General features: G+C 48.5%; 5 protein-coding genes, 1 long non-coding RNA gene, 3 other non-coding genes and 3 pseudogenes across 18 annotated transcripts in view; 1 reads left to right on the top strand and 11 right to left on the bottom strand.

Annotated features, from left to right (window-relative positions):
* Myo1g (myosin IG) overlaps window positions 1-11,301 on the bottom strand; it is a 14,512-nt gene extending 3,211 nt beyond the window's left edge. The window contains exons 1-17 of the mRNA XM_021176121.2: window positions 11,115-11,301; window positions 9,365-9,573; window positions 9,120-9,213; window positions 8,229-8,394; window positions 7,947-8,000; window positions 7,459-7,569; window positions 7,124-7,240; window positions 6,462-6,686; window positions 6,229-6,374; window positions 5,370-5,484; window positions 5,028-5,198; window positions 4,743-4,813; window positions 2,685-2,759; window positions 2,383-2,515; window positions 1,705-1,871; window positions 1,092-1,299; window positions 382-605 (exon numbers count right to left, since the gene is read on the bottom strand). Coding sequence (XP_021031780.1) covers window positions 382-605; window positions 1,092-1,299; window positions 1,705-1,871; window positions 2,383-2,515; window positions 2,685-2,759; window positions 4,743-4,813; window positions 5,028-5,198; window positions 5,370-5,484; window positions 6,229-6,374; window positions 6,462-6,686; window positions 7,124-7,240; window positions 7,459-7,569; window positions 7,947-8,000; window positions 8,229-8,394; window positions 9,120-9,213; window positions 9,365-9,573; window positions 11,115-11,227 — 2,399 coding nt within the window. The 5' untranslated portion in view covers window positions 11,228-11,301. The remainder of the gene's footprint in view (window positions 1-381; window positions 606-1,091; window positions 1,300-1,704; window positions 1,872-2,382; window positions 2,516-2,684; window positions 2,760-4,742; window positions 4,814-5,027; window positions 5,199-5,369; window positions 5,485-6,228; window positions 6,375-6,461; window positions 6,687-7,123; window positions 7,241-7,458; window positions 7,570-7,946; window positions 8,001-8,228; window positions 8,395-9,119; window positions 9,214-9,364; window positions 9,574-11,114) is intronic.
* A 5,171-nt stretch (window positions 11,302-16,472) lies between these two features.
* Window positions 16,473-19,304, bottom strand: LOC110306087 (uncharacterized). Of its 2 annotated transcripts, none has more exons than XR_002379225.3 (4): window positions 19,069-19,294; window positions 18,825-18,893; window positions 17,237-17,324; window positions 16,473-16,699 (listed from the first exon to the last, which is right to left on the bottom strand). It is a non-coding gene; the product is annotated as an uncharacterized LOC110306087 (long non-coding RNA). The 2 variants fall into 2 exon arrangements; XR_002379226.3 differs by having other exon boundaries at window positions 16,474-16,699; window positions 19,151-19,304.
* LOC115032662 (small nucleolar RNA SNORA9) lies at window positions 18,552-18,684 on the bottom strand. The gene has a single exon (XR_003838293.1). It is a non-coding gene; the product is annotated as a small nucleolar RNA SNORA9 (small nucleolar RNA).
* Window positions 19,305-32,441: 13,137 nt separating the features above from the next.
* On the bottom strand, window positions 32,442-32,566 carry LOC115032636 (small nucleolar RNA SNORA70; annotated as a pseudogene).
* A 609-nt stretch (window positions 32,567-33,175) lies between these two features.
* On the top strand, window positions 33,176-86,467 carry Ccm2 (CCM2 scaffold protein). Of its 4 annotated transcripts, none has more exons than XM_021177455.2 (10): window positions 33,176-33,318; window positions 59,903-60,076; window positions 74,201-74,284; window positions 74,675-74,858; window positions 79,094-79,230; window positions 80,422-80,557; window positions 82,825-82,882; window positions 83,376-83,514; window positions 83,921-84,059; window positions 85,788-86,467. In XM_021177455.2, the coding sequence occupies exons 1-10, from the start codon at window positions 33,289-33,291 to the stop codon at window positions 86,066-86,068; spliced, it is 1,362 nt and encodes a 453-aa protein (XP_021033114.1). In that variant the 5' UTR covers window positions 33,176-33,288; the 3' UTR covers window positions 86,069-86,467. The 4 variants fall into 4 exon arrangements, with proteins under 4 accessions (XP_021033114.1, XP_085685245.1, XP_085685246.1 ...); XM_085829120.1 differs by lacking the exon at window positions 33,176-33,318 and adding an exon at window positions 51,067-51,093; XM_021177456.3 differs by lacking the exon at window positions 33,176-33,318 and adding an exon at window positions 57,021-57,312.
* LOC110305466 (large ribosomal subunit protein eL21 pseudogene) lies at window positions 48,883-49,326 on the bottom strand (annotated as a pseudogene).
* Window positions 86,468-87,384: 917 nt separating the features above from the next.
* On the bottom strand, window positions 87,385-95,542 carry Nacad (NAC alpha domain containing). 2 transcript variants are annotated; one of them, XM_021178173.3, is made up of 8 exons: window positions 95,194-95,538; window positions 89,095-92,625; window positions 88,752-88,951; window positions 88,595-88,666; window positions 88,214-88,360; window positions 87,980-88,123; window positions 87,715-87,837; window positions 87,385-87,623 (listed from the first exon to the last, which is right to left on the bottom strand). In XM_021178173.3, exons 1-8 carry the CDS (start codon window positions 95,258-95,260, stop codon window positions 87,609-87,611), a joined length of 4,299 nt encoding a protein of 1,432 aa, XP_021033832.2. In that variant the 5' UTR covers window positions 95,261-95,538; the 3' UTR covers window positions 87,385-87,608. The 2 variants fall into 2 exon arrangements, 1 of the variants encoding a protein (XP_021033832.2); XR_015044811.1 differs by lacking the exons at window positions 87,385-87,623; window positions 87,715-87,837 and having other exon boundaries at window positions 87,994-88,123; window positions 88,796-88,951; window positions 95,194-95,542.
* Window positions 95,543-104,368: 8,826 nt separating this feature from the next.
* Window positions 104,369-114,827, bottom strand: Tbrg4 (transforming growth factor beta regulator 4). Of its 5 annotated transcripts, none has more exons than XM_021177186.3 (12): window positions 114,785-114,827; window positions 113,955-114,019; window positions 112,592-113,052; window positions 109,533-109,856; window positions 108,767-108,938; window positions 108,349-108,506; window positions 107,781-107,894; window positions 107,249-107,393; window positions 106,731-106,976; window positions 106,257-106,368; window positions 106,015-106,129; window positions 104,369-105,437 (listed from the first exon to the last, which is right to left on the bottom strand). In XM_021177186.3, exons 3-12 carry the CDS (start codon window positions 112,994-112,996, stop codon window positions 105,336-105,338), a joined length of 1,893 nt encoding a protein of 630 aa, XP_021032845.1. In that variant the 5' UTR covers window positions 112,997-113,052; window positions 113,955-114,019; window positions 114,785-114,827; the 3' UTR covers window positions 104,369-105,335. The 5 variants fall into 5 exon arrangements, with proteins under 5 accessions (XP_021032845.1, XP_021032844.1, XP_021032846.1 ...); XM_021177185.2 differs by having other exon boundaries at window positions 114,727-114,820; XM_021177187.3 differs by lacking the exon at window positions 114,785-114,827 and adding an exon at window positions 114,237-114,684.
* Window positions 108,603-108,735, bottom strand: LOC115032655 (small nucleolar RNA SNORA5). The gene has a single exon (XR_003838288.1). It is a non-coding gene; the product is annotated as a small nucleolar RNA SNORA5 (small nucleolar RNA).
* On the bottom strand, window positions 109,114-109,249 carry LOC115032656 (small nucleolar RNA SNORA5). The gene has a single exon (XR_003838289.1). It is a non-coding gene; the product is annotated as a small nucleolar RNA SNORA5 (small nucleolar RNA).
* A 5,056-nt stretch (window positions 114,828-119,883) lies between the features above and the next one.
* LOC110306332 (ATP synthase F(0) complex subunit g, mitochondrial pseudogene) lies at window positions 119,884-120,184 on the bottom strand (annotated as a pseudogene).
* An 8,595-nt stretch (window positions 120,185-128,779) lies between these two features.
* Window positions 128,780-136,186, bottom strand: LOC110306104 (whey acidic protein). The gene is made up of 5 exons (XM_085829314.1): window positions 135,937-136,186; window positions 131,132-131,202; window positions 130,439-130,573; window positions 129,962-130,123; window positions 128,780-128,884 (listed from the first exon to the last, which is right to left on the bottom strand). The coding sequence occupies exons 1-5, from the start codon at window positions 135,960-135,962 to the stop codon at window positions 128,874-128,876; spliced, it is 405 nt and encodes a 134-aa protein (XP_085685440.1). The 5' UTR covers window positions 135,963-136,186; the 3' UTR covers window positions 128,780-128,873.
* Window positions 136,187-138,910: the final 2,724 nt, after the last annotated feature.

Raw genomic sequence — 138,910 nt, 5'->3', positions numbered from 1 at the left:
CCCAATCCCTGCCTACCTCTCTGGCCTTGGTCCTTTGTACCCAGTGTTTGTAGCTAGGAGACAGCCTCCAAACCCAGAGGCATCATGCGCCTCCTGTTCTGACACTTGCTTTGTCTACTTCTACTGAGACTTCAAGATCCATACCAACACAGTCTTGACTCATTTCCCAGTCTTGACTATCTAGCTTCCCTTGTGAAGACCAGGACACTGGCCCAGCACAGTGCCAGGACAGTCACGGTACACAGATGGCCACTGAATGTCATTCAGTTCTATCTTCCTGCTTCTTGAGGGTGAAGAGTTCAGTGATGTCTCCCAGTCAGGCTCAAATATGCAAAGGACACTGCCTGACTGGGAAGTCTTGTGGTGGGCTGAGGATGGTACCTGCTGAAGAGAACACGGCAAGTGTCCTGGAACGGCTGCAGCACAGCAGGAGGTGTGGGCCATACAAGGTCACGGCCATAGAGTGGGGGCTGCCGTGCAGCCTGGAACCGTCGCTGTAGTTCAATCAGGTGGGCACGCACCTTGTGCCTCCGGAACCAGCGCATGATGGTGTAGATGGCCCTTAGTCGCCGGCAGTGCCACCTAGCCAGGGTGCCCCGCCAAGCCTGGATGGAACACATGGAATGGGCATGGGCTCATTACCAGCAAGACACTAGCCTTCTGAGTCTAGGTATGGCCCTTAGTCTTTCCTGAGTCTTGTCTCAGAGAAAGCTGGCTGCCATGTCTTAGCTCTTAGGTAGGCATGCGGCACTCGAGGACCACAAACTCTGCTCAATACTCAGAAAAGAGGAGCTCGTCTACACCAGACCTTGTAAGCTGGCACTTGTAGATACCCTAGGAAGAAAGCTTGTATGGGAGAGAGGAGAGAGGGGATGGAGATTTTTTCCATGGCTCCTGGAGACAGAGGGTCAGAATGTGATCATCAGAACTAAGACTGAACATCCTACAAGACAAGTAGCCAGGGACCCACACATGACTTCAAAATATCAGGAACGCCATCAGGAGTGGAACAGGGGAGGCATTTCTGCACTATCTGTGTGGACACTGGTCCCTACCGTGGCAGGGGTCCATTTAGCACCCTCTCCTCTTACCTTCTGCAGCAATAACACAATGATGGGAATCAGGCGAGCTCGGCTCTGCTCCAGAGTGACCAGCGTCCTTGGGGATCGGATGAACAGCTTGCTGTGGCCAAAGGCCACATCCCCTTGCAGCCCATGCTGTTCCAGCAGGGCGCTCACCGCATCCCGATCAGAGCCCAGCAGATGGTTGGGCCACGTGTACTCACAGGTCATCTTGTACCTGTCGCCACAGGACATGATGGTGGTACTTGGCATCAGGCAGTACACACGAGTCCCCCCTCCCTTGCCAGCCCTGGAGAGAATGTAGGGGGACTAGGAATTCTCAGAGCTGAAGTCATGCCAGTATGCTTCTGGGATAACCATGGCACAGTGGGCACGCCCTCACCACCTTTCTTCCCATGCCTGCTGCTTGTGTCCTCACATTTAAGCTTGCACATGTACACGTGTTCACACACACACATCTTCCCAGATTTTCTCACAGACATTTTGGTGCCTTGGGCCTGGAGGTGCACTGGCCCTAACTTGTATTATGATGCAAGACATTATTTAGGGTCTCTCTGCTCCCACCCCCTAAATTCCACACAGAAGCCATGGCTCACACTGTAACAGGTGTGGGAGCCTGTACCTGAGCAGGAATCGAGGGTAGGGCTGCCGGGAAGCAAAGCCAGCCCTGCGGACCCTCACATTCTCCAGTAGTCCCAGGTATTCGACCTGGTGACGACAGTGGGCTTCATCGAGCCGCCCAGCCACCTTGTCTTCGTTGGGTTTGATGCAGCGGACATAGAAGGGTTCCTATAGGGACAGAATGCTTAGGGGCCTAAGCCAGTCATTTCTGTGGGTCCTGCCTCAAGAAGCCAGGGCTTCTCAGGTCCCTAAGAGCCTGGGACAGCAGAGATGGGACAATTGAAATCACGGCAGAACAAAGGCTCCAGAGGCCTGGCAGGCAGTGCTCAGAGCTAGGTCTGTCCAGGAAGGAGATAGGAGCCTCTCCAGCCCCACTTCGTCCCATCTTCCCAGAGAGGTTGCCATTTCTGGATGTTCTGTGGTTAACACACCCTTCCATACCCTCCCCACCAATTGATCCTCTGACTTTTGGCCTGAAGCTCCTCTAGAAAACTTAGTGCTGATTTCCTGTCTGTGTGACTCCCAGCTTACCTAGGAGGCAGTGGGCTAGGGGTATGCTAGTTTCAAAGTCTGCCATTGCTCTGTCGCCAGCAGGGCAGACAGGGTTCAAGCAGAGAGAACAAGAATGTCCCTCCATGATGTGTGTCCAGAGCACAGAGAAGGATTTGAAAGGTAATACCTTGGAAGCCAAGTTTTCCACCAGGGCAACCATGGAATTCTTAAAGAGTGTGCCGGCTGTCAGGGGACGCTTGGTCACTTCCGTGATGTCCTGTTGCCCATCTGGCCACATGGCTCGCAAGGTGGGATCCACACTGAAGACATATGCTACATTTACCCAGAGACCCTGGCAGGGCAAAGCCCACCTGACCCAATCTGGCTACATAGTTTTAGTCTTGAACCTCAGGCTGTCTGTGAGTTAAGTAGGGATTAGACCCCAGAGTCCCTGAAGAGTCTAATCCTGGCCCTGCAAGCTGTGCTCACCTATTGTACAGCAGCCGTTTGAAATCCTGGAAGAGAGAGTCTCTGTTCTTGTCAATGAAGCCTTCCACAGAGTACCTGACCAAGACCAGAGTGGGAGAGTAGATTAAGGGTCAGGCTACCAAGAAGTCCCCCACCTTCTGCCACCTGTCTCTAATTTCCTGACTCAGTTTCTTCCAGCCTGCTACCCTCTGCTGGGTCCCTCACTTCTGCATTCACCTTGTCACCTACACCTGTTCTCCTCAGGATAAGTTTCCCTCTGGGGAACGGATTCAAAGGTTAAGGCCCCAGGCCTAAAGCCAAGCATCGCAGCACCAAATCCTACGTCTTTCACGTGCACACTGAGTGGAAAAGCGATCCAATCTCTCTGCTCCTCCATGTACATTAAATACTTGAACAAAGTATTCTTGTACCGAGTTTCTACAAATACCAGCAATTACAGTAACAGTAAAGTTCAACTTTGTGGTATAAGAGCCCCTGAATAATGATCTGGCTCTTGGACTACTAGAAAGTTTATTGATAAATATTGGCTCTGCTTGTAGCACCAGTGAAGATCAAAGGCACGGATTACTGTGAACAAGTATGCGATTGTCTATTTCCTCCTTGGGAAGCTTGCATCAAACACAGTATTCCTCTGAGTTGCCTCAAATTCACTTTAGAGAGGAATGAGAGAGATAAATTATTGGTTGTTATGACAACTCCAGAAAGAAAATCTAGGCTTTGATGCTCAGAGGCAGTGTGCTGGGTAGTTTTTGTCAACATGCCACAAGCCAGAGTTGTCTGAGAATTGCGGACCTCAATTAAGAAAATGACCCCATCAGATTGTAGGCAAATCGGTAGGACATTTTTTGAAAATAATTTTTAAAAGATTCATTCATGTGTCATTATTTTATGTTTAAGGGTATGTCTGTGCATCACTGTGTCTATGGTACCTGTGGAGACCAGAAGGCCTCAGATCCCCTAGGACGAGAGTTATGGACAGTTATAAGCTGTCATGTAGGTTCTGGGAATCCAACCCAAGAGCAGACACTGCTCTTAAACACCAAGCCATCTCTCCAGCCCTGGGACATTCTCTTGATTGATGTGAGAGCACAGACCACTGTGAGCAGAACCATCCCTGGGAAGGCGGTCCTGGGTTACGTAAGAATGCAGGCTGAAGGAGCCACGGTAAGGAAGCATCAAGCACCACTTCTCCATGGCCTGTGCTTCCTTTCCCATCCCTATTTCCCTCAATGATGAACTGCAAATGGAGTGCGTGACAGAAATAAACCTTTTCCTCCCGAAGTTGCTTTGGGTCATTGTCTTTATCGTAGCAACAGAAAGCAAACTAGGAGAGGTGTCTGGGGACTGCAGTGAGCCCTCACCGGGGGACTAATTATCAATGCAGGATCTTAACCAGGACATGATGGTACACACACACACACACACACACACACACACACACACGCACACACGCACACACGCACACACGCACACACAATCCCAGCAACTGGAAGGCTGAGGCAGGAGAACCTTCTTGGTTAGACTGGGCTCTCTAGTAACAACCTATGTAGAACATGTAAAGACTGGGGAGGCAGCTCACTAGCACAGCACTTGCCTACCATGCACACAAGGACCCAAATTTCATCTTCAGAACCAAGAAAGAAAGAAGAAATAGAGGAAGGAAGGGAGGGGAGGGCAAGGCAAGGGAAGAAAAAGAAGAAAAAGGGAAATGCAGGGTTCTGGCTTTCTGGGCTTCACCTTCCAACCCGAAAGTCCCTCAATGACGGGGATTGAGTAGTGCTCTGGAGTGGCATTTTGTTGTTAGTTTTTCTGTAGTTCTTGTTAACAGAGTCTCCCATTATGTAGTCCTGGCTGTCCTGGAAGTCATTATATAAAGCAGGCTGGCCTTGAACTTACAGACATCTGCTTCCAAGTGCTGGGATTAAAGGCATGTGCCACCATGCCCCCATTTGACCTGGGTCTTTTAAAAGAGCTTCTAGATACATACAGCTGGGGTGAGATATAAAATTTTGTGCCTTTCTTGTATCTATGATTCTTGGGACTTAGGGTGGGACTTACGTGACATCGCCTGCATAGTGTTTGATCTGGAAGTCTCGGCCAAACTCCATGGTCTTGTCCGTAGGGCAAAGCTATGGAATAGGCCAAGGTAAGACACAGACAATGGGGGCAACTTTGTAGTTTACACAAAGGGACAATCCTGCAGTCACCCTTGCTGGACAGAGGTAACTGTGACTTTAGTGCCATCAGTCTAAGTTGTTCAAGAACCCTATGTGGCATGAGCATCAGAACCTGTCTATGTGTCCCACCCTCTGTGCTGCCACAGCATGGGGACAGCTAGAACACCTGGCGGCTGGAATAGTGTGGGTGGTGGCGGTGGTGTGTGTCCAGGGTCTGCAGGAAGATTCGGTCAGTGATGGGGCCTGCCGTGCTGCAGGCTTCATCTAACACAGCCAGGATGCCTCGGCGGGGCTGCTCTACAAGTTCCACAATGGTAGCGTTGTTGAAGTACTCGATCTGAAGTGGAGACGGCCAGAAGGGAGGCTCTAGAAAAACTCCTGACACCAGCCAGTCATGTCCCCATGCACAGAGCTGGCTTAGCACCCTCCAGGTCACAGGAGGCTCCTAAGATCCCCTCCTCCCTGACTGCCACCAACTCCCCTCCCCCAGCCCAGCTGCTGTGCTCACGGTCTGCCAGGCGATGCCCTCTCGCTCATACTCCTCCTGCTCTTGCTTCAGGATAAGCTGGATAAAGAGCTGCTGTAGCTTCTCATTGCAGTAGTTGATGCAGAACTGCTCAAAGCTGGGGGTAGGGTGGGACCTTAGAGGGGTTCACTCCTCGGGAGGTGGAGGTAGGTAGTGATGGACAGCTGCCTCTCTTCTAATGTCTCTGCACCGTAGTTTATAAACTCTCCACCCTACCACTCCATGTCCCAGAATAGACTTGGGAGGGAGCCACCACCAAGAGAAGAGAAGGGCTGGGTGTGGTGGCAGACATCTTTAATCCCAGCACTTGGGAGGCAAAGGCAGACAGATCTCTGTGAGTTCAAGGTCAGCCTGGTCTACAAAGCTAGTCCAGGCCAGCCAGAACTCTGTTACATAGAAAATCCTATCTGGAAAAACAAAACAAAACAAAACAAAACAAAACAAAACAAAACACAAGCAAACAAGAACAAGAGAGAGGGAGGGAGGGAGAGGGAGGGAGAGAGAGAGAGAGAGAGAGAGAGAGAGAGAGAGCGAGAGAGAGCGAGAGAGAGCGAGAGAGCGAGAGAGAGAGAGAGCGAGAGAGAGCGAGAGAGAGAGAGAGAGAGAGAGAGAGAGAGAGAGAGAGAGAGAGAGAGAGAGAGAGAGAGAGGTGAGATCCCAAGTTTTGCCTGCCATCAAGTTACCTAACTGACTGAGGGCACAGACAAGGCAAACTTAGAATACTCAAGGACCAACAGGAAAATCTAAACATTTCTTCCTCTTGGAGTAACCAAAGTTTCTGGTGGCCTCAGTGGTTACAGGCGGGGTCAAAGGTACAGATGGGGTTTTCTGTGTTGCCTACCTGTTGACAGGGAACACCTCAAAGCCGTAAATGTCCAGCACCCCAATGACAGTGTCCTTGCCATCATACCGAGGGTCTCGGTCCCGGGGTTCCATGATGCCATTGATCTTGTTCACAACCCACTCAAACAGTCGCTGGTACATTGCCTGGAGCAGAGCATGTTTTTGTGCTACCAGCTCACTAGTATCCTATCACACCTCCATAGTTTTTTGCTCCAACTACTCTGAGAATACCTTTGCACAGGCATCCCGGGCATAGCTGGCCTCAGCCACGGTGTGGCTCTTCTCAATGACTTCTCGGCCTCCTGAAGCCACTGTTCGAGCCAGCAGGGTTCGCAGAACAAGGTCTCTGGGAGTGGCTGTCAGCTTGGCCACATATCCTACCAGGGCCTCGTCAGCCACTTCCAGGCCTCCTTTCTGTGGTCCATTTTCCTCTGTCTCCACAAACTCGATGTTTCCCTGGTGATGAAGAGACCGTGAACAGGCTAGGCTCCATGTCTCCAAAGGAGTCTAGCTCTCCTTTGGATGGAGAGAAGGAAGGAAGGCAGAGGGTGTGGATATGGGAGTCACAGCTTCCACTTAGACAATACTGTCTACTAATCACTGTGGAACACAGACATGACAGAGTTCTAAAGCCTTCAACTGGGGCCTTTTAAAGAGAACTGAAGCCAAAAGTTGCTGAGGAATAGCTATCAGGCCGAGGTGCCAGAGGCTTGATCTTCAAGGCTCAGCTGTTGAGCACAGCCTCTTCCAGACCCCTCCTGGGCTTCGCCAACTCAGACTCAGCAGAGGAGGGAGGCAGCTCAGCTAGAATATCCCCAGTGAGTCCAATCCTTCCCCTCTGGAGGCTCCCAGGCAGGGAGTTAGCCCTCCCAGGTCTTCCAAGCCAAGCTCACCAGGTGTAATATGGCGGCGAGGATGCGATGGATGGACTCCACCTCCTCAGGACTGAAGCCAATGATCCTCATGGCCTCCATCACTCCTTGGTGGCTCTTCTCATCACTGTCCAAGGCCTAGGGAGGAAGGTGCTTACCATCCAGGCTAACATAGGCCCTGGAAGCCTGCCCTTAACAGATCTCAGATCTCCATTGCTGCCACCTGCTCACCCCACCCCTTCTCCTTCACGAATCCCTATTCTTCCATCCCTGGCACTTGCTCATCCTGTATCTGGCCTAAGCCAATCACTGTCCACTCCCTGAGTCTGACTGAGACCTGTACCCCTTGCCCTCACATTGTGCACACCCATGTTGAGCCCAGCTCCCTGACGCGTGAAATTATACACAGCAGGATTTCTTTCCAGATGCAGTCTTTGCAGCTCTTGGTCCTCACTGCCTCGAAGCAACTGAAGGGCACAGAAATTCTTTAGTCAGGCACTGGGTTCCGAGGCCCCTCCTCTACCAATCCCATCCCCCAGCAGAAACAGGATGACTCAGGCACAGAACCCATAGAAAAAACTGACTGTGTCCTCTCATATTTCTCTTGGTGTCTGATGTTGGGACATCTCTCAAGGATCTCCCACCCTTTGGTGTCTGGGGTAAGGTATTATGCTTGGGATAGAGGTTAGGGGAATAAAGTCAGTGGTTCGGGGCAGGTTAGTGTGGGATAGAGAGGGGAAATTGGGGGTAGTGAAGAAGGGATGGAGGACAGGTCCAGCCTCATGCCCTTCCCTGCTTCTCCTGTTTGCTAACTCTCATCCCCTCTCCACTCACAGAGGCTTACCTGGTAGAAGGCATGGAAGTTCCTCTCGCCTACATGCTGCTTGAGAACCCTAGACTGAGGCAAGAGGGGTAATTGGACTCCAGTCTGGGAGGGTGTCTGTGTCAGTGACCCCATCATGTGTTTCCAGGTGGAAAGTAGCCCGGGATCAAGAACGCTGGGACAGAGGGACACTGAAGCCTGGGGAAGAGCCACTAAGAACTCTGTCTTCCTAACAAGTCAGTATGTTCCCAGTCCCCGGGGCCTTTCTCAGAGGGGAAGGGTCTCCGCAGCCAAGCTGCCCACCTTCTCCAGCAGGTAGCTGTGGATGTGTCCACCAACAGGATCCCCCTTGAAGTCGAAGTTGATGTCCATGTACTTGCCAAAGCGGCTGGAGTTGTGGTTGCGATTGGTGCGGGCATTGCCAAAGGCTTCGAGCACGCAGGTGGACTTGAGGAGCACATTCTTCACCCTGTGGACAGAGGGGCCGTGGGGTCAGTGCAACATCCCCATCTAAAAACAACTGCAGCATCTCGGGATGGGCCCGGAAACAGAGCTGGCTGGTAGTGAGGGACTGAGTGGTCTAGCGTGTTCAGCAAATGCTGTGTGCCCATTCCCCATGACCCATCTGTTTTGCAGTAGATCTTTCGCTACAGATGGGTAGTAATGGTTCCATGCTGGGGCACTGACATTCCCGCAAGCATCCTGCCAGCCTCTACCACAACACCAATCACTACAGGAAGAGACAGGCTAAGACTTCTGCAGGGCCTGTATGGGGAGTGGAGGACCAGGCAGACCATCCCATTGCCTGGATCAGGCAGCTGGAATTTGTCTGCCTGACCCTCTTACTAGGCTGCCAATTTCTCCAGGCTTCTGTGGGCTCCCCAAGATGTTCCCTGTCCTGCTTTGAGACACTTGATAACTACCTGTTGATACTATCCCCTCCCCAACTGGCAGTGTATATCCCTTGGCTGAATCTCACCTCCTTCATCTGGAAGGTCCCTGGCGTGGCCTCAGAACTCGGGCAGCAGCCTGGAGCCTTCCCAACAGAAAGTGGCTTAAGCTGGCCTTTACCTTTCTTTTTTCTTTTTCTTTGTTTCTTCCTTCTTCTTCTTCTTTTCTTCTTTTTTTTCCTTTCTAGTCCAAGGCCCTTCCCTAGCAAAGAAGCTTCAACCCAGCTGGGACCCCAGTGCTCACCTCTCTACCTCAGCCCTCTGGCTTGGGTTGGTGACAGCAGCAATGTACTGCATGATGTGCTTGCTGGCTTCTGTCTTCCCTGCCCCACTCTCCCCTGCCGAGAAGATAGGAAATGATAGAACCAACTGGGTTTGGTACCACTAGCCCAGATCCTTGTACCAGTCCAACCCACAGATGTGGAAGCACCATCACCCTCATTTCTTAGTCAGGCGTGGCTCCAGCATCTGGTTCACTGGAACAGGTACCTGAGATGACAATGCAGGTGTCCCTGGATCTGCGCTTCATTGCCTTGTAAGCAGCATTGGCCACGGCGTAAAGATGAGGTGGTCGCTCATAGAGCTCCCGGCCCTGGTACTTGGCAATGGCCTCTGGCCCATACAATGGCAGTTCCTGGTAGGGGTTCACGGATACGAGCACCTCACCAATGTAGGTATAGATACGGCCCTTCTCAAACCTGGGTATAGCAGAACAAGACTTCTACATTCACATCCATGAGAGGCCCACATGGGAGGCCTCCAGCAGTCAGCACCCCCTCCCAGAAAGAGCATAGAGAAGAGAAAAGGGACCTCACTGACTTAAGACCCCTTGGTGCCATCCTCAGTAAGCTGAGCCACCCAGAGCAGCCCTCAGCACAGTGCAAAGGGTGTGGTCCACACTGCTCTCTGCCAGGATGCTCAGGTCTCAGGAACCAGGAATATCCATCCCACAAAGGTAACTGTCCTGCAGGGGTCATCTTTCCCAAGTGACCCCTGCAGGGCAGTTGGGCTGAGACTGTGAAAAGGGGACTCTTCCAGAGAGGGGGACCTTGGTTGTTTCCTGTCTCAGAGTCTAGGCGGGCCCAGATCCGGAAGGGGACTCGCCCTGCCCCACCCAAATCATAGGGTGGTGATTTGCTAGCCTTTGACACCCCCAGCCATGGCCACCACCCCTCTCCAGCACATCTCAAACTCCTCCACCCTTCCGTTTACTAACCATATTAGAAGCAGGAGCCTAGGGCTGTACCTCTCTTGGATTTTGTGCTCTGGTAGGAGTACTAGCCTGTTTGCTCCTTGGGGCCCCAACTGTCCTCTCGGTGTGTGGGGCCCGCCCAACCCCGGGCAGGCCTCTTCAGGGTTCCTCTTTCTCTGCCCCCTCTGACAAGCCACTCCCTGGGACTACAAGTTTTGTGACCCGCAGCCACTGTCTTCCTCAGCTCAGCATACAAAGCATGGAAGGCATGCTTGTGAGCTTGCTTTTCACAAGAATGAGGTAGTCTAACAAAGCATTGAACTCATTTCCTGGATACAGCTCTCCATGTGTCAGCCCAGGATCTCCATCTCTGCACCTAGTGAGATTCCTGGCCCCCAGTTGCTCTCTAAGGAGCTTCCTAGCACACAACAATCCTCCCTAGGAGGTGTGCATGAAGTCCAGCTGCACACAAGGCCATTTAACATGCCGTGCTTCTAGCTCCTGGACCCCTCCCTGCCTTTTTCAGTGAGAAAGCAGGCTGGACTGTCAATTCTCCTAGTCCTAGCCTGTGAACCCTCCCATCCCAGAGCATCATATCAGCATCATATCTGCTTGCTTCGATTATTGCGATTCTGGGGTGGAGCGCACTTCATTTTGGAGTTCCTAAGGAAACTCAAGTCGGGTCACACATGAGACCCAGGGAAAAAGCATCAGCAGGTGACAGAGAGGAGATGCAGTACGTTCCTGGTCCCCATGACTTTGCCCATCTTCCTCAGGGCTTATCACACTCTGGGCTTGTCAACCAGGGTGTGGTGAGGGCGGCTAGGCAGCTCCATTCCTGACAGCTGGTTACTTTCTGAGAGACCATTATCTCCTGGAGATGCTACCATTTCAGCCTGTATTATCTAGGTATGTGTAGCCGTGTCCCCATTCCTGACGATGGGACCAGGGTACCTTCAGGGCTTCTCTCAGGTCTGCGTGGATGAGAAGGGAGGAAAGGAAGGAAAGAAGCCCAGTACTGCATCCCCACCCCCACCTCACATCTACCTGAGCTCTAGGTTCTTCATGAAGTCCTCCATGGTCAGTTGATCCAAAAGCACGAAGTCTGGTTTCCCATACTCAGGGCCTTCTTCGTCCTCCATCCTGCCCGCTGCAAGCATCCACGGCAGGTCGCCAGAGCTTTCTGTACAGAGGTGAAGGGGAAGACAGAAAGGGGAGGCCCAGCCCTGCCTGACTACTGCAGTACTTCAGTAAAGTAGGAAGTGGGTTCTGCCCGGGGAGTTTGGCCCTGCCCATTGCTACTCCCCTGCCTTGGTGCTTCAGACACTGCTTCCTGCTCCCTGGCCCACAAGGTCCATGCCTAACGGTCTGTTCTGATGGGATCTTTACTGGCTTCCTTAAAGCTCTTTCCAAGCTAGGTTTGGCCATACCTGTCTGTAATCCCAAGCACTCCAAAGATTACGGGCAGGCTGGAATTCTCCCTCCCCTTGTCTTTCTGTCTTTCTGTCTTTCTTTCTTTCTTTCTTTCTTTCTTTCTTTCTTTCTTTCTTTCTTTCTTTCTTCCTTTCTTCCTTTCCTTCCCTTCCTTCCCTTTCTTTCTTTCTTTCTTTCTTTCTCTTTCTTTCTTTCTTTCTTTCTTTCTTTCTTTCTTCCTTTCTTCCTTTCCTTCCCTTCCTCTTTCTTTCTTTCTTTCTTTCTTTCTTTCTTTCTTTCTTTCTTTCTTCCTTTTTTCCTTTCTTCCTTTCCTTCCCTTCCTTCCCTTCCTCTTTCTTTCTTTCTTTCTTTCTTCCTTTTTTTCCTTTCTTCCTTTCCTTCCCTTCCTTCCCTTCCTCTTTCTTTCTTTCTTTCTTTCTTTCTTTCTTCCTTTCTTCCTTTCTTCCTTTCCTTCCCTTCCTTCCCTTCCTTTCTTTCTTTCTTTCTTTCTTTCTTTCTTTCTTCCTTTCTTCCTTTCCTTCCCTTCCTTCCCTTCCTCTTTCTTTCTTTCTTTCTTTCTTTCTTTCTTTCTTTCTTCCTTTCTTCCTTTCCTTCCCTTCCTCTTTCTTTCTTTCTTTCTTTCTTTCTTTCTTTCTTTCTTCCTTTCCTTCCCTTCCTTCCCTTTCTCTTTCTTTCTTTCTTTCTTTCTTTCTTCCTTCCTTCCTTCCTTCTTTCCTTCCTTTCCTTCCCTTCCTTCCCTTCCTCTTTCTTTCTTCCTTCCTTCCTTCCTTCCTTCCTTCCTTCCTTTCTTCCTTTCTATCTCTGTAGTCCAAGCTGGCCTCCCCAAAGTAGTTAGGATTATAACAGGCTCAGCAAAAAAGGATGCTTCTTTTTTTTTTTTTTTTTTTTTTTTTTTTTTGGTTTTTCGAGACAGGGTTTCTCTGTATAGCCCTGGCTGTCCTGGAACTCACTTTGTAGACCAGGCTTGCCTCGAACTCAGAAATCTGCCTGCCTCTGCCTCCCAAGTGCTGGGATTAAAGGCATGCCAACAGATATTTCTTGGCCCCTCGTGGTTACCCAGCTGTACATCGCTGCCCCAGAGCTCAACATTAGCCAGGGGTGGCCACAATAGAGTTTAAACCATAAAGACTTCCTGCCTGACCCAACAGATGAGGCAGTGGTGGGAACTCAGCACCCTGCGATTCCTCCCCACAGTGACAAGGGAGGGGAGGGGTACACTCTCCAGCCCTCTAGTGGGCTAGCCTTTGGTAGGACCCTCTTGCATATGCTCAGCTTCGTTCACTCATCCAGCCTCTGAGATAAAACCATTATCTCTTGGAGCTCTGGGGCCTCATCTTAGCTCTCACAGATCTTGGTTTATAGTTGAGCTTGTAGATTAGTGGTACATTGAAAAATGGCTCCAGGACAGTCAGGACTATACAGAGAAACCCTGTCTCAAAATAAATAAATAAATAAATAAGAAAGAAAGAAAGAAAGAAAGAAAGAAAGAAAGAAAGAAAGAAAGAAAGAAAGAAAGAAAAATGGCTAGGCGACCACTGAGGTTTCTCTGTGCAGTCCTCCCTCCTGATTACAGGGTCTGCCAGTGGGCGGCTCTCTCTGCTCCCTTGATGGCAGGCCCGCATGTTCCCAAATATGTGTTATTTGCAGGCCAATTTTGAGAGAGCTTGTATTCACAGATATCTGACAACTGTATTTTGTTTTGTTTTTGCTTTGTTTGTTGTTGTTCTTGTTGTTTTGAGATAGGGCTTCTCTGTGTGTCCTTGACCTGGAAGTAGCTCTGTAGACCTGGCTCACTTCAAACTCAGAGATCTGCCTGCCTCTGCCTCCCATGTGCTGGGATCAAAGGTGGGATAAAGTGTCACCATCTGCTGACACTTGTATTTCAACCTTTCCATTTGTTTTATGTTTTTTTTTTTTTTTAAAGATTTATTATAGCCGGGCGTGGTGGCGCACGCCTTTAATCCCAGCACTCGGGAGGCAGAGGCAGGCGGATTTCTGAGTTCGAGGCCAGCCTGGTCTACAGAGTGAGTTCCAGGACAGCCACGACTACACAGAGAAACCCTGTCTCGAAAAACCAAAAAAAAAAAAAAAAAAAAAAAGATTTATTATATGTAAGTACACTGTAGTTATCTTCAGACACTCCAGAAGAGGGCATCAGATTTCGTTACGGATGGTTGTGAGCCACCATGTGGTTGCTGGGATTTGAATTCGGGATCTTCGGAAGAGCAGTCGGCGCTCTTAACCACTGAGCCATCTCGCCAGCCCCCCCATTTGGTTTTTAAAATTATTTAATAATGCAACATAACTAATGAAGTTTAAGTTCTAATCCACCATGTGGTAAAAGCAGGTATCACTAGTGATAAGATGAGCCACTGGCCAGAACTGTCCCAGATGCAGTAGTTTGGCTCTGGCTCCTTCCTGGGGCAGTACAGCCCTTGCGCCCCAATCAGGCTGCTTCCGTTTAAGCCTGGCATGAGAGCATTCCATCCGCAGCCTTTGGTAGGGTTTCCCCAAACCGGGGACTCCCACCCTTGGGTTTCACTTCGCAAAACCCCAGGCCTTAAAAAGCTCTGGGACTTGTGATTCAAACAAGAAGAGACGTGGGTGAGTTCCCTGAAATACAGAACTCTGCAGTCGTCAAAAATTACACCTGTCATGACATAGTGTATTTGGGGGTTTTTCTTCTAACCACTTAAAAATCCCAAGATCATTCTTAAGTCAGAGGTTGACTCTCAGGTGTAGCATTAGGCTCTGGTTGTTTCTACACCCTGTTAGCACGTGATTAAGCCTCTAGCACGACCTACACAGGAGTTACTCTTTCACACTGTTGAAGCTAAAGAGAGGACACATTCATTTCTCCCTGGATTGAACCAACTATGGGCCCTTTCTGCACCAAACCCCGAAGCTCCAGTTGTTGAGAGAAGGGTTGGTCAGGAGGTACCCACTTGAAGCTTCCTCATGGTATGGTCCTTATATCAAACTTGCAGGGCACAGCAAACTTGCAGATAGGGCAATAGGGTGAAGCCACCACCCACTCCAGTCTGCTAGGGACTGAGGAAACCCTAGCAATTCTACTGTCTAGGTTAGTGGCAAACTGACTATCTATGGGTGTTTGTGTGTCTCAGCAATGAAGCATCTTCTGTTGGCACCCACCAGTCTGCTCCTTACAGCAGCTTTGCCATAAAACTTTCCCCGATAAAATTGAACCACAGCGTGCTGTGTGTGTGTCTGTGTGTAGTGTTAAGTGTGTGTGTAATTTGAGTGCTATCTTCCTTCATGCACACCAGAAGAGGAAATCAGATCCCAATACTTATGACCGTGAGTCACCACATGACTGCTGGGCAGTAAACTCAGGATCTCTGGAAGATCAGTCAAGTGTTCTTAACTGCCATCTCGGGCGTTTTACCTAGTTTTAAAGTTTGTATGTGTGTGTGTGATGTGCATTTGGGGTACGGGAATTGATGGTCTCTTGTTAGGGTAGTTTTTGTTGTGTCTAATATGGATGTGGGGGGTATGGCATCTCTGGGCACTGTTCCATTCACGAAGTCAGTAGTAATGGAAACTCACCGTACCTCCAATGACCAATTTTGCCAGGCCTTGCCCACTACATCTCCTGACAATACCTATGTAAGCTAACCTGTGGGCATACCCATGGACAGGCCATACTTTTAGACTGAATAGCTGACATTCAGGGGAATATCTCTCACTTGATTTTTTTTCCCCTTAAAGATTTATTTAAGTGAGCACACTGTAGCTGTCTTTAGACACACCAGAAGAGGGTATCAGATTCCATTACAGGTGGTTGCTGGGAATTGAACTAGGACCTTTGGAAGAGCTGTCAGTGCTCTTAACCCTCTTAAACTAAGCCATCTCAACCAGCCCAATTGAAATTCCTGGTTTTTGGTTTATTTTTGTTTTTTTTTAAGACAGGGTTTCTCTGTATAGCTCTGGCTGTCCTGGCACTCACTTTGTAGACCAGGCTGGCTTCGAACTCAGAAATCTGCCTCCCAAGTGCTGGATTAAAGGCGTGTGCCACCACCGCCCAGAGCCTCCATTTGTCTTATGCACTGGTGCCCAAGGCGGCTAGAAGAGGGTGTCAGATCCCCAGGAGGAAGTTTCAAGGGGCTGAGCTTTCATATGGGTGCTAGGAATTGAGCCCAAGCAGCAGCCTTGCCTGTCCTGGAACTCACTTTGCAAACCAGACTAGTCTCAAATTCATGGGTGATCTGCCTGCTTTTCCAGTGCTGAGATTAAAGGCGCGCCCAGCCAGGGTAAATTATGTACCCTAGGATGCGAAGAGACAAGGATGGATGTCAGGTTATCTTCTAGAACTGCAGTTACAACTGTCTGATACAGGTACTGGAAGCACAAACCCTTGACTGCTACACCCTGGCAGTGTAGCAGTCAAGATTCTATCAGCCAAGAGCAGATCCTCAGGATCTCGCGGTACAGTCCCCCTGTACCTCACCCCCAACTAAGCCTTAATGGGACAACTCCAGCACCCCTCCTCCATTCAACCAAGTGCAAGTTCCAAATGGTCATTAAAAGTATATAAGCAGACATGATGTAGGTGGCACACGGAATCACCTGCATGTACTTGATTGAGAATGGAAAGGCACCTTCGTTTACCTGGGCTGCCACCAGTGTTTTTAGCACATGTAATGTATAAACAGGCTAAGACAAGTCATGGATAAAATCTCATCTTTCTTTTTGAAACAGGGACCTTTGTAACCCAGGCCAGCCTCATCTTCTTGACTCTGATGTATTCTGATTAGCAGGTGTGCTTGCCTCTAGCTGGCTACAATACCCATGGTTTATTCTATTCAAATGTCAGACAATAGGCCAGCTGGGCTCCTTATTCAAGAGCTGAAGGAGTCTGGGAGGAGGACAAACACATAGAATCAAGCTCAGGCCAACCAGAAACTTGGGATTCTTCTAGAATCCAACAAGAGGACTTAAACCTGATCAACACAACTGGAGTCTCATTTCTATTTATTAATCTACTTATTTATTTCATGTATGTCAGTACACCATCACTGTCTTCAAACACACCAGAAGAGGGCATCGGATCCCCATTAGATAATTGTGAGCCACCATGTGGTTGCTGGGAATTGAACTCAGGACCTCTGGAAGAGCAGTCAGTGCTCTTAACCGTTGAGTCATCTCTCTCTCCAGCTCTGGAGTCTCCATTTCTGCATCTGCAAAGATTAAAAACACCAAGTTACACTGTAAAGAGGCACTATCATGAGACTAAGGGTTGCTGTACATGGCCACTGCCATGAGGGGCAGTGGTATAGCCCAACTAGAGTTTGAGCCCCGACTGCACCCCCAGTGAGCCAATAGGCCCATTGGTCCCTTCTGTAGCAGCCCACTCCCACTCCATCTAGAATCACGACTTCCTCATGGACACTGCTGGAATCAAGCCAGAGGCAAATGCCACCTACAAGAATCCGCACCCAGGAGTCTAACCTTTCTGAGATTTAACCACATGACTTGTAACATGGAAAGGTCATAGGTCTCTCATTGTCTTTAAATACACTTTAACCAGATGACTGAGTCATGGACAATTACTAAGCCACACAGAAGTAGAGCCCGAGCTTCCTGGCACAGGCTGGTAATTCAAACTCTAGGGGGGTAGAAACATGAGATAAGGAGTTCAGAGCCATCACTGGCTACATAGCAACTCTGAGGCCAGCCTAATTCCAGATGTGACCCATGTCTTCTTGCACCCTTACCTCTTTGGTGGAAGTTCCACGAAACAGCCTGATGGTCTCTGAAGTGCTATCAAGTTTCTTCTAACTCTAGCACCTTAGGTTTCCTAGACTGAAGGAAGAGTCAGTGAGCCAGATGCATAACAGTAAGCTGGCAACTGTCCACGTACCATTTACCCCACAGCTTCCATACCAAAAACAGGACATTCCACTTCAACACAACTCAGTCATGACCGGCACTCCAGAAAAGAACACAGGCTGTAGGACTAGAGATGCCTGCTATCAAAGAAGAAAACCAATTCCTGCAAGCTGTTCTCTGACCTTGATGTTCTGTGCCATCCATTGGCCCATACCTACCCATGGACATGCACACAAAAGAAGTACAATTAAAGGTTTGAGTTAAGGGGCTGGAGATAGCTCAGCAGTTAACATCACTGACTGCTCTTCTAGAAGTCCTGAACTCAGCAACCACATGGTAGCTCAGAACCATCTGTAATGGGATCTGATGCCCTCTTCTGGTGTGTCTGAAGTCAGTGACAGTGCACTCACATGTGACAAAGATTTGAAACGAGGGCCTGGTGTGGTAACACACACCCTTAATCCCAGTACTTGGGATTAAGTGTTTAAGGACCAGTGAGACCCCTGGCATGAAACATACCCCAGGCCAAGCATGCCTGAGGATTGGGAGTTCAAGCTCACCCTCATCTAACCAGTTTAAAAACAAAACAAAAAACAACCTCCCAACACCAATGCCTTCCTTTGCCTCGAGGCTTTCCTTAGGTATTGGCACAGCAGCCAGATTTCAACCATCTGCAGGCTCTCCGACTTTTAAGAACCAGGCCTAAGGCCCGGCATGGTGGCGCACGTCTGTAATCCCAGCACTGGGGGGGGGGGGGGGGGTGTAGAGGCAGGTGGATTTCTGAGTTCCAGGCCTAGGGCGCAAATGGAACCAAAACCACGTGTCACCACACCTGGGGTTTTACTTGAACACCAGGGACCCAACTCGGGTACTCCTGCTGTATTTTGTAACTGTTTTAAGGATTTAATACTTTGTACTAACTCTGGAGCACAGAAAAATATTCAGCTGGGTGTGGCCTCACGCACCTTTAATCCCAGCACTCAGGGCAGAGGTGAGTGGATCTCTTTTGAGTTCCAGGACAGCAAGAACTACAGAGAAACCTTGCCTCAAAACAAAACCAAAAAGAAATGACTTATTTGCCTCTGCACCATGAGCAGAACTATCCCACACAGTTAAGCAAAACAAAAACCCAGGGAAGTGCGGCATTGCAATTGCAAATCTTACGGGCTTGTAATTTATCCACGTGGCAGGTGTCTGCCATATTGTCTGAAATTTCTATAACCTTGCTCTGGAGAGAGCAGGGCAAGGCCTCAAACCACTTCAAAATTGTTCTGGCAAGCACTGTAGGAATGCACAGGGTCACTGCAGACCCAAGCACGCTGGAGGCTTGCTAAGTATATCACTCCAATCCTGCACGACCCACACTGCAGTCTCCCAGTCCCTAGAAGTCTAGGGGAGAGAATTAGTCCTGAAAATGAATTCAAGATACGGAGTTTGGCTTCACCGGCCACCGAGCTTCCACAACTGACTTACCAGGACATCTTCCAGAGCTCGGTCATCCCTTCCACGCTGTAGGGCCACCCCCAGGGCCTCGATGTCCACCTAGGAGGGGAGACAAGACAGATTCAGCGCAGCCTGTGCGTATCACCCAGTTCTAGCCCCTCCGAACGTTCTCTCGTAAAAGGAAAAAAAAAAATCTCTTGAGGGAAGACTCTGCTTGCTTGGGCGGAACTAGCTGGGGTTGAAAAGGTATCTCCCAGAAACAGGCCTAACTCACCCGGTGGCACGTGTCTCCCCAGGGCAAACGTCCCTGCTCCACTGCAGGCTGACCTCCTGCCACCGAGCTCAGCCATCTTTACCTGGACTCGGAATAGCCCTGCACGGCGCCTGTGCCCTGATGACGGAAGATAAGGTGAGGGCCGCAGCACGTGCGAGGAAGGACCCGCCAGCCATGGCTGCCAGCTGAGGACGCACACGTGTGCTTAAAGTTACCGTCACAGCAGCGAGCCGCGCACGCGTAACGTCACCACGCAGCCCCGCCCAAAGCCGCGTGCGCGGGCTCCAGGACGCTGACGTCAGCGCCCCTGGGGCGTGGCCTCGAGCGCGGGCTGAGCCCGCCACCCCAACTGGCTCCTGATGGTGGCGGTTGACCGAATGCGGACCTCAGACTCAGAGGCTGCCTTCTGCATCCTATCCTTTTAGTAATCCGGGTTCCAAAGCTAGAGCCTGGAACCGGAGGTAGCCAGGGCAGCTCAGGCTGTCCCATCCGGGTGAGAGCCCCGGCTGGGAAACACGTGTATGCTGGGCCCTGGGATGGACCAACACAACAATAACCAACAACAAAGTGATGTGAATGGACCAGAAAATGAGAGGGGGCAGGAAAGAAAACCTCGGTCAGCCCTATTCTACAGCATTTTTATTTTCTTTATTTTTTGTTTGTTTTGTTTTTCGAGACAGAGTTTCTCAGTGAAGCCCTGGCTGTCTTGGAACTCTCTGTAGAACAGGCTGACCTCGAACTCAGATCCACCTGCTTCTTCTGCCTCCACAGGATTGAGATTAAAGGCGTGGGACACCACTGCCCTTCTTTTCCTTTCTTTTAAAAATATATGTCTGTCCTTTTTTCACCTTCCAACATGGACTTCTTCACGAATTTGCTGCAGAAACAAGCACCACAAGAAGCAAGAATCTTTGTAATAGTTACCAAAGCTTATGGCCACACTCAGATCAGAAGTCACCGGAGGGGCTGGTGAGATGATAAGAGCACCGGACTGTTCTTCCGAAGGTCCGGATTTCAAATCCCAGCAACCACATGGTGGCTCACAACCATCTGTAACGAGATCTGACTCCCACTTCTGGAGTGTCTGAAGACAGCTACAGTGTACTTACATATAATAAGTAAATAAATAAGACAGCTACAGTATACTTACATATAATAAATAAATAAATAAATAAAAGAAGTCACCGGAGAACCCATTTCCAAGCACAGGGCCTTGAACTTGCAAATGCTCTACTGTCACATCCTCAGCTCTTTCTTGAATTTTTCTTTTTCTTTTTTCCCCCCTCTTTTTGGAGGTGGGTGGCTTAGTTCTCATTAAATTTCTAGTGACACAAAACACAGGCTCATACCTGAAAAGGGGCAAAGACTTTATTTTTGGCCCAGGAAAGTAGATCTGCAGCGAAAGGTTCTTGCCACTAAGCCTAAGTTTGAACCCCAGAAACTATAAGTTGGAAGGAAAGGGGACTTCATCAAATTGTTTGCCCACTCCACTTGTAGGCTGTGGTATGTGCATGCTTACGTGTCACACATACAAACACACAAATGTAACAATAAAAATTACAAAGAGTTTTTTTTTTGGTTTTTCGAGACAGGGTTTCTCTGTGTAGTCCTGGCTGTCCTGGAACTCACTCTGTAGACCAGGCTGGCCTCGAACTCAGAAATCCGCCTGCCTCTGCCTCCCAAGTGCTGGGATTAAAGGCATGCGCCACCACGCCCGGCTACAAAGAGTTTATAATTGGTGCTGTAGAGATGGCTCAGTAGTTTAAAGCACTTGCCACTCTTACACAGAACCCAGATTCAGTTCCCAGCATCCACATGGTGACTGACAACTATCTTTAACTGCAGTTCCAGGGATCTGCACATTCAAGTAGCTGGGATTACAATCCTAGCTCACCAGGCCCAGCTGGGAGTCATCTTTTCTAAATGTAGTTGTCAGAGGACTTGAGGCTCCATCTTTCAATGCTTTAATGACAAGAGCTTGTTCCTTGACTCCAAATTGCAAAACCTGCCTGTTTTGGGCCAACACGATGGCTCACTGGGTAAAGAAAGGCATTTGACACCGAGCCTGATGACCTGAGTTTGACCCCTGGCACACTTGTGGTAGGAGAGGAGCAAGTCCCACAAGTTGTTCTTTGAACTCCATGCATGTGCACGCATTAAATAACTATAATTTAAAAAATGAAGCCCTACTTGTGTTATTAAATTTTAAAAAAAATATTGTATGTGTATATGTCTTAGGATTTCTATTCCTGTCATAAAACACCGAGACCAAAGTCAACGTGGGGAGGAACAGGTTTGTTTCACTCAGTTTCATAAAACAGCTCATTATCAAGAGCAGCAAGGACAGGAACTCAAGCAGGGCCGGGACCTGGGGGGGCAGAGCTGACCAAAGGCTATGGACGGGTTCTGCTGACTGCCTTGCTCATCGATGCATGCTCAGCTTGCTTTCTTACAAAAAGCAGGCTTATGGGACCACCAGTCTAGGGATGGCCCCACCCACAGTGGGATGGATTCTCCCCCCATCAATCATTAAGAAAATGCCCCTGCCGGGCCTTTAATCCCAGCACTCTGGAGGCAGAGGCAGGTGGATTTCTGAGTTCAAGGCCAGCCTGGTCTACAAAATGAGTTCCAGGACAGCCAGGGCTATACAGAGAAACCCGAAACCCTGTCTCGAAAAACAAAACAAAACAAAACAAAACAAAACAGAAAATGCCCTACAGCCAGATCTTTTGTTTGTTTGTTTGTTTGTTTTTTGAGACAGTTTCTTTTTTTTTTTTTAAAGATTTATTTATTTATTATACGTAAGTACACTGTAGTTGTCTTCAGACACTCCAGAAGAAGGAGTCAGATCTCATTACGGATGGTTGTGAGCCACCATGTGGTTGCTGGGATTTGAACTCAGGACCTTTGGAAGAGCAGTCAGAGCTCCTAACCACTGAGCCATCTCACCAGCCCCGAGACAGAGTTTCTCTGTATAGAAATCGGCCTGCCTCTGCCTCCCAAGTGCTGGGATTAAAGGCGTGTGCCACCACGCCCGACTCTATAGCCAGATCTCATGGTGACATTTTCTCAATTGAGATTCCCTCCTTTCAAATAACTCTGGCCTGTGTCAGAGTTAAATCACAGCATGGGTGTTTTGCCTGCATGTGTCTGTGTGTGTACTCCATGTGTGTGTATGTGTGTGTGTGAGTGTGTGTGGTGTGTGTGAGTGTGTGTGTGGTGTGTGTGTGTGAGTGTGTGTGTAGTATGTGTGTGTGAGTGTGTGTGTGTGGTGTGTGTGAGTGTGTGTGTGTGGTGTGTGTGTAGTATGTGTGTGTGAGTGTGTGTGTGTGTGTGTGTGTGTGTGTGAGTGTGTGTGTGTGTGTGTGTGTGTGTGTGAGTGTGTGTGTGTGTGTGTGTCAAAGCCAGAAGCAGACATCAGATCCCCTAGAACTGGAGTTACAGCTGAGAATCAGAGTCTGATCCTCTGGAAGAAGAGCCAATGCTTCCTCCTCCTCTTCCTCCTCCTCCTCTTCTTCCTCCTCCTCTTCTTCTCTTTTAAAATCTTTTTTACATCCCAACCAAAGTTTCTCCTCCCTCCTCTCCTCCTAGTCTCTTCCCCACCCTCATCTAGTCCTCCATTTCTCTCAATAGTTTATGTGGTGCAGGGGACTGAGTACACAGATTTGAGCATGCAAGGTAATTACTCTACCAACTGAGCTATATCCCTTCCTGACAAAAAGTGACTTTCAGGGGCCTGAGTAAGGGCTCTGAGGATGCTGCACATATGCACACACACACACACACACACACACACACACTTAAAAAAAAAAAAAAAAGATCGAGGCCAGCCTGGTCTAGAAAGTGAGTTCCGGGCTGGTGAGATGGCTCAGTGGATAAGAGCACCCAACTGCTCTTCCAAAGGTCCGAAGTTCAAATCACAGCAACCACATGGTGGTTCACATCCACACGTAATGAGATCTGATGCCCTCTTCTGGTGTGTCTGAAGACAGCTACAGTGTACTTACATATAATAAATAAATAAATAAATGTAAAAAAAAATTAAAAAAAAAAAAAAAAGAAAGTGAGTTCCAGGACAGCGAGGGCTACACAGAGAAACCCTGTCTCGAAAAGAAAGAAAGAAAGAAAGAAAGAAAGAAAGAAAGGAAGAAAAGAGATTAAAGATATCCCTAGATAATTTTGCCACGTGATTTGAACGTTCCATATCTCCACAATCATGGTGCTCTAGTCAGGCAAATCTGTGTGTTTGATGTTCATTAAGACTGTAGAGGCCGGGTGTGGTGGCGCATGTCTTTAATCCCAGCACTTGGGAGGCAGAGGCAGGCAGATTTATGAGTTCGAGGCCAGCCTGGTCTACAAAGTGAGTTCCAGGACAGCCAGGGCTACACAGAGAAACCCTGTCTCGAAAAACCAAAAAAAAAAAAAAAGACTGTAGTATCGGGTTTCTTCAGTCCTCCGTTGCTTTATCTGGGCACTATATGGGAAGTCTGAGCTTGTGGGAGGGCATTATGATCTAGACATTGTTTGGGCTTCCATTATTTTTTAGCCCTAGAAAGTAGACAATACAAACTCATTGAGACTTTACTTATTGACTCTGAAGAGCAAAGGCCTTCATTAAGTAAATGTGGAATAAATGTGTGTAGAGGTACATCTCAAAGAGGAATGTGGGCTGGAGAGATGGCTCAGTGGTTAAGAACATTGACTGCTCTAACAGAGGTCCGGAGTTCAATTCCCAGCAACCACATGGTGGCTCACAACCATCTGCAATGGGATCTGATGCCCTCTTCTAGTGTGTCTGAAGACAGCGACAGTGTACTCATATAAATGAAATAAATAAATCTTTTAAAAACGATATGAATTCATATAGCTGTTTTTTTTTGTTTTTTTGTTTTTTTTTTTGAGAAGAGATCTCATGTGCCCCAGGATGGCCTCATAGTTACTCTGAAGATGTAGATGAGAGTTTAAAAATTCCTGCCACTTCTGGTTTGTGCTCTCTGCTTTTTGCTTACAATTCAAGATGTGAAATCTCTGGGCTGGAGGGATGGCTCAGTGGTTATGGGCACTGGATGTTCTTCCCAAAGCCCTGAGTTCAATTCCCAGCAACCACATGGTGGCTCACAAACATCTGTAGTGGGGACTGATGCCCCTTTCTGGCATGAATGAAATAAATAAATTTTTAAAAACAAAACAGGGCCGGGCGTGGTGGCGCACGCCTTTAATCCCAGCACTTGGGAGGCAGAGGCAAGGAGATTTCTGAGTTCGAGGCCAGCCTGGTCTACAAAGTGAGGTCCAGGACAGCCAGGGCTACACAGAGAAACCCTGTCTCAAAAAACAAAACAAAACAAAAAAACCAACAACAACAACAAAATTAAAATAAATAAATAAAAACAAAACAAAGTGTTGTGCTCTCAGCCTCCTGCTCCAGCCTCCATGCTACTACTGTGTCTCTCACCTTTACAGTGGTGGACTCTGGAACCATATGCCCAAATAAACTCTTGGTTTTATAAGTTGTTTCACTCATGATGTTTTATTACAGTAACACAGACAGAACTAACAGAAAATTCATTGGTAGAAATAACAGGCAGTCAGGTAGTATCAGTTGTTGTTGTTGTTGTTGTTTTTTTTTTTTTTTTTTTTTTTTTTTTTTGAAACAAGGTCTCATGTACCTGCACTAGCCTTGATCTTGCTCTGACCTTGAAATACTGATCCTCCTGTCTTTGATCCAAAGTGGATTACGCGAGTGTGCTGCCATGCTGCCATGCCTGGCCTCTTTTGTTCAGTGTAGATCAAAGTGAAACTTAGGCAAAGGGCAGCTTCCCTAGTGTTAGCCACTCTGGGCTCTGACTGCCAGCTGCACCCAGCTCTCAGTGGCTCTTCCAGCATACAGAGCCTGAATCTTCAGTACTCCAGACAGCCAGAGCCAGAAGTTCTTCCTGCGGGTTTCTAACAGCTCCTTCTAGGAGCTTCTGCCGTAGTTATCGGAGACTGGCTGGCAAACTTCTCAAGGCTAATAGTTCTGGATGTTATCAACTCTTTAATGGTAACAAGAGAAACCTGCTCTACTTGAGATAGAAATCCTGAACTGGCCGGGCGTGGTGGCGCACGCCTTTAATCCCAGCACTCGGGAGGCAGAGGCAGGCGGATTTCTGAGTTCGAGGCCAGCCTGGTCTACAAAGTGAGTGCCAGGACAGCCAGGGCTACACAGAGAAACCCTGTCTCGAAAAACCAAATAAAAAAAAAAAAAAAAAAGAAATCCTGAACTGGCAAAATAAACCATCCGCAAGTGGCTTGACTATGATTGACTCTGTGTGTACAGAGCAGCAGCTGTCCCTGGATTGAGCCGATGTGGGTGAGGGGAATGTTGTATTCATATTCATTTGTTTCTGTATTTGCTTTGGTTATTTTGAGACAAGTTATCACTCTACAGTCCTGGTGGATCAGTGGACTGAGACTCACCAAGCAGACCACATTGGCAGGCCACGAAATCCAGGGAGGTAGAGTTGAAGGGGTGACTCTGTATCAGGCTTGAGATCAGCCCTGACTCAAAAAAGAAAGAAAGAAAGAAAGAAAGAAAGAAAGAAAGAAAGAAAGAAAGAAAGAAAGGGAAAAAAAGAAAGAGAAAGAAAGAAAGAAAGAAAGAAAGAAAGAAAGAAAGAAAGAAAGAAAAGGAAACTCATGAGTCACTGAGAAGAAGGATATTTGCAGGAGTGCCTTGGGGGAAATGAGACTGTATAATGATTCTAGCTGTTTTCATTGGTGTATTATTGACACCAGTTCCTTAAACAATCAGACCGTTTATTTATACACTGGGGAGTCTAACCCACAACCTACAGCAAGTTGCCCAAGTAACCAACCCTTAGTTACAGACATTGTCACAAGAAGCCAGCTTGCTGTAAGTCAGACTTGCAGGAAGCTGAGTGCTCTTTGGTGACAACCAAAAAGCCAATCTATAACTTCTCTGCCAGTTCCAAACATTCAGTACCTGATTAATCATTGACAGCTTTCCTAATTCATACCCTTGTTTCCGATTTAAGACGAACTAGAAGAAGACAAATATGTTCTCCTATCCAAAATATGTGAGGGCACATAGTGGACAGACCCTAATCAGATGTGTGAACAGATGCTCACAGTGGACAGACCAAACGTGTGAGGTGCACACAGCAGGCAGACCTTATGTGTGAGGTGCCCACAGTGGACAGCTTCTAACCAAGTGTGTGAGGTGCCCACAGAGGACAGCTTCTAACCAAGTGTGTGAGGTGCCCACAGAGGACAGACTCCAAGTATCTAATCAGGGCTTCCTCCTCCCTGCTCCCTGCCTTGTCCTGGTTTTAGTCTTTCTTGTTCTGGGTTTGTTTGCTTGTTTACTTTGAGACGGAGACTTGCTGTGTACCCCTGCTGGCCTCAAACCTCAAACTCAAGGCAATTTTCTTTCTCTCCAGCCTCTTGCATGAAAGGTACCAGGCCTGCTGGGAGCACAGCACAAAGGCCCTTGTGCTCACAGATAGCCAGGAAAACCATGAATGGTAAGCACACAGGAGTGTTCTCTCCAAGGAATGAGTGTAAAACCTGTTCTTCTAGAAAGCTGGGAATTGGAGGTGATTAATAGCCTGGTGAGCTGCATGATCTGTTGGGTCAGGCCATACTAAGCTCCTATTGCCAGGATTAAAGATATCTAGTAATCTAAATGACCCTTTCAGCCAGGGGCTCCTAAGCCCACAACAAGGGCCAGAGATACCTAACAGTCTAAATGACTATTTTTTTTTTAAAGATCTATTTATTTATTTTATGTATGTGAGTACACTGTAGCTGTACAGATGGCTGTAAGCCTTCTGGTTGTTGGGAATTGAATTTTCAGGACCTCTGCTTGTTCCGGTTGACCTCGCTCAACCAGGTCAACTCTGCTCGCTCAGTCTCTGACTGCTCCAGCCCAAAGATTTATTTATTTATTATTATACATAAGTACACTGTAGCTGACTTCAGACACACCAGAAGAGGGCATCAGATCTCATTACGGGGAGTTGTGAGCCACCATATGGTTGCTGGGATTTGAACTCAGGACCTCCAGAAGAGCAGTCAGTGCTCTTACCTGCTGAGCCATTTCACCAGTCCAGTCTAAATGACTCTTACATTATCTGTATAGCCAGAGACTCCCCTAAGCTCCCACAAGCAGGACCAGAGGTAGCTAATACCACCTATCTCTGCACTATCAGTATGACAGAGACCAGGCCTCTAGGCTAATACAGGTACTCTATCTCTAGAATCCATCTTCTTGGAAGAAATAATATGTACCCTGAGTTGAGTTTTAATGTAATGATGCTTTCTTGTGCACCAAGGATTGTTTTACGTCAGGATACTTTTTCCCAAATTACACTGGGTTTAAATACACTGGCAGTAAATCCCCTGGCATCAGACTCTTTAGAAGTTTTGGTCCAGGTTTATGAAATCAATGTGAATCAAGTTTTTAATTTTAGTCTTCAAGGTTCAGTCATCTGCCCATTCCTGCAGGAGTTCCCACACAAGTCCACCTTCAACCAGGACATTTTTGTTTGTGGCTTTTTCAGGCAGAATCTCGTGTAGCCCATGATGTCCTTGAACATGCTATGTAGCTAAGGCTGGCCTTGAGCTCCTAATCACCCTGCTTCAGCCTCCGGAGTGCTAGGACATCAAGAGCCACATGCCCAGCAATCAGAATCTTCTCAAAATGTTTTCTAGTACAAAGCTTTTCCACTCTCTGTGTCTTTGAGTCTGTAAACACGATGATCATAGTAAACTCCCTAGTATAGCAAGCTCTAGACAAATCTCTGGAAAAGCCTTTGCTTGTTTGGTTTGGTCATTTTAATTTATTTACATAGATATCACTATATGATCTTATAATACAGAGCAGATGGATTTTTACTTGAACTATGGGCTGTGCATGGGATGAGGTGGGGAGTTCCAGGGTAGGAAGAATGCAGCTCACTGGGTAGGGTGCTTGCCAAGTTTACATGAAGCGCTGGGTTTGTTCTCTAGCACAGAGTAAACCCTGCATCTAGTTAGTGGCACAGGCCAGTAATCCCAGGACTCTTGAGATAGAGGCAGGAAGATTATAAATTCAAGGCCCTTTTGGGATAGAGACCAGATTGGATTATAGGAGGCCATATCTCAAACAAACCAAGCCAAAAGTGATATATCTGGAAAGGAACATAAATGCCGGATTGTGGGATGCCTTAAATGATGCTAAGTGTTTAAAGACTAAGTATACTCATCTCATTTGTCTGTGTCTGTGGACTGGTGCAGAAGGAAGACTCAAAGGGCATTTCCCACACCTCAGCTTGATCTGCCACGTGGTGGAAGTATACACACTTGAGAAGTGCTAGAGGCCAGATGATTTCTGTGGCTTGATAGGCAGAATGTAAGGCTGACCGCCCTCATTACCAAAAAGAGAGAAATTTGTAAAGGAAATGAGTCTGTTACCAGCAGTCAGTGTCCTGGGTTTCCTGGTTCTTGGCCATTTTGCCCAATAATTTAAAATGTGGTGCTGAAGCTGGGCATGGTGGCACATGCCTTTAATCCCAGCACTTGGGAGGCAGAGGCAGGTGGGTTTCTGAGTTCGAGGTCAGCCTGGTCTACAGAGTGAGTTCCAGGACAGCCAGAGCTACACAGAGAAACCCTGTCTCAAAAAACAAAAACAAAAACAAAAAAGTTGTGCTGGTTGTATTTACCTTTCTATTGTTATGATAAAATCTTGACCCAAAACAACTGTGGGACAAAGTTTTATTTCAGTTTGCAGGTTACAGACAGGGAAGAAGCGTGAAGGCAGAAACTGAAGCAGAGGCTGAGGAGTAACTGCTCCCCAGGCTTATCAGCCTGTTTTTTTTAAAAATAATTTATTTATTTTTGTTTTATGTGCATTGGTATTTTGCCTTTGTGCATGTCTATGTGAGGGTTTCAGATCCCCTGAAACTGGAGTCACAGACAGCTAGCTGTGAGCTGCCACATGGAAACTGGGAAATGAACTGGAGTCCTCTGCAAGAGCTGCCAATGGTCTCAACCATCTCTCCAGTCCCTCCTAGCCTGCTTTTTCGTACCACCCAACACCACCTGCTCATAGGCGGCACTGCCTACAGTGAGCTGGGAAAACACCCCTCCCCACGAAAGTTTGGAGCTGGAAAGATGGCTCGGTGTTCAAGAGCAAATAATGTTCTTTCAGAGAATCCGGGTAATTTCCAGCACATGGTCACTCACTACTGTTTATTATTCCAGTTCCAGGGAATCTGATGTCCTCTTCTGCTTGCTATGGGCACCAGGAGTACACACACACACATACACACACACACACACACACACACGCACACTTGGTACAGGTACATACAGTTACATACATGCAAGCAAAACACTCATACACATAAAAATAATCTTTAAAAAAAAAGTAGAAAATACCTGGCAGACATGCCCCAGGGTGATCTGATGAAGGAAGCAATTCCTCAGCTGAGGTTCCTTCTTCCCATATGACTCTAGTTTGAGTCACATTGACGGACACTAACCAGCACGAAATGGCTCACGCAGATTTGCAACAAGTAAGTGTCTTGGGAGCAAAGCTATAGAACACTAAGCTACAGAACACCAGCTGAGAGGGCTGTGTGAGTCAGAGTACTCAAGGCTCAAGGCCCAGCAGTTTAGGCTTCCTTTTAGGATTCAAGAGTGGGAGGTAGGTACCTAAGGGATATGGGATGGCCAGTTCTCTATTCTGACTGATAGGTTAGGCCAGATATTAATTCTTTCAACTGTACACACCCCTTCCTATAGTACCCTATTTTAATCATGTGCACACCCAATTGTGTACTGGTGTAACTTAGTAAATGGGGAATTCTCTCTGAAAGTTTGTTTGGGGCACAGATTTGCAGTACTGTGCATGTACCCCAAAAGAGCTCTCAGGCTGGATAATGCCTCTATCTTGCCGGGCATGGTGGCGCACACCTTTAATCCCAGCACTTGGGAGGCAGAGGCAGGTGGATTTCTGAGTTCGAGGCCAGCCTGGTCTACAGAGTGAGTTTCAGGACAGCCAGGGCTACACAGAGAAACCCTGTCTCAAAAAACCAAAAAAAAAAAAAAAAAAAAAAAAAAAAGCCCCTATCCTGTACCAGGATGCACCAGAGACGTAACTGAATAGAATTGTTTAAATTTGGTTGTATTGGGGCAGAGAAATTTATACTATATTTCAAAGAGAGGCGTGTGTGCCTGATGCAAGTTTGGGTCCAAGATTGCTAGATGGATTATTGAGAGAGAATGTTTGTGCATAGTGTGTGCTGTAAAGGATTGAGGCTGCATTATGAGAAGAGGGGTCATTCAGAACCAGAGCGAGTCCTAGGCTACGAAACTAACTTCCCTATGCCAACTAGCCTCAGTTTTGTTTATGGCTGCCATCAGAACGGGGAAGAGAGAGATTCCATTTCATCCAGCCACCCGCCCCCCAGCAACTACAACTTGTGAAAAGATGAAATAAAACCCAGGCCATAGGGGCTAGAGCGATGGCTTAGTGGTTAAGATGTGAAGGCCACATAGAATAAGTATCTGTGGAGTGCTCAGCCACAAATGGGACATCTATATCACCCTCCACCACCACCCAAGCTCAGGAGCCATCATGAAAGAGAAAGCAGAAGATTATAAAAGCCAGAGGTGCCAGGTGATGGTGGCGCACACCTTTAACCCCAGCACTTGGGAGGCAGAGGCAGGTGGATTTCTGAGTTCGAGGCCAGCCTGGTCTACAAAGTGAGTTCCAGGACAGCCAGGGCTACACAGAGAAACCCTGTCTCGAAAAACAAAACAAAACAAAAAAGCCAGAGGTGCAGGGTGGTGGTGTACACCTTCATTCCCAACACTTGGGAGACAGGGACAGCAGCGCTCTGAATTCTAGGCTAGTCTGCTCTACACAGCAAATGCTAAGACAGCAAGGATTAGAGGCTGGGAGGGCTGGAGCTGTGTTAACAGTGTCTTCTGGACATGATGGGACTCTTGTACTCATGAACTCAAAGTGGTTGTGGATGCTTGCTTAAGACCTGAACAAGATCAAGCCAGTCAACATTCCATCATGGACTAGGAAGGGATTCATGAGCCTTCCCCAGAACTGTGGACTCGAAGGGAGGAGTCATATTGCTTTGAGGGCATGGCTCCCTATTGTAAAGATTTGCATGTAGCCCTGAGAGAACTACAGTTAGCAGGATACTTAGTATTTTAAAATAAGTATTGGCTTCATTTAGTATTTTTTTCTTTCGAGATACAGTTTCTTTGTGTATCCTTGGCTGTTCTGGAACTTCCCTCTGTAGACCAGGCTGGTCTCCAACTCAGAGATCTGCCTGCTTCTGCCTCCCAAGTGTTGGGATTAAATGCATGCACCACCATGGCCCAGTTTAGTATTAGTTTAGGATCAGTAAAGTCCATACTGTGGGTTGGCATAACAGCAAAACAAGACCTATTGGGGTGCCAACTTGCTTTTGAAAAGTCACCCGATCCTCTGAAATTGTTCTGTGAATGTGGTAACTATATATGACGTCTGTTAATTATATAGGTGCTGGAGAGATGGCTCAGTGGTTGAGGGTGCTGGTTGTTCTTTCACAGGATCTAGGTTCGATTTCCATCACCCACATGGCAGCTCACCACCATCTGTAACTCCAGCTCCAGGAGTTCTGACACCTTCACATAGATGCATATGCAGCCAGAACACAAATGAAAATAAAATAAAAATAATTTTAAAAAAATCTATAACTTTACTCTGGCAGGGCCCGAATGCCCGTGCTCTTGTAATTTTTACCTTCCTGATGTACCAAGGATAGGAGAGAATAAAGCTTTAAAATTTTATACACACACACACACACATATATATATACACATAGTTTTGGCTTGGGTGTGAGATTAGTGAACATAGAGGCTTGGGTGGACCATAGGGTCCATAACTTTCCAAGGAACCCACAGCCATACCCTGTGAACTGCCTCTCAGCTATCATGTTTTAAAATTTATTTTCATTAAACATTTCTTCTTAGAGGTGTAGATCTTCTGGAGGTGAAGGAAGTTGGAAGTTGAACTTGAGCCTTATAGCATGGATATGATGACCTGGCCATTGTGAACTCTGGTTTCCTTATACCTTCCAGCTTCCCAAAAGTACCTTTGCATTTGTGGGTGGGTGGCTGGAGCCTACATTAGAAACACCATAAGCTCAGGAATGTGAATATCCATCAGAATGCTATCTTTTTTTTTTTTTTTTTTTTTGAGACAGGTTTTCTTTGTATAGTCCTGGCTGTCCTGGAACTCACGCTGTAGACCAGGCTGGCCTCGAACTCAGAAATCCGCCTGCCAAGTGCTGGGATTAAAGGCATGCGCCACCACTGCCCGGCCAGAATACTATCTTCAAGATGTTTTAGGACAACCCATACAGACAACAGGATGCATACACTACCAAGAAGGTTGCTGTTGGCAGTTATTGTACATTTTTGGATTCTTTTATTGAGACTCTGGTACCTACGGTTGATCCTGAACTCATTTTCCTGTCTCTAGCAGCCAGGTGCTATGATTACACAGGAGTGCGCCGCCACGCCCAACCAGAATAGAAAGTTACTAGAAAAGGGTTTCCTTGTGGCTCAGAGTAATAAGAGAGAGATGCCAAGTGGCAGCGCGCCCAGAACCTGGATTGGAGACTGACTCTGTCCCTTCCCAGGGCCATGTGGCCCGCCTCCCTAATCGCGAGGCAGGCTGGGAAGTCGGCCACCCTAAAGATGGCGGCAGAATTGAAAAGTTGGAGCCACTCCCGCGCGGCCCTGAAGGGTTCGGGAGAGCTGGGGGGGTGGGTACTGGGGCGCCTTTCCAGAGGGTATGGGAAGGACTGGGGTCGGCAGGTGTGCTCCTCCCGCCCTGAGGATGCGTGGAGGGGCCCGGGGTGACCCTGGGTCTTCAGGGGCTTTGGGGAAAACAGGGAATCTCCCTCCTTGGTGTCGCCCTCCTTGGGCCCAGCGGTTGCCTCTAGGCGGAAGTGCGGGAGCGCTGAGGCTGTGGGCGGGGCGTGAGGGGGCGGGGTCTCCGGAGTGGGCGGGCTCCCTGGGTCCGGAAGTGCGGGTGGGGCGCGGCCGGGGCGGAGACTGCGGGCGGGCCGGCGGCGCGGTGAGCGCGGGGGTGGCGGGCCCAGAGCGAGCATGTAGCGGCCGCTGGCAGTGGGGCTCCCGGGGCGGGCCGCGGGGGCCGCACGCGGCGACATGGAGGAGGAGGGCAAGAAGGGCAAGAAGGTGAGCGCTCACCGGCGCGTCCTGCTGCCGGGCCGGGGCGTGGGGTGGGGGTCCCTCGGGGTGGGCGGGCGGGCGGGCGGGCGGCTGAGCGGGCAGGGACAGCGGTCAGGTGGGCCTGCGGCTCCCGGAGGAAGTGCCGCGCCTTTCCGGTGGGGGGGTCCCCTTTGCCGCTCGCCCCCGACCTGCTCCAGACGGCCTGTCAGGGGGCCCGCCTTCCCCGCGCGCCGGCCTGGGGCCACAAAGGAAGTGGGCCCAGTGAGGGGCCAGACGGTGGCCTGGGCTGGAACTTGGGCCACTGGGCTGTGCCTTGACCGGCGAGGCTTTTGCTGCCCACTTGGCTTTGTTTTTGGATGTCCAGTAAAAGCAAAGATGGACTTAGCTTTTCGGCGGGTTCGCTCGTCGACTGTCGCTCCTATTTAATACCACTGAGTGATTTTAGTGACGTTATGTTTGGCAGTAAGATTTAGGACATGGTTCAAGAGGCTCCTTCGTTTCTGTAGTTTAAAAAATGTGGCTTTAATTACAGGCTTGAGTAGTTGATAAAGAACGTTTTAAGAAGCCTGGGAAGACCATGTGGGGATGAACCGCTTAAACTGCCTTTAAAGCGAAAAGTGGGCTTTGATAAAATGTATCCCTTTCAAATAAATGCTTTGCAATCTTCATGTTTGCCTGTCATTTTCATTTGATAAATGTGTGCACGTTGTGGACAAGTTTAAAACAGACTTTGAATGTCCTAGCTCAGCACCACCCTGCCTCCTTGTAGCCTTTAATTGGCCACACCACTCACCACCTTGTTTTAGGAGGTGTCCCATTTTTCAGAAAGTCTTACTTGAAATAGAGTGGCCAGGTGGCCTTCAGGGAATCCAGGCCAGCGGCGCGGCCCTCACTTTCTTTTGTTTGAAGACAGAAAGTTGCACTTGCTATTTAGATGTCCTGTCAACTTGTTCCCTCCAGAGATGGTTTAAAGCTGGAAATGGGCCCGACAAAGTAATTCAGCCTACAAGTATACAAGGGGGTTTGAGCATTGTAAAAGGACTTAGCTAGAAAAGAGGGGTGCTGTTGAGGAAGGACTTGGCCCAAGTGTGGCTGATGCTGAACTGTGCCAGCTGGTCTTTGCAATGCCAGTAGCCTACATCCCTGGAGACTAGTCATTGTATTTGTCTCACACTCTTAGTGCCCTGTAAGACACCTGGCCCACGTTCTTGTTTAGGACAAATTGCCTGGCTGGTATATGTTGTCTTGTATATCATACCACTTTGGGTAGAAGGCTGAGGAGCAGAGAGATGCATTAAGACTTCCCCCTGAGCTTTTGGATCAGTAGCAAGACAATCTTTTTTTGTTTGTTTTGTTTTTCGAGACAAGGCTTCTCTGTGTAGCCCTGGCTGTCCTGGGACTCACTCTGTAGACCAGGCTTGAACTCAGAAATCCACCTGCCTCTGCCTCCCAAGTGCTGGGATTAAAGGCATGCACCACCATGCCCGGCTCTTGTAGCAAGACAATCTTACAATTATATGCAGTGAAAAAAAAATAAGTACAGAAAAAGGCAGTGGTTAATTTCAGTGTCTCAGTTAAAGGAGATAATGTGTTGTGTAGGGATCTATGCTAGCAGTTGTAGGCATTCTGCCACCTGCTTTAGTTTGTTCCCTGTAAACAAGTGAGACAACCTTTGGGACCTGAGTTTCTATGTAGGCCATGACTGAACACAGTTTACCAGGTATCTTCCTATAAGGAGCTTGCAGAACCTTCCTAATATGTTTGTCTTTGAGACACACTTTCTCTGTTATGTAGCCCTGGCTGTCCTGAAACTCAGATGTCTAGATCAGGCTGGCCTTGAAATCACTGAGGTCCTGCCTTTCAGTACTGGGTTAAACGCTGGGCCACAACACCTGACATTTTTTATTTTTATTTTATTAAGATTTATTTATAATACATAAGTACACTGTAGCTGTCTTCAGACACCCAAGAAGAGGGCATCAGATCTCATTACGGGTGGTTTCTGGGATTTGAACTCAGGACCTTCAGAAGAGCAGTCAGTGCTCCTACCGGCAGAGCCATCTGGCCAGCCTCCCCCCCCCCTTTTAAGATTTATTTATTATTTTATGTATATGAGTACACCATTACTCTCTTCAGACACACTAGAAGAGGGCATCAGATTTCATTACACATGGTTGTGAGCCACCATGTGGTTGCTGGGATTTGAACTCAGGACCTTAGGAAGAGCAGTCAGTTCCCTTACCCACTGAGCCATCTCACCAGCCCCTTAAGTGGTTTTCATAATGGTCAGTTAACAAGAGGTACTTGTTTTAAACATTTAATGAATTCATCCCATTTCCCACACCAAGGCAGAGATTCCCTGTGTAGATCTGGGTGTCCAGGAACTGGCTCTGTTGGTCAGGCTGCTCTTAAACCTAAGAGATTGTCCTGTCCCTGATGTGCACCACAACAGCCTGGCTACAAATTCAAACTTTTAATAAATTTTACATTTGGACATTTAAATGCACCCAGCTCTTTCAGAAAGGTGCAGATGAGCCTATGAAAATATGAATGGGTGCTGAAGATGTAGCTTGTTTGGTATAGTGCTTGCCTGCTAGGTATGAAGCCCTGGTTCTAATCTCAGGTGCTTTGGATGCCCCAGAGGAATGATGGTATATTGTAATCCTGGCACTTGGGAGGGGGAGGTCAGAGGCTCTAAAGTTCAAGGTCATCCTTGGCAGTTTACTATGGATCATGGCCAACCTGGAATATAAAAGAACCTGTCTCAAAACTGGACTGGCAGGCCCTTTCCAGGTCTCAGATACTTGATGTCTTATCAAGCAATAGTTTTTTGTTTGTTTGTTTTTTGTTTTTTTTTTTGTTTTTTTTTTTTTGTTTTGTTTTTTGAGACAGGGTTTCTCTGTGTAGCCCTGGCTGTCCTGGAACTCACTCTGTAGACCAGGCTGGCCTCGAGCTCAGAAATCTGCCTGCCTCTGCCTCCCAAGTGCTGGGATTAAAGGCGTGCGCCACCACGCACGGCTTCAAGCAATAGTTTTACTGTGGCCTTTAATTCAGACAGAGAGATCAGTGTACTGCTGGCGATACCAAGGACCAAGTAGATTTTCTGGAAGTGGTCCCAGGTGTTGTCCTGCCATATTCAAGCTACTATAGCAACAAAAGTATGGTGACTGTATATCTCTATCAAACAGTCTGTAAAACCAGTTATGTTCATGAACCCGCAGTCATGGAGATGCAAGAAAAGCTAGAGAGCTTGCGGAGCTAGTTGTTGTAGAGCTGGATCAATCCCAGGCCAGGCCAGAGGGATGAGTGCATCAGAAAAACTGGCTGTTGTGAGCCTTGTAAAGGGCTGTAGCGTGACCACTTGATGTTTGTAGAGTGGCTGGTACCTCTCAAACTGAAAGACCTGTTTTTGGTGAATGAGGCTCTTGTTTTTATATTAAAAGTTTACTTTTTAATTGAAAATTTTTAATGATTTATTTTTATTTTATGTATATTGGTGCTTTGCCTGTATAGAGAGTGTCAGATCCCCTGGAACTGGAGCTACAGGCAGTTGTGAGCTGCCCTGTAAGTGCTGGGAATTGAACCCTAGTCCTCTGGAAGAACGGCCAGTGATCTTTTTGTTTTTAATGAACTAATTTATCTTATTTATATCCCAAATGCTGCCCCTCCCCCTTTCTGGTCTTCCCTCACAGAGTCTTTCCTTGCATCCCTCCCCCCTTCTCTTCTGAGAGTATGGGGTTACCCCTGGGTATCCCCTCACTCTGGAGCATCAAGTCTGTGCCAGCAGCCAGTGTTCTTAATTGCTGAGCCATTGGTCCAGTCCCTTTTAATTTTGTATATGTGCATGTCTGGGTCTGCTCATGTACGTGTGGGTACCTGCGAAGGCCAAACGTAATGGATCTCCCTGGAGCTGGTCTTAGAAGCAGTTATAAGCCACAAGATAGGATGTTGGGAATTAAACTAGAATCCTCTTCAAGAACAAACAGTTAAGTGGTTTTAACTCCTGAGCCATCTCTCCATACCTGAATAAGCCTCCTATGTACGAAATAGTCTCAGATCTTGTATATTGTAGTATTATGCTATACTGTATATGATGCAATGTAACCTTCTCTGCCCTCCTTTTCCAAGACAGGGTCTCACAAAGCCCAGACTAGTGTGAAACCTACTATGTAGTCAAGTATGGATGACCTTTAACTCTGATTTTCTGCCTTCCTCTGAGGGCTGAGATCATAGGTATGCACATGGGGACTAAATCCAGGGCTTTGTGTGTGATAGGCATTCAGTCATTCTATTAATTTAAGCTACATTCTGTTTTCTTACCCTTTTTTTTTTTTCGAGACAGGGTTTCTCTGTGCAGCCCTGGCTGTCCTGGAACTCACTTTGTAGACCAGGCTGGCCTCGAACTCAGAAATCCTCCTGTGTCTGCCTCCTGAGTGCTGGGATTAAAGGTGTGCACCACCATACCTGTTTCTTACCCATTTTTTTAAAAAAATATTTATTTATTTATTTATTATATGTAAGCACACTGTAGCTGTCTTCAGACACTCCAGAAGAGAGCATCAGATTTCGTTACGGATGGTTGTGAGCCACCATGTGGTTGCTAGGATTCGAACTCAGGACCTTTGGAAGAGCAGTCGGCGCTCTTAACTGCTGAGCCATCTCACCAGCCCCCTTCTTACCCATTTTTAAGGACAGGCACTTAACAGCCCAGGTTGGTCTAGAACTCATTTTGAAGCTAAGAATGACTGAACTATTCAACTTCTGACCCTCCTGCCTCTGCCTTCTGAGAACTGGGATTGCAGGCATGTACCTTCTTGTCTCTATTTAAGGATTGCTGGAATGAGCCCAGAGATTTGTTCAAGCTAGGCAAATGCTTTGCTAACTTACTGGCTTTAAATTTGTTACAGTTTTCTTCCTAGGTGTTGAGATTGCAGGCATGTACCAACACATCTGGCTAGTAAATACTTTTTTTAAAAAAAATATTTATTTATTATTATACATAAGGACATTATGGCTGATGTCAGATGCACCAAAAGAGGGTGTCAGATCTCATTACGGGTGGTTGTGAGCCACCATGTGGTTGCTGGGATTTGAACTCAGGACCTTTGGAAGAGCAGTCAATGCTCTTAACCACTGAGCCATCTCACCAGCCCTAGTAAATACTTTTTAAAATTATTATTTTTAATTTCTTAGATTTCTTATGTATATGAATGTTTTGCGTAAATGTATGTTTGTCCACCATATGTGTGCAAGTGGCCAAGGAGGTCAGAAAAGGGTGTTAGATCCCCTGGAATTGGAGTTACAGAAAGGTGTGAGCTGCAGTGTTGGGACTGGAATGGAACCCTGAGCAATCTGTAAGAGGAAGAAACTCTACAGCCCCTTACTTAGTTGTGTGTGTCCACTAATTGGCATATGGCAGTCAAAGAATAAATAACCTATAGGGTGTGAGTCTGTAACGCCAGTTCCAGGGAATTTGATGCCTTCATCTGGCCTCCATAGGCACCCACACTCAGATACACACACACACACACCATACAGATAGATTTTTTTTTTCCTTGAGACAGAGTCTGACCGTCCCTGGCTGGTCTGGGATCTGGGCTACTACTGAAGGTCGGTCAGAAGCTGAGAAGCAGTAGAGACACCCATAAATCTGCTGAGACTCATGGGCTACAGGAGATTAATGCTGGTCTATGTACACTGAAGCTGTTGTAGAGGTGTGCTGCAGTAATCTGCTTACTTATCCATTAGATGAATGTTGGTCAGCACCACCAGTGCCAGGCACAGACAGCCAGCAGCTTCCACCTAGGAAGTGCAACCAAGGACAGGGTGAAGAAGTTTTGATACAAATGATCAGGAAAACCTTTCAATTATGGAAACTTCAAGTACGAATCCAACTCCCATGGCTGACTTCAAATAGGATTGATGTGTAGGCAGCCCTTTTTACTTTATTCTCATTCCTACTTGTACCTGTGTGGGCTGAATTATCCCTACATCTCCCAAGTTCATGTTCTGTAGTTCACCCCCACAGTTTCATGAGGTGACTGCATATGGAGGGGGAGCGCTTTAAAAAGGTACCTAAATGTTTCTTGTTGATTGTTTTTGAGATACGATCCCTAGCTTAGGCTGTCCTAAGCTTACTTAGTAGTCCAGGCCAGCCTTCAAGCTGTGGAAACTATTCTAGCCTCACATAGTGCAGAAATTAGAGGCATGCACCACCAGATCTGGCAAGAGATGCTTAAGTTTAAATGGTGCACCTGTGGCTCTCTGTGATCTGATTTGAGTTGCATTCTTATGAGAAGAGACAGAGACACAGTGTGGGATCCAGGAAGAAGATGCTAGCCAACAACGTGCATAGGAGAAGCCTAGGAGAAGTAGCCCTGCCGACACCTTGACCTTGAGTTTCCAGCTCCCAGCACTGGGAGAAATAAGTTTCAGCGGATCAAGTAAGCCTGTTTGTTTGTTTGTTTGTTTGTTTTGAGACAGGGTTTTTCTGTGTAGCCCTGGCTGTCCTGGAACTCACTCTGTAGACCAGGCTGGCCTCGAACTCAGAAATCCGCCTGCCTCTGCCTCCCGAGTGCTAGGATTAAAGGCGTGCGCCACCACCGCCCGGCGCCATTTTTAAAAAATAACTTTATGGGGCTGGAGAGACGGCTCAGCGGGTAAGAGCACCAACTGCTCTTCCAGAGTTCCTGAGTTCAATTCCCAGCAACCACATGGTGGCTCACAACCATCTGTAATGGGATCTGACGCCCTCTTCTGGTGTGTCTGAAGACAGCAACAGTGTACTCATATAAATGAAATAAATAAATCTTTAAAAAAATTAGCATTATTTATTTTTGGCAGTACAGGGTATTGAACCTGGGGCCTTGAGCATACTAGGCAAGTGTTGTACCACTGAATGAACATCTCAGGTTTTCTGTTTGTTTGTTTTGTTTGAGACAGGGTTTTTCTGTGTAGTCCTGGCTGTCCTGGAACTCACTCTGTATACCAGGCTGGCCTTGAACTCAGAAATTTGCCTGCCTCTGCCTCCCAAGTGCTGGGATTAAAGGCGTGCGCCACCGTGCCCGGCAACATCTGTGTTTTTTATCATGAGTTTATGATATGTCTGTGTGGCCCTGGGAAGATTTATTTATTTATTTATTTATTTTTACTACTTTAAGAGAGAGGGTTTCTCTGTGTAGCCCTCCCCGTCCTGGAACTTGCTCTGTAGACCTGGTTGGCCTCTAGCTCAGAAATCCTCCTGCCTCTTCCGTAGTACTGGAATTAAAGGCGTGCATCACCACCAGCTTAGGAAGATTTTTTTTTAAAAATGTTTTCCCTTCTTCTTCTTCTAGTGTGTATATGAGGAGGGAAAGGGAAGGGGGGGAGTCTGTGTGCCTGTGTGTACTTATTCAGGCGTACTTGTACACATGGAGGCAGAGATTAAACACTGTCTTCCTCTGTTGCTCTTCACACTTACAGGGTCTCAGTGAGCCTAGAGCTCTGTCTCAGTTAAGGTTGGCTGGCTAGCGAGCCCCTGTGATCGTCCACTCACCAGCTTTCGGGTTGCACACACACACACACACACACACACACACACACACACGCATGCACGTGCGCTCCTGGAAGTTACATGAGTGCCAGGGGCTTGGACTTAGGGATCTGTTCTTGTGCGGTAGGCATTTTGTCCATTGAGCCATCTGAGCCCCTTAGCAGGGTATCTTGAGAATGACTCGAGAGGACAGATTGTAGGTGGGAAGACTCTGTCCCTAGGGAGCTTTCTGTTTCGCTCTGGACAAGCTCTTGGTGCACCTCACTCTGTTTGAGGGAACTTGAGATAGCATTTTACCTTGTTCCTGGGTGCCTCTGAATTCACTGTATGTAGCTCAGTCTGCTCATAACTCATGGTTATGATCCACCTTCAACCTCCTGAATGCTGGGATTGCAGGCATGAGCCGTCATATGGTCAAGGAATCACATAGAGTATTTTGGGTGTAGACTCCACGGAGGAACACATTTTGTCTTTGGGGGTCTCACACCGCCATTGTAAGCCTGGGTCCCTTCAGTGTGCTTGCTGCTACAATACTTGTCTCTTAGTCTGAGAGAAACAACAGGATTTTGTCTTGTTGATGAGACAGGATCTATGCAGCCCTGGCTGGCCTCGTACTAGCTATGTAAACCAGGCTGACCTTGAACTCAGAAATATGCCTGCCTCTGTCTCCTAGTGCTAGAATTAATGGCAAGTTCTTGGCCGCAGCAGCAGCTCCTCATTTGACTATGAGAAGTGAAAGGGTTTGTGTTTGGATTGTCCAGTGAGACAGACAGTAGATGTTTGGTTTTTTTATTTTGGTTTCTGGCACCGAGGGTTGAAAAACCCAGGGCCTCATCATGCATGTAAGGCAGGGGCTCTATCACTGGGTCACACCCCCAAACAAGGTCTTTTTCTTTTCTTTTTCCAGTATAAATAGGAAACTTTCTTCCTTTCCTCTGTGCTGGTGCCAAATATGTGACACTTTTTTCCTCTCAAGTGTACCTGATTGGTAACAGTTTTTTGTTTGGATTGTGTGAAGAACTAGGCTTTTGACTACAGGCATTAAGTGTATACAATGAAAGTAATCCTCTTTAATAAGCACAGAAGGAAGTTGGAATTTGGCTTTTGTTTGGGGCTTAAGGTGGTGTATTGTGTCACCCAGGGAGGTAGAAAGAATGGCTGAGCTCTGCCAGTGAGCAGAGTGGTCAGCCTAAGCCTGCCTGTTCCTGTTCTTACCGGACAGGACTCTGTGCGCTGTCACTTGGGTGTAGAGTACACTTCATGTGCGTGATGACTTGTAGCTCTGAGGGGTGAAAAAGAAAAATATCAGTATCCATCCTATAGTTTACAATTCCAGGAACGTTTTCCTGACATCTTCTGTGACTTAGAATTCTGTCTCCTTTGTTGCTTTACATGGAGTGAGTTATTAAGGAAACCTAGGGGCTGGGCATGGTAGTGCACACCTTTAATCCTCCAACGATTTGGAGGCATAGACCAGGTGGATGGAGACCAGCCTGGTCTACATAGTGAGTTCTCAGCCAGTCAGGGTCACATAGTAAGGCTCTGTCTCAAAGGGGAGGAGGGGCTGGATATGGCGCATTGGTAAAGAAAGAACACTGACTACCTACTTGTCCAGAGAACCCAGGTTTGACTCCCAGAATAAACATGCTAGAAGCTGTTTGTGACCCTATCTGACATCTGCTTTGTAGCCTTCTTGGGCACCAGGCACAAATGTACACACAGACATACATGCAAGCAGATCACACAGACACATAAAAATAAAAACATTTAAAGAGAAAGGAGACAACCTAGATTGACAGGCTCACATATGCGAGTCTATCCTGGTCTGATAATGTAGCTGTGTGTGTCTGCTGTTCAGTAACTCCCTCCCTAGCTCCTGGCAGCTAGGCATTCGCTGTCAGACCCCAGACAGCTTCTGTCTTGAGATTCCACCAGTGTCGTCTTTATCCTGAAACCCACAGTGCTGGGCTTCTGATCTTTCTCTTTTCTTTGTTTCCTTTTTTGTTTGTTTGTTTTCTGAGAAGGGATTTTTCTGTGTAGCCCTGGCTGTCCTGGAACTCACTCTATAGACCATACTGGCCTCAAACTCAAGAAATCCACCTGCTGCTGCCTCCTGAGTACTGGGATTAAAGATGTGCACCACATTGGCCAGCTGTTGTCCTTTTTTAACCCAGCTGCCACAGCAGCACTTTATTTTATTTTTAAACATTTATTTTTATTTTATATGCATAAATGTTTTGCCTGATGTGTATGCACCATGTGCATGCAGTGCCTGTGGAGGCCAGAAGAGGGCATTGGGTCCCCTGGAACTGGAGGTACAGGCATTTGTGAGCTGCTGTGTGGTGTTGGCAATTGGACCCACATAATATGCGAGAGCAGCCCGTGCTCTAACTGCTAAGCTGTCTGCAGCTCGCTAGCATTTCATTATGAGTTATGATTTTTCTTTTAATTCCTCAGGTGTTCTGAGATTACAGGTGTGTGCGACTGTACCTGCATTTCCATGAGGACTGGAGCTCAGGTTCTCATGTTTGCATCTCCCCAGCTTTCCCCTACTTTACAGTTTTCAGTTTTATTTTATGTGTGTAGTCGTTTTGTCTATGCTTATATCTACATGCCACACGTGTGCCTGGTACCTGCAAAGGTTCCCTGGGACTGGAGTTAGGGACAGTGTGGGTTACCATGTGGGTCCTGGGAGTTGAACCAGTTTTTCTAGCTCCATTCCCTGTTTTTGAGTTACAGTCTCTCACAGCCTAGGCCAGTCTCAAATCCACTGTGGAGTTGAGGCTGCCCTTGAACCATGAGCTTTCTGCATCTACCTCCCAAATATGGACCACTGCATTTGACTTTGGGTTTGTTTTTGTTTTTGTTTGTTTGTTGAGACAATTTCTCACTGTGTAGTCTTGGAACTCACTGTAGATCAGGCTGCCCTTTGTCTCTCAAGCACTGGGATTGAAGACATGTAACACCACACCTGGCTTGGTTGCTTTTCATTTTGTTTGTTCGTTGTTTGCTTTTTTTTCGGGGTGGGGTGGGGTGGGTTGGACAACCACAGGGTCTTCTATAGGGGAGGCTGGCCTCAAACTCTGTTTTAGTGACAGTGATCCCGCATGATCCTCCTGACTCCACCTTCCAGGTGCAGAGTCAGCACACTGGGCTCTACATCATGTCAGTACCCATTGTGTAGATCCCATCACTCACCTGACTGCACTCTCTATCCCCTGTCCATAATCCTGTCCTACCTGCTCACTGACTGTTCTGATGCATTTCAAAGGATTTTTAAAGAAGATTTATATATTTAATGTATGTGGGTACACTGCTGCTGTCCTCAGACACACCAGAAGAGGGCGTCAGATCCCATTACAGATGGCTGTGAGCCATCCCGTGGGTGCTGGGAATGGAACTCTGAAAGAAGCCAGTGTTAACCACTGAGCCATCTCTCCAGCCCCGTTTCAAACGATTTTACAGACATTACTTTACCCCAGAATGTGTCAGCATCCATGTTATTAACCAGGGATTTGCTAGCAATTTTCTTTCTTTTTCTTTTTCATTTTTTCTTTTTCTATTTTTGGTTTTTCAAGACAAGGTTTCTCTGTGTAACCTTGGCTGCTTGGCTGTCCTGGGACTAGTTTTGTAGATCAGGCTGGCCTTGAACTCAAAGAGATCTGCGTGTCTCTGCCTCTTAAATCCTCTTTTCTTTTCTTTTCTTTTCTTTTCTTTTCTTTTCTTTTCTTTTCTCTGCTCTGCTCTGCTCTGCTCTGCTCTGCTCTTCTCTTCTCTTCTTTCTTTTTTCTTTTTCTTTCCCTTTTTTTTTTTTTTTTTTTTTGGTCCCGGGCATTGAACTTAGAACCTCACTCACATGTCAGACAAGTGTTTTACCACTAAGTTATGAGTTATAACCCTAGTCCTTGCAATAGTTTTTCTTTTTTCTTTCTTTCTTTCTTTTTTTTTTTTTTAGTATTTTTTATTTTATATGCAGTGGTATTTTGTCTGTGTAAGGGTTTTAGATCCCCTGAAACTGGAGTTATAGAAGAGCAGCTAGTATTCTTAACTGCTGATCCATCTTTCCAGCCTTCTCTCTCTTTTCTTCCCTTCCCCTCCTTACTTCTTTATATTTATTTAGAGACAAGATCTCAGTAAATAGTTTGGAATGGCCTGGAACTTGCCATGTAGAACAGGCTGGCCTGGCAAACTCCTTCTGCTTCCAGTGAGTTGGGTTGACATGCGGCGCTGCAATTTTAAAAAAAAGTTTTTGAGAGATAATTTGTAAACAATGAAATGTGCAGTCTCCATTGCACATTAATTAATTCTTGACAAATGCATACATTGACAACTTGTCAGCTTTCTATAAACTATACCAAAACCCTGTAGATAATCAACTTTAAAATGCTGCTCTGTGATTTATTGCCCCAGTGTTGGGCCCTGGTCAGGTGGCAATGGAAGAGGATGTGTGTCGGAGAGCCTGCTGACCTAGAGCCAAGGGGCAAAAGCTCAAACACACACGTGTACAATCAAAGTGGAGGTACACATACACACACACACACACACACACACACACACACACACACACACGTGTGACTTCAGGACCTTTTGGCAGGAGGCCATTTGGACTCCCAAATGTCCATTTCCAATTCTGGAATTCCAATGCTTGGGACCAGACATTCACCACACAGGCTGTTTGGGAGAAAAGTCAAACATCCAAACTGTAGCAGAGCCAACAATTCTGAGAAATAGATCCCCATGGTCCCTGGAGTACCCATCTGTCTTCTAGCCAGGCTCCTCAGTTGCTAGTGTCTCAGAGCTGGTTAAGAGTAAGTTGTGGGGCAGAAGTAGTGAGTGATCCATGCCTGTAATGCCAGCACTCAGAGGAGAGGCAGGACAGTTACAAGTTGAAGCCAGATTGTACATAATGAGACCCTGTCTTCAAAACAAAACAAGAATAAACTGCCTCTTAAGGTTTTATTAGATATCTTGCTATCTTTGTCTGATCTTGCTCTCACAACCTAAGTGTTTGCTGTAATAAGTGAGGGTTGGACTCAGGATCTTATACTTACTAACAACTGAGTGACAGCTATATCCCCAGCCTTGAATAGGAATTTTAGTTAAGTTGTTAATGTTATTATTACTATTTGAGGCAGGGTTTATTGTTGCAGCCCTGGCTGTCCTGCAGCTCACTATGTAGATTAGGTTATCCTTGAACTCACAGAGACCCACCTGCCCCTGCAGCCGCAGTGCTCAGATTAAAGGCTTACACTACTCACAGCAAGCAGTTCTGCCTCAGCCTCCTATGGGAATTACAGCTGTGACCTACTGTGCCTAGCTATATTCAGCTTTATAAGGTAATACTAAACTGTTTCCTAGTGATTTCTTTCTTTTCCTTTCCCCAGCTCTCTTTCTTTCACACTATCTTACTATATAGCACATACTACCTTTTTTTTTTTTTTTAAAGATTTATTTATTATATGCAAGTACACTGTAGCTGTCTTCAGACACTCCAGAAGAGGGCGCCAGATCTCGTTGCGGATGGTTGTGAGCCACCATGTGGTTGCTGGGATTTGAACTCTGGACCTTCGGAAGAGCAGTCGGGTGCTCTTACCCACTGAGCCATCTCACCAGCCCCCATATACTACCTTTAATTTGAGATCTTCCAGCCTAAACGTCTTAGTCTTTTAAAAAGATGTTTTTAAAACTGTTCTTTGACAGTTTCCTACCAATACACAGTGTATTTCTGAACCCCTTCTTCCAAAAAAAAAAAAAAAAAAAAGCTTTTGAGTGATTGGACTTACAGAATATTTTATTTTTAGTAATGTGTGTGTCCTTACGTGTATTCTGAGTAGAGTCTCTGAGGCCTAGAGTAGTGTGCCACTGGTTGTGAGCCACCCAGTGTGGATGCTAGGAACTGAACCCAGTATTCTGCGAGAGTAGAATTTGCTCTTAAATGCTAAGCTGGCTCTCTTTCCACTCACCAAGTTTAACTTGGATGCTTGCTGCGTGTAGATTGTGGGGTTATTTACTGGAGCGAGGGGAACTGACCATGGCTATTCTACTGACCCCTCTCATCTGACTCCCCGAAGCTCTTCACTAGGCTGGGGCCGGAGTTCTCCCCAGGGATGGAGTGTTGGTGTGTGTGACTGCAGTGGCCATGACAGACCCCAAAGACAGTGTGTCACAGCACCCCTCATCTTCCAGCTCTTACGTTCTTTCTGCTCCCTCATCTGCGTTGTTCCTGACCCTTACAGGGGTGCCACAGATGTCTGGTTTCGGGGCTGAGCATGCAACACTTACTACTCTCAGTGCTTTGACCGGTTATGAGTCTGCATTAAGCACGACCACTGTAAAAGAAGCATCTCTGGGGCTGGAGAGACGGCTCAGCGGGGAAGAGCACCAACTGTTCTTCCAGAGGCCCTGAGTTCAATTCCCAGCAGCCACATGGTAGCTCACAACCATCTGTAATGGAATCTGATGCCCTCTTCTGGAGTGTCTGAAGACAGCTACAGTGTACTCACATATAATAAATAAATAAAACTTAAAAAAAAAAAAAAAAGAAAAGGAAGCTTCTCTGGCCATGGCTGAGAGCATCACAGATCTGAGTGTGAGAGGAAACGTTTAGGGGCTGGAGAGGAGCTCGCTGGTCACGAGCACTTGGTAGTCACAGGTCCCTGTAACTCTGGTTACAGGGGATCCACTGCCCTCTTCTGACTTCTTGAGCACCAATCATGTGGTACACAGACATGAATGCAGGTAAAACATTCACACATACAATAAATGTATTTAATTTTAGAAATTTAAATACACACACACACACACCCTCACTCATTCACAGAAGGCAGTTTGGCAACATGTCCATTTGCCAAAACAGTAGTCGATCCCTCTCAGAGCTCCTGGGCTGTGGGCAGATTTTCAGCTCTCATTCAGAAAGTTAGACAAGGTTTCATGTGACAGTCCACACTTCGGGAACTTAGTAGTTCAGGCTGTCCTCGAGGTGGTGACTGTCTGCTTACTTTAGCCTCCTGATGATAGGTAGGAGCCACCATGCCAGGCAAACATGAGTGTGCTTCTTTTCCTTTGTAATACAAGGCTTTGTATGTGCTTGGTAAGCATTCGCACTCAGAGCTGGATCCTCAGCCTTTCTCATGTTAGTAGCTACATTTAAAAAATAGTTTCTGTGAGAATTTTCTACGATGACATTTTACTATATTCACCCCTCCCCCAGCTCCTCCCCTTGTCCTATCTGCTTCTCTACCCCCCACATTTGTCTTTTTTTAACCCCCTATCTACCGAGTTCAGTTTGTGCTGTCCATATATTCATGGGTGTATAGCCTTCAACTGGATCATGATTTACCTACCAGGGGCAGCTATGAATTGCCAGAAACACCCTGCTATGTAGGAGTGGGATTCCATGTCCACATTCCCTCTTTATAGGACTGGTCACCAAGCACACTTCCTGTAGGGGGCTAAAGGGACCTATCTCTCAAGTGCTGAGATTGCAAGTGTATGCCATCATTCCTGGTACAAATGTTCATGTGTAAAGTGCGAGTAGTGCAACTGTGGTGGTCCAGGGGATCTCCCATGGAGAACGAGCTGATCAGACTTAGTGTAAGAAAGACTGCCCTTGCAGGAACCAACATTCAAGCTGCTTCCAGGATCTGCTTCACACTGGAACTGCTCGGAGATGCTGCATGGCTCATTTACAGTGTGCTGGAGGAGGGTGGGGACCGAGATTTGCGCCTGCAACTAGGGGAAGAATTCATATTTAGCATACACAAGGCCTCGGGGCTTTGATCTCCAGCACAAGAAAATAAAGACGAACATTTATTTGTATGTTTGGTCTGTAAGCGATGGGCAGATGTTGGCCAATCCCAGTCTGTCCAACTCCAGGTCATTCATTCATCTTGGTTTAGCTATTTCTGTTTTATTACCCCCCTTGATCTTCTGTAACCTCTAGGACAGCGGAGTTGTCCTCTTTCATAGCTGTCTGCTCTTGTTCTGTGGTGTAGCTCTTTTTTTTCCCCTGGTGCTGGTACTTTATGTCTTTGTGTACATTAGGCCATGAATTCGTATGGAATGGGCTCCAACAGCTCAGGCTCTTTTCCGTTAGTCCTCACAAAGTGTGCTTCTCTGGGTGGCGCAGGCTGGCGCTTCAGCTGCACCCAGGTGCCCTTCTCTTTGGCTTCCTTTTTCTTCTGGTCGTTCTCCTTCACCCGCTTCAGGAAGCTGTCCCTGCTCTTTGAGTGTTTGATGTGCTCAATCCGCACGTTGATCCTCTTGGCCAGAATTTTGCCCTTAACTTGCTTGTTGACAATGATGCCCACGGCATGCCTGGTGACATTGTAGACTCTTCTGGTTTTGCCGTGGTAGTACTTATGGGGCATTCCTTTTTGAACAGTGCCCATTCCCTTGATGTCTGCAATATCACCCTTCTTGTAGATTCTCATGTATGTGGCCAAAGGAACAACGCCATGTTTCCTAAAAGGCCTAGGGAACATATGGGGGGGGGGGGGCTCTCCTCTTTCCCTTTGTGTTCGCCATTTTGGCGAGTTACTGGAAGATGGCTGTTGTGGTGTAGTTCTTAAACAGCTTTCCCTGAATGCCTCTCCCTGTGTGCTGGAGGCCTTCTCCCTCCTGCTGACCCACTGGGCTTGTGGAGGAAGGATCCAGTTGCTTGGTGGAGTAGTGCTATTACCTTTTAAGTCACCCTGTTGAGGTGGGGCTGGAATAACAAAAACAATGTGGCCTCCTGGTGTCTCACTTCCTGACCGTTGTTAAGGTCAGTGTCACTTGGTTCTTTTCTGTAAAGTTTAGAAAGTAGCCCGAGGCTGTGACTGCTCTTGTTTAAAGAGGCCGTGACAGGCTGTTGGTGTCAGGTGTTGAGTCATGAGTGAGTAGGACTGCTCTCCCACTCTTCTGTGCTTTCTGAGTTTTTGGCACACAGGTGAATAAGTGAAACACAGAATTGGTCTGTGGTAACAGTTTTTTGGAACCAGGAAGGATTAAATTTATTTGTTGTAGGTCAGTGGAGCAAAACTAGATGAAATTGCCCTTTTTATGGACAAAGTTGGACAGGACACATTAGCCTTTTGATTCAGTTCAGCGTGGAATTCATGAAATGGCTCGCGTGCTTCCTTATAGGATGGTCTCGCTTAATGGATTTATGATGACACAAAGGTACCCACACAGCTTTCACTTTCAGTATATAGAATTCAGTAGATTACAAACATACCTCCTTCTGGGTTAGGTGGTATTGTTTGACAGGGCTGCTGTAGGCACTGTGAGATCAGTTAAGGCAGCTGCAGCTACACAGGAGTTGAGGTAGGTTAGATGCATTCTGATTTAATTTATGATGGGTTTACTGGGGGCTGAATTCATAGGGCCAGGAACATCTGCCTTTTGTTATATTTGCTTATTGGTCTATGGGTGTATATAGTCATACTAATTAACTAGTTAAATAGCCATTTCTATTGCAAGCTCTTCTGGAACATTCAACTAATGGTAAGGGTCTTTTATCAATAATAAAGTTTACCTTCGCCTTTCCTGGATGGAGAAGTTTAACTGTGAGGAAATTAAAACAACTTGCTTATGAACACATTGTTTTATTGCAAGTTGGTGACTTAAATTCAGGTCTCCTGGCCCTGGGCTAGTATAGGCTGAGCACTTAGCACAACTGGAAGAGGACCTGGAAATGCACCTATTCATACCTTGCTGCTGTGGCCACGTGTAGAAACAGCATATGAAGCAGGCTTGTCCTTGTCCTCCTGCCACCAGGACCACAGGGCCTGGGGTCCTCCCTGATGATGTGGTTCTGCAGTGTGCCTATGGTCAGGCTTCCAAAGACCATCAGCAATGGATTGCAACATTGCAGAGTTGGATGGAAATGGCTACGGCCTGCCCGGATGGCCTCCGCTGCCTGTGGGATTCTGCTCTGCGCAGTGGGAGAATGTTCGCTAGTTACTTTGTGTCTCTTGCAGACAGTCTTCTTGGAATTGGCTAACAGCTTTTGGATGCTCTTGCTCTTTAAGCTTTCTCAAAACTGTAAACAACTTCAGTAAGCTTTGCAGAAGGAAGCTGTGGTTTCTGGTCTTCCTGTGTGCTCATGTTTTTTAGAGGGAGGGCTTAGCATCTGACCATAGTTTTCAAACCTCTCAGAGGGGACTAGAAAAGGCACGGCAGCTGTCTGCAGAGGGGGAGGAGCGGGGATTCCTCCCAAGAAACTCCTGCAACTCCAGTGCCCCTGGAGATCTCCCATGGAGAACGAGGTAGGTTCAGACTCAGTGTAAGAAAGACTGTCCTTGTAGGAGCCACATTCAAGCTGCTTCCAGGATGTTCTTTCTTTTACACTGGACCCCCGAGCCCTGCTCAGAGATGCTGCGTGGCTCATTTTCCAGTGTGCTGGAGGAGGGTGGGAACCAAGATTTGGGCCTGGGTGTGGGTGGTTGTCTTGTCCAGCTGAGGTTGGACCAATGCACTCATTCATCTGAAGGAATGAGAGGCCGTGGGTTTTATGTCTCCCAGGGAAAATATTTCCTGCAATCTGGTCACAGTGAAAAGCTGGTGGAAGGGAAAAGGTTGAGAAATTAAGGGAACTCTGGGGAGCCTGCCCCTAGAGTGCACAACAGTCCAGGAGTGCGTAACAGACCTGGGCTGCCACAGGAATGCTGGCCTGTCCCTAGCACAGCCCGCCATGGGGTTAAGACTCCCTGGGACTTACCAATAGAGCAAGAGTAGGCAGAGATCCCATTTGATTGCATTCCTCCAGAACTAAGGAGTCGTGAGGAAGGATGTATGCAGGGGATATTGTGCCCATTGTCTTGGTCCATAAGCCCAGGTCCTTTTTCCCTTGGTAGGGACTGGAGTACTCACTCTATTCTCTCGCCCTTCCTTCCCTTCCCCAGAATCTCCAGTATCCCAGTCTTATGTTGTTAGTTGAGGATGACCTAGACCCTCTGATCTTCCTGCCTCCATCTGCAGAGTGCTATGATGATAGACCAGCGCCACCTCGCCTGGTTTTTATGAGGAGCTGGGGACTGAACCAACTGCCTTGGGCACCTGAGCTTCATCCCCATCCCTTAATTTTCTTTAAAAAAAGAAAAAGAAAAAATTGAATGTGTCACTCACAGGTGTTGCAGAGTTCCTGAAGCTGGTTGCTGTGTGTGAGGCTGCGGTTCGGTAGGCTCAGCAGAAGGGGCTTCCTTTTGTTTGGTTTGGTTTTGGCTTTTTTGAGACAAGGTTTTACTGTGTAGCCCTGACTGACTTGGAACTCAGAGATCTCTGCTTCTGCTTTTCCTGGGTGCTGGAATTAAAGGAGTGTCCCACATCCCCACCCCACCTCCCACCCCTGCTCCAGCTAGGAATTCTTTCTGTTAGAGTTTGTGTAAGATGCAGCCTGGGCAGGACGTGATTGTGAGGGATGCTAGGTAGACTCTGTAGGGAAGAGCTCCTGCGGCCCTGCTGGACAGAGCTGTGCAGGACCGGCCACAGGCCTCCTTCCAGACCCTCTCACTGACCTCTGGGCCTCTTCCCCTTACAGTCCCTCTTCCCTTCCTGGCCTGCTCTGGCTGGCTCAGTGGAGTTGCTTTTTGTCTTCCCGTTAGACTGGGGTGGGGTGGGGAAGCAGTACCTTCACTTTCGCTGTCTACAGCCATCCTGTGTGGCGTGTGGCAGGCACGGACAAGGTCTTTTGCTTTGAGCATTGGGGTAGTCTTAGGGTGAGATGAAACCTACTGAGTAGCTGGTGGTGAAGATTCAATGACATGCACCTGTCAAACTATTGCGGGCCCTTTGTACCTTAGTTTGCTTCTGTCTCAGGCTTGCTAGTGCTCTCTCCAGGATAATGTGCTGAGCTTGGGGCTTTGCAACACAGTTAGCATATGTGACTGTGTTACTTACTGATCCTCAAAGAAAGAGCTTGCTTCCCAGGAGTCTAGAGGTATTCGCTTCCCCCAACCCCCAGTAATGCTTTTATTACAAAAAGAGTTAACTGAGCTGGGCGTGGTGGCGCACACCTTTAACCCCAGCACTTGGGAGGCAGAGGCAGGCGGATTTCTGAGTTCGAGGCCAGCCTGGTCTACAAAGTGAGTTCCAGGACAGCCAGGGCTATACAGAGAAACCCTGTCTCGAAAAACCAAAAAAGAGTTAACTGCTAGAGAGAGCCCTCTCTAGTCTTTTTCTATGTCCTCTTCTTTTCCAATATATACCTCCAGGGGAGGTCAGAGGTCCATTATAGAAGAGGTGTTTGGGAGAATAAAATATGGTAATATTGTTTTTCCAGAGTCCTCCAAATCCTTCTAGGTGCTGCTGAGAATCTTCTGGTAGAAGAGGTAGATGTGGGCTGGAGAGATGGCTCAGCAGGTAAGAGCACTGACTGCTCTTCCAGAGGTCCTGAGTTCAATTCCCAGCAACCACATGGTGGCTCACAACCATCTATCATGGGATCTGATACCCTCTTCTACTGTGTCTGAAAACAGCTACAGTGTACTCATATATAAATAAATAAATAAATAAATCTTCAAAAAAAGAAGAAGAAGAAGAAGAAGAGTAGATGTATGAACGTTAGCTTTTATCTCCATATCCACGTCCTGGGGATCTTTTATTTTCTTTTGTCATTTGGGCTGTGGCTGACTAGTCCTGGTTAACTTGGAGGGGGCTTCTACTACCATGGCTGCTTTTTCTTTCTGGGCAAGTTGGAACTCCTGCATTTCTTAGATACCGTGATGTTGGCATGTGTACTGGATGCCCGCTTCTTGAGGTGTCTTGTAGTTATCCCTTCTATATCACAGCCCCAACCGCGTGGTGCTTCCATCTCCCATTCCTGCTTAGGACTGTCCCTGCGGCACTTGAACAACTTCTCCGGCCCCACCTCCTGGAAGTCTCATTGCTACGCTTGGAGGCTCACTCCTGGAGCCGTCATATGAGGTATAGATTATATAACATTGCATTTGTGTGTGTGTCCGTCTGTGTCCATGTATCCATGCCATAGTGCATGTGGAGGACAGAGTCACTCCATGAAAGGACCAGTGAGTTACTTCCAGAGATTTGTATGTTTCTGAAACAGGATCTCCTCGTGTGCACCAAGCTCAGGCCTCTCCGGCTCCCAGGGCCAGTGTCATGGGGCACCACCACGGCTCTCTGGAGAGTTGTGAGGTTTTTGTTACTGTTTTTAGGTTCCTAGTCTCTCCCCCCCACACACACACACACACATACACGCACCTTTCTTCTTTCTGTGACACTGAAGATTAAACAAGGGCTTTGTGTTTTCTAGTGAGGTAATTTTCCACTCCCGTTTCCAACTTGAAGGACTATTGTGGGCATAAGATGGCACAGAATAGAAAAATATTGACAGGGTCTGAGAGGCTTTTCAGAGAGATCCTAGAAAAGCTCTTCTCACTGTGTGTACAGGAGTTTTGTTTCTGTGTTCCCTACTCCTTTCCCAGCTTTCTTTCTTGGACCCTGGCTTGCCCCCTTACATCTGAGAACTCAGTTTCTTCAGGGAAGACTTGGTTTGGAAGCCTCTGCCTGTGTTGGGATCCACTCGGCCTGCTGCTCTTCTGGGGTCCAAATCATACACACTCCATAGCATGCTGCAGAATGAAGAATAGCAGTTGCTAAATCTGCCTTTTATTTTTGGTGTATTTATCTACAGGACATCACAGCAAATTTAAGACCTTCCGATCAATTACTGAAGTCTGATTCTGCTCATCAAAATATTATTTGTCCATTTCCTTCCTTCCTTCCTTCCTTCCTTCCTTCCTTCCTTCCTTCCTTCCTTCCTTCCTCCCTCCCTCCCTCCCTCCCTCCCTCCCTCCCTCCCTCCCTCCCTGCCTTCCTTCCTTGAAACAGGATCTCTCTATGTAGCCCTGGCTGACCTGGAACTCAGACCAGGTTGGTCTCAAACTCAGATTCTCTCGCTTCTACCTCCCAATCAAAGACCTGTGCCGCCACATCTAGCTCCTTTGCTTTTTAACCACAATCTCCTTTTACATTTTCATGTTAAGAGCTAGTGTGTTAGCTCTCACCTGTAATCATGGCACTCAGAAGTCTGCAGCAGGAAAAGTTGCCAAATTCTGCCCTAAGTGAGCCTGAGCTATAGAATATACCCTGTCTTAAAAAAGAAACCAACGGAAATAGACTCATAAACAAATCAACGAAACAAAAAGCTGAGATGCAGCCTCTGCCTTTTTTTTTTGACTTGCATGCTAGGCGGAAGCTCTCCTACCTGGTACATCCTCAGCACTCCGACGTTTTATCTGAGACCCAGTCTGACCTTGATCTTGCAATGTTCCCGCCTCAGTTTCACACTCCTCCTTGTTCAGGTTTCTTGTCCTCCAGTCCTGGATGCTGTCCTCCAGTCCGCTGTCCTAGCTGTTTGTTCCCACTAGCTGAGAACTGAGGTAACACTAATGGGTTGGTCAGCCCGTCCAGAGCATCAGTCATTTCTTATTATGGGCTGTGTTTCAGTGTTCTACATTGTAGGAACCAATTCAAATAATTTGAGGCATTGAGATGAGGGTAGCGGCACACAATTCTTGTTATATACAAGGGTCAGTGTAGGGCCAGACACCTCTCCCTCCACCGACAGTGTTCTTTCCACCTACATGGGGGCATTGAAGGCCCACTAATGGATGCTTGGAACTGAGGGTGTTGCTAAACCCAGTATCTATGTAGACTTCTTCCTTGAACCTACATGTCTATGCTAAAGTTCTAGAGTAGTAAAGAGATGAGCACCATATCTTATTATGTAGCGGCTGTAACATTGTCCTGTAGTAAGTATATTTAAAACTTACAAATTGTTACTTTCTGGAATTCTCCGTTTAGTCTTCAGCAATCACAGTTGATTGTGGGTTACAGATCTGGGAAGTGAGGCCGGGGGTAATGGGATTGTTTCAGTTTATTATCTGAGCTTGGTTAGGAAGACTCATGACTTAGGCCTGAGATTTGGGGATTGTGCTTTTTCTGGCTAGTCTGTGAGTAGACCAATGGTGACATTCAATTCTGGTCAGCTCTCCTTGTTCCTTGCTACTTAAGGTACCACAAAACCCAGGTGGTTTGACATTATGGTAGGTCACCAAAAGCTGCTGAGCTGCTGGCTGGGCTGGTTTTGCCATGGGTTTAGTTTCTCTTACTCTGCTCTTGTCCTAGTTTTTCTGCTTCACTATAGCTCTCCTGAGCATACGGACTATTTCATCCATAGCCTTCCTCTGATTACCAATCTGGTAGGCACACAAAATAAAGGTTCTGCACTGGGATTTATTACTTACTGTAGTAAGTACATGCCACATATACAAGCTACATACATGGTACATATTGGATGCTGGAAGCCACACGAGCTGCAAAGGCCAGACTAAGGATCCAGCTCTGTGGCAGGTCACTTGCTGGGCATGTGTGGAGCTGGAGAGAATGGATTCTCAGACAGTGAGAGACATATGTTGGGGCATCAGGGGCTGGCCTGGTTTCTTTGTAGAGTTCTTGCCCATGTCACCTCATTACAGAGGGTCTGTTTATCTTTTAGGCTGGGATTACAAGACACCCCAGGGCCCTTCCCAACACAGACTCTATTTTATGAGCTGTTTATCACTGTTATAGAAAGAGTAAAAGGCGTGTGGTCTGTGGGCCTGTTGATTTGGTGAGAGCTTGGTTCGAGGTTGATCTTGGCAAACCTCTGGTTTCACAGTTGGTTTCCTGTTGCATCCACGTGTAAGTTAATAATGAGTTGGACTGACAGACAACTGGAAGGGCAGACAGATGGAGCTGAGCTGCCTGCCTTTCAGAGCCAGCCTTCAGTTACTATGTACTGCAGGGAACTGTGGTTGAGGGAAGCAGCTCTGTGGGGCTGCAGGAGGAGGGCTGTGGATGTTCTTCTGCCCAGAATGATGGACTGTGCTTGTAGGGATGCTTCCGAAGGATCGTGTCCATGGACCATCAGGACATTTAAAACTCAGGAAAGCCGGGCGTGGTGGCGCACGCCTTTAATCCCAGCACTCGGGAGGCAGAGGCAGGCGGATTTCTGAGTTCGAGGCCAGCCTGGTCTACAAAGTGAGTTCCAGGACAGCCAAGGCTACACAGAGAAACCCTGTCTCGAAAAACCAAAAAAAAAAAAAAAAAAAAACTCAGGAAAAACAAGGTGATCAAACACAACACATTTAGCATAATTTGAGTACTATCTGGTCAGAGGTCCCACGGTGAAGAAATCACAATTGTTTTCATTGGGATTTACCTTGCTCAAATATGTTCCTAAATTTGGGGGTCATTTCTAGCCTGCAGATTACTGTCAGGTTATCTGGTAAGTCTCAAGTGACCATTTCTCATTGTTGTCCCATATGAACCCCACTCTGAGACCCCCCTGTCACCTGCCTCAGCCACCACTTGTCGAAATGCATCCTGGGGATGAAACAAACGTTTGTGGGAGCTCCCAGAGAATGTGCCGGGAAGGCCCTCAACCACAGCCTGTCCTCATGCTTCTCCGAGTGGGGACTTGGCAGGTAGGCCTCTTAGCTCTTCTGGAAGTGTCTCCTGTCCTTTCTGATGGTTGTCACCTTCTTCGGATCTTGGTTCTCCTGACTTTTATAGTCTAGGCCTGGCCAGTGGTAAGTGGCAGTTGTTCATCTTTCTCAAGTATGTACTGTTATGAAAATCTAAATTAAAAAAATGGAGAGTCAGCCAAGGCGTGGTGGTGCACGCCTTTAATCCCAGCACTCGGGAGGCAGAGAGAGGCGGAGTTCTGAGTTCGAGGTCAGCCTGGTCTACAAAGTGAGTTCCAGGACAGCCAGGGCTATAAAAACCAAAAAAACTAAACAAAAAAAAAAAAAAAAAAATGGAGAAGCTAGGGATATAACACAGGTGGAAAAATAACTGCCCAACGTGTACAAAGCTCTGAGTTCTTTTTGTTTGGTTGGTTTGGTTTTGGTTTTTCGAGACAGGGTTTCTCAGTGTAGCCCTGGCTGTCCTGGAACTCACTGTGTAAACGAGGCTGGCTTCGAACTCAGAAATCCGCTTGCCTCTGCCTCCCAAGTGCTGGGATTAAAGGTGTGCGCCACCACCGCCCAGCTAAGCTCTGGGTTCTATTCTTAGCACTGCAGAAAACCAAAACAAAACAGATGGTGTGCATGCTGGAATCCTAGCAGTAGTCCTTGGGGCCGGGAGACAGGACTGAAGCTCCATCTCCCAGCCACACGTGGGTTTGAAGCTAGCCTGAGCTGTAGGAGACATCTCAAAAAAGTAGCTGACTTCAGTGCCTGTGCTCCACACTCAGCTACAGCTCTGGAGTTCCTGTCATCTTCTCTCTCTCTCTTCCACACCAGCAGTAAGTGCCAGAAACTACGTGCATGCATGTGTGTGTATGTATGTGTGTACTGATCAAGACAGGACTACAGGGTCAATGACAGACCATTCTAGGTCACAGAGGCAGATGCCTGGTGATAGAATCAGCTCCCATGAGTGGAATATTTTAATATTTACAGGGTTGTGGGTCACAATCTTTTCCTACTTTTGATTCAGAGTCGGGTGGGTGGTCATGGGTCATTATCTAGTGTGAGTGGAAGACAGTCTGAGGCTTTGGTGCTGGGCTGTAAAGACAGAAGTTGAAGAGGAGATGGATTGTTGTGAGTAAAAACAGTAACGAAAATAACTGCTGACACCGTTTTCCATTATAATCAAATAGAATCAGCTCAGCTCTCTGTAGCTATCGCATGGATGGTTCATGAGAACATGGAACATGCAACAATCGTAGCTCATTTTAGAGACGATAGCTCAGCTAACTGTCTTGTATGGGAAGGAATCAGGATAGATCAGACCACCCCAGAGGAGTTAAGCCTTGAGCCTGGCGGGAAGCCTGTGGGGAGAACAGCAGGCATGACGGCTGGGCGTGCACAGCTCTAACACCGAGACTCATGCTGCTGTCTTACTTGTCGGATGGGCCTCCTGGATCTGTGCCCATCTTAGTAGATCAATGGAATAAAACCAAGATAACAAGCACCAAGGATGTGAAGCTAAGGAGGCAGGGAAGCTGTCCACGGCAGGAGGCCACAGGCACAGGAAAGGTGTCAGGGTGATTTTCTGAGGCTGGGTGAGTCTTATTTGATTGTTGGTTTCATGCCTGGTGCTCGAGAGCTGAGCCAAAGAGTGAGGCTGGGAAGTAGCCACATGCGGTATCTCCTGGGAGCCTTGGCCATGTGAGTCTTGCCTGATAACTTATTCTCTCCGTTTTTTGTTTGTTGCTTAGCTTGGGGGAAGGGATGGTCAGAGCTGAGCCTGCTGTGGTTTCCCAGCTGCTGCCTGGCTGCCAGGACCATAGTGGGTGAGCGTAGGAGAGATGTCTCCTGCAGAGAGAAAACAGCTAGGGTTTCGGCTCCTCCTTTCATTGCTCATGGCTTTGGCCTCTGAGCTGATGCTGTAGATGATGTATTTAAGTGTTTCTCTGAGTGACGAAGAATGGCTGGCAGCGCCATCTTTCCACAGAGTGGGGGATAGCTTCTGTTGCGGTTGTTTAGGAGGCACTAGGTTTGATTCCCCTCTCCCTGGCCGGCCCACAAGTTCATTTTGATTACAGGTTGAGTCTTCAAAGCCTTGGTACTAACCTCACATCCAGCAGGGTGTGAGGCTGTGAGGTTAGTGGCTGGCTTGGAGCCCTACCTGAGGGAAGGAGCTGCATGAGAACCTGGGGCTCAGTTAGCGCCTGGGCTCCTTAGAGCTCATTTGACCTTGGCTGCTGAGACAGAGGCCTTGTGGGTGACAGCCCTCCCTGTCCCACTTGTACCGTCAGAGCTGAGATGACATGGCTCACAGAGCTGGCAGGAGTTGGAACTCTGCTGTGTGGCTCTCTTCTGGGGGACTGTTCCCCAAATGACAGTGAGTTGCCTTCTGAGTGTGACAGCCACTTAACAGGCCTGTCTGTCCTTGTGCAGAGTCTGAGCTGGTTCTAGCACCACGCCTCAGCCTCATGTTGGTCCTTTCTCATAGGCTGCTGTGCACAGTCCTATGTTCATGGCGACCGTGCTAACTCTGTTTGTTAGTGGTAGGTACAACACAAATGTGTGAATAATGAACTCCAATCATTGCCATTTCTGCCTGCAGCCTGGAATTGTGTCGCCATTTAAACGAGTATTCCTAAAAGGTGAAAAGAGTAGAGATAAGAAAGCCCATGAGAAGGTGACAGAGAGGCGCCCTCTGCACACTGTGGTGCTGGCCTTACCTGAGCGCGTCGAGCCAGACAGACTGCTGAGCGACTATATTGAGAAGGAGGTGAAGGTAAGTCACCATGGGCCACAGGGCACGCCTGCCAAACAGTTCATTGCCAGCTCTGCATAAATGCACTAGCCTGGGTCCTACCCTCTGTCTTGCCTCTGGATGTATCTAATAATGAAAACTCCAAACCCAGTCCCAGTCCTTAGCTTTGGTTTCTGATCCTTTGTGTAGCAGAGCACTACTCTGTCTTGAAAGTCAGGGATATTGTGTAGAACAGGGACACCTCGTCTCCTCTGATTTGCAGACAGAGGACAGCAGGCGCTTGTTCCAGGCCCTTGTTTAGGACTCCGATGCTCAGCCTAACGCTGGAAGCCTTATATCTCAGGCCTGTGCCCAAGAGACTACTCAAGCTGTGTTATGTCCCTAAAATGAAAGTAAGTTAATAAAATGATAGAAGCTGTGAGCTCAGAGAGGAGAGGAGAGGTGTTGGTCATGGAAGGCCACTGGAAAGAAGGAAGCGGTGAAGGTGAAGTAGCCTAGTTGGTGGCTCCAGCTGGGTCAGGCCCCTGCAGAGGACAGAGTCCAGTGGCTCAGGGGGCTCCAGCGCTGACTAAATATGGATTTGTAGGCACCCTCCACATTGAGCGGAGGGCTTTGGATTTACTGACAGCTGGCATAGAAGTGGGTGGGAGAGCCCCAGCCTGAGGGAAGAGAAGCTAAGTCAGAGCCTGTTGGGGATGGTGTAAATCCACAACCCCTATATGTCCAGGCTTCCAGAATGTCTTGGAAAACACAGACAGTTTACTGTCAAGTGTCACTCTCCTTGATGCAGCTGAGAAATTCTGTACTGACCTAGGATTCCCTGCCATTCAGCTTGAATGGAACCTAGCAGATAGAAAGCCTGCCCAGCACACAGCTTCAGTCAGCTCTTCAGGGTCTCCATTAAACACAGGCAGCAGAGCATAAGTATGCATTCCTGCAAACTTCTGACATTGAGCCCAAGACAATAAACATGAATTTGAAAGCAGTGGCTCCAAAGTGAGGACAGCAGTGGGCATTGTGTGTGCTGATAGTGGATCAAGTTCTGAGGAAAGTGTTGTTGGATAGCTTTGTTGCTGTGAACATGGGAGTGTGCGAACCTATGTGTGGATAGGTGTGCCAGCCAGTCACTCACTGGGGTAAACAGATGAATGGCAGGGGAGGTGACGGGCTCATCTGCTATTGGCTGTTGGTGAGCTGCTTTCAACTGATAAGAACAAACTGAGATTTTGGTTGTTAAAATTTTTTAAATGAATGAATTGATTGGTTTTATACATATAGAATTTTTTTTTTTTAAATTTTTCAAGACAGGGTTTCTCTGTATATTCCTGGCTGCCCTGGAACTCACTCTGTAAACCAGACTGGCCTCGAACTCAGAAATCTGCCTGCCTCTGCCTCCCAAGTGGGATTAAAGGCGTGCACCACCACTGCCTGGCCATTTAGATGTTTTATTTACCTGTATGTCTGTGTACCACATGCATCAATGCCCACAGAAGCCAGAGGAGGATGTGGAGTATGTGGGGTTCCCTGGATCTGCTGCTGAGAAATGGAACCCAGGTCTTCTAGAAGACCTCAGCCATCTCTTTAGCTCTGGTTTGCTTTTCTAAGACAATATCTCACTATGTGTCTTAGGCTACCCTTAACTGAAGGTCTTCTATCCTCTGCCTCCCAAGAGATGGGATTGAGGGTGTGTGCACTATACTTGGTATAAACTGTTTAGACAGGAGTACTCAAATGCTAAAAAGTATACCACAGTAGATACATAGACCAGTAACATAGTTATATTGAGTACTTCTCTCTGCTTTGACAGACTAGCTGAGAGAAACAACCCACAGGAGGCTTTCTTCTGGTTCCTGGAAAGGCATTGCATCAGGACTGTGGGCAGCTGGTCCCAGGGCTTCCCCTCACAGCAGGAAGCAGCAGGGATGCATGGTGATGTGCTGCGTGGGTATTATGACACATATACTTAAAAATAATAAAAATAACTTTAATGTGTCATAATTCTATAATTCCCACTTTAGTAGTCCAGTATAGAAGCTCTCTCACAGGCATGCCTACAGGTTTGTCTCCTAGACTCTGTCAGGTTGACAGTATTAACATCAGTCATTTATTATGAGTGTTAAATATTATACATGTGCTATAGTTATTGTGTAGCTGTTAATGTATTCCGCCTTGTTTACATCATATCACTATGAATTGACCCATATGTTACACTGGGATGTTCAGATGGCCACAAAGTTCTTCAGCACTGGGAAAATGTGATGCCTTGTGAACTTAGGGAACCATTGTTATATTAGCTATTGTTGGCCAAGCCATCACTAGGCAGCACATAGCTGCATATACTATTCTCAAAAAGACAAGAGGACATGCTGTTCATAATGAGATAACAAAGAGTCAAGATTTGTCTTCTTAATTTTATTTTTATTATTTTTAAGGATATGTGTGTGTCTGTGTACTATCCAGTATAGTGCCTGCAGAGGTTAGAGGTGTGTATGTATGTGGGCAGATGCTGGGAATATAGGTCCTGCAAAGAGTAGTCATTCAGGACCCTGTGAGAGACCCTGACTCAACCAGCAAGGTGGACAGCTCCTGAGAAACAACCACCTCAGGCCTCCACATATGCACACACACCACCTGGACACACACACATGCACGCACATGCACATCCATGGAACCAACCCCACAGTGCTGAAGAGAAAGCAGAGAACATCCGAGTAAATGGAGAGACAGGAGGCAGGCCTGGCTGGAGAGACAGTGTGTCGTAAGCTGGAAGGTGCAGGGAGTTCATGTCAGTTCTTGGGGCCAGAGGAACCTGTGGACCAGCACCTTGAAAAGCACAAGCTACACAGGACAACACCTAGTATGAAAAATAGGTTATCTGAATAGCTTGATAATGACGGTTTCTGTCATAATTCAGCAGGCTATTTCTGTAGACAAAAGCAAGATTAGTCAGAAACGTGGCTGCTAAGACTGTAGACGAGGAGTCAGACAATTGCCAGGGTCAGGTTGTGTCAGGTTGTCCAGCTGCCCAGATGCAGAGGCTGCCATGAACTGGGGGCTGGAGAAGCACTGTGAACCTAGAAGTCGACCCACACAGATCTGCCCTCCAGTCACACTCTGCCAGGAGTGAGAGCCATTCTGCGGAGGAGGAGGAGGAAATGCCACGTCAGCAGACATGCTAGACAGCTGGACAGCGTACACAGAAAGGGACCTTGCCTACCACTTGACACCTTCACAAAGCCAACTTAGAGTAGACTGTGGGCTTAAGTGTCCACTTAACAAAACTTGTAAGGGTGTTGGAGGGGGACTGAAAGTAATTCATGGTCTCCGGCCAGGCAGAGGTCTTAGATGACACCAGAAAGGGTGCGTAAGAGGAAAACTGACTATCTAGGCTTTCAGAGACTCTGCATGGGAGGATGGAAGCCGCAGCAGCATGTCCACAGTGTGCACGAGACCCTGGGTTCTATCCTTATACCACAGAAGAAAAGATGAGAAGACATTCTACAGGCTGAACCAAGTATTTGCAAACCCCATGTGTGACGCAGGCTAGTATCTAAAGTACAGAAAAACCTTTCCAGACTCAATGTGAAAGCTATCCAGTTCAGTTTGGGCAGATACAGAGACACCGCAGTGAAGGAGATAAGTGAAGAGCTATAGGCATGAAAGGTTGTTTAGCAGGTCTAGCCGTCGGGGGAATGCACAAGGCTCACATCTCGATGCTGGAAGGGAGTCTGCCCTTTCTTAAAACCTCAGTGTTGGGGCTGGTGAGATGGCTCAGTGGGTAAGAGCACCCGACTGCTCTTCTGAAGGTCCAGAGTTCAAATCCCAGCAACCACATGGTGGCTCACAACCATCCGCAACGAGATCTGGCGCCCTCTTCTGGAGTGTCTGAAGACAGCTACAGTGTACTTACATATAGTAAATAAATCTTTAAAAAAAAAAAACACCTCAGTATTAGTTATGATGCTATTCAACACTCACACTTCTAACAAGTTGTTTATCCCACTGAACTGCAAACTTATTTACATGAAAAACAAAGTTGTGTGTGTGTGTGACAGAGAGAGAGAGAGAGAGAACAAAAAGGAAAGAAAGGATTGTGCTCTGGGTGTGGTGGTGCACGCCTTTAATCCCAGCACTCGGGAGGCAGAGGCAGGTGGATTTCTGAGTTCAAGGCCAGCCTGGTCTACAAAGTGAGTTCCAGGGCTATACAGAGAAACCCTGTCTCGAAAAAAAAAAAAAAAAAAAGAAAAAGAAAGGAAGGAAGGAAGGATTGTGCATAGTTGGGCATGGTGATGTACTTCTGTGATCTCGTTATCCCAGCTGCTCAGGAGAATGAGGGGGAGGGTCACTTGAGTCCAAGAGTTCAAGGCCATTCTGGGTACTGTAAAAAAAAAAAAAAAAAAGGAGGGAGAAAGGGAGAGACTAAACATTAATTTAAGGTAGCAAATCACCAGCCTGGTCCTGGCACACACTTTCCATCCCAGCACTTGGCTGGGGCTGGGGCCGGGGCCGGGGCCGGGGCCGGGGCAGGGGCAGGGGCAGGGGCAGGCAGATGGATCTTTTTGAGCCAGGCCTGGTCTACAGAGTGAGTTCTAGGTCAGCCAGGACTACACAGAGAAATCCTTTCTGGAAAACAAACAAACAAACAAACAAAAACAACAAAAAAAATCAATTGTGTATAGACTAATAATAAAAACCACCAACCCAGTCAGCCAGAATAATCCTATAAACCATTTACCACAGGCAGCCTTGCTAGAGCCTGAGCCTTCTGGTGCATGGTCATGTTTTAAAAAATATTGAATTTATACAGCTATTGTTTCACTTATCATTTTTAAGACATTATCTTCCAGTTTTCCCCCTGGAACTCACTCTGTAGACCAGGCTGGCCTCGAACTCAGAAATCCACCTGCCTCTGCCTCCCAAGTGCTGGGATTAAAGGCGTGCGCCACCACTCCCAGCCACAATTGATTTTTAATCATGCATATTTATTACTTTGATAAAATAAAATCAACACAATCTCTCAGTCTCAAGAAGTACTTCTCCCTACTCCAGTGTGGTTAAGAAAATACTTTAAGGGGCTGGAGAGATGGCAGTTAAGAGCACTGGCAGCTTGCTCTTCCAGAGATCCTGAGTTCAATTCCCAGCAACCACATGGTGGCTCACAACCATCTGTAATGAGATCTGACGCCCTCAGCAGTGTACTCATATATGAAATAAATAAATCTTTAAACAAAAGAAAAGAAAAAAGAAAATAAGCTGGGCAGTGGTGACTTGCATTTAATCCCAGCACTTGGCCGGCAGAGGTAGGCAAATCTCATGAGTTTGACGCCAACTTGGTCTACACAGCAAGTTCTAGGATAGTCAGCACTATATAGAGAAACTGTGTGTGTGTATGTCTCTGTGTGTGTGTGTGTGTGTGTGTGTGTGTGTGTGTGTGTGTGAGCTTGGGAATGAACGTTGGTGAACTTAGTGAATGCTGAGTCTATATAGCAGAGTGGTTTGCATTTTCATAATTCTTATTTAATCCTCACAAACCGTCATGAACTGAAACTTTTTCCAGTAGTTTTATCACGTGTTGAGCTCTGGCTCAGTACTTACAGTAAGATGCCAGCTTGTGGCTGTGGTACACTGGAAATCTTAGTGGTCACGGGGTATCTGAGTGGATACTGCGCCTATGTGTGGCTTCAGTTCTCTGCCTTTCCTACCAGACAGGCTACTAGGTTAGATTGACCACTGTGGTCTGCAGTGTGGGGCTGAGAGCAGTTTTAGGGGTTCCAGGTGGCTTCTTCCACTTAAGTAGCTCTTGTCCCACAAGTCAGAGGGCCAGTGTGAAGATTATGTCCTGTATTTAATAAGTGGTGGGTAGCTGGCCACCTAAGGGACACTAGGAGGTACACCCGCCCTTGCACTGACTCCCTGACTTCCTGGTGTCCACACCACACACAGGGCTTGCTGGCATCGTCTATCTCAAAATGTGAGCATCACGTCCATCTTTTCTTGCAGAAACCTTTGAGGATTGTCATTTCTCGTGTGTTGGCAGGGCGGGTGGGTGGAGCTCTAGGAGCTTTGGGCATCCTGATTACCCAGGGGCCAGCAGGTCAAGCATGGTTGACCAAGGAAGTGGGGAGGTTGCTTTCTGCTCTGACTTTTCTTACTGATAAAAGTTGCTTTGCTGATGTGTGTTAGCTCATCTGTAATCCTAGCCCTCAAGAAACTGAGGTGGGAGCCAGCCTAGACCACACAAGAAGCTGTGTGTCAGTCTGAGTTACAGAGTAAGGTACACCCAAAATCAGTGAGGCCCCTTACCTACAAGGAGAAAGGAGAGTCTGCACTGGAGAGGCGGCTCAGCGAAGGCGCTTCCGCTCTTAGCAGGAACCAGGTTTCGCTCTTAACACCCATGTCAGGCAGCTCAAGCTGTTCTAGGTCTGACACTCCTGCCTCTGCAGGCACTGCATGCACAAGATGGAAGTAAATAAATCTTTAATTTTAATTTTTCTAAAGTAGGGTTTCTCTGTGTAGCTCTGGCTGTCCTAGAACTTGCTCTGCAGACTAGGCTGGTCTTTTTTTGGGGGAGTGGGAGGTTCGAGACAGTGTTTCTCTGTGTAGCCCTGGCTGTCCTGGAACTCACTCTGTAGACCAGGCTGGCCTCGAACTCAGAAATCCACCTGCCTCTGCCTCCCAAGTGCTGGGATTAAAGGCGTGCGCCACCCCTGCCCGGCAGGCTGGTCTTGAATTTAGAGATCCACCTGCCCCTGCCTCCTAAGTGCTGAGATTTAAAAGTGTGCACCACCACACCTACAATTTTTAAAAAATTTAAAAGATAAAAAAATAGAATCCTTTTTGTCCCTTGAGCCTAAGTAGGAAGCATGGTGGCCAGATTTGGGGGTGACACTAAAAAGGATTATGGCCTTGTGTTAGTTACCCCAGATCTTGGAACCAATTAGAATTCCCATATGATTATAGGCATATCAGAGTACTTTGTCTTAGCACTTGACATACAAAGATAGGAGGGATAGCTAATAATCCAATATCATATTGATATGATCCAGTATCTTAGTTAGGCTCACTGTTGCTGTAATGGACTGCTATGACCAAAGCACCTAGGAGAAGAAACGGTTTGTCTCCACTCACACTTCCAGGTAACATTCTCCACTGAGGGAAGCTAGGGCAGCAACCTGCAGGCAGGAGCTAATGCAGAGGCCACAGAGGGTGCTGCTTACTGGCTTGCTCCTCATGGCTTGCTCAGCCTGCTTTCTTTCTTTTTTTTCTTTTTTTTTTTTTTGGTTTTTTGAGACAGGGTTTCTCTGTACATATCCCTGGCTGTCCTGTAACTCACTCTGTAGACCAGGCTGTCCTCGAACTCAGAAATCCACCTGCCTCTGCCTCCCAAGTGCTAGCATTAAAGGTGTGCGCCACCACTGCCTGGCTCAGCCTGCTTTCTTATAGAACCCAGGACCACCAGCCCAGGGATGGCCCTGCCCATAGTGTGCTGGACCCATTGATGACAGTTTAGAAGATGCCCTACAGCTTGATCTTATGGAGGCATTTTCTCAGTTGACGTTCCCTCTTTCCAGATTGTTCTAGCTTGTGTCAAGTTGAGATAAAACTAGCCAAGACATCCTGAAAGAGCTTTTATTATTTTTTTTATTTCTAAATTTTTAAATTATTTTTCTTTCCTTTTTAAAAATTATTTTTTGCTGCTTTATTTCAGGCATTTGTTAATTAAATTTGTCCTTTGGCAGTTTCATATGCGTACATAGTATATACTGAGCACTCCCATCTCCATCTGTCCTCCTGTGATTATTCTGTCTGCAACCCTGTCTTCATTAAACATCTCTTTCCCATATTCGTGTCTTTTCACTTTGTTTTGTGACCCACTTAGTTTAACCAGGGCCCTGGGCATGACCATTGGTTTGGGGTCATCTGTTGAAAAGTGGTGGGCTCAGCAGTGGGTACACAGGATCTGTCAGTGGCCAGTAATTCAGCAGTAATGGAGTAGGGTTGGTCCCAGAAGCCCCTCCTCTCCCCATGACTGACAGTTGATGGATCCTTCTTGTGCAGGGCCAGTGCAAGTATCTGAAGCCACTGTGAGTCCGTGATTACAGTGAAGACAGAGTTTAGAGGATGGTACTTCACTATCTTCCAGCTCTTAGCCCCCCACGCCCCACGCTCTCCCGTCATCAGCAGTGTCCCCGAGCTGTAGATGGGGTGGTGTAAATGTCTCTTTTTTTTTTTTAGGGATGAACACTCAACAGTCACTTTTTGGCATTTTGTCACTGAAAAGTTTTTTTTCAAGCAAATTTTTAGTTTTCTCTCTTATTGTAGAGATAGACAGGCATAGAACAGAGGGCATCTGAGGCACTCTCAAATCCAGCTCATAGGACAGGTGAGATGGCTCAGTGCATAAAGATCCTGATGGCTAGAATCTTGCTGGTTGTCCTCTGACTCCTCTGAGCGCCTTAGTATCATATGCCCCCCTTCTCACAAGGCTGAACAATAAATGTAGATATGGTGTTACTTTGTGTTTGTTTTGGTTTGAGTCAGGCTCTCACTGTGTAGTCCTGACTGGCCTGGAACTCACAGAGATCTGCCTGCCTCTGCTTCCCAAGCTCTGGGATTAAAGACGTGTGCCACCATGCCTGATAGATAGGTACTACTATAGCTGATTTTGTGTGTGCTCATGTGTGTGTCCATGTGAATGTGGGTGCATGTGTGTGGAAGTCAGATGGCAACCTCAGATCTTGGTCGTAGCCTTTAGTCCTAAGTCAGGGTTTCTCTTGTTTGCTGCTGCGTACCCCAGACTCTGAGTTCTGGAAATTCATCTTTCTCACCTCCCATCTTGCTGTCGAAGTCCTGAAGTTATTATGCCCAACTTGATGTAGCTTCTGGAGATTTTTTTTTTTTTCTAAGTACACTGTAGCTGTCTTCAGATGTACCAGAAGAGGGCGTCAGATCCCATTACAGATGGTTGTGAGCCACCATGTGGTTGCTGGGATTTGAACTCAGGACCTTCAGAAGAGCAGTCGGTGCTCTTAACCGCTGAGCCATCTCTCCAGCCCGCTTCTGGAGATTTTAACTCGGTCTCACATTTCCATGAAAAATGTTTTTGCCTACTGAACCATCTTTCCAGCCTCTTAGACTAGACTGGCCTTGAACTCCTGACCCTGCTTTTACATCCTGAGTGCTTTAATTACTGGCGTGCTCCACCGAGCCCTGCTTGAAACACCCTCCACCCTCATTCCTTTCTTAGATATTCAGTAGAATTCACTATTGAGCTGTCTGGGTCTGGGATTATGTTTAGAAAGGCTTTTAGTTTCTGAGTCTATTTCTTTTTTTTTTTCTTTTTAAAAAAATATTTATTTAATATACATGAGTAACACTGTTGCTGTCCTCAGACTGAAGAGGACATCAGATCCCATTACAGATGGTTGTGAGCCACCATGTGGTTGCTGGGAATTGAACTCAGGACCTCTGGTAGAACAGTCAGTGCTCTTAACCGCTGAGCCATCTCTCCAGCATGAGTCTATTTCTTTAATAGATTATTGGGCCATTCAGATTGTTTCTCCTGTGAGTTCTTCCTTCTTTGGTACATTGTTTCCACAAGCAGACATTGTATGGTGACCTCTTTCAAAGGTAAGGTGTGTTTATGGCCCAGAACATGTAGGCCACTGTAAATGGATGCGCTGAAGACTGTGTCTGCTTGCTGTTGCTGGATGGTGCTAATGGTAGCTAGTACACACAGCCAGTTGAGTGGCGGTGCTGCCGCTTCTGTCCTGATTGGCTGGGGGCTGGGAGGGCAGTGGTCAGGACATGAGTGTGTGTACATGTGGAGAGGCCAGAGGTCAGCAGCAGATGACTTCCTCTGTTGCTGTCCATGTTAATTTTTGAGACAGTGTCCCTTGCTGATTTGGCTAGACTGGCTGGCAAGCCTTGGGCATCCTCCTGTCTCCACCTCCCCAGTGGGATTCCTGGAGTGTTCTTCCTCCTGTGAGTGCTGGGTCCTCAAGCTTGCACAGTAAGCACTTTACTCCAGAGCTCCTCTGAGCTTTTGTTTAGTAGACACAGCACATTGTGGATTACTGTGTTCTTATTGAAGAATTGACTCCTGGCCAGCATGAGAGCTTACACCTTCAATCTCAGAAGTCAGAGGTGGGCATATTTCTGTGAGTTCAGAGCTACATAGTGAGACCCTGTTTATAAAATGAAACAATAAAAAGAAGAGACTTCTTCATCAGCCTGTCTGCCTCTTTTATCTCTAATTGCCCTCCTGTGGTGCTGGGATTGAGCCCATGGCTTCATGAACACCAAACAAGTGCCCCACCATTAAACCCTCCAGTCCCTCTACTTTTTCTTTCTCTTTTCTGGAGGGAGTGGGGGTAGGGTCTCCCCATATGTAGTCATGACTGTCCAATGTTGGGATCAAAAGTGCATGCACACAGCCTGACTCCCTCCACTTCTTATCTAAAGTCATATTTTTAAAAAAAGATTTATTACTATATGTAAGTACACTGTAGCTGTCTTCAGACACACCAGAAGAGGGCGTCAGATCTCATTACGAATGGTTGTGAGCCACCATGTGGTTGCTGGAATTTGAACTCAGGACCTTCAGAAGAGCCGTCAGTGCTCTTAACCGCTGAGCCATCTCTTCAGCCCCTAAAGTCTTATTTTATCTTTGTTGTTTAAACTACATTGGTTTTCTTTCACTGAACATTATTTCAAGAGAACTTTTTCTGTTTTCTCTTAATCTGTACGCATCTTCATAAGCAAAATGGTTTTCTTTAGAGAGCATAACTAGATCTTGCTTTATTTTAAAATCCAATCTAGGCTGGGTAGTTCTTGCCTGTAGTCTCAGTAGTGAGGAGACAGAGACAGGAGAAACTGTGTTGGAGGCCAGCCTGTTCCAGGATAGCCAGGTTAACATAGAGAGACCCTGTCTCAAAGCCAACAACAGTAACAATGTAAAATAAGTAACATCCAGTCTACAGTATTTGCCCTTTTTTCCTTGTATGTGGCATGTATAATATGCCTATAGTTTCACAGAGACCAGGAAAAGAGCATCAGGTGTCCTGCTTTGATACTTTCTACTATATTCCCTTGAGACAGGGTTTCTTACTAAATTAGGCTGGCAGCCAGCAAGTCTGGTGATCCTCCTGTCTCAACCACCCACAGCACTAGGGTTACAGGCACCCATGGGACCATGCCCAGCTTTTTATATTGCCTCTGGGGATTCGAACCAAGGCCCTTGTGTTTGCACAGCAAGTGTTTTTGCTGCTAACCTATCTCCCCCTCCTTGTGAGTATGTGTGCCTTTTACTAGGATTGAAACTAGGGCCTCACGTGCTATATTCCCAGTACCCAATCTCCCTATGAATTATGTAGACCACTCATGTTAAAGTTAATAGTGATGGAGCTAGGCTAACACTTAGTACATGGTAGAGCTAGGCTAACTCTTAGTACATGGTGGAGCTAGGCTAACACTTAGTACATGGTGGAGCTAGGCTAACACTTAGTACATGGTGGAGCTAGGCTAACACTTAGTACATGGTGGAGCTAGGCTAACACTTAGTACATTTAGCCTTTTTCCTTCCCTTGGTTTGTGTTTCCTTTTTTCTCCTTCTCTTTCTGCTTTCTCTGGTTTTATTTGAGCATTTTGTACAGTCATGTTTTTCTTTTCTCTGACCATATCATACACATGCATACATTCGTGTAAGTTTAATTCAAATTATACTAATTTAGTTTAATGCCTTGGGATTTGCAGAAAGCATTTACAACTAACCTTGTTCCACTTTCAGACAGTATAGTCCTGTTTCATACGTAGCTGTGGCTGTTTTACAACTGAAGACACCTTGAGTTTCCTTACCAGGAAAACACCAAAAGTGGTTCAGATATTGGCGTTTTTCTGGCATTGGAATGTTTGTATGTTTTATGGGTTGAGCATCCCTGGAGATCTAAAACCCTCCACAGTTTGGGACTTCTGAGCCTTGTCTTAGTTCAGGTTTTATTGCTGTAAAGAGACACCATGACCACGGCAACTTTTTTGTTTGTTTGTTTTGTTTTTTGAGACAGGGTTTCTCTGTATAGCCCTGGCTGTCTGGTTGTACTGGAACTCACTCTGTAGACCAGGCTGGCCTCGAACTCAGAAATTTGCCTGTCTCTGCCTCCCAAGTGCTGGGATTAAAGGCATGCACCACCACTGCCTGGCTGCTGTTTTTATTTTCAATCAGCTGCTTTTAGAGCAATTAAAATAAGAAAATAGAAGATTTGATTTTACCTTTATTTACATATTATTTCTTCATGTAGATCACAGATTGATCAAGTTATTTCCTGTATTTATTTATTTTTATTTTGTGTATATGTGAGTGCCTGTATATGTGTGTATGTGTGCACCACATGTGTGTCTGGTGCCTGGAGAAGCCAGAAGGTAGCATCGGATTCCCTTGAAATGGAGTTACAGATGGTAGGGAGCTGCCATGTGGATGCTGGGAGTTTAAGACCAGCCTGGATTGTATAGTGAGTTCCAGGCCAGCCAGAACATATCAAGATATTGTCAAGAAAGAATAGAAGGGGAAGGAGAGACCCTTAGTAGGTGCTGCTTTTCCAGATTACCTGGGTACGATTGCCAGCACCCATGTGGTGGCTCACAACCATCTATAACTTTAGTCTTAGGAAAGTCAGTGCCCTCTTGTGGTCCCTGTCTGAGGGTTTTACAGACACCATGACCATGGCAAGTCTTATAAGGGGCAACATTTAATTTGGGCTGGCTTACAGGTTCAGATGTTCAGTCCATTATCATCAAGGTTGGAGCATGGCAGCATCTAGGCAGATACGATGCAGGAGGAGCTGAGAGTTCTACATCATCTGAAGGCTGGTAGCAGAATACTGGCTTCCAGGCAGCTAGGATGAGGGTCTTAAAACTCACATCCACAGTGACACACCTACTCTAACAGGACCACACCTTCTAATAGTGCCACTTCCTGGGCTGAGCATAGACAAACCATAACAATCTGTAAGTGCAGCTGGAGGGAGAGGGGGACCTGTCTACAGCGTCTGCAGCTCAGCGGGTAGGAGCAGTGGCTCCTCTCTTAGACAGTCCTAGCTTTATCCTCACCATCCATATGGCGCCTCACATCTAGTGTGTAATTCTAGTTCTAGGGGATCCCATGCCTCCTGCCTCTAAGGGCACCAGGCACAAGTGGTGCACAGACATACATGCAAGCAAAACATCCACACACATAAAAATTAAAAAGATAAAAAGGGTCCTGCTTCTGCTATTGTGTCCTTAATTCATTTTTAAGGGCAGAGCCTCTGTGGCCTAATCTCCCCAGCCCGCCTTTCAGCCCTGGTACTTACGGGTTAAGTGTCAAACATGGATTTGGGGGCGCATTCAGGCCATGCCACTTCGCTTTTCCATTTGTGTACATTTGTTGACTGAACAAAAAAAAATTCTTTTTTAATTTTTAGTGGGGCTATACACAGCGCCCCAACAAGAAACATCTGCCATCTCAGCCCCTATCCCACCAAAACTAGTCTTGAGATATCATTGAAAGACTCTCGATGCCAGTTGTGAACACAGAGCAGTAGGAAATGTGGGAAGATCATCACAGCTGCTGAGACTTCAGTAAGCATGCAGGGCTCAGGGCTGGAGAGATGGCTCAGTGTTTAAGAGTAGTGGTGCTCTTCCAGAGGTCCCTGGCAAACGCGCACGCGCGCACACACACACACACACACACACACACACACGCGCGCGCGCGCGCGCACACATACACACACACAGAGCACATGACAGGTTAGTAGGTAGGTTGGTAGGCAGGTAAATCACACACACACACACACATGCACGCACACGCGCGCACGCACACACACACAGAGCACATGACAAGTTAGTAAGTAGGTTGGTAGGCAGGTAAATAGACAGTTAATCAATGAATCAATCTGGCTACAGAGTGAGTTCCAGGACAGTCAGAGCTACACAGCGAAACCCCATCTTGAAATTAAAAAATAAAAACAACAACAACAAAAACCAACCTGGGGCTTTTCTGACAGTGCAGAAGACGGGTGGTCCTGATGGCTGGGGGGCAGCGTCTGCGCTCTGTAGGGACAGTAGTCCTGGCTGTTCTCACAGTAGTACTCTGTTGTCCCTCTCTTGCAGTATTTAGGTCAGTTAACATCCATTCCCGGCTACCTGAACCCTTCCAGTAGGACGGAAATCCTGCATTTCATAGACAAGGCAAAGGTAAAAGCCTGTCCCTCCCCCTCCCTCCCCCAATATGCTTTTCTACTTAGCCTGCATCAGCCCCTGGTCCCCTGACCTCAGCCCTGTCACTTTGTGGGTGTCCTTGGCTATACAGAGTCTTCAGACAAGGGTGGTTTCTTAGTTGGGACCTTTAATCTCTAGACTTGGTTTTGGGCTCCTCCCCAAACTCAGTTTTAAGATATCTTGATTCCCAGATACTGGTCTAAAAAAGGTAGTAGTTCCAGAAGGATCCCTCACATGATTCAAACATGTTGACATTCCCAGGGCGAGTGCTACTTTTTTCACCTCTCCTTTGGCTTCTAACCGAGGACTGAGGACGAGAGCTGGATACAATGGTCCAGCGTTTCTGATGCTTGTGATTCTTTGCAGCGGTCCCACCAGCTTCCTGGGCACCTGACTCAGGAGCACGACGCTGTGCTCAGTCTGTCTGCCTACAATGTCAAGTTGGCCTGGAGGGACGGGGAGGACATTATCCTCAGGGTGCCCATCCACGATATCGCTGCTGTCTCCTATGTCCGAGATGATGCTGCACACCTGGTGGTCCTGAAGACAGGTATGGACTGGGTGGCTGGTCTGGAGGTCCCCGTCCAAAGGAGAAGCCCTGGTTTCCTAACACTGTGATGGTTTCTGCAGCTCCAGACTAGGCACTGCCACCTGTTACGGCTATAAATTAGATTTCCCGCCATGAGCTTCTGTCCCAGGGTCCCTGTCACACTCAGGGCCTTTGGAGACTTGAGGAATACAGTATTCAGGGTCAGTGTTTAAATAAGGTTTTTCTTGGGCCAGATGTGCTCAGAGGCAGGTGGATCTCTGTGAGTTTGAGGCCTGGTCTCTATCCAGGATAGCCAGAGCTACATAGTGAGACCCTGTCTCAAAAAATCACCTTCCTCCTGGTGACTTCTCAGTCCCTGCTCCCCATAATTGATGTTGCCTCCACTGCTTCGATACAGATGACCCCCAGAAAGAAGGGTGGTGACCGAAAGCTGTAACGGGGACTTCCTCTGAGCCCAACCTACATTTGTTTTGTTGTTTTGTTGTTTTGTTTGTTTGTTTTTAATGAGACAGGGTCTCTACATAGCCCTGGCTGTCTTAGAACTCGCAGAGGTCTCCCTGCCTCTGCCTCCTGGAGACTAGTGTTGAGGTTGCCCTGCCACATCTAGCCTAGTCTACATTTGCGCCCCAGTGTTCCCAAAGCTGGGACAGCAAAGCCAGTTCCCCCGGCCCCCGTGCTGCCTCCTTGTTCAGACAGCAGGGTGCTCCTTCCACTTGCTGTGCTCCTCCCCCGGTGCTCACAGGCCCCGTCTTCCTTCATGTTAGTGTACACGCTTCTATGAGCTTCTGGGTGTTCACCCTAACATCTAAGCCAGTGAGAAATGAGGGGAGAACCTGCCCTAGCTGTGTCAGCACAGGCACACTGGCCTAGGCTTGCTGGGTCACTCCGAGTGGTTAGGATGATCCCAAAGCCAGCTCCAGAAGGCTGTGACAAGGCACAGGGGTCAGATGGTCTAGGCTTTGTCACGGTATGGGAAGAGTGTCTGTCTTATGATGCTAGTTCAAGTGCTATGGTCAGCTCCAGGCAGCTGGGGTCGTGAAGGAGTTTTAGCTGCTCTGCCTTGTCTATGCAGAATGGCTCATTCCCTGTCCAGCACACTTACATACCATATTTTCTCTTATACAACTCACATGTCCCATATCACACACACTATATACACTCAGTTGCATATATCACACTCCCATAGACTCGAACACACTTGCCTGCCCAGCGTAGTCACACCCACACACACATGGAGATACATGTGGTAGATACTTGCCCTCACACAGACGATAGTTTGATTACCAAGTTCATCTGAACAAGCTCCTCTTGAATTATTTAACTTATAGAGTGCAAAGGCTTATTTTTAGTTAAGATCTCACTCTAATCTTATCTGACCTGGAATTCACTCTGAGGTCCAGGGTAGCCTTGAACTTATAACAGTCCTGCCCCAGCTTTCTGAGTAATGGAATTACACAAGTGAGCCTTTTAAAAGTGGAAAAGGCTTGTTTGGCTCTTGGCTAATGAGGTTCCAGACCAAGAGACCGTTGCTTTTAGGCTTGGTGCAGGTAGGAATTGTATGGCAGAACATAGTTGCTTGCTTCACAGCCAGAAAGCCCAAAAAAAGGAACAGGGTTGGACCCTATGGTTTCTTTTGATAGCATGCCCCTGTGACCAAAGCACTTCCTAAAATTTTTCTCACTTCCTGGTAGCACCACCTGGAGGCCAAGTCTTTGTCACTTATTTAGCATCCAAATCAGAGTGTTTTGATTTTTTCTCAGGGTTGAGTGAGTCTGTCTGTTTGAATTAGGTTAAGCAGTATGAAATTGTCACTATTTTAATCTGTAAAAATGTCAGTTTAACATGACTCAAACTAGTACAAAGTATCTGACATGAATTACCTCAGTTAGCAACTATAATATACCTAAGAGGAGTCCATGAGTCTCCGCTCACAAGTGGGTGAAGGTAGGTGGTCTTGAACTGGTTCCTTCCTGCTTTAGACCCCTGTCCAGCATCACCAAGGTGATCGTCTGGCTCCTGACCCTCAGAGAAAAGAGGGAGGAGACAGGCTCCCGATCAGGTTCCTGTGGGTATTTTAAGCTGATATGGAGAAGTGGTCCCTATAGTTCTCATGCTGCAGGGATGTTTCTCTGCTTGAATCAGTACAATAAATTGTTAAGGAAGAGAAAATAGAAATTTCCCTCCATATAAGGAACATTCCAAAACCATGAGAAACAGTGCGGAGATTCTGCCTCTCTCACCAGCAGAGAATGCATCTCTGTCCCAGGGCTGGCCTCGCTGTGGCAGGAGTGTGTGCGCGTCCACTCTGATCCAGGCTTCTGGGCACATGGGCTGCTTTGGGTTTCGGCTTGTAGTCTCCTCACCCAGAGCCAGGCAGATGCATTGGTAACGCTCGCTGGGCACCTCCTTGCATGAGGCAGGCACCTGTGTATCTCTTCTGTCCAGAGGGTTCTAGTGTTTGAGGCAGTCCAGTGTGGAGAGCTCAGGTCCATTCACCTTGGAGAGAGGGGGAAGCAGGGAACCTGCGTATCTGCCAGAGATGGAGGAGAGACAGGTGGCAGGCAGGTCTGAGCCTGTGTGGCTGTCTCGGCCTGCTGCCCAGAGGGTAGAAGTGTGACATCCTCACAGATGGTACCTGGCTGGTACCCACACTTCACAGCTGCCCACTGAGGGCCAAGAAGCTAATTTAAAATGTTAACAAAAATAAAAACAAGTGAAATGACTTATAATAATACATTCATAGTCTCTCTCTGTATGTGGGGGTGGGGTATACATATACCAGCTGAACTACATCCCTAGCCTTCTATTTTTTGTTTTTTTGTTTGTTTTGGTTTGGTTTGTTTTTTGTTTGGGTTTTTCGAGACAGGGTTTCTCTGACTGTCCTGGAACTCACTTTGTAGACCAGGCTGGCCTCGAACTCAGAAATCCCCCTGCCTCTGCCTCCCAAGTGCTGGGATTAAAGGTGTGCACCACCACTGCCCAGCAATTTTTTTTTTTTTTTTTTTTTTTTGATAGTGTTTGCTAAGGCTGGTCTTAAGCTCACTGGCAGGCCCAGGCAGGCCTTGAACTCACTGTGACTCTTCTGCTTCTGGCATTGCAGGCATGCTCCGCCATGCCTGGCTTTAACCGTGTCTCTGCTTTGCCTCCTGTATCTAATAGTTGCTATGAAAGCACGTGACCGCTGTGAAGCTGCCTGAGCTCGCTATTGGCTGGAAAGCAGTGAAGCACGGGTGTGATTTGCCTGTGCTACATGGTGCTTATTACACTCAGAAGCTCTGCCCGTCAGTGGCTGTCGTCAGGACATGGCTGTCCCAGGATCTCACTAGTAGCTCACAGCCATAGTCTGTACTCCCACCTCCATCTGGCCTAAGCCTGTCTCTGCTTGTGTTCCCAGGGCTGTGGCTAAAGCCTTATGTTTCTCCAGTTTTGCCTTCTGCACACTCCTGAGGAGGGTGACAACAGGGCCACCTCTAAGCTTAGCATACAGTCCCAGCAGCCTTCCCAGGCTGGTTTCAGAGTGCGGCTCCCTGGACAACTTGGGAAGCACAGTGCGTTTTCTATGTATATGTTTTGTGTACAATGTGAGGATGTGGCCTTGGGCCTTGTCCTTATCTACAGCTAGGCCAGTCACAGGCTTTCAGGTCCCTCACTTTAGTTTATCCATCTGCAGGAAGAGAATGCCTTAGGCCCCAACTCCCTTGAGGCGCGGACCCCTGCTGGAATCATTTGTAGTCTGTTAACTTGAGTTGTGTACGCTCCTGCCTTAGCTCTAAGCAGTTGAAGGCCAGCTGGCATGGTTTGGCACAGTGGGGTATGAAGATGGGTGCCTAGGTGCCCTGCACCTCTCACAAGCTAGTTCTGTTTGGAAGGTGTAGGGGTTGGATTTTATTTATAGATTTTTTTTTTTTTTTGCTTTTCAAATATTTTCTTTATAGATGTATTTTTAACTAATAGCTTTATTTTATGCACACGCACATACACCATGCTGTGCTGTGGTGAACACCTGTGCCGGGGCATGCATGTAGAGGTCGGAGGACAGCTTGGTGGGGATGGCGCTCATCTTCCACCATCATTGGGTTCCCGGGGATGGCGCTCAGGTTGTCAGCCTTGCATGGCGAGTGCTTTTGCACTGAGACATCTCACAGGCCCTGGGGAGTGAATGTTCTTGCTGGTACCTCAGTTGCCCTCGTGCCTGCCCTCCATGCACTGCACTAACTGATGTGTTTACTTCTCAGCCCAGGACCCAGGCATCTCTCCCAGCCAGAGTCTGTGTGCAGAAAGTTCTAGAGGCCTCAGCGCAGGTTCCTTGTCAGAAAGTGCAGTGGGGCCAGTAGAGGCATGTTGCCTGGTCATCATGGCCACAGAGAGCAAGGTGAGATCTCCCTGTTGTGTACCAGAGCTGTCCAAGCCTTGCCTGAGACCCAGCACATCCTGGTCCTGCCTGTGATTAGAGGCTGCCTTGCCTCTAGCCTAGCCCTACCCAAGATCCGACGCCAGCCTTAGAACCCTGGCTCTAGCCAGCCCTTCCTTCTGCTCTGTCTAGCACTACTTCACACATTGTCCTTTCCCAGAGTTTCTCCCTGACCAAGCCCTGCCCATGACCTAATAAATGTCCCCACCTATACCACAGCTGCCCACACTCCCAGGTTCCAGAGGGCACCTCCCATACCTAGATCATCTACCTCACTCCCCTCTGCCAGCCTTGTCCATAGGCTCTCTTGGCCAGTCCCCTAGCACCATCCCCGAGATGGTCAGTAGAGCATTTCCTTACCGGTCTCCTCTTTGGAATGCCTCTCCACACCCTCACACTGACTGACAGTGATGGCTACAGGCATGGCGACCTATATACCACACCCTCCTGGTACTTCAAACAAAGTTAGCGTTTCCTCAGCACATGGCAGTCGCAGCAGCACAAAGAGGAGCCGTGGAGCCTTAGGACCCACTTGACATCTTCCATGCAGTTTTTGCCTCTTGCTTTCATTGACTAATGGTGACTGCCCACCTAAGTGTCCTCTGGCTCACCTCACTTAGCCTACGTGCTAGTGATGCTCTCAATCAAATACTTTGTTGTGGGCAGCTACCGAAGCACTGCAGAGTGTTGAGCAATGTCCCCAGATACTGTCACATCTATGGTTCTGGACAAAATCAACCCTCTAAGGAAGCCCTGTTTTAAACAGCACACTGTTACAGAAGGACGCTACTTCTTTGGAAACGTCTCTAAGGTCGGAAGTGAGACCAGGATGTCTTCTCTCTCTTACTTGGGCTTAGATGGGAATTTTGAACATTGATGACCAGTGACCGGAAGAGGAGGCAAAGCTGATGCCAACACCCATGGCCTTCAGATGCCTGTGAGGGCCACACTGGGCCATAGTCTCTTCTCAGGCCTGTTTCTGTTTTGTGATACCCTCTGGGCTGTGAGAGGCACTGGGCCCTTTGGTTCTGGTCTGCTCCCCATTTACATTGGTGGTGCCTCTGAGACATTATGGGTACCCTAGAGACTGTGGGAAAGTGCTGCCTGCAGCGTTAGCCACTGAGGACGGTTGCTGTTGTTCACTCACGCTAGGTCGCCGCTGAAGAGCTGTGCTCCCTGCTCAGCCAGGTCTTCCAGATTGTTTACACGGAGTCCACCATCGACTTTCTGGACCGAGCAATATTTGATGGGGCCTCCACACCTACCCACCACCTGTCGCTGCACAGTGGTATGTTGAATGGAAGGGGCTGGCTAGGGGTTGTGAGCAGTTCATCTGGAAGCATGGGTTCCCAGACAGGGATGCCGGGGAACTGGGTAGGTGGGGCATGTTTGGGGGACCTTTTGGTATACCCAAGCAGCTCTCAGTGTATGGCCCCTTGCAAGAGCACAGGGAGATGCTTGAAGTTGTTCTGGCTTTGTGAAAGGCCGAGACCAGGAAACTGGAGAGTGGCAGAAGAGCCAGAGGATCCTGGTGGGACGCACCTCTGCACCACGATAAAGGCTAGCGGTAGTGCTGTGCAGACCTCCTGTTAGTCCGTAGATACTTCCTGTCTGGGTGTGGTAACATATCTGTTATCCTAGAACCCAGGAGATAGAGGCAGGAGGATTGCTACAAGTTTGAGACCAGCCTGGGCTACGTAGCCAGACCGTTTTACAGTAGCACACTTCTTACCTGAGTTACATTTCTCACTGCGGTACCTAATGCCTAACGAGGTGCAGTGTGAGGGAGGGATGGTTATGGCCTGGCCCTCATGATGAGGAAGCCAGCAGCTGGAGGGGGAGGCATGGTGGCAGGTGGCAGAAGGCTCTGTGGCATTTGTAGTTGGGAAACCAGGAGGGAGAGGAGCAAGTGGGGCTAGGTTGCAACACATCAAAGCTAGTGACCCCTTCCTTCAGCAAAACTCCACAGATTTCTCATACAGTGCCACCAGTTGGAGATTAAACGTTCAAACTCATAAGTGTTGAAACAACCTGTGGGAAACAGTTGACATTCAAACCAGTTGCTGGAGGCCCATCCCACATGCAAATGGCAGTCAGATGATGCAAAATGAATTCATTCTGACTTCAGAAGTCCCTGTGGCCCTTGACAGTCCCAGTACTGTTCAAAAGTCCAGTCTCTCCCCAGAACACATGACAGACCTTTACCAAAACCAGGTTACATACTTTGAATCCACTTCCAGGACACAGTGGCACAGGGTGAACATTTTCCCTCCAGAAGGAAGGATGGGGAAGAGCAGGGAAAGATCAAAGATCTGTAAGACCAAAACTAAGTGGGAAGCAACAGTATCGGGGGCACATGGTGGGATAGCCCCAGCTCCAAGGGCCAGGTGGGGAGCAACAGATCCTGCAGCCTGTGTCTGGGCACATGGTGGGATAGCCCCAGCTCCAAGGGTCTCTGGCTTTTTTGTCTGCAGCTCACAGCCTCTTTCCTGGGATGGCTACGATCAACAATATAGCTTTCTTTCACAGACATGCCTTAGTTTCTGGCCTCTGCAACATCCTGAGGTCTGTGCTGCGACGTAGGCTTTACCTTCACAGCCCCACACAGTGGTGTCTCACCCTGGGCTTCCTTGTGAGGTTCTGATCCTGCTGAATGTTGCTTGGCTTTAGCAGCTTTCTGGAACCATGGTATAAGATACCACGGCTCCTCAGTCCTGCATTTTTCATGCCTATATCACCAATACCATGTGGACAGTACTGTCAAGTTGTACCCCAGCTCTTGGACCTCATGGACCACAGTGTCAGCAGCATATACTTTGTTGGGTAATTGTTTTCAAGGAGCATGAAGTCTCTTCAGCTTTATTTGAGGTCTTCCTGACCTCCTGAGTAGAGTGGTGAGCAGTACCCTCACTGAAGCCTAATGCTGTTCCACCTTGAAATTTCCTGTTATATAAATACATTAGTTCAGGACATGAGCAGAGTGCTACCAGATCCTATACCAGGATGTAACCTGAATGGCCTTTAACCTAGTTCCCGATAGAGCCTATTCTATATCTGAAACATATGAGCAGTTTTCACCATGTCCATTTCTGTCACCATTCTGGTTTTCCAAACTGCTACCAGAGTGTCCCATTAAGCCCTAAGTTCTAGACTCTTCCACATTCTTCCTACAGGCCAGGTTCCAAGGCCTATGAACCACACACTCAGGTTTGTTTCTGCAAAGGCCCTATCCTGATACTATAATCTGTTAGTGTTCTTTAGGGAACAAACCCATAGAATGAATATATACTACAAAGGGGTTCATTGGATTAGCCCACACAACACAGGCTGGGTAGTCCAGCAGTCCGTCTGCACAATGGAAAGGCTGAATTCGGCATCTGCTCAGCCTGTGACGCTGGGTGAGGCTGTCATGTGAGGGAGAGCTCAACATGGCTTCCTGTGTGTCGGTGGGAGGCGAGGCCATTGGGAAAGGCAGAGATACGCGTGTGGTGAAGATTAAGGAAGCCTCTAGGACAGCAGTTCTCAACCTCTGTGTCCTCTCCGTCTTTTGCACAGATGACTCTTCCACCAAAGTGGACATGAAGGACAGTTACGACGCCGACGCCAGCACCTTGTGAGTACACGCACTAAGTGCGTCATCAAATGCTGGGTCTTCCGTGTCTGCTCTCTAGCTTGGCCCTGCGAGTCCTCTTAGCTCCAGAGTCCACCTCTAGGCCCTGCCAGTCCTTTCTCATCCCTACCTTCTGTGGCCTCCAGAAGTAACCATTGGAAAAGGCACAAAATGGTGATGCCGTGCAGCCTTCTAAAGCCTGTTAGCTCAGCCAGAGCATTCTCCCAGCCTTCCTGACCTTCTTCTGCTGTCTGTCAGCTCTGGCTAGGCCTTCTGCCCTAGCTCTCCCTCCCTTTGCCTATGGCCCATTTGAGAGTCACTCAGGTTGGCTGGCTCCTGAGATCTCCTTTATCTCCATGTGTGGCTTATGCCTAAGCAGTCCTTCCTTAGTCAGTGTTCGTGCTTGTATTTGTGAGCAGGCCTGTCGGCCTCAGCCCACAGCAGCCACAGGAGGTTGGGTTGTGAGGCCACCCACATTGAACCTTGTGCTTTGCAGCTGCTTCCCGGACTCTGGGGATGTGGGAGGCCTGCCGCCCTTACCCTTCTGCATGCAGACATCACCCCATAGCAAGACTGTCAGCGAGAGTGAGCTGAGTACCAGCGCCACGGAACTGCTGCAGGACTACATGCTCACGGTAGGCAGTGGCCTCCTCACTCGCCTGGCTTTACTATTGGGCCTGGGAGGGAGGGGCGTCTGGGGCCTGAGTTGGTGCTAGGCTGTTTGGTCTGGACCATGCTGGTACTGATTAGAAACAGCAGCTCTGCTGGTGCCTGGGCCTGATGCCTCTGTCTTTGAAGTCAGCCTTCTGGTTCTGTGTACCCCCAGGTCACCCTGTGTACCCTTGCTGTTCCACACAGAGCTAGCTTCATTCTCTTTAGCCCTACTGAGGAACCTTTTGTTTCAAGACAGCAGATCTGTGTTTGCCCTGGTTCCCTATGTAGCTCCTCTGCTGGTCCTGATGACAGACACATGGTGGCATTCTAACTCTCCAGCAAGGCCACACTAAGCCCTCCTTATTCTGCACTTCTGTTCCCTCACAGTTACGTACCAAGCTGTCATCACAGGAGATCCAGCAGTTCGCAGCTCTGCTACATGAGTACCGCAATGGGGCCTCTATCCATGAGTTTTGCATCAGCCTGCGGCAGCTCTATGGGGACAGCCGCAAGTTCCTGCTGCTTGGTGAGTGGGGCTCGGAGGGCCGCTGGTCCCCTCTGGGAATGTGCAGAGTCCAGAAGGGAGGAGCTCCATCCCATGGGTCTCAGCACAGCTTGGCTGAGGCTGCAGGACTGGCATAGATACTTGGAAGGACCCTTCTCCCTCTGCTCAGAGCCTTGAGCTGAGCTGGTTGGGCTCTGCCAGGAAGTGAGAGAGGGCCCTGAGACTGAGACTGAGTCTAAACAAAACCATCAGATCTCAACTGTGCTGCTGGTGAGAGTCCAGGCTCTTTAAGGGGGTACCTTTGTCAGTGGGTTTTGGGAAGCAGGTAGAAATTTGTTGAGTGGAGAAGCAAAGACACCAACTAGACAGAAGGAGTCTCTCTTGTACATCTTTGTGCAAGACTCGCAAAGTGCCTGGCACATCCTTCAGAGCCACTGCCAGTCTCCGTGTAAGGCTGCCATGACAGCCTCGATGGAAGGAACAGTGCTGCCACATCAGCCTCGCCTCTGTGGCGTCCCCTGCTTCCAGCAGTTAGAACAGTGAATGGCTCAGCTCACAGAAAGCTCTGAGGGTCTTCCTGTGTTCTAGTAAACCAGGGAGGCCAGCTGGTCTTACGTTGTATAGGCCCAGTGAGCATCAGCATCTACCTGGTGCTGTCTGTGGTCAGGAAGGACTAGAGACTAGACTTACAATAGTCTAGTCTGAGCACCTCACTCCCTGCAGGATCAGGTACTCAGCAAGGCTCACATTCCAGGTCCCTGGCATCTAGCCCAGAATGCACATTCAGAAGCCTGAAGCCAGCTCCTTCCCATTTTGTTCTTGGCTGCTACCTCTATGTCAGAAATGGCAACAGAGCCAGGCACAACAGGACCCAGATGTAATCTGAGCACTTGGGAGACTTGAGGCAGGAGGATAGCAAGTTCAAGATTAGCTTTGAGCTATATAGTAAGAATCTCAGAAAAAGTAGGTTGGAACAAAGTTGAGCTGTGGATACCTGCTGCTTAGAGTCCTGTGTCAGGCACTGGCACTGCTTCTAGGCCTCTCTACCACCTCCTGGCCCCCACCTAAGCAGGCTTTTGTAGGAATACAGAGTCTCATGCAGGTCAGGCTGGCCTCAAACTCTCTGTGTAGGGGAGGTGACCTTGAGCGCCTTAGTTTCTGTTTCCTGCGTTCTGAAATTAGTAGTGTACATGATATGTCAGGGTTCTCTTAAAGGCTCCACCTCAGGAGAACGCAGTCTGTAAACTCATCTGATGTGTTCATGAAACCCTTATCCTGGCTGGGTGGGGGCCCAGCCTGCCTGCCCACATCAAGGTTTGGGATTCTGAGATAATGGTCTTCCTGAGTAGGACTGGTTTCAGCATGAGTCCTGGCTCTGAAGACAGACCTCATTGCCAATGGCTTTGTGGCTTTTGCATTCTGTCCTGTTAGGTAGGGGCTTCGAGGGTCTGATGGCTGATGCCATGCCTCAAAGCTAGAGGGTGAGATTGATAGAAGGCAAGCTATTCATAGCTGGGGACCTTGTCAGTCAGGTTTAATTAAACCTGGCTCCAGGGCACAGCTTGTGTGGTGTGGGGGTCCTGATCCCCCTCTGGGGTTGGGGTCCTGAGCCCCCTCTGAGGTGTCACTCTGGGGTTGGGGTCCTGAGCCCCTCTGGGGTGTCACTCTGGGGTTGGGGTCCTGAGCCCCTCTGGGGTGTCACTCTGAGGAGTCACTCTGAGGTGTCACTCTGGGGTTGTGTGTTGCCAGGTCTCAGGCCCTTCATACCTGAGAAGGACAGTCAGCACTTTGAAAACTTCCTGGAGACCATTGGCGTGAAAGACGGCCGTGGCATCATCACTGACAGCTTTGGTAGGCATCGCCGTGCCCTGAGTACCACCTCCACATCCACCATCAATGGGAACAGGACCACAGGCAGCCCTGATGACCGCTCTGCGCCCTCAGAGGGGGATGAGTGGGACCGCATGATTTCAGACATCAGTAGTGATATTGAAGCGCTAGGCTGCAGCATGGACCAGGACTCAGCGTGAAGGAGCGGGACAGCACACACTTGTCTCACACAGCCATCCCAGGCCTTCCTGGGAGGAGTGCCCAGACCTGAGTGCCAGCCTTTCCCAGCTTGGAGCTAGGGAGGGGCTGCAGACAAAGGTAGCTCCGGTGGCCAGGTCCTCTACTGTGAAGGAGTGGAGAGCTGCCACAGGACATGTGCCCCACAGGGCAGAAACCTCTGTGCCTATTCCTCAGGGGCTCAGCAATGCCTGTAGCATCTCCCTGCTCGGGGAGGGCCAGGGGCAGCTGGCGGGGAGCTGGTCCTGCCGGCCTGGCCCTGGACAGCTGATATTTGCACATGACTTTCCTCTTCTACTTCTCAGAGACCTTAAAAACAAGTTTACTGCAATGTGAATAATTTAATCTCCAGTTGTCAAGCATTTGTTTTTCCTATTCTAATTGGTTGAAAGCCGTCACAAGTGGGGAGGGATCTATTCTGGGCCCTGTCTACTGGACCATGACTGCCCATAGCATCCTGGGCCGGGGTAGAAGAGACGACTGGTTCTTCTGCTTTGGCTCTGTGGACAAGGGACAGGAGCAGGCATATTGGTATCTCTCACTGTCAGGGCTGCCTTGATCTATGCATTCTGTGTATAGATTATTCCAAGGACAGTCCCATGCTCTGGCCCTGTCCCTAAGCCTCCTTGATGGTCAGAAGTGCACTGTATAAGGAAGAGGGCAGCCTACGAGCTGAGAGTCTGGGCTGCTGGAAGGCTGACATGGGTCCTGTGGCCCTCACTCTGTCCCCTGCCAGTCAGCTCCTCATTTCCTGTCAACTTCATTCTGGCCTCTACCCTCTAGACCCCGTGAAGCCCCCTAGCTACCAGGAGAGGAGGGATGTGACCTGGGGTCAGTGACCTGCCCTAGAAAGCTAGGCCGAGGAGACTGGTCACGTGCCTCTGCTGCCCATACTTGGGGAGGAAGCTCTGTGTACTGGACAGAAGACCTGGGATGGTTGTGGCAGAGCCCTTGGGGCTCTTTGAACACCTCACTTGTATCCAGCACAAGCCACAGTGTCTCTGGGATCTCATGAATGCTCTCCTGTCACCTGTCCTGGGTCTAGACATGGGAGCCTAGGCCAAGGCAAGACAGTCAAGACACTGTTGGGCTGCTCTCTCGATTTATGTGCAGCTAATTCTCTCCTTGAAGTGGAGATACTGAAAACAGGCTGATGTCCACCCTGTGCTCAGTTATGTCCTAGTGCCCCACCAGGACACCAATGGGGTACATGTGGAAGTAAAGGACCAGGGCAGCCAGGAGGAAAGGACAGGACTTACATGGGCATGCTGCCAGAGAGAGGTGAAGGGACTCCGGGGAATGACAGGGCCACAGGGTGAGGATGAGGAGACACCAGGGGACACTAGAGGGCAGTGACCAGACATCAAAGGCTCTGATGAGACACCTAGGGGTGATGAGATGATACCACAAAACTGAGGGGACTCCAGAGGGTGATCATGTGACACGGCTTTATTGGGCTGCAGAGCTGAGGAGAGGCAGGACGGCCCTGCTTCCAGTCAGCAGCTACATTGTCAGCTCCTGCAGAAGAAGCGGCACGTTAGCAGAGGGTCTTTTGCAAAGGACCTCACTAGGGACATCTGGGCTGAAAAAGGAGTCAATATGTGCTCACCATGATAGCATTGACAATATCACTGTGGTTGTCCTTCAGGGCCCGCACAGCCTTTGCCCGGGTCACATTGGCCTGGGCCATCACCAGTTCAATGTCACGAGGTTCTAGTCCAGCCTCCTCTACCTAGTGGAAGGGAATAAGGAGGTGGCTTAAGCTGCCTGAGACCCTTTGAAGCAGGGTGCTGCCCAGGCAGGGTAAAATCCCACCCTAACCTTCACCCCGCCCCCAGGCACCCGTCCAAGTGTCCGGAGCCTTGAGGTCTCACCTCCTCATCTTCCTCCTCTTGCTCCTCACACTCAGCCCTCACACGGGGCCCAGGTGACAGCTCAGGGACCAGGGCTGAGGGCTCTGAGGGCACCTTGAACTTCTCTGCTGCAGCTTTGTGTACTTGCTGGGACAGGTCCTCGATCTGCAGTACAGACAGCTGTGTGACTCAGGAGAGCTCACTGACCCCGGGGCCCTTCCCCCAAGCCACACTGCGCTCACAGCCATGACAGACCTTGGCCTCGCCAAAGACCACATAGGTATCTGAGGCGGGGCTCTTGAAGACATCCGGCTTGGCAATGACAAACAAGATATTCTTGGACTTCTGGATGGTGATCCTGGTGACTCCCTGAATCTGCCGCAAGCCTAGTTTTGACATTGCCTGAGGCAGAGAGCAGGAGACTCAGTCCCTTTCCGGGGACTGGATGGCTGCCCTTCCCCTCTATGAGGGTCTCCTCAGAACATTCCAGGGTCTAGGGGAGGGGAGGGTTACTAGATGTCTACCCTCTGCAGGGATAGGTATTTCACTGGCTACCGGGTTTGAGGGGCATTAGTGAGGAGGCCTCCCTTTATATATGTCCTCTCCCAGAGTCCTCTCGGGGAGCTCTCAGCTGACCTTTCGAGCCTTCTTCTCACTGCGGCTTTGCTTGGCTTTGGCAATGGTCTCCTCGTTGCTGCCTGCTGGGCCCTATAGGAAGGTGGAGGCTAAGCATCAGTAGGAGCTGGGCCGATGCTCACCCAGAGAGAGACCCACCCCGTTCTGGGGCCAGCACCTGTGCCGGGCACTGCGATTTCTGAGGTGAGAGATCCTGCTCACCCAGCTCACTGGACGACTCCCCGTGGCTCTCTGAACGCTGGCCGGAGCCTGGGGCCCTCTGCGCGTCTTGGGGAGGGGCGAGGTACTCATCCAGCTCACTGGACGACTCCCCGTGGCTCTCCCAACGCTGGCCGGAGCCTGGAGCCCTCTGCACGTCTGGGGGAGGGGCGAGGTATGAGGGCCTCTTACTATGCAGAGGGTCCACCAGTCCCATCCTCTAGTGCCCCCTGGGAAGAGTCCAGCTGGCCCAGGCACTCACACACACACACACACACACACACACACACACATCCCCTTACCTTCCTCCAGGCTATCCTCATCCTTTTGTTCAAGAGCTGGGAACCCTCGAGGCCCTGATGGGTTCTGGGTCCCAGAGGGAGGAGGCACTTGGCAGGGGCTTGAGATGATGCAAGCCAGGTCTTTGGTATCTGTGGGGGTCACCTTGGGGTTGAGGGTGGAGTGAGGTGAGAGGCTGACACGCTGCCGGGCTCCTGGAGGCTTTGTGGATCCTGAGGTGGTGATGGCGGCAGCTCCCTGGGCTCCTGCCCGAGGCATCGGGTTACACGAGGCCGGGGGCTTCTCTTCTTCCACAGAGGCTTTCTGGGGAGGGGGGCACAGGCAGGGGTCTGGAGGCCCCGGGGATGATTGGGATGCCCTGTCGAGGGTACTGGGAGCAGGGTCAGGGTCCAGAAACCTATTCTGAGGTGTGGTGACCTGCTCAGCAGAGTTGTCTGGGGAAAGATTAGGGATACCAGCGGTCACCTTGGGCTGTTCAGCACTGCCCAGGCCCAGCATAGGCTCTGAGTGCTGGAAGGGTGGTGCACACCTGGCAGTCTCTTCAGCGTAGACCCTGCTCAGTGTGCATGTGGCTCTCGATGGGGACCCTGGGCAGGAACCTAGCCTGGCTTGTACAGATACAGCCACAGGCAGCCTGGGACCTGAGGTGTCCTTGTTGCTTATCAGCTGTGGCTGGCTGACCTCGGAGTGAGCAGCAGAATGTGCCCTGAAAGTCTCCATGGCACCTTGGGATGTTGCTGACTTGGGCCCATTTCCCTGCCCTGGTGATTTGGTGCCTCTTCCACGCTTGTTCTTGGACCTCAAGGCCTCTCTTTGAGGTGAGTGGGTCTTGACCCCATCATGGGCTTCAAGACATGCTCCTCGCTTGGGTGCAGACATGTTGGCAGCTACTTTCTCCCCCAGGCAAGATGTGGGCTCAGAGGTCTTTGTGCTCAAAGTGGGACCTGACTCTTCTTCTGGAGCCCCAAAGCTGTCACTCTTGTCACCTGGCTCTGAGCCATTCTGTTGGGCTTGGTTTGAAGCTGGGGGTGCTGAGTGTGGAGGAGGCTCTGCATCCCCCTCCTTAGGCACTGGCCTTGGTCCTGAGGCCACACCCAATTCCTGATGGGCCTCAGAGACAGAAGGCTTGGTCCCTGGGGTATAGCCTGCTTCTCTCTGCAGGGCCTGAGAGGTGTCTGGAGCTATCAGCTCTGGGTCCGAGGTGGAATCTGTACCTCGAAGGGGTGGAGGTGCCATCACAGGGGTGTCCTGGGTTGCTGTGGCAGTCCCTTCATCCTGCTGGGACTCCAGTGTGCCTACAACCACAGATTCTAGGTCTGAGGTTGACTCTAAGCCTTGCAGCAGTGAAGGTGATGCTACTGGGGCAACCTGGGGTATGGTGACGCCCTCCTCAGCCTGCTGTGGTCCCAGTGTGGCAGCAACCTCACATTCTTGGTCCGAAGTGGGATGTGAGCTTTGTAGGGTTAGAGATGATGCTGTAGGAGACTCCTGGGGTACTATGACAATCCCTTCATCCTGCTGGGACCTCGATGTGACCACAACTTCAGGTTCTGGCTCTGAGGTGGGATCTGAGCCTTGCAGTGCTGGGGGTGATGCCACAGGGGAATCCTGGAGTTCTGGGATACCTTCCTTAGCCTGCTGGAACTCATATGTAGCCACGGCCATAGCCTCTGGACCTGAGGTTGGATCTGCACTTTGTCGGGGTGGAGGTAATACATCAGGGAGTACTGTGACACACCCTTCGTTCTGCTGGGGCTCTACGACTACCACCACAGACTCTGGGCCTGAGGTGGGAACTGTACTTTGCAAGAGTGGGGGCAATGTCATAAGGGGGTCCTGCGGTATTGTGACACCTCCCTCAGCCTTCCAGGGCCCCTCTAAAGCCACAGCCACATACTCCAGTGTCGAGGGAAGGCCCTGGCCTTCTTCCTTCTTCTCAGGAAGGACTGGACACAAGCTGGGGCTTGCTCCTTCCTGCAGAGCTGGAATTGCCTCTGCAGAGAGGGGCTTACAGCCTAGGATGGTGCTTCTCCCCTCCTGGCAGGGCTCCGGAAGAGCCTTGGATGCTTGTTCTGCAACCGAGTCAACTTTGTTCCCCACCCAAGGGGTCACTGTAGGAGCTTCCTCCACCTGGGGGCCTGGAGCTGCTTGCTGATCAGGAGGTGTCCTCATAGCTTCAGACTCTAGGCCTAGAGTTAGGATCTCTTCTGCTATTTCTGCAACTGATTCCTGGCTATTGATAAGATGGATCTCTTGCTCTGATGTCTGAGGTGTGGACTCTATCCCTGGGAATGTGGCCCTGCTTCTGTAGGCCTGCTCTGTATTCTGAGCACTGGGCTGGGCATGGGGCTCCCCACTGTACAGCCTGTCATCGTCTGCCCCAGCATAGGAAGCCGAGTCTGAGTCAGAGGAGGCTGCGGAGGTATCATCCCGGAAGGCGAAGGCCTCATCCATGCCCTCGATGATGGACAGGTCAGATAGCGACTGCAGGAAGGAGGCAGATGTGCTGTCATCCTCACCCTCCCCAGCCAGGTCTCCATCTGGGGTTGCAGCAGCAGGAGCAGCAGCAGCAGCAGGAGCAGCTACCTCCTCTTCGTCTTCCTCCTCCTCTTGGGGCAATGGTGTCACCTCCACAGCCTCTACCTGGAAGATGAGGCTACCCCGGAAGGGTAGTAGGGCAGCAGGGATCATCGGGTCGTTGGCCAGGAAGTTCGGGTCAAAGAAATGGCCCTCTTGGCTCCAGGAAGAGCTGCTGTCTGCTGAGAGGCTAGACTCAGAGGATGGGGGCTCTGGAGGTGCTGCGGGGTGTGGCTCTAGGTCATCTGCCACTGACCCTGATGGGGAGAGGCCCCAGTCGGAGGGAAAGTCCAGCCCTTCAGCTGGGTCCAACAGGCTGAGGGAACAGGAAGGGGATGAAGCCCAGCTGTCCCCGTCTGCTGTAATGTAGGAGCCGGAGGGTGAGGCTGGCGTGGAGTCCAATAACTCATCCAGCAGCTCGGCCTCCAGGTCCCAGGCATCCCTGTGGGGCCCATGGTCAGGAAGCAGGGCATGGGTGCTCTTGGTGGGAGTAGAGGGGGGTGTGAAGTAAGACTCGAGATCGGGGGGAGGGGAAGGCACAGGAGGATCGCCCTGAGAACACAGCTCTGGAGGTGGGTGCAGGGCAGGGTGCCCACCCTCCCGGTCCCTGAGCACTGGCCAGGCTGCCCTAGGTGAAGCGATGACCTGGCATGTCTCCTCACCCATCACGATGCGGGGCTCCAGGGTGGTGGGGAGAGGGCCTTCGGCAGGCACAGGCCGGAGAGGCAGGCCCTCGGGGAGGACCACTAGGCTTGAGCTGCCCTCTGCCGGGTCCACCCAGGCTGAGGCAGCTCCACTGGGCCCTGCATCCCAGCTGGCCCCCTCAGGCTGGGGCCGGGCACCTGGCTTGCTGGACAGGAGCGTGAGGGCCAGAGGACTAGGCCCCGGGGTCAGGCCATGGGGCTCCAGTTGGTCCCCTTTCAGGATGGTTGCAATAGCTGCATCACATGAGTGACCTGTGGAGATAGAAAAGGACATGAGATGCCCTCTGGACACATCTCAGGGCCAGGCCAGGTGAAGAGCTGAGCACGCGGATGAGCGGGTTTCCATGGATACAATTCCAGAGGAGGGCTGGTCAGGGAAGTTAGTGGAGAAGACAATGGCTGGTAAGCAAAGTGTATTTGAGGAAGACTTTGCAGGTGTTCAGCAGATTCGGCAGCTGCTGACAGAGGCTTTATAAGAAAGGTAGCCATGGGGAGTGCTGTTGTGTATTAGAAACCAAGACGTTTTGGAGGGCGCACTTCAGCAAACACACAACTAGCAATTGTCTCTGCTCAGAACTCAGCTTGCCAGTTCAGCTCAGTTCAGCTGGGCTTGGCTGGAACAGAGGGCCACGAGCACCCGCTGGGCAGTGCCAGCTCCTTCCTGTGACAAGGGCAGGGGTCCTGCACACTACAGCTCTGGGACAGCCCAAGTCTGCTGTAAGCAGGAGCTTCTTAGCCCATCTCTCTCCTATCCTTGCTGTCTCTACTCAAGACCAACCTCGGGTTCCTCAGAGCTCAGCGTGGCCCTGCACAGAGCTGAGAATGGAGAATGGAGACAGACAGGTACCACGGTCTGTCAAAAGGGCCATGGTGGGAAATGATGGCCACGGGAACAGGACAGCCGAGGGAAGGCTGGCTATGTCCTCTCCATGGAGACAGCCACTCAGAGTAACAGATCCTCCAGCACGCTGGGAGCTCCTGGTCTGCCCTGGGGTCCTTCTCTAGGTCTCAGGCACCATCTGGGTCAGGTACAGGTGCTCACAAAAGCTCATGGGCTGACATGCCTTCTGCCGACATGCTGCACCGAACACACATGCTCAGGCCGTGGAGCACTATGGGTCAGAAAGTACTTAGGGACTTAGGAAGGTACCAAAGAAACCTCTCCAGATGGCAGCACCCCATACCCCCTCCTATCTTCCTGGCTAATGCTGTCTTGCCTCATGGCGAGCTGCATGTCCCTACTCAGGTCACTTTGCACATTCATTTGAGTCTCATGGCTTTTAGTTCAACCGTGTTAAGTGTTTCTCTGAGTGCTCCTTTTTAAAGACTCTGTAACAGCCCCTCCCTCACCTGGACCATGGCCAAAAACACATCTCTCTGAAGTATCCACTTAAAGCCTTCCTAGTGTCTGTCCCCAGAGCTCAGTTCACGTCCTGCGTAAGAGGGGGAGGAGCAGTGCCTAGGGGCCTGCGGCTCCAGCAGGCACACAGCCAACACCGCTCGCTGGCTTTACCATGCTCACTGGTGACAGGGCAACATCGCCTGCACCGTGGCGGCTTTGTCTTTCTCAGCTACTGAGCAATTCTCAGCCGGGATGAGAGGGAAGCTGGAGGGGAGACAGCCACCTCCTTGATATCTGATCTCAGGAATGTCTGAACGCTGGGCTCTTTGACATCAGCTGGACTCCCTGACCAGAAGCTGAGCTATTAGAGGAATCAGGTCCTGACAGAAAGGGAGAGGGGTTCTTTCAGGTTCTTTGAGGGAGATGGTACTGACGTGGGTGTGGCTAGTAGCCATCACTGGGTGTTCCCAAATCAGGCTCTTACCATCTCCACTTCCTAGTGTGGCCCTAGGGCAGTAGGTCAGAATTAGGCCAAGGTTAAAATGGAAGGGAAATAAGAAGCCAAGGTGTGTGTGTGTGTGTGTGTGTGTGTGTGTGTCATTCAAGGTCACCAAGCAAACTAGCTTATGACTGGGCCTGGGGAGTCCCAGCCTGGATTGCCTGTTCCCCAGCAAGAGTAAGATGGGAAATGTTAGCTTCCACCCAGGACCCTGGCACAGCACTGGCACCATCCCCATTCTTGCCCATCCTGTCCCTAGATAACTTCTTGCACCCAGCAAGGTGCCCTTGGCTTTGCCCAAGTTACACACAACCCATCTCCAGCAGGGACCATTTAAACTTAAGAGTATCCTCCAGCCTGCAAGTGGACTGACCTCTACCAACATTTAATGCCCCCTCTTATCCAAGGTCTGCATAGGAAGACCACTGCTGGCCAGGAGAGCTGTTCAGAGCCCCACCTCTCAGACTTGGTTCTGCCGGTGTCCTCTGGCTAGCCTCCCAGGTTCCATCGGTCCTACAACTCCCTTATAAGTCTAGCCTCTTGCTGCCCTAGGCACCCAACGTACCTCTAAGGACTCTCTGGTGGTCACAGGATGAGCCTGCAAGGACCCTTTGGGCCTCCCCGCTTCCAAACCTGCCACCCCACCATCGGTTCTGGGGCCCAGTTCTCTGTGGACAATGGAATGCAATGTGGCACAGAGACACAACTAAATGGGACTTGGTCCAAAGAGTACAGTCCCCACAGCCCAGAGTGAAAGGCCAAGACGCTGCCCTTCATAGCTTCAAGGCTAGGAGGATGCTGTCTGCGGGCCCCCAGGCCTTCATGAAATCCTGGGGCTTGGGGGTGGGGGTAAGATGCAGGTGGAGGGAAGAACCGGTCTGGAAAGACAGAGGAGGGGACTGTGAGGAGGCAGAGGGATGGAGGAGAGAGAAAGCCAGAAAAGGTATTGAGCCAGAAAAGGGAGCCGGCGCGGTCTCACCTGTGCGGGATTCAGGCCCTCCTGCCTCAGGCAGCGGCAGCTCAGCGCCCGCAGCCTCCCCTGGCATGGCCTGGACGTGTGCCTGCCGATACCCCTGTCTCTCTGTCCCTCTGTCCGTCAATGCGCTCGGAGTAGCCTGCACGGCCACCGCCCCTCTGCTGGGGGGGGGGGCGTAAATGACGTCAGCGCTGCCCCGCCCGCCTATCAAGCCGAGTGAGCGTGCGCCAGCGCGCCGAGCACTGAGCACTGCGGAGCGCCAGAGGGAGGGCGCTCATTCCCTTCGTTCACCCCATCGCCTCTCTCCCACTGCTGAGTCTAAGGCCAGAAGGCTGCGCCCTGCCCCGCCTTTCCCGCAGCAATCAAGGGGGGCCGCTTGGAGGCCAGACTCCTCCCAAGGTGACATCGCCTCTTAACTGGAAAGAGACAAAAGATGTCTCCAGGGGTGCGGGTTAATATGGGGAGATATATATTCTGCAAAGGGGGCAGGGCCACTTTAATAAGTGATGGCCCAACCTATCGCTCAATGACTGGACAGAGGACACAGGGAGCCCAGTGAAGGAGACTAAGCTCCTAAACCCCAAGATGAGCGAAAACAGCAGCTCAGGATTGGCTGGTCCTGGGCAGACAGTCTCCATAGCAACTACCTCCTGTCTCTGTGGCAACGGGAGATGGAACCGAGTGCGCCAGAGAAAGTGGTTCCAGACAATCTCTTGGGCTGAGCTGGATCTTTGACTTCTAGCTTGGCGGTCTACTTTGTTTCCTTCACCGTTCAGTTCTTTAGAAATGTACCTCACTCACTATTCCCGCCAGCCCTGGGCCACACCCCCAGAGATGATGCTTACTATTTCCCTTCCTGAAATGTACTATGCTTCCATCCCAGCTTTTGCAGAGCTCAGCACGTCCCCCCTTCCCAGTGCCAGGCACCAGATGAATGAATGACACATTGTCATCTGTGAGCTGAAGTCGGGGAAATTAGTGGCTATTGAGGCAAACAAGGAGGGAGTGTCCAATGTATAGGATCTTCTGGGTCTACAGGAAGCCAGGTGCTGTTCCCTACTTCCCTATACCTGACTTGAGGTGCACACCAAGGTACCCCTGGCACCCTTACCACATCCAAACATAAGACCAGCATCTCCTGCAAAACTGCCCCACCCTCTCTGTTGCTGACAACCCACCCCGTCCTCCTGATATTTGACTTTATAGTCCACTTAAGGACTCCTTACTTCACCTCCAAGGATCTAAGTTGATTCCTCCTGTGAAACCCCTCCTCTTTCTTTGGAGACAGGTGTTTGTTTGTTTGTTTGTTTGTTTTCTGTGTAGTCCTGGCTGTCCTGGAACTCACGCTGTAGACAGGCTGGCCTGGAATTCCCAGAGATCATCTGTCTGTGCCTCTGGAGTGCTGGGACCAAAGAAAAGTGTGTGCCACCACCCAGCCCTAGTTGCCTTTTTTGTTCTTGGTGTTTATCACAGCAACAGGAAGCAAATTAATCAATCCAGCAACTGGTACAAGAAAATGAGTTTGTGGCTGTGGTGATCTGATATGTTTTGTGGGAAGATTGTAGAAGTATCTGGAGCTTTGGGCTAGAAAAGACCATTGGCTGCTGAGAGCTTAATGAGCTGTTGTAGGGGTTTGAAGACAGGAAAGTTGAGAGAGATACAGATGATGGAGACCAGGTTTGTTAAAGCAGCAACTCTACGGGGGCATTTGTATAATTTTTTTGAATCTGTGGTTTCTGGTTAGCTGGAGCTGAAGGGTCAGCTGTGTTTTTGTTTGTTTGTTTGTTTGTTTTTCGAGACAGGGTTTCTCTGTGTAGCCCTGGCTGTCCTGGAACTCACTTTGTAGACCAGACCAGGCTGGCCTCGAACTCAGAAATTCGCCTGTCTCTGCCTCCCAAGTGCTGGGATTAAAGGCGTGCGCCACCACGCCTGGCTTCAGCTGTGGTTTTAACAAGAGACCAGCACCACTGAAGTGAAACCTTTGCTTTACTCAGAGACTTGACAATGGTTAGCTAGGGCTAGAAAGAAAAGGCAAGCTGTGATTACTAGAGACCAGCATCACTGAGGCAAATCCAAGAAGTATTTGCTTACGTCAGCACACAGCACTGGAGACCCAGTAGGACCAAAGCTTACTTTCAAGCTGGCAGCCGAGCTCAGTATTGGGTAAAAGTATCCCAGATAGTTTTGAAATTACTGTACTAGTACTGAAGACATGAAGGGCTATAGCGAGCAGCTGAGAACGCAGTGCACTGGAGATAGATAGTGGTCTGTGGGACCACTAGTACCAGCAGTGGGTGGAGTCTGGGAGACGGCCTTCATGTAGGAAGAGCTCAGGCCTGTTTGGAGCCCAGATTGCAGTAGCTTCTAGGCATTAAACTACACTGCTAGAGGTTTACTTTGTAACTGTGCCCTGGTTCTTCCCTGCTGGAATACAAGTGCATTACTTTTATTTTGGATTTTAAAGAAGTCCATAGTTGAGAGACTGGGCTTTTAAGACTTAACTTTTCAAGTGTTTTGATTTTTTTTTCTTTTGGTAAATTATGCTTTTGTTTTTTCGAGACAGGGTTTCCCTGTATATACCTGCCTGTCCTGGAACTCGCTATGTAGACTAGGCTGGCCTCAAACTTAGAGATTTGTCCACCTCTGAGTGCTGGGATTAAAGGTGTGTGCCACCATGCCAAGCCCAATGTGTGTGGTGAGTGCGCATCACTGCATGCACGGAAGTCAGAGAACAGCTGCCTCCTTCCACCACGCTTGTCCGAGAGATTGAACTCAGGTGGTTAGGCTTGGCAGAAAATGACTTTACCAGCTGAGTGGTCTTGATGGTCCCATAAAACCATATATTTTAAAAATGTCGCTGGGCGGTGGTGGCACACACCTTTAATCCCAGCACTTGGGAGGCAGAGGCAGGTGGATTTCTGAGTTCGAGACCAGCCTGGTCTACAGAGTGAGTTCCAGGACAGCCAGGGCTACACAGAGAAACCCTGTCTTGAAAAAACAAAAACAAACAAAAAAGTCCTTAGATCATCCCTCAAAACATTTTTTCTAGTCTATAAAACAGTACCAACATATTTAATAACAGGGCTTGGTAGTAAGTTCCAGGACAGCCAGGGTTAACCACTAAGACCCTGTCTAAAAAAATCAAAACAATCCAGGCATTGGTGGCACACATCTTTAATTCCAACACTTGGGAGGCAGAGGCAGTTAGATCTCTGAGTCCAGCCTGGTCTACAGAGCAAGTTCCAGGGCTACAAAGAGAAACCCTGTTTCAGAAAACTAAAAAAAAAAAAAAAGAAAGAAAAAGAAAGGGTTAGGAAGTATGTCACTGGAGCAGGCTTGGAGACTTCAAAAGTCTCCTGCCATCCCCAGTGTGTTTCCTGTGCCCTGCTTGGCATGAGCTTTTAGCTGCCTTTGGTCCATTCTATCAATGACATCACACCGACCAGACCAAGTAAACTCAAGGTAGTAGCTGCACTGGGCTTGTTATAAAGCTTACATGCATCAAAGAAGAGGAAGTACATTCAACCAAAATTCAAGGGTGGAGACAGGACCCCCAGAAGCCTGTGCTTTGAATCATCATCCAAGATATGGCACTGTTTCTTTTTTTTTTTTTTTATTTGGTTTTTCGAGACAGGGTTTCTCTGTGTAGCCCTGGCTGTCCTGGCACTCACTTTGTAGACCAGGCTGGCCTCGAACTCAGAAATCCGCCTGCCTCTGCCTCCCGAGTGCTGGGATTAAAGGCGTGCGCCACCACGCCCGGCTCCGGCACTGTTTCTATTACAGGGATTCATGGGTCCAGCAACCAAGGGGTGGAAATGGTACCACTCCTTACCACTCCCAGTGACACAAAAACCTTTTGCTTTCTAACCCCACAACGTGGTTCTCTGCTGGCCAAGAAACTTTGGTGCCAGAACAGGGAATGCTTCTGCCCAGAGGCACAACAAACACCCCACTGAGCTGTAAGCTATGATGGTTTGGGCTCCTGATATTTTTGAGTCAACAGGTTAAGAAAGTAGTTACAGCTAGGCGCGGTGGCACACACCTTTAATCCCAGCACTTGAGGTAAAGGCAAGTAGATCTCTGTTGAGTTTGAGGCCAGCGTACTATTGTGAGCTCCAGGACAGCCAGGGCTTTGAGAGACCCTGTCTCAAAAAAAAAAAACAAAACAAAAAAAGCAACCAACCACCTCCCCCATAGAAGAGCCTTAATCAAGTTCAAGCAAGCAGTTCTTGTGTTCAAGATGTGATTTCTATCATCACCAATGGGGAGCTGGACTGCTTCTCCAAAACAGAAGTCAGGCTGTCAGTGCAGGAGATCCTTTCAGGGTGTGGCCATGTTGCGTGATTAAGGCCAATGGGAAGTTTCAACCCAGTCCAAGTAGGAGTGACAAGAGCTAGACCCTTCAGGGATAAAGGGAGGAACAAGACCTATTGAGGTGCTTGCTGAGGGTGGATGGGTAGTAGAGGAAGGCAGGTACAGATACCAGCTAAGGCCACTTGATAAGTCAAAGAAAAAAGGATTGTGAATAATGTTGTCTAGTGTACACACCACACACACACTCGTGTTTACTTTTAATGGTTAATCGTGGTTGTCAACTTGATTGCATCTGGGACCAGCTGACAGACACTGGAGAAGTTGTGACGCAGTGTCTGCAGATGGGGCACACCATCCTCCAGAATGGGCAGCACCTTTGGCCTGTCCGGATGTATAGGAGTTGGAGGTGGGCTGGCAGGATGGCTCAGTGGACTAGTGTGCTTGCTGTATAAACCCAGGGACCTAGACATAGAAAATAAATTTGGACAAACTACCCTCTAGCTTACTTACATGCACATGCAATAGCTTTCAAGCCCAGCTACCATAATAAAGTAAAAAGTTAGGCAGCTGTGACTAAGAACTGTTGAAACAGCAAAACTAAAGACCGACTACCCCAGCTGGGCACACTAAAGTGACAGGTGGCTTGGCATCCGAGATCTGAGTGGTTCACAAATCAGTCACCTGTGCCCTCATCATATCTGTGCCGAGCGTGTGGCAGATGTACCCCACTAGTCGGAGGGAGTGCAGCACAGCTTGTTGGTCCACACTGCTCCTTGCTGGCATTGCTGCCATGCCACCTCTCACTAAACACTGGAACTCTGCATCTCCAGCCTTCCAAACTGGACTGAAGACAAGTGACTCTCTAGGAATGCTCCAGATCTTGAGCACAAGATTGATATAACTCAGTAGCGGGCCTTGAGGGCTAAGCAGCTACCACGTTCTCAGTTCTCCAATGCAGAGAGTAAGGCTGGTTCTGTTCCTTTAAGAGAACCCTAACACAGAAAATATTGGCACACTCCTGTAATTCCAGAACTTGGGAGGACGTAGCAAGAAGATCAGGATCGAAGTTCAAGGTCAGCCTCCACTAAATAAAAACAAGTGCATGAGACTAATGGAGAGCTCAGGCAGGTGGTGGTGCCACACTCGTTTCATCACAGCACCAGGGAGGCAGAGACAGGTGGATCTGTGAGTTCGAGGCCAGCCTGGTCTAGAGTTGAGTTCCAGGACAGCTAGGGTTATATAGAGAAACCCTGTCCCCAAAAGCCAAACAAATAAATAGAAAGGAAAAATAAAAAAGAGAGCCCAGAAATCAGACAGTATAAACAAACCAACAAACAAATGCAGCACCTGTTTGGTTCCCAGGCAGCGCAGTTCTAGGAGATCAGGTACCTGTACAAAGTCAGAGACACACATGTGTATACATAACTAAATCTCTAAAAACAAAGTAGGCCAGCTGGCCGTGGTGGTGAACGCCTTTAAATCCAGCACTAGGGAGGCAGAGACAGGTGGGACTCTCGAGTTCAAGGCTAGCCCAGTCTATGTAACAAGTTCCAAGACAGTTAGAGCTACATAGTGAGGCCGGCTCAATTTCCTCTCCCCAACCCCCCAAAGTTGAACAAGTATCACGGTGCCACTTACAATCAATCATTCTAAGCCCTTGGCCATACACTGAAGAAACAAGAACCACAAGAGTGGTGAAATCTATCAAAGACCTACAAAGAAATGTGGCGTTTGTTTATGGAACAATCCAGGACACAAGTGACATACCTCCTCAAACTGTTCAACAGACTCAGTGCAATTTCTACTAAACTCTCACACTTACTAAAATCTCAGTGGAAAGACAAAGGAGCTACAACAACTGAAACCACCTTAAACAAGGACTCAGTAAGCTATTTTTTGTTTGTTTTTGAGACAGAGTCTTAATATGTATGTAGTCCTGGCTATCCTAGAACTCACTCTGTACATCAGGCTGGCCTTGAATTCAGAGATCTGCCTCCTTCTGTAACCCAAGTGCTGGGATTACAGCTGGAGCCCCTATACCTGCCTATTTAACACAAAGAGATAGCTCATGTTAGCTTAAACTTGCAATCTTCCTGTTTCAGTCCAAGTACTGGGTTACAAGTGTATACCACCATGCCTGGCCTAAGGTGACTTTAAAGTTAAGAATATTTAGCACTGCCACATGGACAACAAGCATATCAACAGCTCCCAAAACTCAGAAATGGACAGAAAAATATGCAAACTTTTTGTGGAAGTACAAATACAAAAATCAACAGGGGAGGAGGGCTTTTCAACACAGGATCTGGAACACCCGGACACCCAGAGGCCACACCCCTCAACTCATTCTAAGTCTCACAAAACCTGTAAAGTGCTTGCCTGTAAGTACCTGGGCTGGAGAGATGGCTCAGCAGGTAAGAGCACTGACTGCTCTTCCAAAGGTATTGAGTTCAAATCCCAGCAACCACATGGTAGCTCACAACCACCTGTAATGAGATCTGATGCCCTCTTCCAGTGCGTCTGAAGTCAGCTACAGTGTGCTTATGTATAATAATAAATAAATTTTTGGGCTGGAGCAAGCAGGGACTGAGTGGGGACAACTGGAGTGAATGGGGCTGACCAGCACGAGCAGAGGTCCTAAAATTCAATTCCCAACAACCACATGAAGGCTCACAGCCATCTGTACAGCTACAGTGTACTCACATACATAAAAATAAATAATAAGCCAGGAGTGGTGGTGCATGCCTTTAATCCCAGCACTCGGGAGGCAGAGGCAGGCGGATTTCTGAGTTCAAGGCCAGCCTGGTCTACAAAGTGAGTTCCAGGACAGCCAGGGCTACACAGAGAAACCCTGTCTCAAAAAAACAAAACAACAACAACAAAAAAAAAAAAAACTTAAAAAAAAAAAAAAAGTGTGAGGGCCTGAGCTTAACCCTAGAGTGTGTTTCCAGACTCAGTAAGGCCGAGGCAGAAGGACCCCCGGGCTCACTTGCCAGCCAGTCTGGCTTACTTGGCAAAATCCTGGCTAGACACCACATCACCAATAAATACATAAGTGAATGAATGGGGCTGGTGAGATGGCTTAGCGGGTAAGAGCACTGACTGCTCTTCTGAAGGTCCTGAGTTCAAATCCCAGCAACCACATGGTGGTTCACAACCATCTGTAATGAGATCTGATGCCTTCTTCTGGTGTATCTAAAGACAGCTACAGTGTACTTACATATAATAATAAATAAATCTTAAAAAAATGAATGTATGAATGAATCAGAAAGTAAACAGCTCTAGTCTGCATACTCAAGTGCACAAAGAAGCTAGGCAAGAAAGTTCCTCCATCTAAAGATGAGCACTTGCCTCAAAATGGATCAGATTTAGGGCTGGAGAGATGGCTCAGCACTTAAGAGCATTCACTGGCTGCTCTTTCAGAAAACCCAAATTTGGTTCAATTTCCAGCACCCACATGGCAGCTCACAAGTGTCTGTTAACTCCAATTCTAGGGGATCCGACACCCTCACACATGACATGCATGCAGACATCACATCAGTGCCTATTAAAAAATGAGCTTAGAAAAACAATGGATCAAAGACTTAGAATTGTCAACTTTTAGGAAAACTTCAGGACTCTTAGGGCTAGCTACAATTCGTAGGATTTGACACAGAAGTACAACCTATGAAAGGAAAAATGAGTAACTTGAGTTAATGAACATTTTATGCTCTATAAAAAGCCCAGTTAAGGGCTGGAGAGATGGCTCAGCGGTTAAGAGTGCCGACTGCTCTTCCAAAGGTCCTGAGTTCAAATCCCAGCAACCACATGGTGGCTCACAACCATCCGTAATGAAATCTGATACTGTCTTCTGGAGTGTCTGAAGACAGCTACAGTGTACTTACATATAATAAATAAATAAATAAAAATAAAAATCGATAAAATCCTTGAGGAGAAAGAATTAATAAAAAAAAAAGCCCAAGCCGGGTGTGGTGGCGCACGCCTTTAATCCCAGCACTCGGGAGGCAGAGGCAGGCGGATTTCTGAGTTCAAGGCCAGCCTGGTCTACAAAGTGAGTTCCAGGACAGCCAGGGCAACACAGAGAAACCCTGTTTCGAAAAACCAGGAAAAAAAAAAAAAAAGCCCAGTTAAGAGGGCTAAAATATTGATTGGGAGAAGATATTTGCAAATTGCATACCCAACAAAGGACTAAGACCTAGAATCTTTTAAAATGATCAAACCTAGGCTGGAAGCATAGCTCAGCAGCAGAGCACTTACAGAGCATGTGTAGGATCCTGGGTTCCACCTCAGCACTGCAAACAGCCACAAACACTACCATAAAAGAAGATAGACAGGTGGCAAATGCTCTAAATTTTATCATAGACAAACGATGCCCAGAAGATACCAGCAACTCAAGTCCCCATCACAAGCAAAAGAACTACTGCAACAGAGGCTGAGGACTGGGCAACTGAGAACACCTGCTGTTCTTCCAGAGGACGAGTTCCGTTCTCACCACCCACATCAACTCCAGGGAATGAATTTGAAGCCTCCATTCTCCACAGGTACCTTCACTCATGTGCACATACCCACGCGAAGACACACACCTACACAAAATTGAACTAGCTACATCAATCTAGAAAATGTATTTCCAGTTTCCATCCCATGTCCCGTTCCTAGAGGAAGATAGTAGCAATGGAACACTGACAGCTATCGGTGGTGAATATGGGCCAGGTGTTCTATGAACCCTGTGGTGACAGGCATATCTTCCAGCTGACTTCTGACTGCCAACACTAGGGTGACTCTGCTAGGGTTCCACCACTGACAAAGCCACCCCAGTATTAGCTGGAGATCTCCATTAGCTCAAAAGAAAAGCCAGTGGCCCATGTGGTGAGCAGCACAAATTTTTATTTCCTCATACACAAGACTTCCCCAACTGGGTTGTCAGCGCTACCAAACGACCTCAACTTAAGACACGTTGTGGCCAGCTGCTCCTGCCTGTAAGAGTTCCCGCAGCTTTTCTGCTCCTCCCTCTCCTCTGTGGTAACCGAGTCTGTCAGGACAATAGAAGTGCAAAGCCACACAGAGGACTCCGACTGGAGCTTTGGGAGGAATGTACCAAGTAGGGGAAGAACCCCCTTTATTGCAAGACTCCCCTTTGGGCGAGCCTCATCCATGGGAGACTCCTGCAGAGGGTAGAAGGTAGACTGCAGGGGATCCAGGGCTCCACCTAATGGGCAGTCCCCGGGTTGGCTGTAGTAGTCATGAGAGCCTGACTATAGATCTCGTGGCATCAGCCAAGTGGACTTTACTCTTGTCCCAGAACTAGGGCCTTCCAAATGCCTTCACAGCACCTGTCCCCTTCACAGATACTCTCTAGTGGCATGGGGGGGGGGGGGGGAACCTCTCAGGACAGTATCACAACTCTGCTATACACTCCAAGTACATTTCCCGGGAAGCTCGAGTGTCCAGGACCCTACCCATTTAAGTCTCAGGTTTTCTGTCTCTCAAGTCAGCCCTGCTCTGCTGTGCCACAGCACACAGGCATTATGGGGGAGCTGGGGAAGGAGAGTCCACTCGGTAGAATCCTGGAGAGCTAGGGAAGAGGATATGTATGTGTGTGCAAAATAAGGGAGAGAGGAGATAGATACAGAGCCTGGGAAGATAGCTGGCTTCCACCAAACCAAAGGATTTATTAGGCCCCGTTCCTTGGAGATGCTGAGCACCCCCTACTCTGACCACGTCCTACAGACAGTTGATCTCTCTGATGTAGGATGACAACTCTGGCCTGCCCAGCACTCACTGCTGGGTTCCTGAGCAGTCAGGTCTTTGGGAGCAGTCTGAACTGATGGGTAAGGTCATTTGGCTAGCTCCTCAGCCATTGCTTTTCGCATCTTGTCCTTGAGGTAGGCGCTCTTCTGCCATTCAGACTTCAGATCCAGCCATTCATAATATGGGACCTGGAAGAGGGTAGTAGAGACAGGTCACATGGACTATGGAGTCTTTTCCTGCTTTTACACGGCCAGTGGCCCTTCCCACTCTGTCAGTGTTGCTGACCGACAGCTTTAAACACCCAGTCCTTGGCCTCAAAATCTCCAGAAGAGTGCAGAGTGTGAGGCTATGCACACAGAAAGGTCCTCTGGCTCTGGCAGGGACAAAGAGGTCGCAAAACAGACAGGTCCCAGCAAGGCTACTCAAGAAAAGCTGATAGAAACTTTATGTAGCCCTCAAAGCTATGAACTTTCTCTCTGTAGGAAACTAAGATCACTTGCTGTGATCTGAGCACTGAGGTATCCCTGTGCTGCAGCTCCACAGTCACACAGCAGCAGTCAGTTACCGGTCTGAGCCCTAGTTCCAAAGGCAGAGCAAGAGGTCCCACGGCTGGGCAGCACTTCTGGTGTAATGTACGCACAGGAGGCAAGCCAAGCTTGTGTGTGTGGAGTGGTGTGGGGCAGGGGCTCCAGAGCTGGGTATCTAACCTATGTGCGTCTAGGGGATTCTCCCTCTGCAGTGTCCAGATGCTCAACAGGTACTCACGTCTACTACCAGGAAGCCTGCAGCCAGCACATGTCGCCGGGCCAGGACAAAACGGCCCAGCAAGTCCTTGCTCCTGCTGTTGAAGTTGGGGAACTCCCAGCGCAGGAAAGCGATCCTAGCAGGAGAAAAGGGCACTTATAAAGTACGTCCCCAGGCCAAGACCGAGCACTTAAGAGGCTTCAACAACAGCAACCACGCTGGACCCCTTCCCAGGCCATGCCCAGGGACCCCTGGCCACACACCTTTTAGCTCCTGGGGGCAATGGCTGGTTCCCCACTGGCTGGGCAAGGTGAGGAGCAACGAAGTTTCTTAGGGGCAGGAAGTGGCCGTCGGCATCCAGGAGCACCTCTGCATCTGCAGGGAGGGTATAGGGTGAGACGCTGTAGGTGATGCCTCAGAGACCCCGCAGTAAGTAATCTGGGTTGTTGCTTGCTATACCATGCAGGGTTACAAAGGGCCCGGTAAGACTTAGACCCTGGGGGCTGGAGAGATGGCTCAGTGGTTAAGAGCACTGACTGCTCTTCCAGAGGTCCTGAATTCAATTCCCAGCAACCACATGGTGGCTCACAACCATCTGTAATGGGATCCAATGCCCTCTTCTGGTGTGTCTGACAATGTACTCACATACATGAAAAAAATAAGATCTAAAAAAAAAAAAAAAAAAAAAAAAAAAAGGAAGAGGACTCAGACTTTCCCAATAGACGGGGAACCCTTACCCAGCACCCAGCCATACTGTGTGGCCACCTCCAGGCTGCCCTTGTCAGTGTTCCCCAGCAGTGCCTTCAGTGTCTCCTGCAGCTCCTTCTGTAGGGGTGTCATTTTTTTATTAGAGGGTGAGGAGATGGGGGCTACAGCTGAGGCTGGCAGGAAAGGGCCTTTATATTCAGGGTGCTCCAGCAGGGCGGTGGTGTTGATGTGGACCAATTTCTGGAAGGTACTCTGGTCCTTTGGAGACTTGCTCTCTGGGAGGGAGAGAAAAAAGGTAGGCTGATGTACAGCAGCAGATGCAGAACAGGGACCACAGGAGATACAGCAATAGCTTCCACCCAGCCATAGGCTGGTGTTCCCAAGTTAAGATCGTAGGCCCACTGCAGAGAGTGGTGGGAAAAGTCTGGAGGTTGTGCTGTGTGTGCTTTTTGTGCTCTGGCCTTCTCCTGTCTCTGCTCCCGCTTCTTTCCTGGCGGGCAGAACAGAGAGCCTCCATGTTACAGTAGAGTGCAGGGACAAGCCTCACCTAGAAAGCGCACGTGGAGTCCAGGATGGAGAACTGTGTGCAGCTCTGTCTCGTGCACGTGCTGCAGCACACACAGTGCCCACACCAGGTCCACCTGCAGGGCTGGCTCCAGGCTCCCCAGCGCGGAGTCCAGCTTCTCATGCACCTGCAAGGAGCACAGGGAAGAAAGCAGGCTCCTAGGAACGTCTGCAACCCCCCCTGTGGTCCTGACCTGTCATACTCCTTGTGCCTGAGTCCAGGATCCTGGTGTTATTTAGCTACTTTACTCACACCCTGTCGAGTAGCAGAGACCCAAGGTCTCAAAGCCCTTGTGATACTCCCCAGTGAGGAAGTAAGAATATTTGATCAGGCCATCTAGATGGTGATGTAGCTGTTGCCCCTGGCTGGTTGCTCTCAGAATCATACCAGGCAATGCCCCAGTAGTTTACCCATTCTCCCATGTCAAATGTTGTGCCCTCCCCAACCCTCTACTCCTAGACAGTGGCCTGAGCCAGAAGTCAGTGTGTCAGGAGTGGTATTTCGGTGCTCATACCATGCTGAAGAACTGATCCTCTTCTTGTTCAGGATGAAAGTTCAGTCGGGCAAAGGCAAGAAGAACACTGCACACATGGGACAGGGAGACATCCTGCACTCTGCTGAGGAGGTGCTATGACATTACACAGACAAAGTCAGGGCCTGGCGGGCATTTCTCCCCTCTCCAGAGCTCTAACTGTTCAACCAGCAGCAGCTTCAGGTATCCAACTCCCTGATAGTGGCTGTAGAAGCCGTCTCACAGCTACAGGGACACGCGCACCCAGGCATTGTGCTTGCATACAATACTACTCGGAGTGGTCAGTAGCTGGGAGTACAAAGCTGCCCCCCCCCCCACGTGTACAGCCATGGCTGCCCCCAAGATAAATGGAATCAGGACACCACTCAGGAACAAAACAGGCAACTGCTAAATGTTTCCCCTCACCATTAGACATGACCTTCCAAATCAAAGTAAGAGAAATCTGTATTTACGACCCACAAACGAGTATTTTCAGCTTGGCTTTGGCTTCATAATTAAGCAGCAGTTCCCCACAGAGGCCTCTACAGATAGCCCTGCGGTTCTAACTCACCTGAGTAAAGGCTTCAAACAAAGGCAGGTTGAGCCACTTGAGGAAGGCAAAGGACTTGGCGCAGCGGGCCACCTCTCCAGGCGTCATGCTGGGAATGAAGGGCAGGAGGTCAGCAGCCAGGCGCTGGGACACTTGGGTTTGGTGGAAACTGAGCTTCCCTGGGGGAAGGAGCAGACACCAGCGATCACCTATTGGGGAGGTCAATGTCCCACACCCACCGTTCCACCCCACCTCAGACTTCACATCTAGGGGCTTGATGTCTGTGACTCCATTTATCCCTGAACCTAGCATGGGGAACAGAGCTCAGGAGTCACAGAGTTTCTATGGCAGCCTTCTGGGCCAGTGCTTGCCATCATTAGGAGAGGCACTGAATTTGACACAGCTGCAAGTGTCTCTGGCCAGGGCTCTCTCTTCTTACCATAGGCGTAGGCCAGGTCCAGGAGCATGCCTTTTGTCATCGGGAAGGGCTTCTGTACCAGGTGGTAGGAGATGGCCCGCAGCAAGGGCACCGACCGCCGGCTCTGTGCTGCCAGCGTCACTAGCACCTTCCGCAGCTCATCAGGGCCAAACTGCTCCACCAGCTCCAGGCACTGTCAACCACAGCCGCGCAGGGATCAGCTGAGATGGTTGGGATGAGCTGGGGGCAGGGGTCCCATCCAGTGCAGCCCCTGTGAGACAGCAACTGGGCCTGAGCTGACTCAACACAGGCCTGGCTGCATAGAATCAGCCTTCTTGCCTGCCCAAGGGACTCCTGGGCCCAGAGTGCAATGTCTGCAACCAAACTTATCCCTAGGTCCCAGTGCTGGGGACATAGGGCCCATGAGCAGCAGAGCTTGCTGTGGCAGCCATTTGGGCCAGCTCCCATCATGAGAGGATAGGAACTGAATTTGACTTGACTGCAGGGATAGCAACATGGAAGCAGCAGTGGACAGAGCCATCTCTGTTCTAGCTAGTAGCCGAGCTGTGCACGGGATGGCTCAGGTCTAAGCAGAACTCCTGTGTTAACTTCAGAAGTTGCCCACCAACCCACTGCTTATGCTGATGCTGGACTGACACGGCCAGAGCCCTTTCCCATGTGATGCCTGAGACGGAACAGAAGCTCCAATCTCGTTTCCCTCTCCCCAGAAGACTGCCACCCACGGGTGAGGCCCACAGTTCCAGGAGGTCTGCTCTCAGCCCCATACCTTGTCTTCTAGGTGGTTCATGAGTGACTCTGAGAGGTGCCCTGCCATTGTCATCAAGGTCACCAGTGTACGGCTGTCGCTGATCTCTGTCCAGCGCCTCTCCAGGTGCATTAGCAGCTCGGCCAGCAGTTCCTTCGAGTGTTGCTCCTTCATGAAGGAGGCACAGGACTCAGCCAGGAAGACCAAGTGCTTGTACTTGAGCCTCCGCAGACGCCAGCGCACTTCCTGCTCCACTGACTGCAGCTCCTTGGAGATCTGAGGAAGCACTAGTGTGTACAGGCTCCGCAGCAGCTTCACAAGGGTCCCATGCCAGACAGAAGTTATCTGCACGAAAGAGGACAAGCCAATACAAAGCCAGTTCCAAATGTGGTTAACACAACTGCTCCCACCCTAGCCTCACGGGATCTGTTTACTGAGCATGCTCCTGCAGCCCCAAAGAATTTAGTGCTTCACCAAAGGTGGCCGGGGTAGTTTGCCATTGCAAGAAAGAGTTCCAAGTGTTAAGAGAGTCCTTAATGCAGATTCAATCTGATGTGGCCGGCAAAGCCACGTGGTGCATTCATGAGCTGCAAGCTCAACAGATAAAAACACAAGTCAGAGAATGTGAGCCTCGCCTCCAACAGCACCAGCTTTCTGGCCAGTTCTGTGATAGACTTACTTCTTTTGCTTACAATGACACATTTTTAGGTATTGGAGAAAAGAAAGAAAACAAAGACAAATAAACCTACAGTTTTTCTTCAGAAAAATTATTTCGAGCCAGTAAGGCTCCAACCCTTCTACCATTCTTCAACAAGTTCCTGGTGATGGGGCGTTGTCCCTAAGTCTCAGAACAGTCCTGAGTCTAGATCCTGTTCCAATGCCACTCTCTTCTGAAGACACTGATTCTTCTGTGCATGGAGTGACTCAGGTCTGAGGAGCTATGGGGAAAGGCCACTTTGACTGAGAGCCCAGCATCACAAAGGGTAAATGGTGTGATGAGAGTGACTGTCATTACTTGTGCAATGTCACTCCACCTCTCATAGCCTCTGAAAGGGAAATGGAAAGCCCAGTGGAAGAAGGTAAGCTGGGCCTGGAGAAGCAGCTGTCTAAAGGGCTGAGGAGACAGGGCAAGCACTACAGTCATCCCAGTCCCTGGCAGGACTGGGTGGCTGCAGCTTCACATCCTTAGACAAGTCCACCTTATGTCTGCACACACAGTGGGATTAGCGTAGATCTCAAAGAACGCTGGTGCCTCTCCGACTCTGCGTATCTAGGCACAGAGGCTTTAGAGGTGCAGTCTTCATACCTGGACAGCAGCAAACCCCACCATCATTTTGCACCATAAAGACCTGGTTTAAGACCTCAGAGATAATTTAGAAGGCAACCGTGCTTGCTAAGCCCAGTGAATGGAGAAAAATGACTTCTATAAGGTGTACTCCAACTTCTGCATGCATTCCATACGAACACAGGCAAAACAAGTTAACTATTTAAAACCACAAAAACCCTGTCTCTACTGTTATTGTCTTATAACTCTGTAGAACAATGTTTAGTCTTCTATTTTAAGACTTTTGGGCTGGTGAGATGGCACAGCAGTTAAGAGCACTGACTGCTCTGAAGGTCCTGCGTTCAAATACCAGCAACCACATGGTGGCTCACAACCATCTGTAATGAGATCTGATGCCCTCTTCTGGGGTGTCTGAAGACAGCTACAGTGTACTCATATATAACAATAAATCAATCTTTGGGCCAGAGTGAGTGGGGCTGGAGCAAGCAGAGGTCCTGAGTTCAAATCCCAGTAAGCATATGATGGTTCACAATTATCTGTACAGCTACAGTGTACTTACATACATAAAATAAATAATTCTTAAAAAAAAAAACAAACTTTTAAGTTCTCTATCGGTACTCTATAAAACAAAACCCAACAACAAAAAAACCAACAACTCAGAACTCAAACCTCATAGACTAGGAGTTTATTAAGTTTATTTTATGGGCTGTACAGTGGTGGTGCACGTCTTTAATCCTAGCACTTGGGAGGCAGAGGCGGAGGCAAAGGCAGGTGGATTTCTGAGTTCGAGGCCAGCCTGGTCTACAAAGTGAGTTCCAGGACAGCCAGGGCTATACAGAGAAACCCTGTCTCGGAAAAAACAAAACAAAACAAAAGTTTATTTTATGAACTATTTACTCAGAAGAGACAAGTGAGTCTGACCTAACGCTGTATAATCTATGTAACAAGCTTAAGAAGAAAGAGTTCTTTCTATACCATCTATCCTGTTAAAAATAGCCACATCTTACAGTGACTTAAAACCTACAACATTTAGCCCAACCTTTATCACACGGAACTAGGAAGTGAGGGTCAGTCTGGCCAGTGCAGGTTTGTACTTCCCCTTAGCTGATGGAACCCAGGGAAGAGCTGTGTGAAAGAGTCTTTCCTCACACTGGACACAAGGTGGCTGTTGTTGAGTAGGGCTAGGCCTTATCTCATCCTCACGTTCATTCTTCGAAGGTCTGAATGTGGCAAGAATGTAGTCCTAGGTCTAGGGACCCTCCGTTAACCATCTCTTCTGACTTCAAGGATGGTGTCAATGGGCAACCAGATATTGAGAGATTGGTAGGAATCTAAGCCAAGGCCCTGCTGTTGAGAAGGAAGTACCAAGGGAACTGGGAAGAACCAGGCTCATCTCCTCTACTCCTGAGAGCAGGCCAGCGTTGGGCTGCTTGTCTTTGAATTACCTAACAGGCTCCTGAGAAGATAAACAGAAAGCACAGCAGTGTTCTTTGAAAACTAGAGTAAGAAATGTCCAGGGAATGCCTGGGGGGCGGTACATACTTATAATCTCAACATGCAGAAGGCAGAGGCAGGTGGATTTCTTTGAGTTTGAGGCCAGCTCGGTCTACACAGACACAGAGACGGGGGTGGGGGGAGGTAGATATCTATGGAGGACAGCCAGGGTTTCACAGAGAAACCCTATCTTGAAAAACTAACCCCCTACCCCCAACCCAAATGCCCAAAGCTCTGTCTACAGTCATTACTAGTGGCTACCCCGCCCCGCACATCCCCCATGTACACGGTAACTGCTCACCTGACTGTCAACTAGCTTGACAAGTCGCTGAAAGCGAGCATCCTCTGCAAGCAAGGCCTTTTCCTTTGGCTTCTCAGACAGCAGGTAGGACAGGCGGATGAGGATGAGGGCCGCGTGATTGTGGTGCAGGCTGTGGTCAGCACCCAGCAGCTCCAGCAGCTGCTCTGGTCTGGAGGCTTTCTCAATGAGGAAGTCCACCTCTTGGTGCTCTGGGTACGGAGTAAACACCTGCTCTTTCCCCAACAGCTCCGTCAAGGAGCCTGAGGAGGGGGAACTGACAGAGGACGTCAAAGTCTTGCAGGACACTCCAGCAAGTCTCAGTCGGCCAACTGGGGCAACAGTAGGAACTAGGCGGGTAGCCTCTCGAAGCAGGCAGGTACACCGCTTCATCAGGCGAACGGCCATGATGCAGGGAAGAGGGAGGGAGGGAGGGAAGACTCCTAGTAGGTGACTCCAAAGTCCTGAAAAGAAAAGGGAGTATTACTGGACCTTAGAAGGACACCACGACCCCGGCGGGAAGATACAGCGATTCTAAACAACTGCCCTCAATCATTTCTGTTTCAACACCCATTACGTATGAAACAGTACTTTCTGAAGCCTAAGTCCTGGGAGCTTCTGCTTCAGGATAGAGTGGTCAGATATCACAGCTCGGCATCCGGCCCCGGACGCACCAGGCCTGGTTGTACTTTCAAACTCTCCAGGTCCTCCTCAATGCTTCCTTGATGCAAATCTGGGCATGTTTCTAATTTCAAAGGTATCCAGGATCAAAAAATTATTGGCTTAAATATTCTAAGTCAGAACGATTCTTCCAGATAACCAAAATTCAGTCCCTAGCACCCTCAATTGAGGGACTCACAACTGCCTGTAACTCCAGCTCCAGGGACTTGACTGTCTCCCGGCCTCTGTGTGCCTGCATGTGTACCCATGTTCACTTATAGACATACAAATAAAGAAAGAAACAAAAGACTACAATTACTTTATGTAGCTAAGGATGACCTTGAACTTCTATTCCTCTTGTGGCCACCTCCCAAGTGCTAACATTATAGATAGCCAATCACTCCTGGTTTATGCAGTGCCGAAGATCAAATCTATGCCTTTATGTGAGCTAGACAAGCAGTTCCAACTGAGTCACACCCCAGAACCCTTAAAGCAAAACTCACAAACTGAATCGATCACCGCAAACAAGCCGTAATACCACCCAGAGTCACCACCTTGCCAATCTTAACCCAATCCCTACAATACAGGCTCTGTTCCAACTACACTCCACACTTTTATCCCACAATGCAAAACTGGCTACTGCGTTCTCTGCCAATCACAGGGCATGGCAAAACCCTGCCTTTTTCTAAGTTCTGCAAAATGTTACCTTTTTCGAGAACATTCTACATAACCACATGACGTTTCTTTGGGCAAGTCTGCCAGTCTTGTTCCCTAAGATGAGATAGAACCAAATGAGACAAGTTACTGGACTTTGCTTCAACTAAAGGAGAAAACACCTCATTTTTTTCTGCTTCCGGGAATCGGGTATATAGCTAGCTTAATTTTATTGTTAAGCAGCTGTAAAAAGATTAGCTTAATTATACTTACAGGGAAATAAAATATGGTTCAGAAGGGGGACATCTGCCCAAACCCAATATCCATCACTTACTGAACCCGACAGTAAAGAAGCGCTGGCGAGCTGGGCGTGGTGGTGCACGCCTTTAATCCCAGCACTTGGAGGCAGAGGCAGGCGGATTTCTGAGTTCGAGGCCAGCCTGGTCTACAGAGTGAGTTCCAGGACAGTCAGGACTAAACCAAAACCAAAAAAAACAAAAGGAAGCGCTGGGAAACTATCGATTTTCAAGACCTGCGACTAAGTAAATATCGACCCTGAAACCTAAAATGCAGAAACACGAAAAGTGACTGGCAGGGGACGCCAAGGGTCACTGCGGGCAGCGGAGCTTCCCGGGATAGGCCTCGTGTCTACCTCGGGCCGAGGAGCGCGTGCGCAATCGCAGACCGGAACCGAATTTGCAACCGGCCAGCGCCCTTGGGGCACGGTGTCGAGAGTCCCTTTCCTGGCTTCCCCCCACAACAGCCCCGCCGGTCCTTACTAACTGCTGCCCTTCCCAGCCACGCTTCCCGTCTCGGATACCCACGTTCAGAAGCCCAGTCTCTCCAGGACGCCAGACTGCTGCGGCGATCACCCTCACTGACCTCCATCAGCCTACCGCCTCCACGCGGCCCGGCGCGCTCACCGACGTCACTGGCGCGCCGCCGGAAGCTAGGTGGCCCAGTGCTCCGGGACGGAGGCCACGCCCTCCGCCCTTTCCGCAGTCGCCATCTTTGCTGCGCTCAGGCTTCCGGTATTGGGAAGTGTAGTGAGATCCTGGTCGTGGGAAACGTAGACGGGAAGGAGAGGGTGAATTCTGCACGGCAGGGCACGTCGGGCCAGAGTCTCCTGCTTGTGCGGAGTTTGGGTAGCGACTCTGATGTCAGCCCGTTCTGCCCCACTCCCTTGGGCCTTTCACAGGTCCTGTAAGGAGAGGCGTGAGTGACTTTGGGGTTCGGGGCGGGAATGCATTGCCAGGTGTCGGGTAATTACAGAGAAGCGAGTTGTAGCTCCATCTGAAGGTCTTTTTGGAAATGCAAGCAGTTTGTCTAGATTAAACAAGTAAAGGACATAACCGTATACAACGGCACACCGATAAATTCCTGTAATCTCAGTAATGGAGGCAGGAGGCCGAGGGCTAGCCTGTGCTACTGTCGAGGTCCTCCATCAAGAAGCAGAACAGCCGGGCATGGTGGCACACACCTTAAAACCCCAGTCAGGAGACAGGAAAAAGGATCTTTGAGGTCGTGGCTAGCTTGGTCTACATACCGAGTTTAGGACAGCCGGGACGACCTAGAGAAGACCCTGTCTTAGCGCACAGCAGGACTGAGAAGACAGCTTTGCCCCAAAGAAAACAAACTACAAAATGCGGGGTAGGATGGTCGGGAGGTGAGTTTTCCCAGTACAGACTGGATCTCTGGGACAAAGGTGTACGTGCGCATGAGGAGATCACAGGAAAACGTGGAGAGATTTGTTTCTTCCAGTCATGTGGGATCTGGGAATTGAACTCACAGTCAAGTGCCCCCTAAACTAACTGTCTGTTTTTCTAGACAGCGTTTCTCCATGTAGCCTTGGCTGTTTTGGAACTCGCTATGTAGATCCGGCTGGTCTTGAACTCACAGAGATCCCCCTCCTTCTGCCTCTGGAGTGCAGGACAAAAGACACGGGCCACCCCCCCACTCCCCCCAGGTTCCCACTAAGTTATCTTGCTGGCCCTAATTTTGTAGAAAGGAAAATTTAACTTAAAATTTTCCTTGAAAAATCTTTTATGTTTGTAAGAGTATTACTTCTCTTCTTTGTGGCTAAAATCAAGCATAAACGCTGGTTCTTGTTAATAAAAGATTGCTGAATTACCCAGGGAAGCTCCTCTTGCTTTAGCCTTACAGTAGCTAGGACTATATTGTCACACTAGGTTTACCTTAGTGGTTCTTGTTTAAGAGTCTCATGCTGAATTCAAAATTTAGCTCAAATAGGTCAGAGATAATATAGATATAAAACTCCTTAGGGGGAACACATTTTTACTATCTTGGATTAAACAGTAGTTTCTTAGTAGGATACCAAAAGCAAAAATGACAAAAAGGAAAAACAAAACAAAGATAAAATGGACCAGAAAGGAAAGGGTTGCAGTGGTAGACATACAACCACAGCCAGCTGAGAACATTTACAATTCTTAGTGCTGGGGCTGGAGTCATGAAATAAAAGGCTCAGTGGCTAAGAGCTGGCTATTCCAGAGCACCCTGGTTGGATTCCCCAGTACCCACATAGTGGCTCACAGCTCTATAACTTCAGTCCTCGGGGATCTGATGACCTCTTACGGCTTCTGTTGGCCCTGCAAGGTGGTGTACGCATATACCCATACACACAAAATAATAAAATTAAGTACTTCACGTTTTTATCAATAACCAACTCCTAATTTAAATTGTCAGAGAGTTGATGCTTTCTGTTCTTTCAGAGCCTGGCCTGACTACATAGAGATTCCCTATCTCCTCTGTTAACTGACATTGTTCCCACATACAGATCTTTGTGGTCACTGAAACCTGAATTGAGCATGGGCTTCCCCTTATGGGTTCTTTGTGATGCAGGCTCCTGATGACTGCGGTCTCCTCACTGTGAGTTACACTGTTACCCTTCCTTGTAGGCGTTGAGAAGGATTTTTCTTCCCAGAGCAGGATAGAGGTGACCTTTATCCTAGGAGCCAACCATCCCAGACAGCCCAGTGGTGGGAGCCATCTCTGGCTTCTTAATTACTTTTCTATTGCTTTGTCAAAACACCAGGACCAAGAAATCATTTACCTGAGGGCTTGCTTACAGTTTCAGAGGGTGAGTCCATGACCATTATGGCAGAGCTTGGCAGCAGGCAGGCAGCAGACAGGAGCAGTAGCTGAGAGCTCAAATTGGCCCACAAGCAAGAGGCAGAGAGCAAGAGGCTAAATGGGATTGACAGGGCTTTTAAAACCTCAAAGCCCTCCTCTCCCACCCTGTGACACACCTCCTCTAGTAAGGTCACTTGTTTTAATTTTTCTCAATCAGTTTCTCCAACTGCAAACCAAGCATTGAAATATAGGAGCCTAGTCACCTTAGCTGGTAAACGAGACAGGATTCTGATCATGAAGGCTCAAGTCAAGAGTGGATCTCAGTTTTCTTGTGAAAGGGCTCACTGTGGAGTCTCATTGTTCAGTGTAAAAGTATCTTTTATTTACCCAATGTAATTGTTGTCTTGGAGGCCTACTGCCTCTGTTTGCTAAATAGGCCTAGTCCTGGAAGCTTCTAGCCTCTGTACAATCTTATCTAGGCCTAGAATGTTTTCAGCCTCTGAGACTTGTTGTTGAATAAGCTCACCCTTTCTGGCTTCTTTTGAGCTGGTCAACTCAGCTGTTCTGACTCAAAACTCCTCTCCACACTGACTGATTCAAACTGGCTTCTTTCTTGGCCTCTTGACTTTGTTTTGCTTGGACTCCTGCTAACTTTGGCAATCTGTTGTAATCTTCTGGCTCCTCATTCTCTGGCTCCTGTCTTCACTTGTGTCTAACTTATTCACTCGGGCGATCTGTCTCTGTACAACTGTCGCAGTAAAACTGCTTCTTTCCTTTTCTCTGCGCTGCCCCTCAGGTAGCTTCCCTTTCCTCTCTCGTGAGAGTTGGGCAGATCCTATTCCGTCAGATCCTTCTCTGATTCTTCACTTCAACTGCCACTCAATTAGGTAGACATCGGGCTGGTGAGATGGCTCAGTGGGTAAGAGTACCCGACTGCTCTTCCAAAGGTTTGGAGTTCAAATCCCAGCAACCACATGGTAGCTCACAACCATCCGTAATGAGATCTGACTCCCTCTTCTAGAGTGTCTGAAGACAGCTATAGCGTACTTACATATAATAAATAAATAAATCTTTAAAAAAAAATTAGGTAGACATCACTTTCAAACATGGGTGCTTCCTTCTACAAACTTACTTTACTGTCATTGTTTGGGATTAGAGCTGTGTGCTAAGAGCTGCCACAACTAGAAACAGGTTTTCCAGTAAATAACACAATCTTAGGGTTCACAGTGTGATCAGATATTCTGTAACAGTGAAAGGTTGGAGCCTCTGAAGACAGAACACCTCCACTCAAGGCTCCTTAAAGCTGTGTGCCACCCTCATCTCATGCCTATACCTCGTCACAGTTCCTGGAACCCCAGGCTAGACCAGGTGCCAGAGGCCTTGTAGCCCCAGTGGTCAGCAGGACTATGGCAGCTAGAAGTATGGGAATGGGTTCATTTTCTCTGCCAATTAAGTAGGAAAGATGTGTTATTGGGAATCTTGGGGAACCCCAGGAGAGCCATTATATGGCACCTAGGAAATCAGGGTTCTTTCTTAGGGTTATTAGTAAAATAATTTAGGACACACACACAAATGGAAGCCTAGGACAGTTAGAGTTCAAAAAGAAAACCCCGGGGCTGGTCAGCCATAAACCTCAAAGCTGCCTGGGGACTGGAGAAGAGCCCTGCAGCTTGAGCTGGGCAGTTCACAGGTTAGCCACCGGATGGCCGGCATCCATGTGGTCGGGAGCTAGAGCCATGCTGCTGAGATAGGGTCAACCACCATGTTTGTCAGGCAACCTTGTGCTAGGGAGTAGAGCTTTAGGAAAGGAGCAAGGAACCCCAAAGTGTTAGGGGATTTAAGATGGACTTTGGCCGATGTCTTTGTTAGGTTGCTATCACTGTGATAAAACCCATAGCCAAAGCAACTTGTGGTTTACTTGGCTTATATCACACATCATCATCAAAGAAAGGACAGGAATTCAAGGCAGAAACTGGAGCAGAGGCCATTGCTAGGGTTGGTCTTGTGCACGGTGTGTTTAGGTGCTGAGTTCTGTGACCCAAGATCAGGTTGTGATCTGGACATGGGCTTGGTATTGACCAACGTGCTGTAAAGAATGCTTTATTTTTTTTTAAAGATTTATTTATTTATTTAATGTATATGAGTACACTGTAGTTGTCTTCAGACACACCAGAAGAGGGCATCAAACTCCATTACAGATGGTTGCGAGCCACCATGTGGTTGCTGGGAATTGAACTCAGGACCTCTGGAAGAGCAGTCGGTGCTCTTAACCACTGAGCCATCTCCCCAGCCCCAAGAATGCTTGTTAAGGCTTACCCTGACTCTGTTGCCTGCCTGTGGATATTGTTCCCCTAACTCAGTGGGGAGGAGGTGCCTAGACCTGCAGTGACCTGAGGGAATGGAAGAAGGACCATTGTTTCTAAAGTGAATGGTGTGGATGCTGAAACTGAACTGGCCTTGAGCTCCAGGCACAGGTGACCTGCTGAGCCACCTGAGCACACAGCAGCCAGCAGAGCTACTGCCCCTCCTCACCTCAGACCCAGAAGGCAGAAGACAGAATCACTACCTTTTGCTTGACTGTCTTTTCTATGCAGAAAGGTTATTTTTTAGAATGGAGAATATAGAACCAGTAGTATAAACAAAGGCCCTGAAGTGACATGCTCAGTTGAATGAAAGATTTGAATCACCGTGAGCCCACTGGTAAGTCAGACAGCCTCAAAGGTGAGAGAGGTACGGTTGTCTGGTATGGGAAATGCCATTGTCAAACTTAATGAAGTTTTATGCAACTTTTTTTTTCCCAACACCTAGTATTTTATTCAGACAGCAGTCCCGTTACACATGGTCCAGGAACATCCAAATAAGAACTCAAATCAGAAGTTAAAGACTGGTCTTCAAACATCATAGCCAACAATGCCACACTTGCCTATGACCTCTCCGATATAAAACCACATCCACACCTCAGTGGCCACCAAACCAGTCAGCACAGCTTCCTTAACGGTAAGGTGTTTGAAGCTACCAGTTTTAGCACTTTGAATGATTTTTTTTCACACTCTGAATAGCTGTAGGGATTGGGGGAACCAGCTCAACCTTGTCGTAGTGTCAAAATGTGGCCAATCGAGGTTTCGAGTAAGTCACAGCAGAGGCCACCATCGGCGGTGCCTTCTCTGCAAAGTTATGGATGAACTTGGCCATGGTCTAAGGTGGAAGGTACGTTTCCCCGAACCACCAGCTGAATATATATAAATGTAATATACATATGTGTATATACGTGTATATAATATGCATATACATATATGTATGCACACAAATTTACACACACTCCTACACATGTAAATCTCCACTTTGGATCAATATAATAGTATTATCTTTTTATCAAATTTTCATATTATTTCTGATTAGGAAATAAAAATTATACATTTCCTATTTGTATGCAAAATTTTATTAAACAAGTTTCTGATTCAAAAAAGAATGCTCAGTCTGGGCGTGGTGGCGCACGCCTTTAGTCCCAGCACTTGGGAGGCAGAGGCAGGTGGATTTCTGAGTTCAAGGCCAGCCTGGTCTACAGAGTGAGTTCCAGGACAGCCAGGGCTACACAGAAAAACCCTGTATTGAAACACAAAAATATATATATATATAAAAATAAAAGCAGCTCCCCAATCATCTCTGACTGAAGAATAAAAGACTAGAGTCTGTGTCTGGGCTGCAGGAAGAGGAAGGTGGAACTTAAGATGATGTAGGGGCTCAGGGACCATGAAGAGAAGGAGAAAGGGAAGAAGGAGGTGGCCACAAGGTAGGATGGACCATACGGTGTGGTCAAGACAAAATGGCTATGACACACATGGAGCAAAGCAAACAGCAAGACGCAGTCGGCAAGTAACACAGGGCCTATGGCTGGGCTGGAGGCGAGAATCTGCCTGGCATGGTGCCAACAGCTTATTAATAAAATACCAGGTTTCTGTGTCTTTTATTTCTGAGCTATATAGGCTAGAAACACCCCATAAAATTACTTCACTAGGTCATGAAGGAACTGGCCTGCTCTCCATGGCTTGTTCAGCCTGTTTTCTTTCAGCATCTAGGGCCACCTGTCCAGGGGTGACACTGCCCACAGTTGGCTGGGCCCTCTCACATTAATCATCAATCAAGAAAGTGCTCCACAGGCTTGCCCACAGGCCAGTCTTGTTGGGGACATTATTTTCTATTGAGGTCCTCCCAGAGGACCCTGGCTTGTGTCAAGTTGATAAAACAAAACACCCCCCCACACACAAACAAACAAACCAAAAGCTAGCCAGCATTGGCAGCATCTGAAAGAAAAAGTCATGTGAAGAAGAAATAGCTCTACATTTCCTTGTTGCTGTGACCAAAAGTAGTTTAAGAAGGAAAGGAGGGAGGAAGGGAGGGGGTATTTTGGCTCAGAACACCACAGGAGGAGAAGGTTGGCAGCAGGTCCAGACACAGCTAGTAACATTGTCACAGGTGTGGATCTGAGTCCACGGGAACGCTGAGATTTGCAGGTCCCTGTGTCCCAGAAAAAGGAATGGATTAGAGACACTTAGATACGGATAGAAATAGAAACATTTTATTAAGAAAAAGAGAAACAGTCTCCAGAGATGGCTCAAGGGTTAAGGACACTTCCTGCTCTTGCAGAGGATTGGCTCCTAGCACCCACATGGCACCTCGCAGCAGCCTGTAACTCCGGTTCCTAGTGCATGTAAATTTATGTAATCAAACACACATACCAATATATCATAAGAAAAGAAAAAGAAAGAGAAAAATACTCCCGAGAATGGAAATTTCCTAAAGAGCTGGGACAGTTCCCCAGTGGTAGGACCCTTTATGGTCTTTTGCATAAGTGCTTCCTTCTCAGATCTCTCAGGTGGTCAAATGTGCAATTTTTTGTTTTTTGTTTTTTCCCAGACAAGGTTTCTCTTGTAGCCCTGGCTGTCCTGGAACTCACTCTGTAGACCAGGCTGGCCTCGAACTGAGAAATCCACCTGCCTCTGCCGCCCAAGTGCTGGGATTAAAGATGTGTGCCACCACTGCCAGGCAAGTGTGCAGTTTTGTTATATGCTGCCCTGGTTGGGAGGGTGTGAGAGTGTGTATGTGTGTCTGTGTATGCCTGTGTATGTGTGCCTCTGTGTGTGTGTATGCATGTGCCTGCCTGTGTATGTGTGTGTGTGTATGCCTGTGTATGTGTATGCCTCTGTGTGTGTATGCCTGTGTATGTGTGCCTCTGTGTGTGTGTGTATGCAGTGCCTGCCTGTGTGTGTGTGTATGCCTGTGTATCTGTGTGTATATGCCTCTGTGTGTGTGTATGCCTGTGTATGTGTGTGTGTATGCCTCTCTGTGTGTGTATGCCTGTGTATATGTGTATGTATGCCTTTGTGTGTGTGTATGCCTGTGTATGTGTGTGGGTGTATGCCTCTGTGTGTATGTGTGTGCCTGCCTATGTATAGCAGAGGAGAATGTTGGGTGTTAATCAGAGTCTTACTGGAACTGAAGCTTGCCACTTTAGCTAAGTCTGACGGCCAGCAAGTTCCCAGAATCTCTCCTTCTCACAGGCACATGTAGCCATGCACAGCTTTCCTGTGAATGCTGGCGAGCTGAACTGGGGGCTCTTACTTTCTCAGGATGTGGTCTTACCCACTGAGCCATCTTCTTAGCTCCTCATTGGGATCGTGGCGCTCTTTCTGCTGCCACCGTATTACGTCCATAGTCAGGAAGCAGAGAGAAATGAATGTTGATGGTCAGATAGCTTTATTTTTTATTTTTTATTTTTTTTGTGGGGGGTGGGGGGAAGAGGGTTAGAGACAGTCTCTAGAGCAGTCCTGGCTGCCCTGGAGCTCACTGGCTGGCCTCAGACTCAGAGATCCTCCTGCCTTTGCCTTTTGCATGATGTAATTAAAAGTGTGTGTGAGATGGCTCAGAGGTTAAGAGAACTGGTTGCTCTTCCACAGGTCCTAAGTTCAATTCCTGCAACTACATGTTTGCTCACAACCATCTGTAAGGGAATTGGTGCCCTCTTCTGGCCTGAGGATGTATATGCATCAGAGCAGTCATACTTTAAATAAATAAAAATAATAAAAAGATGTGTGCCACCATGCCTGGCTTTGACTTTCTTCTCTTTATTTATTTTGGTAGTCCAGTCCCCAGAATGGTGTTCTCCACCCCTTCCCTCCCATTCACGTGGGTCTTCTCTCCTTTTTTATTTTATTTTATTTTACATTTATTTATTTGTTATATGTAAGTACACTGTAGCTGTCTTCAGACACTCCAGAAGAGGGAGTCAGATCTCGTTACAGATGGTTGTGAGCCACCATGTGGTTGCTGGGATTTGAACTCTGGACCTTCAGAAGAGCAGTCGGGTGCTCTTACCCACTGAGCCATCTCACCAGCCCCCTTTTCTCCTTGTTAAACTCATCTAGAAACATCTTTTTTTTTCAGTGTATGAGAAGAACAATTATTATTTTTTTCTTTTTAAAAAAATTTATTTATTATTATATATGAGTACACTATAGCTGTCTTCAGACACACAAGAAGAGGGTATCAGGTCTCATTGCAGATGGTTGTGAGCCACCATGTGGTTGCTGGGATTTGAACTCGGGACCTTTGGAAGAGCAGTCAGTGTTCTTAACCGCTGAGCCATCTCTCCAGCCTGAACAATTATTTTTTATTGGATATTTTCTTTATTTACATTTCAAATGTTATCCCCTTTCCTGATTTCCCCTCCCCAAACCCCCTATCCTATTCCCCTTCCCCCTGCTCACTAACCTACCCACACCCACTTCCTGGTCCTGGCATTTCCCTATACTGGGGCATTGAGCCTTCACAGGACCAAGGGCCTCTCCTCCTATTGATGACTGATTAGGCCATCCTCTGATACATATGCAGCTGGAGCCATGAGTCCCACCATGTGTACTCTTTGGTTGGTGGTTTAGTCCCAGGAAGCTCTGGGGGTACTGGTTGGTTCATATTGTTGTTCTTCCTATGGGGCTGCAAACCCCTTCAGCTCCTTGGATCCTTTATCTCCTTCATTGGGGACCTTGTGCTCAGTCCAATGAATGGCTGTGAGCATCCACTTCTGTATTTGTCAGGCACTGGCAGAGCCTCTCAGGAGACAGCTATATCATGCTCCTGTCAGCAAGCAGTCTAGAAACATCTTAATAAGCACACCTTTGCCTCCCAAGTGCTGGGATTAAAGGCCACCACTGCCTGGTATCTTTTTTTTTCTAATGATTTATTTATTTTATATATGTGAGTACACTGTCACGGTCTTCAGACACACCAGAAGAGGGCATCAGATTCCATTATAGATGGTTGTGAGCCACCATGTGGTTGCTGAGAATTGAACTCAGACTTCTGGAAGAACAACCAGTGCTCTTAACCACTGAGCCGTCTCTCCAGCTCCTCCATGCTGATTCTAAATTCAGTCAAATTAACAATTAAAATTAATCTTCCCAGTATTTGGCCCTTACGATGGCAAAGCCATGTGACCTTCCCTTTATTATGACTGGCAGGAGGCAAGAAAGGAGAGACATGAACAAATATCTACTCAGCCCAGACAGGGAACCAATGATGGATCACAGTAAGGGACTGCCAAAGTCCAGCTTGATGAAACAATGACTGTTCTTTGGGTTACTCATAAGAGTATGAGTGACGGTGTCTTAGTTTCTTTCCTATTGCTGTGATAAGCCACTATGATCAAGACAACACATAGAAAGACTTTATTGAGAGCTTACTGTTTCAGAGGGTTAAAGTCCATGACCATCACGACAAGGAGCATGGAAGTAAGCAGGCTTGGCATTGAAGCAGTAGCTGAAGGTTTGCATCTTGATCCACAGTAGGAGGCAGAGAGAGAAAGAACTTACACTGGGAATAGCATGGACTTTTGAATCCTTGGTGACACATCTCCAAAAGGTCACACCCCCTAGTCCTTCCCAAAGAGTTCCACCAACTGATGACCATGCATCCAAGCACATGAACCTATGGGGGCCATTCTCATTCCCACCACCACAGAGGGTTACTTACAGGGGCAGAAGTGACTCAAGACAACTTAACTACCAAAGCCCACGATAGTGTGAGCAATGGCTCATGAAAACTGGAAACTTGGAGCATACTGTGCAACAGGTAGGCAGCTCTATGGGTTGGGGAGGGTCCTTTACAAGTAGCTTGCTGGTCTGAGTTTTTTTTCCATATGGCTAACTGGCCCAAGAGTGTCTTTCAGCAGTTTTTACTGCTTATATAAATTTGAGGAAGGAGGAGCCTAGCACATGTGATCAGTTTCAGAAACTTCCTGAAAGTTTTGTGTTGTTTACTTCCTGAGTTTTAACTAGCTTTTCTGCAGGATGGAGCTTTTGAGTTTTAGCTGGCACCCTTTTTTTTTTAGAAAATCCCATGCCTTTCTAGGATTCTCTCCACGATGGAGGATTTTTGTCTCAGGGGAAATTGCTATAAAGCACTACCCTAGTCTGATCCAGTTCATTTGAGATGCAGCCAAATCATAGCTTCAGAAATACTGTTTTATGTTTTTCTACCCAGGTAGCTAGCCTAACAAGGACCCATATTTCCCAAGTCCCCTCCTCCCTCTTTATACCCATTAGCCAACTGCATCAAATGTCAATCCCATCAGTTATGAAGTTGAGCTCCCACCAATGGGATGAAACACAGTCACCATTTACATCAGAGATGAGAGCTGGAGGCCATTTTGGCCAAGAGTGCTGCTTTCTAGCCTGGTTTGGCTTCTGACGCACGCTTCTTTTTGCAGAAAAGAAATTGCCTTGCCCGTGCTGACTTCCTTTTGCCTTTTTTCATATGCTTCTTTGTGTGACAAGATGTTCATCTTCCCAGCATAGAGGCTTCAAAGGGTGGTTTCCATAGCTTCAAATGGGGACGGATCATATGGGAACTTCTGCAGGTTCAGATGGGCTGGTCACCACAAAGACCAGGCACAGGACTAGTGTGGGCTGGACCTCCCAGATCAACTCATGACCTCCAGGTAAGAGAGAGGGGATGGTGGCTGAATTCAGTCGCCGACAGTCAGTAGTTTAATCGATCATGATTATGTAATGAAACCTTCCTAAAAGCTCCGGACTTCAATGATGAGGACGATTTCTGGTGTGCCTGGTGGGTGTCTGTCCCATGGGGACATTCCTGCATCTTCCACCCCTCGGCCCCTCCTTACATCTCTTCATCTGTGTGGGGTTTTGAATAAGAGTGGTCCCCATAGGCTTGAAGATTTAAATGCTTGGCCGTTAGGGATTGGGAGGTATAGCCTTGTTGTTGGAAGAAATGTGTTACTAGGAGTGGCCATTGGGATTTCAAAAGCCCAAGCCAGGCCCAGTGGCACCCTCTCTTCACGCTGCCTGTGAGCTCTGATGTAGAACTTCCAGCTCCTTCTCCAGCACCACATCTGCCTATGTGTCACCAAGCTTCCATCTTAATGATGATGGACCAAACCTCTGAAAATGTAAGCCAATTAAATGTAAGCCCCAATTAAATTAAATTAAAATTCTTATAAGAGTTGTCATGGCCATGGTGTCTCTTTATGGCCATAGGTCATCGAGTAAGACAATCTGGCTACTCTTGATCTCTGTCCTTCATGATCCTTTATAAGCTCAGTGCTTGAAGTGCTTTTATGAGTTATTCTAATGGCTTATTTAACTTGAAGGTATTTCTGGAGTAATTAGTGTCAAGGCCTGGGCTCTGGCAGTCCTAACAAGGCTGAGCCACCTGCCCTCAGCACACCAATTAATGAGTCATTTAGTAGTTACATGCTGAGGAACAAATAAAGAGGCCCATTGACTCCCTAGCTCCATCTTTGAGGTCCTGGGTGAGGTTCAAACTTACATAGGGTACAAGAGGCATACACAGCTGAGCAGCCCTAGGCAAGATGTGGTCCCGCCCATCACTGACCTGACATTGTCTCTTCTCCAATCTATCCAAAGGTAAGGTGGTCTGGTAAGCTGTCAGCATATGTGAACTCCCCTTTTGGGAAGTTTGCATTGCTGTGATAATGGCCATGATCAGAAGCTACTTGTGGTGAGGAAAGGGCTTATTACAGTTACAGTTGTAGTCCATTTTGAAGGGCAGGAATTTAGAGCAGGAGCTGAAGCAGACACCATGCGGGAACTTTACTGGCTTGCTCCCCCGACTTGTTTCGCCTGGTTTCATTTACTTATTTTCTAATATACCTCCAGGGCTACCTGCCCAGGGATGGCACCACCCACAGTGACCTGGGTTCTCCCACACCAATGACTAATCAAGACAATACCCTACATGTCTACAAGCCAATCTGAGTGAATCTCAAACAAGGTTCCCTCTCCCTGGGTGACCTTGGCTTGGGTCAAGTTGACAGAAAAACAAAACAAAAATAAAAACAAATAACCAGCCCCAGAGACAGATTTCTCCTGACTGGACAGAGCTTCCGCCCTTTTATTCTCCCAGAGTGAGAATGTCTCAGTAGCCTGATAGCCAAAGGGAGGGGTCATGAGTCTCTCGTTAGAGCATCTCTACTTCTAGTTAAAAAGGAACGGTGGAAGCGGGGAGGCGCTAGACTTGGAGCTGGTATCTGAAGCTGGAGTCTGATGTGAATCTGGGCTGATTGTCAGCATTGGCAGGAGCTGTGCGTCTGAGTGGGGCACACATGCCTTGCTGGAGAGCCTATACGATGCTGGCTGGGAGCTGTGTCGGTGCATGGCTGACCTTACCCTGCGCACTCGATTACTACGCCTTGCTTCCTCCATGCTTCCACTTAAGCTAAGGCTTCAAGGCCTTGACTCCCAATGCTGGCTAGTCTTCCATCAACTTGACATAAAACTAGTTATATGGGTGGATGGAACCTTAATTGAAGAAATGCTTCCTTAAGATCCAGCTGTAAGGGGCTGGAGAGATGGCTCAGTGGTTAAGAGCTCTGACTGCTCTTCTGAAGGTCTTGAGTTCAAATCTCAGCAACCACATGGTGGCTCACAACCATCCGTAATGAGATCTGATGCCCTCTTCTGGTGTGTCTGAAGACAGCTACAGTGGACTTACATATAGTAAATCAATAAGTTTAAAAAAGAAAAAAGATCCATCTGTAAGACTTTTTTTTTTAAAAACTAGTTATTGATTGGGGCGGGAGGAGCCCACTGTGGACAGTGTCATCCCTGGGCTGCAGAGACCACAGTCTTGGGTTTTATAAGAGAGCAGGCTGAGCAAGCCAGGGGAAGCAACCCAGTAAGTAGCATCTTCCATGGCCTCTGCATCAGCTCCGGCCTCCAGGTTCCTGCCCTGTGTGAGTTCCTGTCCTGACTTCCTTCAGCGATGAGCGACATGAATGTATAAACCAAATAAATCTTTTCCTCCCCAGCTTGCTTTTTTGGTCATGGTGTTTCATTGCAGCAATGGAAACCCCAATTAAGACAAGTCCCTTGTACCCACACTCAGCTTCTGTTCTGTCTGGGGCTGGGGCTGGTCATACCTTGGAAGGATTCAGACGCAGACGATGCTCATTTCTCTGGAGCCAGGTGAAGACCTTTCCCGGTCCTGAGGTCTACCTTGGTCCCACAGTCTGGATGGAGTTTGGCTGTAGCTCAGCAAGCCTGAGTCAGCATCCCACCCTCCCATGCTTGCTCCTCACTACTGGGAAATCACCTGTGGCTGTCTTGCCACCCTGGAGATCCTAGGGTAATGCAGGCCTGTGCCTGCTTTGTCGTTCCTTCAGGAGCTCAGGACAGACAGACAGACAGACAGACAGAGACATAAAGCCAAATAGATTTTTATTAGCAGCAGATTGACAGCATTATGTTCTCTCTGGATCCAGGAGTGAAGGTTCTTGCTGTATAGGCTTGGGCTGGTCACTCCTGACAGGCAGGGATCCCAGGGCAGGCTGCTCACTGAAGGGTTATCACTGTAGGGCTATGGATGGGGATGAGAGGAGGGAGGTTACCTCTGCTTCTCGCCCAGTCAGACCCCGCATTCCAGGGACCTGAAGGCTGGAGACCTCTATTGGCTTTGCAGGTGAGCATGTACAATTCCTTTTTTTTTTTTTTTTTTAAGATTTATTTATTTATTTTTATGTATATGAGTACACTGTAGTTGCACAGTTGTTGAGCCTTCATGTAGTTGTTGGGAATTGTATTTAGGACCTCTACTCACTCCAGTCAACCCTGCTTGCTCTGGTCGGCCCCGCTCGCTCAGTCCCTGCTCGCTCCAGCCCAAAGATTTATTTATTTATTTTTTATTTTTATTTCTTTTTTGGATTTTCAAGACAGGGTTTCTCTGTATAGCCCTGGCTGTCCTGGAACTCACTCTGTAGACTAGGTTGGCCTCGAACTCAGAGAATCTGCCTGCCTCTGCCTCCCAAGTGCTGGGATCAAAGGTGTGCGCCACCACTGCTCAGCGATTTATTTTTATACATAAGTACACTGTAGCTGTCTTCAGATGCACCAGAAGAGGTCGTCAGATCTCATTACAGATGGTTGTGAGCCACCATGTGGTTGCTGGAATTTGAACCCAGGAGGACCTTTGGAAGAGCAGTCCGTGCTCTTACCTGCTGAGCCATCTCTCCAGCCCAATTCTTTACAGTGCCCCCCATCACCCATAGACAGGTCGGTGAGACACGCCCGCCTGCAGGGGGCGCCCAGGTGGACATGGGCAGCCGGATGTGAGCTCACGTTCTTAACTTTGAGCGCGTCACTGTTTGCTCAGGTTCAATGCCTAAGGCCCCACGTGGCCCATAGACTCATCAGGACTAGTTCTGAGTGCTGGTCTGTTCTCTCAGGTTCATTGTTCACTGACATTCACTTCTACAGTGAGGGGCCACAGAAAGTCCCCACAGGCTTGCAGGATTGGCTAGGACATTCTCCTCCTACCCTGGGACCTAGTCCTGGGCTGGTCTCACATTGTATCTGCTCTTGGATCTGATGCAGGGTAAGGTGGGGGCCAGAGGAGATTCAGGGAGAAGTGGGGGTCCAGGGTTTTGAGGCTGCATACCTGGCACTGGGGGTGTACATTTCATGACACAGTCGACGTTGCAGCATTTCATGTTGCCAGAACACTCATGGTCGCTGAAGCATTCTATCTTCTTTGGGCATGGCCCAGCAGTGATCATTTGGAGTAGATTCCAAGGGCAGAAGCCAGCTTTTGGAACGCCAACTGGGGAGAGATGGTCATCTTACCACCCAAAGCCCTTTCATGCCCCAGTTTTGCTGAGTGCATTTTACTGAACTCATGACTGAAAAGCCCCCATTTCACGAATGGGGCATTTGTTGAAGTCTGTCTTATGATCAGGCAGCGCACTTGGAAGCTCAAGACCCCAGGGGCTAGGATGGGCAGCAGGCTGCAGGGAGGGTCTGACAGGCAAGTGGGGTTCACAGAGTTGGTGTGTGGGTAAAGGGCTATGTGTCCTCTCCAGGCAGACTCTTGACCCTGCTGGCTCCTCCCCACCACCGGGATTGGGCGGGGACTTACTGTTGACAGGAGTTTTGCAGGTCCTACCACAGGAACCGGGACAGCACATGGCATTCTGGGCACACTCCTCGTTGGTTTGGCAGTTGATACACTCTGTGCCCTCAATGGGGCTGGCTTCTGGGGACATGAACTGAACTGCACAAAAGACGTGGAGGTAAATGGGGGCCTAGCCGTCACCCTCACTTCTAAGGCTTCTCAGAAGAAGGCATGGAGACGTGGATAGAAGCTACAAAAAGTCAAGCCTTTGAGGAGCCTGAAAGGTGAACAAACCAAACCAAACCAAACCAAACCAAACCAAACCAAACCAAACCAAACCAAACTAAGAAAACCAGAAAACCTGCCAGAATGAGAAAGCAGCTGTGAGAGTTAGGAAGCATATCATGGGCTCATGGTCCTGGGCAGAACATTAGGCCACGGGCTCATCATTATAGGTAGAACATTAAGAATCTGACCAGAAGTGACCAGGGCCTGAGGGTAACTCCCATCAACCTGTCTCTCAGCCTGAACATTTTCACCCAGGTCCCTGGCTGTACAGCTTGTGTGGGACAGGCCCCTACTTCCTGCCACCCTTGGATTCTCCTCTAGGGGTGTCCTTTTGTTCCTTGCCTCCTCAGCATAGACAGCTGGGATCAGTATGTGTGAGTGTGGTTCTCCAAGCCACACCCGGCAGTAAGGTGAGTAACTGGGGCTTACCTGAGTTGAAGACTTGTTCCTCTAGGTTCCGAGCGAGGGCCACCTCCAGGGCCAGCAGGCCAAGAACGAGGCTGATGAGGCAACGCATGGTACCGGTGTCAGGCAAGTGACTGATGGCCGTCTGAGTGTCTGGGATGCATTTAAAGGACCCACAGGAGGAAGACTTTGGGGGAGGGGGAACAGGCTGGCACAGCCCTAGATGGGCTACAACACTTCCTTCTTGGCCACACAGAGAAAGCAGGCCCAGGCTGCCAGGAACATGGGCCAAAATGGAGGCCATTTTTAAAAAGTCCTTTGTAAGGGTGGTCATTTTTTCCCCCCACTTAAAAAGTAATACTTGTTTATTATGAAAGCAAAGTAAATTAAGGAGCAGAAAAAGAAGAAATAGGATCAGTAACAAATGTGACAAGTGTCACTTTGAGTGGTTGGGCTGGAACCCTTCACAGACAAAGGAAATTCTGAGCTCCAAATTTGTACAGTCACATAGAAAACAAGACAGGAGGTTTCGAGCAAGGCTCGAGTCGGGGCTACATCCGAGGGTGACTTCTTCTCCTGGTGCTTTTCTGGAGTTTTCTAAAAATTCTTCCAAGAGTGTGGAGGCGCTTACTCCTTGTAGAGAGCGTAGGGCATACATTGAAAAGGAGCTGCCTGTTCAGGGCACATTGGAAGGCCACTTCCCAGAAGGGCCCATAGTGTGCCAAGGGTGTCATGGGCAGGAAGAGATGTCCTGCTGGGCACCGTGCCCCATTGCTCTCGGGACATTTCCTTGATTTCTCTTGCAAGGAAGGGGATGGAATGACCCAGAGTGGCTATGCGCTTACTGACTGTCAGCACCAGCCTGAGATGCAGGCCGTACTCCTTTGTCTTCACTGGTGGCCCATGAGCTCTTTGAATACGAAGTCTCAGGGGAAGCCCTCTCAGGCTGTAACCTTGATATTTCCTTTCATGCCAGCCCCAAAGGAAAGCTGTGCCTCTTGCTTGTCCTCTGAGCCCCCAGACCTTGGCAACCACCTCTCTGCTCTGTTTCTACATTTGTCTATTCCAGGTGTCTCATGAGTTCTGGCAGCCTGTTGAGTGTGAGCATGCTTTTAGGTTTAATTGCCCCGTGGAAGTTGCCGGTGCTTCAGTTCCGTGTGTGGGCCAGTGTTCCACAGCATGCCCACAGACGTTTGTTGTTCCATCTAAGGCAGTCAGTCATCCCCATCTAAGGCAGTCAGTCACCCCCATCTAAGGCAGTCGTCATCCCCATCCCCACTGCCATGCTTGTGTTAGTCAAGACTAAGTCATACCTATGCTCTGCCAATGCTCTGCTTCTACCCCTGTTCCCATTTCCGCCTTTGCTGGAACAGAAGGAGGGCCACCAGGAAAGGGCTGGCTAGGGTTGCTTGGCTGCTTGAGTTTCCCAGAAGGCCCTGTGTCTTAGGAGCCAGAGCTCTGTTCTCTCTGCATCTTGCTGGGGCCCAAGCACTCTGTGTCCTATGCCCACTGGCTGTTATTCTTGCCTATGTACCACTGTCCTGCTGTACTTACAGACACAGGCTCAAAGGAGAAACCGCTGAAATTTCAGGCTGATGAGCGCAGTTGTAAACACAGGTGACTATATATGGGTTGCTGACACAAAGCCAGCAGATTTCCCAGATCTTCTTCCTTCTCCCTCTTCCAGCTCTCTCTCTTTCTTTCTTTCTTTCTTTCTTTCTTTCTTTCTTTCTTTCTTTCTTTCTTTCTTTCTTTCTTTCTTTCTTTCTTTCTTCCTTCCTTCCTTCCTTCCTTCCTTCCTTCCTTCCTAAAGATTTATTTATTATATGTAAGTTCACTGTAGCTGTCTTCAGACACACCAGAAGAGGGCATCAGATCTCCTTACAGATGGTTGTGAGCCACATATGGTTGCTGGGATTTGAACTCAGGACCTTCGGAAGAGCAGTCAGTGCTCTTAACTGCTGAGCCATCTCTCCAGCCTCTTTCAGCTCTTTCTTGGTTGTTTCCATGGATCTCCTTCCCAGTTGTGCTCAAGACTGATAGTGAGATTCTGCTGCTACCCCCTGCTTCTCGAAGTGGTTTGGCCCCTCTTGGTCCATGCCTAGGTCCTCAGCCTCTTGAAACTCTAGGCCACACACACACACACACACACACACACACACACACACACACACACACAAAAGAAAGAAAGAAAGAAAGAAAGAAAGAAAGAAAGAAAGAAAGAAAGAAAGAAAAGAAACTCTAGGCTCCTGCTTGAGGCCCTTCTCCCCGTTCCCCATCTGCCTGTGAACACCTTTGGATGTGTATCCTGTGTGTGATGGGTAGCTGTGACCTGAGTCTCTGTTGTGTAACCCCTTTCCTTTTTTTTTTTTTTTTTTTGGTTTTTCAAGACAGGGTTTCTCTGTGTAGCCCTGGCTGTCCTGGAACTCACTCTGTAGACCAGGCTGGCCTCGAACTCAGAAATCCACCTGCCTCTGCCTCCCGAGTGCTGGGATTAAAGGTGTGCGCCACCACTACTCGGCTGTATAACCCCTCTCCGTGCTCTGCACTCAGTGGCAGGGCTCTGGACTCCTCCCGCCCTGTTTTAGCAGTGAAAGAATTCTAGCTTCAGAGAGGACAGGAACCGGCAGACAGGTTGAGCTCACCCTGTGGTCGGCAGAAGGCCAGGGGCGCCTCAACTCCACCATCTTGCTTCAGCTTATGTTTGTGTGTGTGAGTGTGTGTATATGTATGTGCATGTATGTGAGTGTGTACAAGTATATATGAGTGTATACAAGTGTTTGTATATGTGACTGTGTGTATGCTATGAGTGTAAGTACAAGTGTGTGTGAGCACATGTGTATATACGTAAGATCAGGTCTCTCCAGTTCCTCTTATACTCTTTCAGAGCCACAGGAGGAGAGAGTTGAACCTCCTGGAAGGGAAGTGGCTTGCCTCAGGCTTCAGCTCCAGCAACCTCGTTCCTCGAGTTTTGTTTTTTGTTTTTGTTTGTTTGTTTGTTTGTTTTTACCATTTTTGGAGATAATCAAGACAGGTTCAAACATGGACACATAGTTCAGCTTTTAGGAAGATAACTTCTCTTTTTCTTCCCCTCTACTTAGAGGTATCTTGGAAACTCATCCCTCTATTGACACACAGATACACTGTTGGATGGCTGGTTGATTTGCATAGCATTATGGATGCTACCATGTATTTCCTGGCCTATCCAGAAAATTTAGATTGTTCCTGATTCCTTATTTTATTTTACTTTATTTTATTATATTTTACATGTAGTGCTTGAATGTTTTGTCTGCCTGCCTGTATTTTTGTGTACCATGTCATGTATGCCTGGTGCCTATGGAGGCCAGAAGAGGGCATCTGACTCTCTAGGAGTGGAGTTCTGGGTGTTTGTGATCCACCATGCAGGGGTTGGGAATCGATGCTGGGTCCTCTGCAAGTATAGCAAGCTCTTTGCTCTGACCCATCTCAGTGCCTGATTTGTTACTGTTACAAATGTATACTGAGGCCAAAAGGGCTCTGCAGGGTTCAAATACAGAAGCAACATTGTTGAGAAGCAGGTTTCATGTTTTGCCCATGTGGCCGGTCCTGTCTAGGATTCTCCCAGGAAACTGTCCCAATTTTGGACTCCCGCTGGCACAGATGGCCAGGAGTCCATCTCCTCAACACCAGCCATTAAGCACACTCATCGTGTCCATTTGAATAGACTGATAGTTGAAGATGCAGGCGCCACTATTACTTCATTGTTTATTTATTAGTAGTATGTCTATAGTGTGTGTGTGTGTACAGAGAGGTGAGTGAATGTACAGCATGTGTGCTATGGTGTGTGCGTTTGAGTGTGTGTGTGTGAGTGTGAGTATGTGTGTGTATGTGTGAGTGTGAGTACGTGTGTGTGAGTGTGTGTGTTTGTGAGTACGTGAGTGTGTGTGATTACGTGTGTGTGAGTGTGTGTGAGTGTGTATGTGTGAGTGTTTGTGAGTATGTGTGTGTATGTGTGAGTGTGTATGTGTGAGTGTGTATGTGTATGTATGTGTGTGTGTGTGAGTGTGTATGTGTGTGTATGTGTGAGTGTGTGTGTGAATATGTGTGTGTGTTTGTGAGTACGTGTGTGTATGTGTGAGTGTGTATGTGTGTGTATGTGTGAGTGTGTGTGAGTATGTGTGAGTGTGTATGTGTGTGTATGTGTGAGTGTGAGTACGTGAGTGTGTGTGATTACGTGTGTGTGAGTGTGTGAGTGTGTATGTGTGAGTGTTTGTGAGTATGTGTGTGTATGTGTGAGTGTGTATGTGTGTGTATGTGTGTGTATGTGTGTGTGAGTGTTTGTGAGTACGTGTGTGTATGTATGTGTGTGTGTGTATGTGTGAGTGTGTATGTGTGTGTATGTGTGAGTGTGTGTGTGTGCGTGTGGAGGTCAGAGGAAAACTTTCAGGGGCTGGTTCTCTCCTTCTCCTGTGGGCTCCAGTGATCAAAGTAAGACATGTGAGGCTTGTATGACAAATACTTTTATCTGCTCAGCGTCTAACCAGCCCACTAATACTAATGCACTATTTTTACTTTATGTGTATGTGTGTTTTGCCTGTGTATATGTCTGTGTATATGTGATGTCAAAAGAGGGCATCAGATCTTCTGGAACTGGAGTTACAGATGGCTGTGAGCTGCCATGTGGGAACAGGGAGATGAAAGAGCAGCCAGTGCTCTTTAATACTGAACCATTCCCTCCCTGCCCCATTGCTTTTTTAAGTCATGGTTTTAACATATAAAGGAGTAGAAATAGTAAACAAACAAACCAACAAAAAACCCCAAAACAAACAAACAAACAAACAACCACCCACCTTTCAGTGCCAGTGCCTGGATTCATAGTTGAAAGCCTCGGTCCTGAGCCAGAGCCACTGCCTGTGCTGCCACAATTAACCCTGGAGGTTCTGTCCTTAAATACTTTTGTATGGGGCTGGGAGACCAAGGGTCATCCCTACGTATAAAATTCTCCTGTGTGTTAACAACGGTCCAGTGCTGCTCCTGCTCATGGGCTAGGCACTGGGTCAGACTAGTCTTTTCCTCTGGCCTCTATAGGAGAGGTGCAATCCCTCCCTCAGGCTACCCTGCACCACAGCTCCCCAGTCCCTCCTCTTTTCCTGTCCTTTCAGTCCCAAGGCCCCTAGGCTGAGCTGCCCTGGGGATTCGCCCTTGTCTCCACTCTACTTCAGGTGAGTCATTTGCTCCCATGCCCCAAGCTCCCTGCAAATCGAGGGAGCAACAGCATCTTTCACACTGGACCAGACTGGGGATTAAAAACATAATGAGAAAGAGTAAGAGCGCTTTCAAGCAGGGAAGGTCTCCCACCGATGGCGGTATAAATAGCTTGGAAAGATAATCTCTGGTCAGGCATGGTGGCACAAGCCATCCCTTGGAAGGCAGAGTTTGAGGCCAGCCTGATCTGCAGAGTAAGTTCCAGAACAGCCAAGGACTACATGGAGAGAGAGAATAATACATATGTGTGTGTGTATCTATGTGTATATGTATGTGTATATGCATATATGTATCTGGCTAGGGCTGCAGGTCAGTAGTAGAGCTTTTTTTTTTTTTTTTTTAATATTTTATTTATTTATTTATTATATGTAAGTACACTGTAGCTGTCTTCAGATGCACCAGAAGAGGGCGTCAGATCTCATTTCAGGTGGTTGTGAGCCACCATGTGGTTGCTGGGATTTGAACTCTGGACCTTTGGAAGAGCAGTCGGGTGCTCTTACCCACTGAGCCATCTTACCAGCCCGAGCTTTTGCCTAGCATGTATGAAGAAAACACCCTGGATTCATTCTCTCTCTCTCTCTCTCTCTGGAAGAACAGTCAGTGCTCTTAACCACTAACCCATCTCTCCAGCCCAAGGCTACTGCCATTTTGAAGCATTTTCTCAGCTTCTAAAGAATCAGTCTTAGAGCGTTGCGTGGTGGCTCACACCTTTGATCCCAGCAGTAGAAGTCAAAGGCAGACAGATCTGTGGGTTCCAGGCCAGCTTGGTTTATGTAGTGAGCTCTAGGCCAGTGAGGGCTACATCACACCGGTTTTAGGGGCAACTGTGGGACATGAGCCAGAACCCTTCCTCTCTGCACGCGGTGTGGACAGAGGGGGGAACAGAAGTCTGTGCTTGTGTCCCAGTACTCAAGGGAACCCGGCCTTGAGGCCCAGGGTGACACTGGTCAGTTGAGGACATGTGTTTCTGTGTGGTGGGGAAGTGTAGGGAGGACAGAGAGGCCCTGGCTGAACAAGGAGTTCATGAGGTGCACACATCTCCTCAGAGCCTGCAGGCCAGGTCGGGAAGCCAGAAGGTTCTAGGAATGAAGACATTCCTCTGAATTCACCAGGCCCAGCGGCAAGGGGCATGGGGTTCTTATGCCCTGGGGTGTTCTGGTTCTTTGGCCTGCCAGTCCTGAGCCTGTGTGCTTCCAGTACGCGTAGGCTCTTTCCTGCCCCATCAACTCTGCTCGGCTACGGTGGGAAAAGGACACCAGGGTTTTGGTAGCACAAACTCTGAAGTTTTTGTCCTATGGGGTCAGCTGTGCTGGAATTTTCCCTAAAAACCTGAGCAGTGGACAGGGTGGAGGAGGAGGACAGGCTGCCTGCCCCACGAGCTTGCTTCTTTCTTGTAGTGCTTTTATGGCTCCTGGATGATCAGCTTGCCCTCATTCTTGGTCGTCGTGCTTAGGAATTCTGAGTGAGAGTCTCTCCCTCTTCAGTGAAGTCACGACTGCATGTCATCCTTGTCACTGTGTTATGTGCAGACCTTAGTCATAGGCCTTGCCTGCTCATTCTGAGGCTCTCCCTACACCCCCTCATATCCCTCATCATATCCGTATACAGTGTGGTCTCTCCTTCCCCAAAGCTCCTTGGCCTGTCCTCTGCTCAGCAGCACCAAGGGTAATTGTGTTAGACACCCCAGCTGGCACCGGCTGCTCTACTGCACGATGTGGCACTGGCATGTTCCCTTGTGGCTTGTTAGCTCGCCCATCTGTGTTGGGTGCAGCCTCCAGAGGTGCTCCCTGGGCAGCTCCTCCCGAGTCCTGAGGCTTCTGATGTGGCTTCCAGGCATCAGAAAGCACAGGTGCAGGCAGGTGCCTGAGGACCCGATCCTCAGGTTGATCGTGGAGGATCCTCTGACCTGCGCGGCTCGCGCGCGCGCACACACACACACACACACACACACACACAGATAAAACAAATACACGATAAAAGTGAAAGGAAGTGAGCCGACTGTGGCTGCCCAAGGACAGGATGGGCACAGAGTACGCAGGGGCCAAGGAGGGAGTGATTGCTGGCACAGAGTCTGGGGTCACCGTGTTTAAGTGAGAAGGCAGAAGTGCTGAGAAGGGGTGAGGTGTTGAGCCCTTTTGGTGAGAAGGAGGAGGGCCTGGCCTCTCCTCTGGTGAGAGGAGAAGTTCGAGCTGCTACTCCCTCCTTCAGAAACCTGCCAAGAGGGTCGCCATCGGAACAGGGCCTGTGAGAATTAGTAGGTGATAGAAAAGTGGTTTCTAAACAGGCCCAGGAAACCCTTTACAGTCTAGGGGGATTTTTTTTTTCAGTCATGCTGTGATTTAGAGGTAGACTTGGGACAAGCTCACAGGTTTGTGGATCTTGAAGGATAGTAGGAGTCAGAGCATCAAGTTGATCCCCACCTTGGAAAAGGGGCCCACACTTCCTCTTTCTACCACTCCTTAGGCACAGGGCAAGGAGCTCCTGGGCTCAACCTTGGGTCTGAGAGGAGATGCCTGGGAGGAGTTCCTGAGTTTTCCCTCAAGTAGAGATTGGGTTAGG

The sequence above is a fragment of the Mus caroli genome, unplaced genomic scaffold (genome assembly GCF_978045245.1).
Source record: "Mus caroli unplaced genomic scaffold, Mus_caroli_1 scaffold_13, whole genome shotgun sequence".
NCBI classification, from domain to species: Eukaryota; Metazoa; Chordata; class Mammalia; order Rodentia; family Muridae; genus Mus; species Mus caroli.
The sequence above is the reverse complement of the archived record's forward strand: the minus strand, read 5'-3'. Positions and strand labels throughout refer to the sequence as shown.

Excerpts from the sequence above, each read along its gene's own strand:
- Ccm2 (XM_021177456.3), top strand. The coding sequence starts at position 57,151 with ATGAACCCCACTCTGAGACCCCCCTGTCACCTGCCTCAGCCACCACTT. Across the intron at positions 79,231-80,421 it reads TCATGGCCACAGAGAGCAAG|GTCGCCGCTGAAGAGCTGTG; the intron begins GTGAGATCTCCC and ends CACTCACGCTAG. Across the intron at positions 84,060-85,787 it reads CCGCAAGTTCCTGCTGCTTG|GTCTCAGGCCCTTCATACCT; the intron begins GTGAGTGGGGCT and ends GTGTGTTGCCAG.
- Tbrg4 (XM_021177184.3), bottom strand. The coding sequence starts at position 114,790 with ATGGAGGTCAGTGAGGGTGATCGCCGCAGCAGTCTGGCGTCCTGGAGA. Across the intron at positions 107,895-108,348 it reads TGTTTGAAGCCTTTACTCAG|CACCTCCTCAGCAGAGTGCA; the intron begins GTGAGTTAGAAC and ends GTAATGTCATAG. Across the intron at positions 107,394-107,780 it reads AGGATCAGTTCTTCAGCATG|GTGCATGAGAAGCTGGACTC; the intron begins GTATGAGCACCG and ends TGCTCCTTGCAG.
- Nacad (XM_021178173.3), bottom strand. The coding sequence starts at position 95,260 with ATGCCAGGGGAGGCTGCGGGCGCTGAGCTGCCGCTGCCTGAGGCAGGA. Across the intron at positions 92,626-95,193 it reads AGGGCCTGAATCCCGCACAG|GTCACTCATGTGATGCAGCT; the intron begins GTGAGACCGCGC and ends CTATCTCCACAG. Across the intron at positions 88,124-88,213 it reads TGGTCTTTGGCGAGGCCAAG|ATCGAGGACCTGTCCCAGCA; the intron begins GTCTGTCATGGC and ends TCTGTACTGCAG.
- LOC110306104 (XM_085829314.1), bottom strand. The coding sequence starts at position 135,962 with ATGAATCCAGGCACTGGCACTGAAAG. Across the intron at positions 131,203-135,936 it reads CCAGGCACTGGCACTGAAAG|CCTCGTTCTTGGCCTGCTGG; the intron begins GTGGGTGGTTGT and ends TTGCCTCATCAG. Across the intron at positions 130,124-130,438 it reads CTGCAAAACTCCTGTCAACA|TTGGCGTTCCAAAAGCTGGC; the intron begins GTAAGTCCCCGC and ends ATCTCTCCCCAG.